Source organism: Dasypus novemcinctus, chromosome 3, assembly GCF_030445035.2.
Source record: "Dasypus novemcinctus isolate mDasNov1 chromosome 3, mDasNov1.1.hap2, whole genome shotgun sequence".
Taxonomy (NCBI): Eukaryota; Metazoa; Chordata; class Mammalia; order Cingulata; family Dasypodidae; genus Dasypus; species Dasypus novemcinctus.
Genome location: NC_080675.1, coordinates 173744810 through 173888988, shown reverse-complemented (window position 1 = coordinate 173888988; position 144179 = coordinate 173744810). Strand labels below are relative to the sequence as shown.

At 41.6% G+C, this 144179-nt stretch overlaps 2 protein-coding genes and 1 long non-coding RNA gene across 8 annotated transcripts; 1 reads left to right on the top strand and 2 right to left on the bottom strand.

Annotated features, from left to right (window-relative positions):
• Positions 1 to 34522: 34522 nt before the first annotated feature.
• Positions 34523 to 113786, top strand: HDGFL3 (HDGF like 3). The gene is made up of 6 exons (XM_058294747.1): positions 34523 to 35047; positions 90305 to 90381; positions 99688 to 99826; positions 100177 to 100335; positions 103682 to 103828; positions 108991 to 113786. Exons 1-6 carry the CDS (start codon positions 34964 to 34966, stop codon positions 108994 to 108996), a joined length of 612 nt encoding a protein of 203 aa, XP_058150730.1. The 5' UTR covers positions 34523 to 34963; the 3' UTR covers positions 108997 to 113786.
• Positions 54749 to 105568, bottom strand: LOC131278062 (uncharacterized). The gene is made up of 5 exons (XR_009185237.1): positions 105479 to 105568; positions 105246 to 105326; positions 84194 to 84441; positions 83030 to 83110; positions 54749 to 55407 (listed from the first exon to the last, which is right to left on the bottom strand). It is a non-coding gene; the product is annotated as an uncharacterized lncRNA (long non-coding RNA).
• Positions 110625 to 139347, bottom strand: TM6SF1 (transmembrane 6 superfamily member 1). 6 transcript variants are annotated; one of them, XM_058294744.2, is made up of 10 exons: positions 139213 to 139347; positions 134198 to 134301; positions 131724 to 131821; positions 127675 to 127778; positions 125597 to 125679; positions 124857 to 124978; positions 122907 to 123011; positions 120730 to 120822; positions 120412 to 120531; positions 110625 to 114372 (listed from the first exon to the last, which is right to left on the bottom strand). In XM_058294744.2, the coding sequence occupies exons 1-10, from the start codon at positions 139302 to 139304 to the stop codon at positions 114343 to 114345; spliced, it is 951 nt and encodes a 316-aa protein (XP_058150727.1). In that variant the 5' UTR covers positions 139305 to 139347; the 3' UTR covers positions 110625 to 114342. The 6 variants fall into 6 exon arrangements, with proteins under 6 accessions (XP_058150727.1, XP_058150724.1, XP_004472138.1 ...); XM_058294741.1 differs by having other exon boundaries at positions 110887 to 111753; XM_004472081.5 differs by lacking the exon at positions 139213 to 139347 and adding an exon at positions 138702 to 138801 and having other exon boundaries at positions 110887 to 111753.
• Positions 139348 to 144179: the final 4832 nt, after the last annotated feature.

Below are 144179 nucleotides of genomic sequence, written 5' to 3'. Positions count from 1 at the left end.
GTGGTAAAAACAGCATGGTACTGGCATAAAGACAGATACATAGACCAATGGAACGAAATTTATGGTTCAGAAACAGACCCTCATATGTATGGTCAAGTGAGTTTTGACTAGCCTGTCAAACCCACACAGCTCAGGCAGAACAGTCCATTCAACAAATGGTGCTGAAAGAACTGGATATCCATAGCTGAAAGAAGAAAAGAGGACCCCTGTAAGCAAGAACCATAAAGCTTCTAGAAGAAATTGTAGGAAAATATCTTCAAGACCTTGTGGTAGGTGGTGGATTCTTAAAGGAGATAAGAGGAAAACCGAGATGGACTACAATGTTTAATGTATGTAGGCATTTTAATTAACTTTAACGCAAAAGTGTGGAAATGTATAGAGTGGATGGTAACAAATAGTGAGTTACAGCTAGTTTATAAATGGGGATGTGGCTGAAAATGGTAGTCTAGGGGTGTGAATGCCAATTGACAGAATGCTAGAGAATAATCTAGGAACTGAATGGCACAGTAAAGCAAGGGGTGGATGGGATTGTGGTTGATGATACAAATGCAAGAGTGTCCTTTGTGAGCTAGAGCAAATGTACTTCACTGCTGCAGGGTGGTGGCAATGTGGAGAAGCATGTCGTTCTCCAGTAATAATGTAATATGCATGCATCTATGCCAAAAATGTACTGTGTCGATAATGGGACAGTATGGAGAACATGTGCCAAATGTACACTATGGACATGGTAACAATCAGATGATATTATCTTATCTGTAACAAATGTTCCATCACAGTGTGGTGCATTGATGGAGGGGTGTTGTTTGGGAATTCTGCACATGTGCATGATTGTTTTATAAGTTTACAACTTCAGTCATAAAAAATACATTTAAAAAATAATAATAGGGTGGGTTGGGGGGGAAATATACCAAATATAAGATAAGGACTATAATTCATAGTAAGATTTTGACACTATTCTTTCATAATCTGTAACAAATGTCTCATGACAATGCAGAGCATTTGTGGAGGGTTGATGTATGGGACTCCTGTATAATGTTATGCATGTTTGCTTGGTAAGTCCACAACTTTTACTATATACTTATTGTTTATGTATGTTTATATATAAATGATATAAAGATAATAATAATAGGATGGATTGGGAAAAATACTTTGGTTAGTAGTAACATTTTGAGAATGCTCTTTAATCATTAGTTTAAAATGTTTAAGAACAATGCAAGGTATTGTTGGTAGAGTGAGTTATACATCATATCTGTATGATGCTACTATGTATGTTTGTTTTGTAAGTTCACAAGTATTTTATACACTTATTGTCTATGTATGTTTATGTGTGAGTGATATACTTGAATAAAGTTTTTTAAAAATTAAAAAAATAGATACTGTCTGAGGTGTTTTTTTTTAAAGAAGTTTAGGTTTTATGCTGGACATTTATTGTATGCCTCTCATCCTCCATTCCCTTTTTCTCACAATAGTCATACTTCCCTTAAGGACCTGTCCCTCTCCAATCCTAAGTACCTAAGGCCTGGACAGGGCTCCACCCCAGCACTACAAGTAGCAACCAGGCCCAAGCCAGACGGTTTATTATATCGTTACAGCCATAGTTACTGTGTCAGGGGAAGGCATGTGAACAAACTGAGTTTGGGAATTTTGGAACAAAGACACTTGAATGTTCCCATTCTGTTGGGATCTGGATGCATGTAGCACTGGGAGCAGATGTCAGGTGTCATGCAAGCCCAGAGGGGGAGCTTGTCTAAGATTAAGCACAGAGGAATTAAACATCCAAATGTGGTAAGAGAAATGGTACCCAATGGCATAAACTAAATCCCTTTATCCAACCTTGAACTCTTCAGTTTCATACACCTCTAAATTTGTTTTCCACTTAAGCCAGTTTAAGTTGGGTTTTCTCTCACTTGCCATCTAAGTCCTTACTGATCAATTGATATTATTTAAAGTTGCTGGGAGAATTAAAATTAAGCTACACACTTTGCAAACACAAGAAAGAGAGAAAAACAACGAATACAGAAACCAAAGGATAAAAAACCAAAAAAGTGAAAACCATAACATAAAGGAATTGGGAATATGACATTGCTTCAAAATCCTAGATATTTATGCTGTTTTTCTCCTTCAGGGCTTTCCAGAGGCCCCATCTGGCATCTTTTTGCCGTAGACCTCTCAAGCACCTCTGGGTCAGAAGGCCCAGGAGATTCACAGTTTGCACTGCAGTGTGGACTTTCTGCAGAGCCTTTTCTTATTGCCACCCACCCTCATATTGGTAGGGAACCCTCTGTAAATGCTGGAACACAGTCAAATATAGCACATGTCACCTCCAAAATTCAAGGAGGCAAATCAAGAATTATTTCTCTTTTTTATGTGATAGGCAGTGCAAGATAGAATAATTTGTCAATCCCTTAAAAAGGGATATCCCTACATGCCTTAGACACATAAACCTCCAAAACCCTCTCTGTGGTAAGTCCCTGAAATTTTGTGAGTTTTATCACCCATCCTCTGGCACACATGATCTTATAAAAGCATTCAAGATACATGTTCCTTCCCTCTCATCAGTACCAATAATCATTATATCCTCAATGTTGTAGACTAGTTTGATTTTCTGTAGGATGTCAAGACAATCAAGATTTCTTCTTACTATATTATGGTAGAGAGAAGAAGAGTTGGCATGACCTGGGACAAGTGAAGGTGTACGATTATTCCTGCCAGGTGAAAGCAAACTACTTCAGGAGGACTTTGCAAATGGATATAGAGGAAATGTCATTTGCCCAATCAGTAGCTATATAGGAAGTACCAGGAGCTGGGTTGATTTGATCCAGGAAAGATACTACACCTGAAAGTGAAACTGCAACTGGAATCTTCACCTGATTAATATTTGATTGTCATTCTCCAAGATCCAACCACCCTCTCCCCAGGCCAAACAAGCAATTTAAATGGGAATGCAATAAAATCAATATTCCTATATCTTTAAGTCTGGTAGCACTAACCTCTGAAATTCATCTGGGGTTGCACTGGGCTTACATCTTGTTTGGGAAGGAAAGTTTCATGATGTCCAGCTTGACATCATGTCATCACTCAAAAATAGAGATGAGTGGATAAACAAAATAAGGTTTATTGTAATTGTGTGGAAATGAATAGAGTTGATGGTAATACATTATGGTGAGTATAACTTAATTTCACTGCCGATTTATAATTGTGATTGTGGCTGAAAGGGATAGTCTGTAGATATAATATCTCAATTGAAAGGAAGCTAGAGAATAATTTAGGGACTGTATAACATAGTGATTTTGGGGGTAGATGAAGATTGTGTTTAATAATATAAGAATGTTCTTCCTTTACAAAGTGTTAAGAGTATGGTGATACCTGGGAAATCACAACTAATGTAGTTTATGGATTGTAGTTAACAGTAATATTGTAATATTTTTGCAGCAATAACAAAGAAGATACTATAATATCAATTCTAGGGGGCAAAAATGGGGCAGTATAAGGGGGTATGGGATTTTTCCTTTTGGAGTAATGAAAACGTTCTAAAATTGACTGTGGTGATGACAGCACAGCTCTGTGATGAATATGAGAGCCACTGAGATATGCTTTGAATGGATTGTACAAAGCATGAGACTGTATAACACAGGGAATCCTGTGGTGGAAGATGGACTGTGGGTGGATTGGGGGCAAAATACATCAAATACAAGTTCTTGGGCTATAGTTAATAGTAATGTTTAGACCACGCTTTTCCATAGTTTGCAACAATTGTTTCACAACGATGCAAGGTGTTGCTTGTGGGGTGATGTATGGGAGCCCTGATGATGATATGTATGTTGACAACTTAGACTCCACACTTACTGTTTATGGATGTTCATGTATAAATGATAAACTTGAATTTTAAAAAGTTTAAAAAAATAGATCAGAGAGCCAGCATAGGGACTCATCCAGTTGCTGAATATCTCTCTTCCAATTATACATTCAAAAACTTTGTAAATAACCTGGTTTATTTTGTTAATCTCAGACTGTAGTAAGGAACAAAACCCAACTCGTATGTAAAATAAAATGACTCTGAAAAGTATGGGCACAGATTTAGCAGGCAAATTAAAACATGAAGAGTATAGTCATTAGCACCCAGGTTATGATCTGTGAACCTCATTACCCACTAAAATGCTGCAGAGCTTCTGAGAAAAATGGCTGATTCCATGTCTTGGACAAGAAAATTACAGATGAGCCTGGAACATCGTGTCATCCCAGAAAGCGAGGAGCCTGTCAAAGACAACGATGGCTGTAACTGGAGAAGCACCCAATGGCCAAAGATGGGACAATTGAACAATAATAAAAATGACAATTTGAACAAATTGAAACGCATCAAATATTTTTAAGTCCAGGATTTCATAATGACAAAAGTAAAAAAGAAAGGGAGAAATTATGTATTATCTTTGGTGAATACTAAAGTACAAGTTCACTGTTTTGAATTTTAAGTAAAAGGAAAGAATTGACCATTTATCTTGACTTACTTCTTTGAAATATACCTCAGAGTAACAGAATACTTAGGTAGGGCAAGTTTCTCCTTAGAAAAGTATTTTAGTTAATGAATGAAGAAGGTATGTAATATACCATTGTGCAGCCCATAATGAATTAATGGATCTAGATGATGATTACCTATGCTTAATATGATTTAAAATGAGATAAGTAAACATTGCCTATCTGTTAAAGACTTATTTTATTTATTTTTCCCCACCCCTTTGTTTTCCACTTGCTGTGTCTGTTCATCTTCCTTGTTTCTTTAGGAGACACTGGGAGCCAAACCTGGGACCTCTGATGTGGGAGGGAGATGCCTAATCGCTTGAGCCACCTCTGCTCCCTGCTTTGTTGTGTCTCTCATTTTATTTTTTCTTCCCCTCGTCTCTTGTTGTGTCATCTTCCTGCATCAGCTCACTGTGCCTGCTTGTCATGTCAGCTCGCTGTCTTCTTTAGAAGGCACCAGGAACCTTTGCTCCTTGCTTTGTTATATCTCTCATTATGTTTTTTCTTCTTGTGTCTCTTGTTGGATCAGCTCACCGCACCTCCCTGTCGTGCCAGCTCACTGTCTTCTTTGGGAGGCACCAGGATCCAAACCAGTTACCTCCCATGTGGTAGGCAGGAGCCCCGTTGCCTGAGCCACATCCACTTCCCTAAACATTGCCTATTAATGAAAGTACAGAATACCACCTATTCTTGTCAAAATGTTGAACCTGAATCTGATCAAGCCTCTAGATCCAAATACCAGTTTGCAGGAAATACAAGGGACTGAAGAACACATTAAACAGCACCATGGGGATGAACTCTTCAAAATTAGGTTTGTGGGAATGGATGTGGCTCAAGCAGTTGAGCACCCGCCTCCCACATGGGAGGTCCCAGGTTCAGTTCCCCATGCTACACATCGAAATAAACATTTCAGTGGATTGAAATGAAAGGATTTCAAAGGAAATTATATAGTATCAGGGATTTGCTTCCAAAAAATCCAGGTATAGGCCATCACTTGATAATTATTGAACTAGATAATAGATACAATGTGGGCTCACTATACTTTTCTTCCTACTTTATTGTTTGAAGATTTACATAACTGACAGCTTTAAAGATTTAGCAAAAAGAATACTAGGGTAGTGATATTAAAATCTGGTAAGGTTAAACTGAAAAATTATTTTACAAAACAAAGAGGAACACTCTATAATGTTAAATGAGACAATCCTCAATGAAGAGAGAGCAACTATGAATCTTCTTACAATAATTTAAATTCATAAGACAAAACTCCAGAAAATATTAAGGGGAAATTGAAGAAAACATAAGAATGGTAAGAGACTACCTCATTTCTCTCAGCACATGACAGATACAATAGGCCTCTAAAGACTCTGAATTATATAATCAATAAAATTGAATTCTCTATCCTGAGCATAGTGAACACTTTCTTTTCAAGTACCAATACATCTATAAAAATCAGTCTTTTGTAAGGCCATAAAGAAAACCTACTTAAATTCAAAAAAGTAGAATAAAATCAGACCCCGTTCTGTTTTAATAATGCAATAAAACTAGAAATTAATAACAAAAACAAGATCCAAAACACTCTCGCGCATGGTCAATGGGAATGTAAAATGATACGGTCACTTGGCAATACAGTTTGGTAGTTTCTTAAACAGTTAAATGTACACCTTTCATCATTTAGCCATTCCACCCCTAGACAGTTATCCAAGAGAAAAGAAAGCACATCCATATGAAGAGTTGTACACAAATATCCGTAGCAGCTTTATGTGTAAAAACTGAAAACTTGAAGCCACCCAAATGTCTTTCAGCAGCTGAATGGATAAACAAATTGAGGTATAGCCAAACTACAGTAGTACTTGGCAATAAAAAACTAAAAAATAAAAAGAGCTATGGATACTTAGAACAACATGGATAAATCTCAGAATAGTTATGCTGAATTAAAGAAGCCAGGGGACGGCGGACTTGGCCCAGTGGTTAGGGCGTCCGCCTGCCACATGGGAGGTCCGCGGTTCAAGCCCCGGGCCTCCTTGCCCCGTGTGGAGCTGGCCATGCGCAGTGCTGATGCGCGCAAGGAGTGCCGGGCCACGCAGGGGTGTCCCCTGTGTAGGGGAGCCCCACGCGCAAGGAGTGCGCCCCGTAAGGAGAGCCGCCCAGCATGAAAGAAAGTGCAGCCTGCCCAGGAATGGCGCTGCATACCCAGAGAGCTGACGCAACAAAAAGAAACAGATTCCCATGCTGCTCACAACAACAGAAGCGGACAAAGAAGTTGCAGCAAAATAGACACAGAGAACAGCAACCGGGGTGGGGGGGGGGAATGGGAGAGAAATAAAAATTTAAAAAAATAAAATAAATAAAAAATAATTTTAAAAGAAGCCAGGCCAAATGGATGGATCTCGGTGGTTGAGCACCTGCTTTCCATGTACAAGGTCCTGGGTTCAATTCCAGTACCTCCTAAAAAATAAAATAAAATAAGAAGAAGGAGAAAAAAGAAGCCAGACAAGAAAGAGTACTTTTATTATGTATCGTGACGGAAAACAGGTGCATGATTACTTGAGAGGGGGAGTGGATACAAAGGGCACAAGGAGACTTTGCAAGGCGATGCAGATGCTCACCTTGGCTGTGGTGCTGCTTTCAGGGGCAGGTCCTTCTGTCAAAACTTAAACTTTTACATCTTAAATACGGACAGTTTGTGGTATGTCAGTTATACCTCAGTTTAAAAATCCTAGGAAAACAACCATTCTAAGGTCCACAGGCTGGAGGAATATAGTATAGATTACAGTGGACTTCCTGATATTCTATTCATGAATATCAAATTGTGATTAGTAATCAAAGAAAACATGGCATTGGTGTGGAGAAAGTGGCCATGGTGGCTGCTGGGGGTAGGGAGTGGGAGGAAGAGATGTGATGTGGGGGCATTTTCGGGGGTTGGAGTTGTCCTGGGTGGTGCTGCAGGGACAGTTACTGGACATTGTATGTCCTCCCATGGCCCACTGGGTGGACTGTGGGAGAGTGTGGGCTATGGTGTGGACCATTGACCATGAGGTGCAGCGGTGCTCAGAGATGTATTCACCAAGTGCAATGAATGTCCCATGATGATGCAGGAGGGGAGGAGTGGGGTGAGGGGGATGAGGGCTATATGGGGACCTCATATTTTTTTAATGTAACATTAAAAAAATAAATAAAGCCAAAAAAAAATCCTAGGAAAAAACTTAATAAGAAATACATAGGACCTAAATGAAGAAAATCTTAAATCTCCATCAAGAAACCAAATAGATATGAACCAGTGGAAAGACAATTTATTTTTTAGTAGGGATGCTCAAGTTCATAAATTTGGTACAAGAAAAATACCAATTGTACCAAATCAATAAAAATTGATTTGCTTATTTACTTGAAGTTGAAAAATGATTCCAAAATTATTCTAGAAAATTGAAACACATGAAAATATCCAGGATATACAAAAATAGAAGAGTAACACTGGCACAAAAATAGACTAATCAATGGAAGAGAATCAGGAGTTCAAAAATAAACCCAAGAATAAACAGGAACCTGGGAAATGATGACGATAGTGTTTCAGGTGAGTGGGGAGAGGATGAGTTAATCATTGAAATTACATAATAATCTTAACTGTTGGAGAGTGGAGAAGTTATATTACTCTCTACACCAAAAAAAAAAATTCTAAAGGAATAAAAAAAATTTAATGTTACAATGAAAATGAAGCCATCAAATGCTGACACAATGCCTGAATAGACGTTTTTATAACTTTATTATGGAAGAAGCCTTTAGTTAGCATGAAGCAAAATCTAAAAGGCCTTACATGGGAAGGATTGGTCCATTTAATCAAAATAAAATTTCAAAACTTCTGTAATGAAAAAATAGTTAAAAATAAATAGTATATCATGAAAAAATATTTTCTTTTTTTTTTAATAGAGAAGTTATAGGCTTACAGAAAAATCATGCATTAAATAGAGTTCCAAATACCACCGTATTATCAGCACCTTGCATTATTGTGGTACATTTGTTACAATTCATGAAAGAACATTTTTATAATTGTGCTAACTATAGTCCATCATTTACAAAAGGGTTCAATGTTTGTGTTGTACAGTTCTACTTTTTTTTAAAGTTTTTTATTTTCATACAATATTTACAACCTAAAAATATCCCCTTTTAACCACATTCACACGTACAATTCAGTTCTGTTCATGACACTCACAGTGTTGCACTATCAGCACCGCTACCCATTACCAAAATTTCCACCATCCCAAATACAAACTGTACAATTTCAACATTAACTCACCATTCCCTACCCACAAACCAGCCCCTTGTAACCTATGTTCTAGGTTACAAGAATTTGTTTATTCTAATTATTTCATATCAGTGAAATCATACAATATTTGGCCTTCTGCGTTAGGCTTATTTTACTTACCATGAAGTCTTCATGGTTCGTCTTTGTTGTCACATGTATCAGAACTTCATTCCTTTTTATGACTTAATATTTCATTGTGTGCATATACCACAATTTGCTTATCTGCTGATGGCCACTTGGGTTGCTTCTATCTTTTGGCAATTGTGAATAATGCCACTGTGAACATTGGTGTGCAAATATCTGTTCAAGTCCCTGCTTTCAATTCTTTTGGGTATATAACTAGAAGTGAGATTGCTGGGTCATGTGGTTATTCTATACTTAACTTTCTGAGGAAGTATCATACTATCTTCTACAGCAGCTACCTCATTTTACATTCCCACCACACAATAAACAAGTGTTTCTACTTCTCCACCTCCTCTCCAACACTTGTAATTTTCTATTTTTATTAGTAGCCATTCTTATGAGTGTGAAATGCTATTCATGTTATTTCCATTTCCCTAAAAACTAATGATTTGAGCATCTTTTCGTGTTATTTTTGGTCATTTGTATATCTTCTTTGGAGAAATGTCTGTTCAAGTCTTTTGTCCATTTTTTAATTTGGTTTGTCTTTTGTTGTTGAGTTGTTACAGTTCTTTATATATTCTGGATATTAAACCCTTATTGGATATGTAGTTTCAAATACTTCCTCCTATTCCGTAGTTTGACTTTTTACTTTCATGATAATATCCTTTGATGCACAAGTTTTTAATTTTAATGAGGTCCCATTTACCTGTTTTTTTCTTTTTTTGCTTGTGCTTTGGATGTAAAGTCGAAGAAACCATTGCCTAACACAAGGTCCTGAAGATGCTTTCCTATGTTTTCTTCCAGGAATTTTATAGTTCTGGTTGTTGTATTCAGGTATTTTGAGTTGATTTTTGTGTATGGTGTGAGGTAGGGGTTCACCTCATTCATTTGCACATAGAGATCCAGTTTTCCCAGCACCATTTGTTGAAGAGGCTATTCTTTCCCAATTAAGTGGACTTGACAATCTTGTCAAAAATCACATGGCTGTAGATGTGAGGGTCTATTTCTGAACTCTCAATTCAATTTCATCAGTTTATATATCTACCCTTTTGCCAATGCCATGCTGTTTTGATTACTGTGGCTTTGTAATAAGTTTTAAGTTTGAGAAGTATAAGTCTAGCTCATTCCTTCTTTGCAAGATGACTTTAGCTACTTGAGGCCCCTTACTCTTCCATATAAATGTGATGATTGGCTTTTCCATTTCTACAAAGAAAGTGGATGGAATTTTTATTGGGACTGCATTGAATCTGTAAATCACTTTGGATAGAATTGACATCTTAATGACACTTATTCTTCCAATCTATGAACATAGAATGTCCTTCCGTATATTTATGTCTTCTTTGATTTCTTTTAGAAATGTTTCGTAGTTTTCCGTGTATCAGTCCTTTATATCCTTGGTTAGGTTTATTCCTAGATATTTGATTCTTTTAGTTGCTATTGCAAATGAAATACTTTTCTTGATTTCTTCTTCTGATTGTTCATTACTAGTGTCTAAAAACATTATTGATTTTTGGGTTTTGATCTTGTACCCCCACCACTCGCTGAATTCATTTATTAGCTCTAGTTGATCTGTTGTGTCTTCAAGATTTTCTGTATATAAGATCATGTCATCTGCAAAAGGGAAAGTTTCACTTTTTCCTTTCTAATTTGGATTCCTGTTATTTCTTTTCCTTGCCTACCTGCTCTGGCTAGAACTTCCAGTACAATGCCGAGTAACTGTGGTGACAGTGGGCATCCTATTCTTGTTGCAGATCTTAGAGGGAAAACTTTCAGTCTTTCACCATTCAGTATGGTATTAGATGTGGGTTTTTCATAGATGCCGTTTATCATATTGAACAACTTTCTTTCTATTCTTAGTTTTCTAAGGTTTTTTTTTTTTATCAAGAAGGGGTGTTGGATTTTGTCAAATGCCTTTTCTGCATCAATTGAGATGATCACATGTTTTTTTCCTTTGTTCTGTTAGAGTAGTATACTGCAATTATTGAATTCCTCATTTTAAACCACTGTTGCATACTTTAGATAAATCCTACTTGATTGTGGTGTATAGTTCTTTTGATGTGCTGTTGGATTTGGTTTGCTAGTATTTGTTGAGGATTCTTGCATCTCTTTTCATTAGGGACATTGGTCTGTAGTTTTGTTTTCTGGCGGTACCTTTATCTGGCTTTGGTATGAGGGTGATGTTGGCCTCACAGAATGGAAAAACATTTTCAATACATATGACCAACAAAGGGCTCATTTCCTTGATTTACAAAGAGCTCTTTGCATGTGCGGAAGAGAAAGATAAGCAACCCGATAAAGATGGACAAAATAAGTGAGCAGTTTAAAGAAAAATACCCACCAAATGTGCGATGCCAAATGTTATTAAAATTAATGCACTGTTTTAGTTATATGATTTCTGTATGACAAATCATGCCAAAGCTTAGTGACAAAACAACATTTCTTATCGCTGTCAGGTTTTGTGCACTGGAATTCAGGAGAGGCGTGGTTGGGCAGTTCTGTCTTGGGGTCTTTCATGAAACTGCAGTCAAGATGTTGATGAGGGCTGCGATTATCTGAAGGCTTGACTGTGGCTGGAGGACGATTTCCACGTGACTTATTCACATGACTGGCAAGTTGGTGCTGGCTATTGACAAAAGCCTTCAGTTCCTCTCTAAGTAGACCTTTCCTCAGGACTATTTGAGTGTCCTCAGAACATGATGACTGACTTCCTTAGAGCAAGCAACCCAAGAGAGCCTGGACAGTCGCTCGTATAACTTCCACCATACTCTATTTGTCACACAGATCCCTGCTCTCAAAAGAGCCCAGAACTTGGTTTGCTGTTTTACTATTGTTATATTAATATCCTTAATAAATTTATCTTTGGACTTGTATTTTATAAGTGAAGTCCAGTGGAACAATGTGACATGTGCAGGAGCAGAGGAGATGCACACAATTTGTGTGTCCATTGCTGTTTCTTGGCACCCCTGTTCACTTATAATTATGTTAGCAATGCGACCTTGAGCATAGAGTTCTGGTGGAATCACCATGCATGGGAGTTTAGTAAGACTAACAGCAAGCACAAGGCAAGCATGTTTGGAAAGTCACCACCTTTCTCAGAGTGTTGGTAGAATGTGCATGTATCAAGGAGTAAAATAAAAAGATTTGAAGGGAGTGGATATGGCTCAAGCAGTTGAGTGCCTGCTTCCCACATACAAGGTCCCAGGTTCAATTTGCAGTACCTCCTAAAAACAAAACAAACAACAAACAAAGAGTTAAGCTAATTTTGTGCAGCATTTCATTATTCTGGAGAGAATGAAATACATATGCATGTACCCACTATGAAATAATGGATTTTGTTATGTTGGGCATTCTACATATGAGTGAAATGCTCTTACATTTGCATTTAAAACTGGCATTGCATTGGATAGAGACCCAAGTAGCGAGAGTGGGGGTGGACCCACATCCTGGGGAGAACTAATGCCATCAAAAAAGAGGGAACTGTATCTCTCTAGAAAAAGGATGGCTCCCAGGGCATTAGAACAGTTGAGCAAGTCAGGTCCTGAACACTGTTGCAAGTATATCTGGACGTGGCTCCTCAGAAAATGGAGATTGGCTGTCGCTGTGAGCACCAAAGGGAGGGGAAAATGGATGTTAAATGGATGGAACCAAGGTAAATGTGGGGTAAGAGAGGAGTTTCGTGAGAGTACACAAGGATGGATATAAAACATGTAATATTACACCAAAAACATATAGGGGACGACAGTCAGAGTCTGTACATCAGTTTAAGTAAATATGATATAAATGAGTTGTAAGAATATCGCTGTGGAAGGGAAAAGGTTTTATGGTGGATGTGTGGGAGTACTTTATATTGTATATATGAATTACTGTGATCTAGGGCTCTTGTGAAGAGAAGCTCAATAACTAGGAAAAAAGAAAAGAAAAAGATAGGATGTAGAATTTTTCCAAATCAATACGTATTCTAGATCTAACCTTTAAACCCATCACTATATTCCATTTTACTAGTAAGGGATCCTGACATTATATTTGGCTTCACTTTTCAGGAAGTTTTGGATCACAGAGTGGTTCAACAATGGCAGCAGAGGAATACTGGTATAGGATGTTATTGACAGGTGATATATGGTTGACAGGGAGTTATACAGGGCATATGTCCAGGGTGCATGGTAATGTTTGGATATACTCATAGTGGCAACAATTAAAAACAACAGCTGGTGGGGTACTGGGATCCTGGCCGGGGGTGCTCTGTCGTGGTCCCTAGGAGAGTAGCGGCAGTCCCCCAGGTGCAACGGTAAGGACCAGGAAGGAATGAAGGTCCAACAGTGAGCCCCTGATACTAATGACTATGCTTGTGAGCCTATATGCCTGAAATAAGAACAAGGCCTAGAGCAGCACTGTGCCTAGGAGTTTCCTCCTGACAGCCTTCATGCTACTTAAATGTGGCCAGTCTCGAAGCCAAACTCAACATGTAAATGCAATGCATTCCCCCCAGCGTGGGACATGACACCTGGGGATGAGCCTCCCTGGCACCGAGGGATCACTACCAAGTACCAGCTGATGATGCAACTAGAAAATGATCTTGAATTAAAGGTTCAATGTGGACCAGCAGAATATCCCTGTCTATATATAATAACAGGAGTTTAAAATGCTGTTTGACCTAATGTAAGGGGGAAATGGAAAGAAGAAATGAGTTTATATGGCTATGAGTCTCTAAAAAAGAGTCTGGAGGATGTCAGAAGGATTGCCCTTATGCACACCTGAGCAGAGTCTCAGAGACAGATAAAGTAGATACAACCCCAGGTATTGGTTCTTTTGAGGGCTAAAGAGACCCACAGGTTCTATGATCATGGCAGATGGGGTTCACACCCCATGTGGAGCTGGACACAAATGGGATCTCTTTTCACAAGACTTTCATGCTACTTTACTGGAATTGTAATTGGTGCTGGGGTTTAAGATATATCTAGGGGATTTGAATCTCTGGACTGACAATATGATAGCCAGGCCCTGAGCCTCAACAGACTTCAACTCCTACACTCTGATATATTGGACTTACCCCACTCAGCTAACATGGAGTTGAAGAATGTCAACCACCACACCATGGAGCCTAGAGTGCCTACAACTGAAAGCAGGAGGATTGCATCCAGTATCCATGTGGAATCTAAGCCTCCTCTTGACATAGATGTGCAATGGACACAACCAATCCAAGGTCCACAGAGAAAATGTGGCATTGGTGTGGGAAAAGTGGCCATGGTGGCTGCTGGGTGCGGGGAATGGGAGGAAGAGATAAGATGTGGAGGCGTTTTCGGGACTTGAAGTTGTCCTGGGTGGTGCTTCAGGGACAATTACCGGACATTGTAGATCCCCCCAGGGCCCACTGCATGGAACGTGGGAGAGTATGGGCTATGATGTGGACCACTGACCATGAGGTGCAGCGATGCCCAGAGATGTACTTACCAAATGCAATGGATGTGTCATGATGATGGGAGAGAGTGTTACTGTGGGGGGAATGGTGGGGTGGGGGCGGTGGGGTTGAATGGGACCCCATATTTTTTTAATGTAATATTTTTTTTTAAATGAATTAAAAAAATTTTTTTAAATAAAATAAAATAAAACTGGCATTGCGTAAGGTAATGATAAACAGTGAAATCTGAACTAATAATTTAAAATTTTAATATTTCTTTACTTAGAATGACTTGAAATAGCATATAAAAAAGACCATGACAAGTCCAGAGAGACACATTTATTGGCACATTTTCCTTTTTGAATAAGGAGTCCCACATTTTCTTTTTGCACTAGACCCTGCAAATTATGGAGTTACCCTGCTCACACAGAAACAGCTCTGATTCAGTGAGAGAGGAGACACACAGGGCATGTCTACCAGGAGGCTGGGATCGGTGGGCGCCATCTTGGAGACTGCCTACCACAAACACCTGTCAGTTCATTTATCAGCTTCAAAGCTGGGAAAGATTTGGAGATGAATGTTAATTAGGGTGTTAGGAAATAGGTGTTCTGTACTTGAGAGGGTCCACTGGTAAATTTTTGGAGGGCCATTTTGCAATATTGATGGAAAAACTCAAACGCACATACCTGTAGCCCAGCAAATTTATTTATAAGACTTTTGTTCAAAAACACTCTCACGATTGTGCAAAAGTATATGTACAAATATGTTCACTGCAGCAGTATTAATAGTAGCAAAGAACTGGAAACAATATAAAGATACATCTTCAGTGACGAGGAAAGATAGTCCCAATAGTTTGTGAAATGAAACAAGCAAGTTGTAGAGCTGTATATTTAGTAGGAAATTATTCATGATTTTTGTAAATAGGAGATGTTAATAGTACCAGTCTCTGGAGAGTAAGATTGAATAAGGAAAAGTGGCGGTATGGAGGGAGAGGGAAGAATTTTACTTGATATATTTCTGTGTCTGTATTATGAATTATGAACAGATATCCCTTTAAATTTTTAACTGCTTTAAAATATATTTATCCGATGGGAACGAGTGTTGTTGGGGGGGGGAGAGGGGGGTGGGGGGTGGGGCTGAATAGGATCTCACATATATATTTTTAATGTAATATTATTACAAAGTCAATAAAAATATATATATATATTTATCCTATTCCAATATGTTACTGATCCCTTGCAATTATACAATGTAAAAAAAATTATCAGATCATAAAATCACAATTCAAATCATGTTTAATTGCTGACCCAAACAAGGCCAAAAACAGAGGCTGTGTACACATCTCCAGAGCCTCTCCACAGATTGCTAGAAAGCCATTCATCAGTACTGTTTTGATAAGATTATTCTTCAGCTTTGATGTCAAAGCACATCAGACATCTATGTAAGAGTCATTAGATTTAAAAACTGGGCATGCCATGCCATCAACATTCCCCTAAAAGCAGGTCTAGTAAAACCTCTCTAAAAAGAAATTTTAGTGAAACCCATTTTTCCTTTTAAGAGGTTACAAACCATCCCCAGTTGGCTTCATCCCCTCTGAACACCGAAACCTTGCTTCTGATTTCCTCTAAAGGCCGGCCCTTTCCTTCTACATCGACTTTTAAGGGCCCATCTGATTACATTGAGCCCAGACAGGTTAGCCAGGATAATCTCTCTCTTTTATTTCTTTTTTTTTTTTTAAAGATTTATTTATTTTATTTATTTAATTCCCCTCCCCTCCCCCGGTTGTCTGTTTTCTGTGTCTATTTGCTGCGTCTTGTTTCTTTGTCCGCTTCTGTTGTCGTCAGCTGCACGGGAAGTGTGGGCGGCGCCATTCCTCGGCAGGCTGCTCCCTCCTTCGTGCTGGGCGGCTCTCCTGATGGGTGCACTCCTTGCGCGTGGGGCTCGCTTACGCGGGGGACACCCCTGTGTAGCAGAGCACTCCTCGTGCGCATCAGCACTGCGCATGGGCCAGCTCCACACGGGTCAAGGAGGCCCGGGGCTTGAACTGCGGACCTCCCATGTGGTAGACGGATGCCCTAACCACTGGGCCAAAGTCTGTTTCCCCTCTCTCTTTTAAAGTCTATAACCTTGACTCCATCTGTGAAGTTCTGCTTGCCGGATACCATAATGTGTACAGCTATAATATTAGGGATTAGGGCTTGGACATCTTTGGTGGGCCATTTTCCTACCAGAGTAAGTTTTGTTTCTAGGAACAGAAAAAGAATTTTCAAGTGCCGAAGAATAAAGGTACGGGGGAGTGTGTGTAACTCAGTGGTTGAGCACCTGCTTCCCAGGTACGAGCTCCTGGGTTCAATCTCCAATGCCTTGGGAAGCGGACTTGGCCCAGTAACCAATTGGATCGGGCGTACGTCTACCACATGGGAGGTCCGCGGTTCAAATCCCAGGTTCAAATCCCGTGTGCAGCTGGCCCACGCGCAGTGCTGATGCACGCAAGGAGTTCCCTGCCACACAGGGGTGTCCCCCACGTAGGGGAGCCCCACGTGCAAGGAGTGCGCCCCGTAAGGAGAGCCGCCCAGCGCGAAAGAAAGTGCAGCCTGCCCAGGAACGGCGCCACACACATGGAGAGCTGACACAACAAGATGACGCAACAAAAAGAAACAGATTACCAGTGCCGCTGATAAGGATAGAAGCAGTCACGGAAAAACACACAGCGAATGAACACAGAGAGCAGACAACTGGGGGGGGTGGGAAAGAGGAGAGAAATAAATAAAAAATAAATCTTAAAAAAAAAAACCTCCAATGCAGGAATCCTCCTCAAAAGAATAAAAATAAAAGGTACAACTCTTGGTACTCCAGCTGTAATTCCACTCCTTTCCCAATTGGGAAAGATGATTGGAATTCAAGTGTTGAGTAAGAGTCATTTTATTACAGTGATAATCTTAGATGTGCTATAATTTATATTTTGTAAATAAGTTATTCATACGATTTGCTACTTTGTTATAGGTTGTGCTGTTATGAAAAATGCCAATATTCGATTGGTTTTTACTAAAATAAAACAGTAATTTTGTACAGTTTAACCTAATTAATAATTTTAAATACACCTTACATTAATTGTACCTCACAACTGATGGATGTCTAACTTTGTTTTAACATATTAAAGAACTAATATTTAGGATGAGGAATTTCTTTTAGCAATATTTAACTTTATTATTTACTTGGGAAAATAATTCAACCTTCTTAGTTTCCTCATTGCTGAAGTAAATACCACGCAGTGGATTGACTTAAACAATGGGGATTTATTGGCTCACGATTTTGAGACTAGGAGACATCCACATCAAGTCCTCATCAAGGTGATGCTTTCTTCCCATCCTTGATCCTTGGCTCCTCTGCCACACGGCAGTGCACATGGTGACCTTTCCTGGCCTCTTCCTTTTCCCACGGTTTCTGTTGACGTTCAGCTTCTGGGTGTTTCCTCTATGACTTTATCTCTCCAAATTCTACTTACAAAGGGCTCCAATAACAGGATTAAGCCCCAACCTGGGGAAGCGGATGTGGCTCAACGGATAGAGCTCCCGCCTACCGTATAGGAAGCCCAGTGTTCAATACCCAGGACCTCCTGGCCCGTGTGGTGAGCTGGCCCACGTGGAGGGCTGCCGCGTGCAAGGAGTGTTGCCCCTACGCAAGGAGTGACTCCCGTGCAAGGAGTGCAGCCCCACGCAGAAGAGCAGACCGCCCAGCAGCGATGCCGCCCACACGGGAAGCTGATGCAGCAGAAGACACAACCAAAAAGAGACCCAGAGAAGAGACAATACGAGATGCAGCGAACTAGAGAGCTGAGGTGGAGCAAGAGAATGAGCACCTCTCTCCCACTCTGGAAGGTCCCAGGATGGGTTCCCAGAGTTGCCTAATTAGAATATAATAGACACAGAAGAACACACAGCCAGTGGACACAGAGAGCAGACAAGAGAGCAGGGGGAGGAGGGAGAAATAAGGGAAAGGAAAAAAAAGATCCAACTTGATGGAGGTGAGCACACCTTAACGGAAGGAACTTCATCGAAAGGTCCTACTTAGAATAGGCTCACACTCACGGGAATGGGTTTTTTCTAGGGTTTATAGCTCTAAACCACTATACCTTGATGTTGTAGTCAGCCAAAGGGCTGCCTATGCAAAGTACCAGAAATCTCTTGGCTTTATAAAGGGTATTTATTTGGGGTAAAAGCTTACAGTTACAAGGCCATAAAAAGTCCAACTCAAGATTGCTTTCTCCCCAAAGGCACCTGCCACGTGTTGAAGCAAGATGGCCGCCGACCCCTGGCTGGTCTCTGCCTTCCCCTCTGGGCTTCCTCTTCCTCTTGAGGCTCCGTGCTTAGGTGAAGTCCTCTGTCTCCTGGCACAGGGCTTGTTTCTTTCCCAGCCTCCTCTATCAGTCTCCATGTCTATGCTCTCTTCCGGATCTCAGCTGTAAGCTATCAGGCAGACCGTCTCCTCTCTCCCCAGGACTTCAGCTGTTTGGGCTTTCCCCTTCCGGTCACGTGGCAGGATCAAACGGGATAGAACTTTCTCTTCCTGTGTGTCTGTGTAGCTGTGTGAGTGTCTCTTTATATCAGATCCACCTAGGGGGTGGGGACTCAACCTGCCCTGCGTGCATCATGCCTTACTGACATGGTCGAACCAAAAAGACCTCAAAGGGAAGTGGATATGGCTCAAGTGATAAGACCTCCACCTACCATATGGAGGACCCGGGTTCGATCTCTGGGGCCTCCTGGTGAAAAAGAAGAAGAGGAAGTGCACCTGCGTGGTGAGCCAGTGTCTGCGCGGTGAGCCGAGTGCCCACATGGGTGCCTGCGTGGTGATCCAAGTGCCCACGTGGTGAGCCGAGTACCTGTGTGAGTGCCTGAGCGGTGAGCCAGTGCCCATGTGGTGAGCCGTGTGCCTGCATGGTGAGCCATGTGCCTGCGTGGTGATCCAAGTGCCCACGTGGTGAGCCGAGTACCTGTGTGAGTGCCTGAGTGGTGAGCCAGTGCCCATGTGGTGAGCCGTGTGCCTGCATGGTGAGCCATGTGCCTGCGTGGTGATCCAAGTACCTGTGTGGTGAGCCAGTGAGTGCCCATGCAGCAAGCCAAGTGCTCACACAGTGAGCCAGTGCCCATGCAGCAAGCCAAGTGCTCACACAGTGAGCCAGTGCCTGCGCAAGTGAGTCACGCAGCAAGATGATGATTCAACAAAAGAGAGATGAAAGGGAGAGTCAAGGTGAAGTGCAGCAGAGACCAGGCACTGAGGTGGCACAGCTCACAGGGAGCCTCTCTCCACATTGAGGTTACCAGGATTGAATCCCAGGGAATCCTAGAGGAGAAAGATGAGAAAACAAGAAGAGAAATAGATACAGAAAATCACACAGCGAACGGACACAGACAGCAAAAACAGCAGGGCGGGGGAGGGGGAGAAAAAATTATTTAAAGCCCTCGAAGCAGTCTTAACAGGTAGTCTAACCAAAGGTGACTCAGCTGAATTTGATGCACTTGAAGGGTATCACCCCAGAGGAACAGATTACTTTACAAATGTAATCTTTCTCTTTTTGGGATTCATAAATAATCTCAAGCAAGAATTTCCAGATCATAAGCATACATGTCTTTCCCAGTTTCTATATGACTTTTCAGTCTCAGCTTTTGTTTGCTAAAAAGCTCATTTTCCCCACCCTCTATATATGTAGGAGAGACTGTTAATTTCCCAACTCAATGTCTTTCTCCCAGATTCTAACTGAACCCCACTTTCTTTCAGATACATGTGGCCGTATGATGAAGTTCTGGCCAGTGAATGGATTTAGAAGTATTGAGTGATGCTTCTGGGAAGTTTCCTTAAACTTTAAGGTGTAAAGAGAAGTAGATGGGCTCATGTCTTTCTTCCTGCTGCAAACATGGAATGCAGATGTGATGGCTAGAGCACTAGCAGACTTCTTGGACCGTAAAGTAACCCTGGAAGCAGAAGCCGCAAGGAGCAGAGCAAAAAGAAGATTAGGTCCTGATATTATGATACTGCCCTATCAGCCCCAGCTGCTGTGAGTAAAGGAGTAACAAACCTTTTTCTTTCTCCCTGGTAAAACTACCTTTTAACACTATTTCTCTGAAAGCCTACTAGACAAGATAAGAATGGAATGTTAGCTGCAATACCAGGCAATATTGTGTAAAATTAAAAATGACACCTTATTTGTAAACTGTGAAAAAAAACCTTTTGGCTTTATTTAGATAACATAAGTAATGTCAAAGATTGTCAGGAGCACATTAACATGGTTAATGAGGAAAAGGATGTACAAGCCAGAATGTTGGCCAAACATCCAGAGGCATTCTTTGTGTCATGTAGGGCATATAGTTTGAATCTGATATTAAAAGTCATGGCCTTGGGAAGTGGATGTGGCTCAAGTGGTAAGGCCTCTGCCTACCGTATAGAGGACACGGGTTCAATCCCTGGGGCCTCCTGGTGAAAAAGAAGAGAAAGCGTGGCTGTGCAGTGAGCCAGGGCCCCTGTGGTGAGCTGAGTGCACGCACGGTGAGCCAAGTGCCCGTGTGGATGCCTGTGTGGCGAGCCTAGTGCCCACATGGTGAGCCAGTGCCCATGTAAGGGCCCACATGGTGAGCCAGTGCCCGTGTAAGGGCCCACATGGCGAGCCAAGTGCCCGTGTGGTGAGCCAGTGCCCGCACGGCAAGCCAGTTTCCGTGCGGTAAGCCAAGTGCCTATGCGAGTGCCTGCGTGGTGAGCCAAGTGCCCACATGAGCGCCTGCGTAGTGAGCCGGTGCCCACTCAGTAAGCCAGTGCCCACCTAGTAAGCTGAGTGCCCATGCAGCAAGCCGAGTGCCCATGTGGTGAGCAAGTGAGTCACGCAGCAAGATGAGGACCCAACGAAAGAGAGACGAAGGGGAGAGTCAAGGTGAAGTGCAACAGAGACCAGGAACTGAGGTGGTGCAATTGACAGGGAACCTCTCTCCACATCAGAGGTCCCCAGGATCAAATCCTGGTGAATCCTAGAGGAGAGAAGATGAGAAGAGAAGACAAAAAGAGAAATAGGTACAGAAGCTCACATAACGAATGGACACAGACAGCAAAAACAGCAGGGTGGGGGAGGGGAGGGGGAGAAAATTTTTTAATAATAAATGTTTTTAAAAAAAGTCATGGCCTCATCAGTTCCAATAGAGAGAGTCTTTGAAACAGTTCATAGACTATATATAATATTTTCTAAGTCTGCCCAAAGATGGAAAAACCTTGATAAAAATATTAAATTGACCTTCTAAACATTCTAGCATACTAGTCCAACTGAATACCTTTAAGGCAATTAGGTATAATTTAGACAAGATATGAAATGCCCAAAGAGTTCAGTGAAACAACTGGAACTCTTCAATTCAAAAGTAAACCATGTGCTCAGAGATGTATTCACCAAATGCAATGACTGTCTCATGATGATGGAGATTGTTGCTATGGGGGGAGGAGTAGGGTGAAGGGGGTAGGGGATATATGGGGATCTAATATTTTTTTAATGTAATATTAAAAAATAAATAAAGACAAAAAACATATATAATAGCTAATAAATAAATAAATAAATAAATAAAACTTCTGTATGTTCCCCCCCCCACAAAAAAAAAAGTAAACCATGGTGTTTGTTGGGCAATGAAAATAATTTGAATTGCAGTATCCATAATTATTTGATAAACTGTTCCTTGCTTTTAAAATTGTTAACAAAAGTTAATTTTAAAAAAAACCTCACTCTCTAACGTTTTTTTTTTAATTTTAGAGGAAACATTTTCTAAATGAAAAGAAACTACATGTGAAATATGCAACAAAAGGTGATAATCCAAGAAAATGTGAGGATATCAGTATATAGGACCAAAAATTCGGTGAGACTTAAGAAGATTCACTTACAAAGTAGGAATCCTGAATCTAATTTCTATGGAGACCACTCTTCAGTGGTCTCTTTTAAAGAGAGATTTGAACCAACCAAGGAAGATATTGCTATTTTTTGGTTTTCTATAGAATATCCCAACATTAACAAATATTAAAGAAAAAGAACTTAAATGCTATGTGGATCTAGATATTTCTTTAGGAGATAGTGAAAATCATAACATAAATATTAACAATATATATGATGATATCAAAATATTTTGTAATATATACTTTGATAATTTTCATTTATCTATGCAACTCCACTGTAATGTTGCACATAATAGTATTTTTTGTTTGTTTCCAAATCTAAGTATTTCCTGGAGGAAATTACATGCAGTTACAGTTGTTACTGCCCAGCAGGAAAGAGTTTCTCCAAATTGAAATCATATTTGAAGCTATCCAAGAATTAGATCATGTACTCAGACATCAGTAATATCTCATTTGACAATTTTGTCAATAAAACAAATGCTATATAAATCTTGATTTTGCTGAAATGAAGGTAAGGAAGTAAATGTTAGGGAATAAATATAAAATAATTGATGAAGCATGCTTGCCTTTATTTTATTACTCACCCAAAATCACTGGACCATTAACTGGACACCAGACATGCGCTATAATTAAATTTGACACCTTGACACCTTTGATTTTTGCTGTCTTTCAATCGTATAAAGACCATAGCTGTTGACTACACTTTAAATTGTTATTATTTTGCGGATATGTTTGCTGGTACTCCCTTTAAGACTCATCTGCTGCATTTGCTAAGGGCAGTCAAGAACAATAGCCACCCTCAAAGCTGTCTCCCAGTGATCTGAAGTAGCTGATCAAGAGCAATGATCAGCCACTGGACCACACAACAGTGGATATTGGGCAACTAGGTCTTCATATCCTCCCCCTGACAACAGTAAGCTGTACCAGGAGCCAGGTTGAGGATTTCACTGCTACCTGCCATGAGACTGGGAGTGATCGTAGTTGCTGCTGGGAGAGCAAAATCCCCTGGCATTTACCATAATTTACCAGCCTTTCCCTCCCATTCTTCTCTGGATGCTATACAGTGTTCTACTAGACTCTAAAGTTTCAAAATAGTTCATTCAGACAGCTCCTGCCTGTTTAATAGTCGTTCTGGTAGAGGAACTGATTCTTGGAGCTTCCAACTCTGCCATCTTCCAACAGTCCTCCCCGTTAATATGTTTTTAATGTTAATGTTAGTTTTTTTAAAACAGAAACCTATTTTTAAAGGTTGTGTATTGATCAGTTGATGAAAATACTGTAACTAGAGGCTCACAAGAAGCTAACTCTATGTTTTCCCTAAGATCAATGGTTTAGTATTTGCTAATCCAGTGTTCACAGCAACTTTATAGAACCTAACTACCATAAATAAGGGGATTTGACTCTATTATCCCCATCTTCCTTCCTAAAGGTAACCATTATCTTGACTTCTAATCCTATAGATAAATTCTGGACTATTTGTGAATGGAATCACAAAGTATTTATTCTTTCGTGTGTCTGATTCCTTTTTCCTTTTTTTGCTCAACATTATAAGCTCAGTTCATGTCATTGCACGTAGCAGTACGTAGTTCATTTTCATTGCTATGAAGTATTCCATTGAATGACTAAATAAAAATTTATCCATCTAATATTGATGGATGGATATCTGGATTGTTTCCAGGTTTTTACTATTATGGATAATGCTCGTACAAAAACCCTTATATGTGACTTTTTGCACACATATAGTCACATTTATATATCTAAGGAGTGAATCACTTTATCACCTTCAGCGGATATTTTCAACTTTAGTAAATAGTGACAAATTAGTTTTGTAAATAATGACAAGTTTTCCAAACTGTCTGTACCAATTTATACTTCTACCAGGTTTGAAAGTTTCAAATCCTTCACATCCTTCACAGTTCATATCGTTAATACTTTTAATTTTAGCCATTCTGGTAGGAGTGTTGTGGCTACTTCATTGTGGTTTTAATTTACCTTTTCCAGATAACTAATCATTTGAGAAACTTTTCACTTGTCTCTTTCCCATATGTCTAACATCTTTGGTGAAGAACCTATTCAAGTTTTTTGCCCATAGTTTTTGTTGTTTGTTTTTGTTTTTGTTCTTTTAGTTGGCTCCTCCTCTAGTTTTTAGGAATCATTGTATTCTGGATTCAAGACCCTTATTGATTATATATCTTACAAACATTTTCTTCAACTTTTAACTCTCTTAATGTCTAAATTTCTACTTCTAGTGTACTTCAATTCATCACCCTTTCTTTTATTTTTATGGTTTGTGGGGACTGTGGGGAAGAGGGGAGGATGTGTCCATCATATTTTAAAAAGTTTGCCTTCTCCAAGGTCAGGAATTTATTCTTCTACTTTTCATATTTAAAACCATAGTCTAATCTGAATTGATTTTTGTCTACATTGTCAGATAAAAGTCAAGATGCATTTTTTTCTTTTTTTGGTCTGGATATCTTATTGAACTAGCATCATTTATTTAAAAGATACGACTTTCCCCAAAGTGACATCTTTGTCATAAATCAAATATCTAGAGATGTGTGGGTTGGTTTCTGCACTTAAAATCCTGTCTCACTGGCTATTTGTCTTTGTTAACTAGTGTTTCTTGATAAATATTGATTTATGGTAGAGTAAGTCCTTCAACTTTATTCTTCAGTATTGCCTTTACTCCTTTTGGCTCATTACATTTCATATTAATTTTAAGAATCAGCTTGTCAATTTCCATGTCCAAAAAAAGGTGTTGGAATTTCGATTTGGTTTGATTGGAACCCATAGTTTGGGGAGATCAGTTTGGGGAGGAATAACACTTTTATAATATTGAGTCCCAATCCATGAAAGTAGTATTTCTCTCAATTTATTTTGTTCTTCTTTAGTTTCTCTAAATAATATTTGATAGCTTTCTATGTAAAGTTCTTGCCAATCTTTTGTTAGATTTTTTATTAGTCAGCCAAAGAGGTGCTGATGCAAAATACCAGAAATTGGTTGGTTTTTATAAAGGGTATTTATTTGGGGCAGGAGCTTACAGATACCAGGCCATAAGGCATAAGTTACTTCCCTCACCAAAGTCTATTTCACATGTTGGAGCAAGATGGCTGCCGACGTCTACGAGGGTTCAGGCTTCCTGGGTTCCTCTGGGCTCAGCTCCTCTGTTTTCTCCACAAGGTCAGCTATAGCTCTGTCTCTTTCCCCAGGGCTCCAGCTTAATACTTCAACATCAAACTCCAACATCAAAACTCCAACATTAAGAACCCCTAACTCTGTCCTTTGCCATGCCTTTTATATGTGAGTCCCCACCCACCAAAGAGTGGGACTCAACATCCTACTGGTACAAGAGGTTTACATAATTACTTAATCAAGTAAACCTATGAATCCAATATAATCTAATATGCCCAGAAGAAAAGATCAGTTTACAAACATAATCCATATTTCTTTTTGGAATTCATCAATAATACCGAACTGCTACAGATTTATTTCTGGGTAGTTGATGTTTTTCAATGCTCTTGTTGATGGTAACATTTTTAAAATTTTATTTTCTAATTGTTTGTTGCTAATATGTAGAAATACAATTGAATTTTTCTTTATTGACCTTGATGAATACACTTATTCATTTTAATGGTTTGTCTATAAATTATTTTATTTTTATTACATGTATCATCACGTACATACAAATACATGAATATAATGCATGCAAATAACAATGGTGCATTCTTTTCCAAACCTTATACTTTCTATTTTCCCCCCTTATTTCACAGGCTAGGATCTCTAGCACAATCCTAAATAGAAGAGGTTATAGCAGATATCCCTGTCTCTTTGACAATCCTGGGAGAAATTTCAATATTTCACTATAAAGTATGATGTTTGCTATAGGTATTTTATAGCTTCCCTTTATTCTATTAAGGAAGTTCCCTTACCATTTGTTCCTAATTTTCTGGGTTTTATTATATTTCTTTCTGAGGATCACATGATTGTTCTCCTTTAATCTGTTAAAGTGGTCAGTTACCCTGTTTTTCAAATTAATCAACCTGTATTCTGGATTATATTAAAACTGATCATGATATATTATCCCTTTTATATATATTAGGATTGGTTTGCTGATATTTTGACTGGAATTTCTTCATCTATGTTATGAGAGAGATTGGTGTGTAGTTTTCCTTTCTTGTATTGACTTGCTGGGTTTTGGTATTAAGATTGTGCTAGACTCATAAAACTAGTTAGATAGAGTTCTCTCTTTTACTATTTCCTGAAAGAGTTTGTGTGAGATTGGTGCTATTTCTTCCTAAACTATTTGGTAGGATTTACCAGTGAAGCCATCTGGACCTGGAATTTTCTTTGAGGAAAAATTTTTAATTACAGATGAAATTTCTTTAATAAATTTAGGACTATTCACATTTTTCTTTCTTCTTGTGTCAATTTTGGTAAGATGTATTTTCCTAGGACATTGTTCATAGCATCTAAATTTTCAGATGTATTGGCATAAAGTTGTCCATAATTTCTTTTTCTTTAATTTTTAATATCTGTAACATTTAAACTGATATCCGCTATTTCATTTCTCTTATTTTTTTATTTGTATCTTCTCTAATTCTTTTGATAGTCTTGACAGGAACTTATCCATTTTAGTAGTCTTTTTATAAAACCCACTTTTGACTTTGTTGATATGCTTTAGAAAATATTTTTATAGTTCATTAATTTCTGCTCTTTTATTTTCTTCCTTTTTTCTAGATTTAACTTGCTATTATTTTTCTAACTTCTTGAGATGGATGCATAGTTAATTGCTTTCCATCCTTTTTCCCCTGGTACATGCAGACTCTTTTTTTTTTTTTTTTTTTTTAAAGACTTACTTATTTATTTAATTCCCCCCCCTCCCCTGGTTGTCTGTTCTTGGTGTCTATTTGCTGCATCTTGTTTCTTTGTCCGCTTCTGTTGTCGTCAGCGGCACGGGAAGTGTGGGCGGCGCCATTCCTGGGCAGGCTGCACTTTCTTTTCACGCTGGGCGGCTTCCTCACGGGCGCACTCCTTGCGCGTGGGGCTCCCCCACGCGGGGGACACCCCGCGTGGCAGGGCACTCCTTGCGCGCATCAGCACTGCGCATGGCCAGCTCCACACGGGTCAAGGAGGCCCGGGGTTTGAACCGCGGACCTCCCATATGGTAGACGGACGCCCTAACCACTGGGCCAAAGTCCGTTTCCCCAAGCAGACTCTTTAAACATCTTTAGCTTCACCCCAGAAGTTTAGATATGCTGTGTTTTCAATATCATTCAGTTCAAAATATATTTCCATTATCATTTCTTCTTTGACTCAGGGGTATATTTAGAATTAAGCAATAGAAATATTATTTAGTTTCCAAATATCTTTTTGCTATTGACTTCCAGCTTATTTTCACGGTGATTAGAAAAATATATGCTGCCTAATTTTAATTCTTTTGAAGTTCTTAGGACTTGCTCTATGGCCCCACATATAGTCAATTTTGGTAAATGTTCCATATGTGTTTGAAAAGAATGTGTATACTATAGATATTTAGTGCAGTTTTAAAAATACATCAATAAAATTATGTTTATTACTAATATTATTTAAATTATTTTCATTCTTGCTTTTTTGGGTGCATTTGTTGTATTAGTTCCTAAGAGAACTGTAATGAAACCTCCCACCATAATTGTGGATTTTAATTCTGTCAATTTTTGCTTTATATACTTGAGGCTATGTTACTAGTATATACAAATTAGCATTTTATGTCTTTCTGGTAGATTGACCCTTTAATTTTTATGTAATGTCTCTCTATATAATAACATTTCTCAACCATGGCATTATTGACATTTTGGGAAGAATAATTCTTTGTTGGGTAGGGAGTACTGATCTAAACCCTGTAGGATGTTTAGCAGTATTTACATCCTCTAATCACTGGATACCTGTAGCATCCTCACTTTCAGTGATGACAATCAAAAATATCTCCAGACATTACCAAATGTCCACTAGGGGGCTAAATTGCTACTAGTTGAGAGCCACTAATCTAAAGTAACGCTTTGTGCCTTAGAATCTATTTTATCCAATATTAGGAGAGTCACTTTCTATTAGTATTTACAAGGTATTTCTTTTTCTATCATTTTATTTTCAACCTTTCAGTATCCTTACACAAGCTATTTTTCTTATAAGCAGCCTACGACTGTCTTTTTAATCCAATCTGACAATCTTTTCATTGTAAGCTGAGTATTTGTTCCTTTTACTATTAATGTCATGAATGATACATTTTTATTTAAATCTACCATATTTGTTTCATATTTAATCCATTATTCTATGTTCTCTTGTTATCTCCTTTTAGCCCCTGGCTTGCTATCTTTCATCAGTTTGGAAAACTTTTGGCCATCATTACTTCAGATATTGCTTCTACCCCATTCTCTCTCTCTTCTTTCCCCCTGTTACTCTATTTGCATATATATTAGACCTGTTCACCATATGCCATACAAAGAAAAAGAAATACTTTGCAAATACTAGCCAATAGACAGTATGTTTTTACTTTTTTTTTTTTTTTTTAATGTTTTTTACCCCTCTCCTTTTATCTCACTCAGCTTAAGTCTGGATATTTTTTTTTAACCTATCTTCCAGTTCACTAGCTCTCTTCAGCTCTATCTAATCTGTTGTTAAACCCTGTTTCAATTATCTATTGCAATATAACAACTCACCCCAAAATTTTGTGACTTAAAAAACTGCCAGCATTTATTTGACCAGGATTCTGCAATTTGGGCAAGACTCACTGGGGATAACTTGTCTCTATTCTATGTAACGTTGGTTAGGGCTGATAAAATACAATTGGAGAGAGCCAAGCTGGCTTTGCTCTATGCCTGGCACCCCAGCGAGAAGGGCTGAAAGAGGTGGGGTCTGGCTGGGCCTTTCTCTATCTTTTCTCTAGCCTCGTGCCCGCCCCTCCCCCCACAACATACATACACATCCACACATCCAAACACACACTGGCAAGGTATTCAGAATTCTTTATACGATGGGCCCAAACTCCACAAGGGTGAAAACGGAAGCTGCCAGGCTTCTTAGTGCCTAGGCCCAGAACTAGTACACATTTCCCCCACATCCTTGGCTCACATGGCAGCCCTTCAGATAGCTGAAGATAGATAACTTAGCCTCCAAGTAGTGCTACTTCATCTGACAGGGCTTTGAGTCCTTCACCATCTTCCTTGTTCTCCATGGATCCTAGGCCCAGGACAATGACTGGTGTGTAGCAGTACAAAAATTATTTTAATGAGTAAATGAAGTATGAATGCTAACTGTTGACCCAGTCCCTTCGGCAGCATATACACTAATATTGGAACAATACTAGCACAGGTAATAGGCAAATCTGCAAATTCTTCAAGGCTTTACATCTTCAACATCTTGAACCCCTTCCCTACAAATACCTAGTAACTCATTAAAAGTTTCCAGTTTGTTCTTTAGCCTGATGCAGGCCAATGAAGGGGTGAGCAGTTAGAACAATCCCAATGAAAACAGTGTTTGGCTCTGAGTTCCAGGTAGCAGAATTCCTAGGATCTGGAACAATTCTCTCTTCCTTTCCCAAGTAAAACCACAGGTGGCTCATGTAGTGTCTTCAAAGACCATTGACATGCTTCTGGGGTCATTATTGGGGTGCTCTCTGCTTCTCTAGCTGGTGGCCTGAGTACAGTTGCTGTTATCCATTCCCACTCTAGCAGTGCTGGATGGCCCCAACCTTTGACCTATGCCCTCTCCCATCATGGCCCATGTTGACCTTATGATGCCTTCTGCCAAGATAAAACTGCCCCAGTTCAGCCGACACCATTCACACTGAGGTAGGCGTTCTCTCTCACTACAAGAAGTGTATTACCATTCCTATATTTGACTCCCAAGACATTGTTAATATCTTATAGCCCCTTCCCTGTTAAGGAATGTGGGACTAGATCAGGAGACATTTGAGAGACACCTCTAGTGACATAAGTAGTAGAAATAAAGTCTTATGCAAGAGAAGGGAGCTCCCTTCTCTTGTGATATAACTTTGTGTACGTGTATGATTAAAGCCAAGTTTTCCTGACTCCCTTCCCACAATTCTTTCCATCATGCTGTTATTAATAACAATAAAGATAATGTCAACTAATATATAATGAGCAGTTACTGTGTGATATGCCAAGTGCTGCTCTAAGTGCTTGTATGTATCACCACATACATGATTAGTTAATTTGGGGAGAGGGTGGATGAAGGAATAGATTTTAGGAAACTAAAGCATCATGGAATCAGTGAATTTGGGGGACAAGATTTTAAGGATGGCTGTTCAGAGTTTTATTAGGAAGCTGAGATAGGAAAAGGAAAGGTGAAAACAGGAGCGGGTCAACAAAATATGTGGATATGTGTGAGGGAGAGGAAGAATGGGGAAAAATTAGCAAGGGAAAGAAGAAGTAGCCCCCAGGGATTTGAAGATGCTGAAATCAAAAGTGATCAAAGGAACTGTCTTGCTTGCAGTTGTGGATACTCTCTGCTTCCTGGAATGGGTGTTGTCCATCATCATCCTTTTGTTGTCCTGGGTGTCCAATGAACTGGAAAGTAGGTGTTGCAACTCTCAATCGGAAACAGGGTAGGTGTTGCCATCCCAAAATCCTCAAGATTGAGGAGTGATCAAACATAAGGCGAGAATGCAACTACGGACTAAAGTAGACTTGTTATTGTTCTAGCAATGGAAGAACTTGTATCACTGATATAAAGGCAGTAGCTACCTGAGGTTCTGAGGGGAGGGAGAGGGAAGAGTAAGTGGAGCATGCAGGCATTTCTGGGACATTGGAATTGACCTGCATGACATTGCAATGACAGATACAGGCTACTATACATTTTGTCAAAACCTATAAAATTGTGCAGGGCAAAGTGTAAACCATAATGTAAACTATAGTCCATGCTTAGCAGTGCTTCAATTTGTGTTCATCAATTGTAACAAATGTACTACACTGATGAAAGATGTTAATGTGGGAAAGTGTGGGAGGGGGAGGGGATCGAGTATATGGGAATCCCTTATATTTTTTGATGTAACATTTATGTAATCTAAAGCTTCTTTAAAAATAAATATATATATATTTTAAAAGAAAAAAAGAGAAAAAAAAGTGATCAAAGGAAGTTGGTATTACCACCCTTTGTGAATGGATTTCTTTCCAAGTTTCAGAAATAAAATTAATGTGTTCTATTTTGACATAGCAAATAGACCAGGTCTTGGAGCCACAATGGCTAAAATAAAATACATCAGACTCTTTTAATGATCCTAGTGATATCTCTAAAGGAGTCCTTATTATCTGTTAAATATTTGAAGAGAGCATTGTTGTGGAATAGCCACAGCATCAGTCCTCTGCATAAAACAGAGGAACCTGTCTGAAAGCTCTGTCTGCGTGAAAAGCCACAGGGCAATGCGTCATCCCAGGCAGCGATGTGTTGACAAGGTGGTCTGCAGCCATCCTGACTGCAGACAAATGGGCTCTTAGCCAGGCACATTAGGAGATCCCCGCTGACCGGCCAGAGGGAGCCCGTAAGGGGATTCCATATGGCCGTGCTAGTAAGTCTGACCAGGTTAGGGCAGGGGGGGCAGGCCAATGACATGTAGTCAGCAGCCAGCCCAGGCTCTGCTGAAAACTTGAAACCAACGCCTCGACTGTGGGCGATCTCCACATCCTCAAAATAACCAAACACCACCCATTTTTCCCTCTTTGGCCTTTATCTTCAACTACTCTACTGGCTCCTTTTCCTTACTACAAACTGAAATTTCTCCTACCTTAAAAAACAGCCAAACAACAACAGAACAGCTTTCCTTTCACGTTTTCTTGCTATTCCTTCTCCACTGTTGGAAGTGGGTTGTCTACACTTCCTGCCTCCACATTTTCACCTCCCACTCACATCTCAAACCATTCTCTCTGAATTCTTCCCACCAGCATTTTACTAAAACAGTTCCCAATGACTTTTCAGTAGCCAAACTGACTGGACCCACATACTTCCTTATCTTACTTGACCTCCTTGTGGCATCTTCCTGGACATTTCCCTCCTTGAAATTCTTCAACTCCTTGACTCCTATGGTACTGCCCTCTTCTCTTCCTGCCTGACTTAAATGCTGGCATTACTTGGCTCCATCCTCTGCCACTGCTCTTCTCCTTCTGTACAATACCTGTGTATACCTGGTTATCCTCCCTTGTGGTTTCAGCCTCCCCTTGTATATGGATGTTGCCCAAATCTCTACTTTCTGCCTTGACTACTTTTTCTAAGCTGTATTTTCAGCTGTCCACTAAAGATCTCTCTCTGGATGCCCCATGGAAATCTCAACATATCCAAACCCACTCATGATCTCATCCCCAGATTTGCCCACTTTTAGGGATTTCCTCACCTAAATGAGTATCAAAACTAACCATCCTGTTGCTTAAGCCAGAAACCAGGGAATCCTTTCTCACTCCTCCCTCTTCCTGCACACAGGCTACCCACTGAATCAGCAAGCCCTGTCTCAGCCTGTCTCTCCAGGTGACAGCCTCCCCACTGGGTTCCCCGCCTCCAGCCTCTCATCCTCAAATTCAGCTCCACGCTGGTCACCGAAGTGATCTGTCCAAACCCACACTATGACCACGTCTCTTCCCTGCTCAAAGCCCCTCGCTCCCAACTGCCACCCTTTTCCATCTTATTCTCTCCTTTCCCATTTCCACCCTGGGCCACAAGGAGGCTGGGCCGCATGGAGCAAGCAGCGAGGGCTTTAGCAAGCAGCCAGAGGGATTTGGGTTCGATGGAAAAGGCTATAGGAACCATCCACACGTTCATGATGACAGCTGCACATGGCAGGTTCTAGAAGTGGGAGACACATTAGCAGGCTGCTACAGTTGAGGCAAAAGGACCCAGAGTAGTCTTCCACAATGAGAAGAGGGAAAGGTGAATCTCTAGGACAGGTGAGGACAGGCAGTACCTATACAACAGGGAAAATCATAAAATACTAATCGTAAGGAACCGCATCAGTAAGGAAATGTCAAAGCACTAATAAAGTAAATGACCCACCAGTCTAGAGACTTCAGAGGTCCATTATTGGAAGTTTAGCACCCAGGGACAAGACGATGAGTTAAAACACATGCACTGGGTAAGAGAGAGAGGTGGATGCTGGGAGAAACTGTAGCTTCTGTTAAAGGGAGAGAAGGCAGGTAAGCCTAGGGAGGGGACAGACACAAAATGAGAACTGTGGGCCTCTCGTGTTATTCCAGGTCCTTGTGACAAGATGAAGGCCACAGAAGGTCAGCTACACTCAGGAGCTGCACAGTTGACCTCTCATTAAAGGCGGGCTTCTGGAGGATGGAATAAAGAGGCAGCATTCATTCATCGGGCAGATTCAGAAAAGGACTCCTTGGATTATCCGCTTCAGAGGGACATGTTAGGAAGATTTCCATTCCCCAAATGTCTTTAAAAGCAGCCAGCTAAGGAGCTCAGAGTAAAAGAGTGGTAAATGGGCACGTCGTTCCAGACCTAATGAACTGCTTTTCATAAATCGTCATAGCCAAATGCCAATTTCAAAAGCGTTGCCCAAAATGTTGCCAGGACGGGATCGGAAACAAGGGACCTGCCAGAGTAATTCCTTTTCCTAAAACTGCAGGCCTATGAGAGTTAACACCGAGAAGCCTATAAGGCTTATGGACTTGGGAGTCCTGTAGACAGACCCATGTTCGAACCCTGACCGTGTCCGGCGGCCGAGGAGAAAGCCTGCCCTGACAGCTGGTCCCGGGTGGGCCGCTCAGCACCGTCAAGGACAGGCCTGGGGCGAGAACCCAGCAAGGTCGTTGACTCGACAGCGGGGCTCTTTCCAGCAGTCTGAGGCGCAGGGCAGCGGTTCCCTCGGGCAGCGTCCCCAGGGCCACCGCGCCTTTGTCCCCCACTTCCCGGGCAGCGGAGGCGGCGGGCGTGGGACCGGGGGGCGCGGGTGCAGGCGCCCCCGGGGTGGGGCTGCCGTGCGGGGAAGGGGTCGGCCGGGGGGTGACTGGCGGGGCTGCGGCAGGCGGCTCGGGGCCCAGAACAAAAGAGAGCGGCGGCGGCGGGCGTCCCCGGAGTAGGCGCTCCCGCCCGCCCGGCGCGGGCTCGGGTGCCGGGGGAGGACGCCCCCAGCGCCCGCACGCCCGCCCGCCGAGCCGCCGGGGCGGCGCGCTCCGTTTCTCCGCGAAAGCCGGCCGTGTACCTAGGAATTAACCGGCCGGCGCGGGCGGGAGGGAAGCGGGGCGGAGTGGGGGGGTGATGCCGAGCGCGCGCGAGAACAATAATAAGATCGTGTGTGCGGTCGCTGCCCGAGGAGGAATTCGGAGGAGGCGCGAGGCCTCGGCGCTCGCGCCGCGCCCGGGAGCCCGGGAGCCCGGGAGGGAGGCCGGCGGCGGCGGCATGAGGCAGGCGACGCGGCGCCTGTGAGCAGCGCGCAGCGGCGGCGGGGCCCGCGGCCGGACGCGGGCGAGCGCCGAGCGGCCGGGGGCTCCCCTCCCCCGCTGCCGGGCCGTGATTTGCCGGGGCCCGCTGCGCCCCCCGCCCACCCCGCGCCTCCGCCGCCTCCTCGCCGCTTCCCCTCGTCGGAGCGGCCGCTCGCCCGCCCGGCTTGAGGCCCGCCGGGAGCGCGGCGCAGTCCGTCGGCCCGCGGGCGGGGGGGTGGGGGGCGGCCTCCCCGGCATCTTTTGGCGGCGACCAAGGACGACCGGGAAGGGGAAGCGGCCGGGATGGCGCGTCCGCGGCCCCGCGAGTACAAGGCGGGCGACCTGGTCTTCGCCAAGATGAAGGGCTACCCGCACTGGCCGGCCCGGGTGAGTACGGCGGCCGCGCGCGCGGGCCCGCCCGCCCACCATTTTCCCCTTCATGATGGCGCGCCCGCCCCCTTCGCCCGTCGCCTCAGCGCCGGAGCCCGCCGTGCCGAGGCGCCGAGCCGAGGGGCCGGGGACGGGGCCGGGGCCGGAGAAAGCTTCCCGGCCGCGCCCTCCCCCTCCGCGAGGGCGGCCATCCTGCCGCCCCCCCCCTTCGAAGGCGGCTCCGGCCCCCCCGGAGGCCCGCCGCTGCCTTCTTCCTGGAAAGCCGGTGGTGTGACCCGGGAGCTGGCGCCGCCGGGAAGCGGGCCTGGGCTGGGGGGCGTCGACTCCGGGCAGGGTCGCTGGTCGCTGGGCAGCCCGGCTTCCCGGCGAAACGTCGGGGCCGGCAGGCGAGCGCGCTGCAAATGGCCGTCCGCGAGCCGGGGCCGCGGCGCCCGCCGGCGAGTCCTGGAAAGGGGTAGTGGTCATTCCGAGGCCAGCGGGGGCGCCTTGGCAGTCAGTCACCCGGCTCGCGGTGTATCCCCACCATCCAGACTTGTTGAGTTTTCCCTGAGCGCGGTTCCGGGTGCCCCGCCTGCCCGCTTATTGTCCCGGGGTACGTGCCACCCCTGGTGCCCGGCGTTCATTTAAGCAGCCACCGAATAGCCGCGAGCTGGGAGCCTGGCCCTGGCCTGCGGGTCCAGCGAGCGTCTCGTGCCTTTTACCTCCATGTTTGTTTTAGGGCTGATCCCCAGCCTTACCTTGGCCTTCCACCACACTCCACAATAGCGCTTCCTTTCAGGCGAGGTGGTGGCGGGGCTCTTTCTCTCGAAAGCATCTGCGTGTGATCCAGGGCATTAATTTTCTTTTTTTTATTGGACCCTTCGAGTGAGGAAGAGAGCCAACACTGCTGTGTGTGCTTTGGGGTTTTAGATAAATTCTTTTTATCTTTTAATTTTTGTAAATAGCGGTGCACTGCTTGAAATAAGCATTGTAGTGAAAAGGCGGCTCAAGGCATCTTGGAGACTATGGGTATCCTTGAGGTATGGAAAAAGGCATACATATAGACTGTGAGCTCTTAAAATGTTGTAGTATAGTCAAATGAAGACAGCTAGGGGGGAAAAATGCACCCATTTACAAAAGGAAGTGACATCATGGGTGGCCAGGCTGAAATTTAGTGAAGTTGAAGTAATGGATAGACATAATCGCTTTTTTATATATTTGGTTCAAAAGAAATCATTATTGTAAAAATGGAAAGAGCACTGGGCCAGGAATTTGGGCACCTAATATCTGCTTAAGGTTCAGTATAGGTTAAACATTTCATAATTGTCTGAATATCCAGTTCTGCAACTACAAAATGATCATCTCTAGAATTCCTTGCAACACTAACAGCCTTAGATTTCAAGTGAGGAAAAAACCCTATTTTGGTTCCGTTTGGCTGTGAAAATAACTTTTCTCCACATCTGAACTGTGCCTTGTCCTTGAATCGGGCAAAGTTTTCATGGTAGAATAACTTTATTTTCATACTAAAGTACCATATTGCTTAAAGGGGCAGATTTGTGACTTTAGGGGTCCTTTAGGGAATCCTTGAATGTATTTGTAAAGTAAGAATCACAGCTTTGGGGCATATAATATACTTGATCAAGTAAATTAAAGGTTATCATCACCAATTGGCCATTTCCTTTGATCTGATCTTTGAAAAACATCTTCTAAGAGTCAAAAAAAAAATAGAGTTAAAATGAAAATTTCATTAACACATTGCTTGCACAGGTTGGCCACCTGTGGTAACTCGTGAAGCTGAAAAGCGCTTCAGAAGTGGTCCTGATTATATAACTAGTTTACATAAAATGCTAGAAGTTATCATGCCAGAACAAGGCAAAATTGAAAATAAAATTAGGAAACAAAATCAAGAAGGTTATTAGATAAAAATAAGTGCAGGAAAGAAAAAAAAATCTATGTCTATCCACATTTAACATGTGCTCCTAAGTCTCTTTAAAAAAAATAAAAAAAATAAAAAACGTTTTTCAATAATGATTGGCATGGTACAGTTTCCGGGGAAAGGTTAGAAAAAGAAGAACGGGATATTTGAATGCCTACTCTTTGTTGGTTACAGTGCTTGTGTGCTTCACATATGATCTCATTTTATTTTCATCCCAGTTCTGTGAGGCATTATGCCCATTTCACATCTAACTATAGCTTTAGATGATGTTATGAAATACTAACTGGAAAAAAAAACTTTTTATTCCAATTTTGAATATTATCACTTGATATGAAGGACAGCCCTATGGGAATTAGATTATACGACCCCAAGGAATTAAACCTAAGAGGAAAAACAGTAGGGAGACAGATTTCAGTTTGGCTGTGGGGAGGAGCTTTCTAACAGAGTTGGTCCCTGCTGGAATGGAAAAGTGACTTCCCTGCTACAGCGAAGATGTTTGGTCCTAGGCCAGGCAGCCACTTGTGAGGAATGTGAGGATTCAGACATCTAGTAAATTTGGACAGGTGGCATTCAGCTCTTGGCTCTGCCTCACACTGTGTGACCTTGGACATGTTCTGTGATTTTACTTAGTTTCAGTTTACTCGAGTGTTATTACATAGGGATAATTCTCACCTCACAGATTTATTACATGTAAAAGCACCAATCAGTGGTGCTTGAATGTTCCTGTTTCATTTTTTAACTTTTAACTTTCCCCTGTATCACTACACTATTTTTAATTACTAATATTTGTCCATTTTTAACTTAGTATTCGTTCTCTAAGGTAGATAAGTTATATTTCTAGCATTTTATCATGAAAAATTTCAAATATATAGAAAATTTAAAAGTATCATACAGTGAACATCCATATATCTACCACCTAGATTAGTATTTTAATCTAGTTACTCTATCACATATCTGTTCATATATCCATTCTTTTATCATACTCCTTAATTTAATGTATTTCAGTGTGAATTACAGATCAATATAATTCATTCCTAAGCATATCTTTAACTAAAGGTCAATATTTTTTATATATTCTTTTCTTTCTCTTTAGAAATAAAATTTACGTAGAATGAAATGCACTTGTCTTAAATGTACATTTAAGTAGTGAGTTTAATGGAGGGTATTTTATTATGTATGGCTTTAAAAATTAGAAGCTCATCTATGCCTAAGTACTTAGTAGCTTAATACTCAAAAATACTTCTAAAACAAGGGTCTCTGAACTCTTTTGATTGTGTATCCTGTTGGTAAAATTATTGGTTCTTGCAACCCTAATATGTGTAAATTTACTTTAAAATTTTATGTACTTTGTACTTTGTACTACTGTTATATACATTATAAAAGAAAAAACTAAAAGAGATGAAACATGATGTAAAAATAGTTTGTTTAAAACTTTTATTGGCAAAATACCATAATTCCTTATTTAAAATAGTCTTGATTTTTTGGAATATTTTTTTGCCTACTTCTTGTGAAATCTGATTAGATAGTCACAATTATTTTCTTCTAAGGAGCCTTACTAGAATACAAGTTCAGCCTGGCCATTTCATTTTTGATCGGTTATGCACATTATTAGTATTATCTTTGTAGTACTCTTTTTAACCAGTTGTTCCTTTGGTGAGAGTTCATTCAGTTAGAGCTAGATAATAGACTCCATAATTCTGCCCACCCAGGCACACACAAATGGCTGTAAATCACAATATGCCCATCTAACATAGGTCTGAATAAAGGCACTAGTGTCTACAATTCATATATTAAATATTATGAAAATCTACTTTTTAGGTAAAAGAATATAAACTAAATTAGAATTTCTACTTTTTCCTTCCCACACATCCAAAATCATCTTGTGTATCTCCCAAGGTGTGAGCACTCTGCTTACGTTAACCCTCACATTACCCCTAAAGGATGGGGGAGGGAAAGACAAAACAAAAAACACCCCAAACACCTCAGAACTTTTGTTGCTCTTTACCCAAAGAGCTTTTTTATTTTTATTTTTTAAAAGATTTATTTATTTATCCCAGCCCCTCTTTTTTTTTGCTCTTGCTGTCTGTTCTCTGTCCATTCACTGTGCGTTCTGTGTCTGCTTGTCTCTAGAACTGATCCTGGGACCTTCCAGAGTGGGAGAGAGGCACTCAATCTCTTGCGCCACCTCAGCTCCCTGGTCTGCTGCGTCTCTTGTTGTCTCTCTTCTGTGTCTCTTTTTGTTGCATCATCTTGCTGCACCAGCTTTCTGTGTGGGCCAGCTTGCCACTTGGGCCAGCCTACCTTCACCAGGAGGCCCCAGGAATCAAACCCTGAATCTCCTGTATGGTAGATGAGAGCCCAGTCACTTGAGTCACTTCTGCTTCCCCAAAGAACTTTTTTAAATTTAAAAGCTTTATATGAGAACTCTCAAACACTGCTAGTAGGAGGGTAAATTGATACAATCATTTTAGAAGACTGGTGAGATCTACTAAAGTGAATTACATACCTGTCCTGTGACAACTCAGCAGTCTGTTCTAGGCATATGTCTGTGCACTAGATTGCTCACACTGTGCTGCTTTAGTCATTATAGCAGAAAACTAGAAACAATTCAAATGCCCATCAACAGAAGAGATATATAAACTTGTAGTACAATCATACAACGAAGTACTATTTAGCCATAAGAAGGCGCAAAATACAGATGACCACAAAAACATGGATAAATCTCAAAACTATAAGGTTGAGTGAAAAAAAGCCAGGCACAAAACAATACATTCTGTGTTATTCCAATTTTATGAAGTTCAAGACAGGCAAAAATGATCAATAGTGATAGAAGTCAGAATAAGGTTACCTTGGTGGTAGGTGGGTACGGGCTAGGAGGAGCCACTGGAAATGTTCTGTATCTTGATCTGGGTAGTGGTTACATGGGTGTGTAAATATGTAAAAGTGTATCAGGCTGCACATTTAAGATTTGTACACTGCTCTGTATACAAATTATATCTCAGTTTTTAAAAACACACATTTTATGTGAGGTGGGGAGAAAGGAAAATTCTAATATTCTAAGCTTCTTCATGGATTGAATTTCACCATTCTTGGTTTTCAATGAGATTTTTTTTCCCCTCTGTTTACAGTCCTATCAAGTTTCATCTTCCTCTTCCCACTTGACTATTTCAGGGACTTCATTTACTACTTTTGAGTTAGGTGTGGTTTCTTTTTGTTGTTTTTTAAGGCTTCTTTTTAGTTTCAGTTTCTGCCTCTGTCTTGTTTAGTCTGTCTACTCATTTCATATTAAGTCACTGCTCATCATGTTTTTAATCTAGCTCCCAACTTCTCTCGTAATAGAATTTAAGAATAAAGCATCTGACCCTGTTGTTCTATGACAGTTTGAAGAGATAATTTATTGAATTTTTATGGAGCACCTATTGAATGTGACACATTGTGCTAAGTGTACTTTTTCATTTTGGTACCAATAGATTGAATTTACAGCAATTTTTAAGCATGATAATAATTAAATAAAGATTTCCCTTGCCTTTTATTAATATAAATATTGGATAGGATCCTCAGTTGTTCCATAACACTTTCACTTTTGTCTACCTTTGACAATAAGCTGCTAGAATATGGGACTTAATTTCTGGAGACTAGGTCACCTGTTTTCAGGGAATCTACTTGGAACTTCAGTTCTTTTATCTTAACATGAAGTAAGATGTTTACAGTCTTTAGGACTTAGGCCAGAGTCCAAAGAAGTCCATCATTGATTCATTCTTAAGGTACAATGCTATTGGCTCACTCAGCCTATACTCCAGGGATTATATTCGCTTTGCCAAGGAAATGGCAGATTGTCTCATTTTCTTCTGCTTGGTCCTGGGAGCAAAGAGGCAATTTAAACCCTCAATACATATCTGTACACTTCCCACTGCTCCCATTTCAACCAGATAAATCTGTATTCCTAGCAGTCAGTCCCCTTTGGAATGCTATGACAACTGACTACTGTATCTCATGATTTGGAAATTTTTATTCTCAGAAGTCAGTTTTCCATGATATGAGATTGTTTTTGTTCTTTTTGGAAATATGTGATGATTTAACATTGTGTACTACTTCATAGAAAATGTCTATTACTAGCATTAGAAAAATATTGTAGGCTAAAAAGTATAGTAAGCAATAGAGGAAGAGACCAAATATTTTTATTTGTTGGAAAAAGTTATCTCCTATTTCAGAAGAATTTCCAGATGTTAGATCAGAATCCAGACCATTTGATGCAGTTCACTGCACACAGGCTTCCAAAGTGCTCTGAGCAGTGCTACTGAAAGCATAGTCTGCTGTTTGTTATTTGTCAGTGATAAGATAGGTACAGAAATTTAGAGTAAGAGTTTAGAAACTTTCTTTGGGCAATTTGACAGAGTAGCTTTGTGAATCGAATATTTTTTAAAATTGAGGCTTGTGTTCTGTACGCCTTTTAATTTCATTTTTCTAATTCATTTTTATTGTATTTTACAAAAATTTTAGTGTTTAACAAATTAGAAATTTTTAAAAAGTGGTGCTTTACCACAGATAGGGCAGAAATGCTGACTTAAAGAACCCTTACAGGTCAATAGTGATCCTTACACCTAAAGCAATAGCTCATACTTACTGTTTAAAAGGAGGAGTAGATTGACTTTACTGTTATAAATATTGATTTCACTTGTTTAAAAAAAAGTTGTTTATTATACAAATATAACATTCATTGCAGAAAAATTAAAATCCTTATACCCAAGGGGAATGCGTGTGGCTCAGTGGTTGAGTGCCTGCTTCCCATGTATGAGGTCCTGGGTTCAATCTCTCGTACCTCCTTAAAAAAAAATCCTTATACCCAGTTACAAGCATCATGACAATGAACTCTTATTTTTTGGAATACATACAGTTTTACAACCTTTTTCCCTCTTAAATACTATATCTTAAATGGCTTTCAATGGCATTGAATATATTTCTATAACATCATTTGTAATAGCTGCCTGGTAATTTATGGTATGAACCTATTGGAAATTATAACCACTTCCTCTTGTAGAACATTTAGATTATTTCCGGTTTTTCATTATTGCAAAACAATGCTTTGAGAAACATTCTTCTAGCTAAATCATTAATTATTTCCTTAGGAAAAATTTTGGAAATTATATTTCTGAGTCAAGGGTTATGTACACATTTTAGACTTTGGATTTATATTGCCAAATTGTTCTCCAGAAAGATTTTTACTGTCTTACACACCCACTAGCAGAATAAAAGAATGCCTTTTTTCTCACACCTGCATTCAAAAGTAGATGACAATTTTTTAAAAATCTTGGTCAATTAACAAGCACATATTTTATTGAGTTAATTTCTTTGATTACAAGTTAGGTTGACTATGTGTCATATATATGATGATATATCAAATCATATGTTTATCCTGATTATAAGTTAGGTTGAATACATAGAGAGAGGTCAGATACAAATATTATACGTGTATTCTTTTGTGAATTGCCTAATTATGTCCTTTTACCCGTGGGTTAGTTTTTTTCTTAACGATTTGTAATTTTTTAAGCTGTTAAGATAGTGACATTTAATCATTTATGTTACCATTGTTTTCCTAGTTTGCTGTTTGCCTTTTAGTTTAGGTTAAAGTCTTATGCAGACAGATCTAACCATCTTTTCTTTTCTTTTTTTAGAAAGAATACTTAGCAGGTCCTTCCCTGTAACAGGGTTATACAAATATGCCTATGTTTTTTCTTTGAGTTTTTTTTTTTATGGTTTACATTTAGGCCTTAAAACTTTTAATTCAAGTGGAATTTATTTTGGTGTGAGGTAGGAAACACTGTGAAATAGTTCATCCTTTCCCACTGATTTGAAATACTACTTTTAAAATATAATTTAATAAGTTGATATTTAAATTTGTGTCCCTTTCTGAACTTTTTATTCTCATTCATCCATCCCCTTATATATATTCCTCTACCAGTATCATACTGTATTAAATATTTTAATTTTAGAATAGATTTCCATTTTTGGATGGACAGATTCCACAACACTCCGTTCCCCAAAGTTTTTCCAAAAATTTCTTGGCTATTGACATATTATTAATTATCATTATTAATAACTGCTAGCATTTTATTGACCTTTTGCTCTGTGCAGGCATTTTTGAGCATTATTTCACTTGCTCTTCATAACAGTACTATGAGGTAGATATTATCACCATAAAAACCAATATTTAGCATAAGAAACCTACCCAAGGTCACATAGTTAATAAGTGTCTTAGTCACAGGCTATTAAGAATGCTATAAGACCTTAAGAAATGTTATATTAAATTAGGTAAAAAGACTGAAGAAGCATTTGGCACTATGTAAGAAGACCATATATATGTGGTACTTAAGTGGCTGTGAAGCTGGCAATCTTAAATTAGAGAGCATATTTAATATAGTAAGCTTTCTTTCTCTGTCTCTCTTTGAAAGCACCTGACACAAGGCAGTATATAAATAAATAATCCATTAGTTATACATATAGAGAAATCAGAGAACTATCCAAATCAATTCTGAATGGATGGCATGGTATAGACTTAAGTGTAGGTAACAAAACCTTTATGTGTGAGAGAACACATGTACTAGTGAACATCAGGTGGAATAGCTATGAGAGTTACTGGTTCAGAAGAACTATACTGGCCTATGTATACTTTTGTCAGTTTACTTCATTCCAAATTCAGATAACAGCATGTTCCTTTATTGCACCATTCACATATGTAATCTCTTTTCAGCCTAATTAAAATAGAAGTTATAAACCAGTTTTTTCTGTTATAGTTTCCTCTTACCTACATAAGAATTTACTGCAGTTAGTGAACTAAATAACCATCTTTATGGTGATAGCCAAATAGAGGTGAAAAGAATGAAGTACCCTAATGACTGGTGAGCTTAAGTCTTCAAAATGACATCCCCCAGTATTTCCAAGGAAGCCCCATGATGTAGGGAAAGAGTGCTAGGCCAGGAGTTGAAAGACAAGCACCTCATTGCATCTCTGTTTTGCATTGTTAGGTCTTTTTTTTTTCTTACAACCCCTTTGTAAAATAATATCTTAATTTCCTAGCTGCAATCACAAATAACACAATGGCTTAAATGATGGGAATTTATTGGCTCACAGTTTTGGACTAGGAGAAGTCTAAAATCTGGGCATCAAGTAATGCTTTCTTCCTGAAGACGGTGCGTTCTAGGGCTGGCTGCTGGATATCCTTGGTCTTTGACTTTTCTGTCATATGGCAACGCATGTGGCTTCTTCTGTGTCCGGTTTGCTTTGTTTATAAGAACTTCAGCCATGTTATATTAAGGCCTACCTTTGTTTATTTGAGCACACCTTAACTAATAACATCTTCTAAGTTCCTGTTTTCAATTAGGTTTGCACCCTAAGGGCCAGGAATTGGCATCTAACCATGCCTTTTGTGGTGGTCATAATTCAGTTACCAACAAAGAGAGAAGATTATAATTCTTACTTTCTTTTCCTTCTTTTAACCCATGAACCAAACGTTAAAATGTATGTGAACGAACTGTTTGCTAATTAAGTACCCCAAAATTATCTCCTAGGAGTAGTGAAGTCTATATTATATACTGCAAGGAACCCAATAAAGTCTCAGTAAATACTTCCATGGGTTTGGCAGGTGTATCTTTCAGCAATTTCCTTGTAGCGCATAGCAGTGAGTTGGCTCTAGACAGTGGGAGTTGTGGGAACTTCCAGTTGTTTCCTCTCCTTCAGATTCCTGAGTGTGATGGGCCATTTCTAGAGGTTCCACATAGCTTCAGGATTTGAGGCAAGCTAAAATGGGCTGCTTTGGCATATAGAAAGGATCTGTAAATAGTTCTTCCCACCCGATCACCTAGATTCTCTCAGTCTTGTTATAGAGTAGCTAACCCTGCCCAATTTTTAAAGTGTGAAGAGTCAGCAGTAACAGCAAGGGTTGCCCCCGTGGGAAAATGGAAAATTCTCGATGCCATAATAATGTCTTAATTTTTATGCTTTGAGAGGATAGGTTCAGTCAGGTTTGTTAGTGGTTAGCAAATATAAGAATGAGTTTCACAGAATATTCAAAATTCTGTAGGAAGGGGAAAATGTCATAAAATAACCTTACAACTTTAAATCTCTTTCATTTTTCTTTGTCACTGAAGTAGAACTTTTGCACTAATCTAATCTTTAATTTTAGAGGAAATGCATAGTCAGGGGGAACACTATTATAAAGTCTTAAGTTCATGTTTTAGAGTTAGCATATGTAGAATGAATTAAAAATGAGTTCCCTGGATGACCAGCTGAACCCATCATGATTAAGATGGCAGAATGAGATGCTTCAGGGTTCGATCCCCCCATAGAAGCTTTGATCAACCTGCAAGACCTAGCAGAAACATCTTTCTGAAAGCTCCAGAAAATAGTTAAAGGATTGTAGTAACAGGGTAACTGCCAATCAAGGAGCAGTAGGATGTGGTATGTGACTGGCCCCACCTCCAAGCCCCTTGCCAGCTGGGGCTCCCAGTGCTAGCGTAGTGCAACATTGTGAATGTGATTAGGCCCACTGATATGCTTGGGAGGGATTGGGATGGGAAGATTTGTGTTTTGTATATACAGCATAGTTTTTTAAAAGGAAAGAGAAACTAAAGAGATAATAACAAATGCAATATGTGATATCGGATGGGATCTAATAATGGAGGAGGAAAGACTCAAAAGGACACAGTAGCTGCTGAGGGTAGATAAATGTTTAAAACATAATTGGCCAAAGGCTATTTATGGACAGATTTAAAAGAAGAGAGAAGTGGCTGATGGTTTTCATCTTCACTATAAATAAATAAAAAGAAAAAAATTTTATCTGTAAATTAGTATTTATATATTTTTAAATATATTTAAAAATAGAAAATTTAATTTTTAATAAGTTAGTGCATTTCAAAAGTTGGGCAAGAATAAGGTGAAACTGAAAAAAAAGACAAACCTGTAGTTTTATGTAAAAATATTTATCCAACTGGAGATAGCCTTAAAATATTCAGCGATGGGGAATAGAGAGGTAAAGTCAATTATGGCATAACAATATGGAATATGTTAGGCATCTTAACCATATTTAGCAAAATTTATAAATGACATACAAAAATGTTTGATAATGACAAATAAGGTATGGAATCCTGTAGACTGTGACACAATCTATGTTTTAATGGCATGAAACTAAAGACTGGGAGGAATATAATAAAGAAATGTGATTGTTTTTTGGGGGAAAGGTCCTATTATCGGGACATAAGGGAAAATTGGAATATAGAATGTAAATTTATATCAATGTTAAATTTCTAGAACTTGATAACTGCACTGAAGGTGATTGTATAAGTGGACATTGAAGGAAATCTATATGGAAGTATTTTGTATTCAAGGAATATGGTGTATGCATCCTGCTCTCAAAAGTTCAAAAGGATAGATAGATTAGATAGATAGATAGATAGATAGATAGACAGACAGACAGACAGATAGATAGATAGATAGATAGATAGAAAGGTAGGTAGGTAGGTAGGTACATAGGTAGATAAGGAGGGCAAATGTAGCAAAATGTTAAAATTGGTGAATCTGGGTAGCTGGTGGGGATATTTTGGATTTCTCTGTATGGGGTTTGTGTCATTTCTGCAACTGTCCTGAAATCATTTCAAAGTAAAAAGTTTTTTTAAAAAACAAAACCAATTTTTTTTTTTCCTAATTTCACAAACCCTTGTGTAGAGGTCTGGCTTTCAGTAGGTCACAGTTAGGGAGCTGTTCTGCTATATACAAAACCCTGACCCAGAAGCAGGTCCTCTATGAATGAGACCAACTATTTTAAAACAAGGAATTGTAATTGTTCTTATTTCCCTCACTGAACTAATTTATGAAGATTAAATAAACAATTTTGAAAAAGCATTGAGACCTTGGGAATGAGTCATTGTTGCTAATTGATTCTGATGGGGTCTAGTCTAGTGCTTCCAAACCTTTTTGACTGTTACTCACAATAAGAAATAAATAATAATTTCCCATCCAGTACAAACACACATATAATAGAAAAAAAATTCACCAAAGCATACTTTCTATATGCATACTTAAATGTATGTGATGTATTCTAATGTTTTCGTATTTCATTTTGTAAAAAGTCAGTTGCAACCCACTAAATCAATTTAGCTGCATCTAGATCAATAAGCACTGGTCTGGTATGTTAGGCCAAAGGAAAATTAATTATGCAAGCAGTGTTTATCTATATAGAACAGTAGCTGGACTTTCAAGTTGACTTGTTAACAGTCTTGGCTTTTTATTCTGCTATGGCCATGGGCTTAAAAAGATCACAAGCATGTAAGAAATGAAAGTGATACTGTGTTAGGTCATTTAACCATCTAGGTTAGTATTTTCCTTCATCTCAAAAGGGTTAAATACACAAATCAAGTGTTTCTCCCCTCAACTTCCTTCTAATTTTTGAACTACAAATTTATCCAAAACTTTCTTGAAACTGTTTATATTTCCTTTTTAAGATTACTTTTTTTTGCTTTTTTTAATCTAATTTTTTATTCTTTTTTTTAAAAAAAAGATACATAGATCACACAAAATGTTACATTAATATATATAATAGGTTCCCATATACCCCTCTCCCTTCCTCACCCCCACTCCTCCCACATCAACAACCCCTTTCATCATTGTGGCACATTCATTGCATTTGGTGAATACATTTTGGAGCACTGTTGCACTACATGGATTATAGTTTACATTGTAGTTGACACTCTCCCCCAGTCTATTCAGTGGGTTATGGCAGGATATATAATGTCCTGCATCTGTCCCTGCAGTATCATTCAGGACAACTCCAAATCCTGAAAATGTCCAGAGGTGGAGTGGACATCACCATCCCAAGATGACGTCTTAAGAGTAATAAACTCCATACATCTGCTAACTACCCAGTTATAGGTATTGTTCCACTACATAGCGTTCCCTAGCTGATAAGATTGAGACTCTGGAGTTTGCTTCATTTTGTAGTACCAGCCTGTGGAAGTATCAGACTGCCTATGACTGTGGATGAGGGCTTTTGCTAAGTTCCAAAGACGTACATGTAGAGAGTTTTGTGGTGTCTTCTTTTTTTTTTTTTTTCACCCCCCCCCCCCAGTTGTCTGCTCTCTGTCCATTCGTTGGGTGTGTTCTTCTGTGAACACTTCTATCCTTATCAGTGGCACGGGAATCCGTGTTTCTTTTTGTTGCGTCATCTTGCTGTGTCAGCTCTCCGTATGTGCGGCACCATTCCTGGGCAGGCTACATACACTTCCTTTCGCACTGGGCAGCTCTCCTTACGGGGTGCACTCCTTGTGCGTGGGGCTCCCCTACACAGGGACACCCCTGCGTGGCAGAACACTCCTTGTGCGCATCAGCACTGCGCATAGGCCAGCTCCACACGGGTCAAGGAGGCCCATGGTAGGCGGACACCCTAACCACTGGGCCAAGTCCGCTTCCCTGTGGTATCTTCTAAGGTGGTGTAAATTCATTAGGGCTAACACATTTTTAATGGTTATGTATTTACTTTTTAATCACTGGGTCTCCATTCAAAAAGAGATTTCCTTGCTACTGTTAGAGAAATCAGTAGCGAAAGCCTAGCATTAATGAGATAGCAAGGCTTTTCTTAATTTCTAAAATAGATTTATGAAAAGTTATAGTAAGTAGATTTATATATCTCATCTGACTGATGACTTACACAAAATAAGTACAGTCCTATTAGAAATAATCTCACTATACTAAAAAGAAGTATCTTGGGACAAATGGTAAAAGGCTAGATTAATCGTCATATTATGCCAAGTGTGCAAGAGCTCTGCTTGTTCTCCAGCTCAGTCTTTAGGGGTTTTTTTGTTTTTGTTTTTTCTTTTTTTTAAGTGTCTTTTTTTCCAAAGATACATAAATCACACAAAATATTGCATTAAAAATATAAAAGGTTCCCATATACCCCACTCCCCACACCCCACACTCCTCCCACATCAGCACCTTCTTTCATTAGTGTGATACATTCATTGCATTTGGTGAGTACATTTTGGAGAATTGCTACACAGCATGAATTTTAGTTTATGTTATAGTTTACACTCTCTCCCAGTCCATTCAGTAGGTTATGGCAGGATATATAATGTCCTGTATCTGTCCCTGCAGTATCATTGAGGACAACTCCAAGTCCCAAAAATACCCCATTATCACACCTCTTTTTCCCTCTCTCTGCCTTCAGCAACTCTGGTGGACACTGACTCCACATCAATGATATAATTTCTTCCGTTGCTAGAATCACGGTAATTCTATAATAGAATACCAGTAAGTCCACTCTAATCCATATTTTATTCCTCCATCCTGAGGACCCTGGGGTGGCGATGCCCACTCCACCTCTAAATTGAGAGGGGGTTTAGATCCCACATGGTTTATGGATGGAATTCTCCTGTTTACAGCTATAGGCTCTCTCAGTTCCCTGGTGTGGTGGTTGATCATCCTCACCTCCCTGTTAGCTGACCTGGGTAAGTCCAACAAACTGGAGAGTAGGTGTTGCAACTCTGCTGAGGCTCAGGGCCCAGCTGGCACATAGACATTCCAGAGATTCAAGTCTCCAGAGCGTACACCAACCCCAGCGCCAACCACAGGTTCAGTAAACGTGACAGAAGAGACATGTATAGAGAGTAGGTGTTGCAACTCTGCTGAGGCTCAGGGCCCAGCTGGCACATAGACATTCCAGAGATTCAAGTCTCCAGAGCGTACACCAACCCCAGCGCCAACCACAGGTTCAGTAAACGTGACAGAAGAGGCATGCATACAGAGGTCACATCTGAGTCCAACTACATCAGACTCAGGAGCACAAATTCCAAAGTAGAGCCCACTGGCAAGGCATTGAACTCCAGAGCCATCTGTCCTGACTGTAGGACCTGGGTGTCTCCATAGCCCTCAGGAGTACCACTACCTGGGGTTGTATCTACTTTGGCTGTCTCTGAGATCCTGCTGAGATGTGCATAAGTGCGACTCCTCTGATGACTTCCCGGCTCATTTTCAAGTCTCTTAGCCATATAAACTCATTTGTCTTTACCATTTCCCCCTTTTATTCAGGGTCTTTTTCTAGTTGCATCACCAGCTGGTGCTTGGTAGTAATCCCTTCAGCCTTTAATTTTTTTGTTGCTTCTGCTGTTTACTGGCCCAATCTTGTCCTCCACAGGGTGACAGGGGAAAGTGAAAGCCTCTGATAGAGTTGGTCTCCATTGTACATTTTTATAAGCTCCTTGTCTGAAGCAAAGATTTAACTACAAGGTAACCCAGAACAAATGTGTCCCTTGTTTTTATACTGTTGTAGAAACAAATAACAGAAGTAGAACAGTCAACAAGAGCCAGAAGTTAAAGGGGTTTGCTGAAGTAGACTGGAGATGAAGTTGATTGAAGGGCCCCTCCACCCACTTTGTGCCACTGAAATTGCTTCTCATTCAGTATAAATTTAAAATCTAAATAACCCCTTGACTTCTTCATTTTCTTTTATCATACCATTCTCCACCTGGCTTCACTTCCTTATCCACACACTGAGAGCTGACACAGCAAGATGACACACAGCGAATGCATACAGAGAGCAGACACGGGGCGGGGGGGGAATAAAATAAAAAATGAAATGTACTTTCCCTTCCCTTTGCCTTTCCCTCCTCCTCTTGTGTTCTCTGGCTTGGTCACCCTTTTTTGAGGACTTGCTGAGTTCCAGGCCCTGGATACTAGGGATAGGGAAATGACCTAATAGTCTTAGGTCTTATAGAATTTAAGTAATACCTCCCCTAACCCTTCAGCCTCTTCCCTTCTACTAGTTCTCTTAAGATTGGAAATAACCTTTCAGGCACTGCTCTGTCTTTCATTCCTTGGTAGCCAAGCTTCTTAGAAAATTGGTATTTTTGTCTCCTCCTCACCCTTGGACTGAAACTTGGCAATCCAAAGAATAAATTTCAATCCTGTTTTCTCTATGTGGAATTTAACACTGCCTCTTAAAAATTCTCTTCTTTGGCCTCCCTCATGTTTATTTCCTTTGTTCTTCTGCTTTTCTAACCATGGCTTCATGGGCTCTTTGGTATCAACCACCATTCTTCATGATGGTATCTTCTGAATCTCTCAGGTTCAAACCTGCTCTAGGAACTTCAAATCCATATATTTATCTACATTTACAGTTCCATCTATCCTGTAGGTACCATAAATTCATCTTCAAAACTAACCTTGCCAAGATAAGAGGAGGGGTGTAAAGGAATGTTGATGCTTAATGTATGTAGAAGTTTTAATTAACTTGACTAAATTTGTAGAAATGGATAGAGTTGATGGTTATACATTATAGTGTAGCAGCTGGTTTATAAATGAGATTGTGGCTGAAAAGAGTAGTCTAGGGATGTAAATTTCAGTTGAAAGAATGCTAGAGAATAATCTAAAGACTGAATAATGCAGTGAACCCAGAGGTGTATGAGAATTGTGATTAATAGTACAAATGCAAGAATATCCTTCTGTGAACTAGAACAGATATACGTCACTATTGCTGGGTGGTGGGAATGTGGAGAAGCGTGGGGAAAATACAATTACTATAATCTGTGGACTATAGTTAACAATATTGTAATATTCTTACATCAATGCTAAAGATGTACTATGTCGATACTGGGAGTATATGGAAAAAATATGCCAAATGTACATTATAGACCATAGTTAGAGGTAATAGTCTGATGATAGTATCTTATAATCTGTAGCAAATGTTCTATAACAGTGTGGTGTGTTGGTGAAGGATGGTTGTATGGGAATTCTACACATGTGCATGATTGTTTTGTAAGTTTACAACTTCTGTAATAAAAAAATATATATATATTTTTTAAAAACCTAGCTGTCCCTCCCCACCCGTGTTCCTGTCTTAGTGCAAGATTACTATCCATCAAGTCATCACCCCAAAAAGGACCTCAAATTCTTTGACATTCCTTTTTTTTCACCTCCCACATCTTACTGTTCAGCTAATGATGTTGTGATGGGCTTTGCAAAATGCAGGAACTCATGCTCCTGTGGAGAAAAGTGGTATGAGACTTGGTCATCATGCAGCCCTGGGCAATATGAGGATGCTAAACTTAGAATCTGAGGCATATTCATGTTGTGAACAGAATATAGTTTTAGCAAAACAACATGACACTAGATTAATAGTATTAATTTGAAATTTTTGGTGTTGTGATTTTATTTCTATTTGATGCATAAATTTGTTTTGGTTTTATAGTTGTGTAGTTGAAATAGTACTATAACATAAGGAGTTTATACCTGTTTTTATATTTGTACATATTTTAGAGCATTATGAAATTTTATGACAGCCTGAGATGTGCAACATTTTTTCCCTTTAAAAATGGTTAATTCCGTTTAGGGAACTAAAACAAATTAGAATGAACCTTGGCAGTGAGAGATCTAGAAACAAAGACGTAAGGGGATGTTCAATCAGAAGAAGAAAAGATGTAAGGACCATGATAGCAATCTTCAAATATTTGAAGGTCTCTCCTGTGAAAGAAGGAAAGTGAAGAATGAAGCAACAAAAAGAACACAGCTTTGGAGCCAGGGAGATGGGGTTCACACTAGCTTTGTGACCTTGGGCAAGGTGCTAATCTCCATTAGCCTCCGTTTCCTCTTCTCTAAAATGGAGATTACAATTAAGAGAACTTTGTTAAACCCAGAGGAGATAAGTTAATTAAATTTGCCAAACAGGGAAGTGGGTATGGCTCAAGCGATGGAACTCCCACCTACTACATGGGAGGTCTGGGGTTCGGTTCGGTGCCTCCTGGAGAAGACAGCAAGACAGTGAGCTGGTGTGATGGGCAGGCGCAGCAAGCCGACACAACAATATGACACAAAAAGGAAAGACAGTAAGAGACTCAACAAAGCAGCGAGCTGAGGTGACTCAAGCAACTGAGTGCCTCTCTCCCATTTGGGTGGTCCCAGGTTCAGTTCCCATTGCCTCCCAAATAGAGGAAAAGCTGACACAGAAAGTTCACAGCAAATGGGCACAGAAAGTACATAGCAAGTACAAATGAGGGGAGGAATAAATAAATAAAATAAATCTTTTAAAAAAAGTTACATAGTTGAAACCAAACATTCCTTTCTTTCTTCGATAAGATTTTTAAAGAATAGAATTAGAATCAAAGGATAGAAATTCAGAGGGAACTAATCTAGGTAGGCTTATCTTAAGAAAGAGTACTTATATCAGTCAGCCAAAGGGATGCTGATGATAAACACAAGAAATTGGTCAGTTCTTTATAAAGGGTATTTATTTGGGGTAGGAGCTTACAGGTATCAGGCCATAAAGCATAAGTTAACTTCCCTCATCAAACTCTATTTTCACATGTTGGAGCAAGATGCTGCCAACATCTGTGAGGGTTCAGGCTTCCTGGGTTCCTCTGGGCTCAGCTCCTCTTTTCTCCACAAGGTCAGCTGTAGACTATGAGGCTCTCTAGGCTTTGCCTCTCTCTTCAAGGTCAGCTATAGGCTATCAGGCGAATGGCTCTGTCTCTCTCCCTGGGGCTCCAGCTTAAGACTTCAGCATCAAACTCCTTCATCAAAACTCCCAAATTAAAAGCCCCAACTCTGTCCTTTGCCATGTCATTTATCTGCGAGTCCCCACCCACCAAGGGGCAGGTACTCAACGCCCTACTGACACAAGAGGGCTGATTACTTAATCAAGTAAACCTCTTAATCCAATATAATTTCATATGCCCAGAGGAAAAGACCAGTTCACAAACATAATCCAGTATTTCTTTTTGGAATTCATCAATAATATCAAACTGCTGCAATACTTTAGAAAGAGAAAGTTTTAACATTTATTGAAAATTGGGTGCCATTAATTCATTTAATCTTCACAGTAACTCTGTGCGATAGGTAATTATTAACCCCTTTCCACAAGTGAAAAACAAAACTGAAGTTTAGGGATATTTTTAAGTATTATCCAGTTATAGTAAATGATAAACCTGGGACCTGGCTCCAGAACCTGTGCTCTAAATCATTATAGTACATTGTGTGGTTTATCTCTGGTAATACAAGGTTATTCATCCATTCATTCAACAACTGCTTTCTGAGTGCCTACTACTATTCTATTGTAAAGGCAGGATTTTCTAATGCAGAATACAAGACCTTACTTTCAAGTGATGATAAGTTCTAAGGAGAAAAATTAATCCTGCAGGGGTAGGGAGTATCGCCAAGATGTTTCTGACTTATATTTATGGTGGCCTTTGAGCCCGAGACCTGAAGGAGGTAAGGGAGGGAACCATGAGGGTATTGTGGGAGGGAAGAGCACAGGCACAGGGAAGAGCAAATTCCTTCTAATTAATCTTATTAAGAATACTTTTTCTTAACCATTTGTATTCATTTTTTAGGAAATTTAAAAAGAATTTTTATATAAAAATAAATATGGGTACAATGTGAAATAGAATACAAAAGTCACAGCATATTTTAAGGTAAAAATAAAGGCTCTGAGGAAATTCTATGCTTTCTTTTCAGGCTACACCTAAGATGTATGTGCTTAATATTTGAATAAGCTAAATTATGAACAAGCAGAAACCATTAGAGTAGAAGCTAAACAAAGTAGAGGCTGAGGAATCTAGTTGGTAAAGGTAGGGAAAGCAAGAAGACAGAAAATCATACACGATGGATTTATTTTTCTAGACTGACTTTATTTTTAAATTATTGTCTTTTTTTTTTTTAAGATAAGTAGATCACACAAAATATTACGTTAAAAAACATAAGAGGTTCCCATATATCCCACTGTCCACCCCCCCACCCTGCTTCTCCCACATCAACATCTCCTTTCATCAGTGAGGCACATTCATTGCATTTGGTGAATACACTCTGGAGCACTGCCACACTGCAAGGACCATAGTTTACATTATAGTTTACAGTGTCCTGCATCTGTCCTTGCAGTATCATTCAGGACAGCTCCAAGTCCTGAAAATGCCCCATATCACACCTTTTCCTCCCTCTCCCTGCCCTCAGCAACTCCCGTGGCAACTGTCTAGACTGACTTTAGATGTGCTTGAATTTCAAAAGAAATCTCAGTGGAATTTTAGTTTGGAGTGAATTAAATAATAAATTAATATGAGGAGAAATGTCATTTTTTTTCCTAATATAGAGGCTTTTCAGCCAGAAAAAAATGGAATACTTCTCTCCATTTAAGTCTTTTCCTATCCCTCTCAGTAAAATTTTGTAGTTTTCTTCATAAAGGAGCCACATAATTTTTGTTAATTACTGGGTTGTTGTTGTTGATGTTTTTATGAATTGAACATCAACGTGGTTGCTCAGGACAAAAACCTTGGAGTTATCCTTGACTTTTCCGTTTCTTTTACTTTGCACATCCAGTCTATTGGCAAATCTTGTTGACTCCAACTTTAAAATGTATTCAGAGGGAGCATCTGCTTCGCACATGGGAGGTCTGGGATTCAATTCTCAGTGCCTCCTAAAAACAAAAAAACAACAATAGGCAAAACAAATGAAAAAACCAACTCAGGGGGACCAGTGTGGCTCAATGGCTGAGCACCAGCTTCCCACATACGCAGTCCCAGTCCTCTACCCCAGTACCTAAAAAAAAAAAAGAATGTATTCAGAAGCCAACCACTTTCTCTGCCACCATCCTTGCCCAAGCCACTGTTATCTCTTAACTAGATTATTTTAATAGAGTCTTAATTCATCTCCCCTTTTCCATTTTTGTCCTCTGAAAGTCTGCTCTCAATGTAACAAGCGTGGTAATTCTGTTAAAATGGTATACAGATTTAACTTCCCCCCCTTGCTCACTCTCCCCCCCTCCCACATTATGGGCCTTCTTACTGTTCCTTGACTATGCCAGCCATACTGCCTCCTCAGAGCTTTGCTCAAGCTCTTCTCCCAGATAACTTCCATACCTCTCCCAAGTCTTTATTCAAATATTACTTTCTTAGGGAGAAATTTTAAACCACCTATTTTTGACATTTTTTTATTAGAGAAGTTGTGAGCTTACAAAACAATTATGCATAATGTGCAGATTATCACCCATAGTTCACCCCTCTACCAACACCTTGCATTGTGCAACATTTGTTACAAAGTATGAAAGAACATCATCAAAATATTCTATCATCTATGGTTCATAGCTTACATTTGGTATGTTTTTCCATATACTACCCCTCCTACTATTAACATCATGTGTTAGTATAGTACACTTGTTATAGTTCATGTAAGAACACTCATATTTGGACTGTTAACCACAGTCCATCATTCACCACATGGTTTACTGTGATACACAATCTCATGCCTTGTACCATCCATCCCAAGTGTACACTCAGTGGCTGTCACTTTAGTCACAGAGTTGTGCAGTCATTGCCTCAGTAAATTTTTAAACGTTAAGCCACCTATTTTAAATTACAATTCCATCTTCACCTTCAGCTCTTTTTTTCATACGTCTTTTCACATTCTCACATACTAAATAATTTACTTATTATAGTTATTATTCTTTTATTTTCCTCCTTGAGGGCAAGGATGTTTGCCTCTTTTGTTCATTGGTATAGTCTCAGCATCTAGAACAGTGCTGGGAATGCAGAAGACATTTAGTCATTCATTAAATGGTTGAATTTAATCTTTTTCTTTTGTATTTTCAAACATTTTTATGACATATGCCAAAGCCTTTATTTTTATTTATTTTATAATACTGTTATATTCTCATTCTTAGTTTTTCTATTGATTTACTTTTTCATAAATCATATGCAAACAATGATGCTTTTGTCTTGTCTGGTTTAATATTTATGTTTGTTGGGAAAATGGAACAGGGATTTTTATTACATTGATTAGAATTTTCAGGACAGTACTAAGCATTGCAGATAGCTGTTATCCTTATGTAGTTCCTGATAAATATCAGAATACATCTCATTTTATTATTATGTCTGATTTTGGCTGATTTCAGAGAGCTGTTCTTTTATCGTGTTGAAGGTTTCTTCTAATCTTGGTTTTCTAAGAATTCTTACCAAGAATGCACATAAAATTTTGTCAAATGCCTTTTTTCCATTCATATAATATTTTCATTGAAATTAATTTAGATACCATAAAATGCATCCTTTTAAAGTGTACAGTTAAGTGAGTTTTAACATAGTCACAAGGTTATGCAGCATCACCACCGTCTTAATTCCAGAACATTTTCCTCACCCTCCCCAAAAATACCTATTGCCTTTTAGCAATTACTCCTCAATTCTCACCTCTCCCCACCCCCAGCCCTTGGCAAATATTTATCTACTATCTGACTCTATGAATTTACCTATTATGGACCTTTCCTATATATGGAATCATACAATATGAGGTCTTTTGTGTCTGGCTTCCTTTATTTATCATAATGTTTTCAAGGTTCATCTATGTTATAGCATGTTTCAGTACTTCATTCCCTTTTCTAATTGAGTAGCATTCCATTGTATGGATAGATATACATTTTGTTTAACCATTTGTCAGTTGATGGGAATTTGGGTTGTTTCTTTTTTTGGTTATTATGAATAATGCTGCTATGCACATTCATGTAAAAGTTGTTGCATGAGCATATTGTTTTCATTTACCTTGATTAGTTATTTTGGAATGCAATTTGCTAGGTTATGTGGTAACTCTGAGCTTAATCTTTTGAAGAAATGCTAGACTGTTTTCCAAAGCAGCTACACAATTTTATATTCCCAACAGCCTAATAGCCTTGGCTATAACCTCCAGTACAATGTTGAATGGAAGTGGCCAGAGCAGACATTCTTGTCTTATTTCTGATCTTAAGGGGAATTAGATCTTCAACAGTTAAGTCTGATGTTAGCTGTTGGGTTTTCATAGATGCCCTTTATCTCTTAAGAAGGCATTACCTTCTATTCCTAATTGGTTGAGCGTTTTTATTTTGAATGAGTGTTGCATTTTATCAAATACTTTTTTTTGTCTATTGAGATGATCATGTAGGGTTTTTTTTCCTTTCTTTTATTAACATGGTATTTTGCATTCATTGCATTCAAGGATTTTCATATGTTGAACCAACCTTGCATTCTTGTGATAAATCCCACTTGGTTTTGTAGCTGGATATACCCTTTTTATATATAGCTGGGTTCAATTTACTGGTATTTTATTGAGGATTGTTTGCATCTGTATTCATCAGGGATATCTGTAGTTCTTTTCTTGTGATGTCTTTGTCTGGTTTTGCTATCAGGGTAATATTTGCTTCATAGAATCAGTTAGGGAGTGTACCCTTTTCTATTTTTTGGAAACTTTTATGAAGAGTTGATGTTAATTCTTCTTTAAATATTTTGTAGAATTCACCAGTGAAGCCCTCTGGTTCTGGACTTTTCTTGGTAGGAAGTTTTTTGATTACCAATTCAATCTCCTTACTTGTTATAGATTTATTCAGATTTTCTCTGTCATCTTGAATTAGTTTTGGTAGTTTGTGCCTTTCTAGGATTTTGTTCATCTGTGTTGTCTTACAGTTGTTCTTATACTATTTTATCTTTTTTTTTTTGTAAGACTGCTAATAATGTTCCCCTCCATCATATTTTTTTTTAAGATTTACTTTCTATTTATTTCTCTCCCTCCCCCCCCCTCCCCCAGTTGTCTGCTCTCTGTGCCCATTTGCTGTGTGTTCTTCTGGGACTGCTTCTGTCCTTATCATCGGCACCGGGAATCTGTTTCTTTTTGTTGCATCATCTTGCTGTGTCAGCTCTCCGTGTCTGCAGCGCCATTCTTTGGCAGGCTGCACTTTCTTTCGCACTGGGCTGCTCTCCTTACGGGGCACACTCCTTGCACAACGTGGGGCTCCACTATGCTGGGGACACCCCTGCGTGGCACGGCACTCCTTGTACACATCAGCACTGCACATGGGCCAGCTCCACACGGGTCAAGGAGGCCCAGGGCTTGAACCGCAGACCTCCCTTGTGGTAGGCAGATGCCCTATCCATTGGGCCAAGTCTGCTCCCCCCCCCCTCCATCATTTTTGAATTGATAGAATGAGTCCTCTCCGTTTTTCCCAGTCAGCCTAGCACATAGCTTGTCGATTTTGTTGATCTTTACAAAGAAACAACTTTTGGTATTGTTGTTTTTCTCTATTTCTCTATTCTCTAATTCCTTTTATTTCCACTCAAATCTTTATATTTCCTTCCTTCTGCTTGCTTTGGGTTAGTTTATTATTCTCATTAATTAAGGTGGAAGGTTGGGTTTTTGAATGACTTTTCTTCTTTAATATAGTGGTTTACAACTGTAAATTTCTCTCTAGGAACTGCTTTTATGGCATCCTATAAATTTTGGTATGTTGTGTTTTCATTTTCATTCATTTCAAAGTATTTTCTAATTTTCCTGGCAATGTCTTCTTTTATCCATTGGTTAATTGAAAGAGTGATGTTTAATTCCTACCTGTTGGTGAATTTCCCTGTTTTCTTTCTGTTATTAATTTCAAGCACCATTCCATTGTGGTCAGAGGAGATTCTTTGTATTATTTCTATACTTTTATTGAGGCATGTTTTATAGCCTCACATACAGTCTATAATGGAGAGCGTTTTGTGGGCACTTGAGAAGAATGTGTATTCAATTGCTATTGTTGGGTAGAGGGTTCTATAGATAATCTGTAAGGTCTAGTTAGTTTATAATTTTGTTCTTCTTCTGTTTCCTTGTTGATATTCTATCTATTTTATCCATTATTGAAAGTGGGGTATCAAGATCTCCAAATATTATTGTTGCATTGTCTGTTTCTCCCTTTGCTTGTCAATTATCATATATTTTAAAATCTAAATTCCTTAGAGATTTGTCTGTTCGTGGTTTTTTTGTTTTTGTGTTTTGTCCATTTTCTTGTTGGGGCTTTGCTGACTGTAAAATGTGTGATGAGCTTTCCCATTTTTATTTACTCTAAAACAATTATATATACCAAAGAGGTTTTAATGACTTGAAACCTTAAAACCACTTCAGGCATGGAAACTTTTTGAGGTTGCTTTTTGACACCTTTTAAAATTAATTTCATAGTTATTGGTTTAGTCATATGTTCCACTTCTTGGATTAATTATAGCAATTTATATTCTCCCTTTTTTTTTTTTAAGATTTATTTATTTATTTCTCTCCCCCCCCCCCCCCCCCCAGTTTTCTGTTCTCTGTGTCCTTTCGCTGTGTTCTTCTGTGACCACTTCTATCCTTACCAGCGGCACCAGGAATCTGTGTTTCTTTTTGCATCATCTTGCTGTGTCAGCTCTCCATGCGTGCGGTGCCATTCTTGGGCAGGCTGCACTTTCTTTCATGTTGGGTGGCTCTCCTTACAGGGCGCACTCCTTGTGCGTGGGGCTCCCCTACGCAGGGGACGCCCCTGCGTGGCAGGGCACTCCTTGCGCGCATCAGCACTGCTCATGGGCCAGCTCCACACGGGTTAAGGAGGCCCGGGGTTTGAACCGCGGACCTCCCATGTTGTAGGTGGACACCCAATCTATTGGGCCAAGTCCGCTTCCCTATATTTTCTTGAAAACTTTCTTTCATAGACATCATAAAAATTCTAGTCATCATAAAAATAGTGTTACATTTACACTATTCTAAGTTTTCAAAGCTCAGTTACTGTAGTTATGGCTTTTCATTATTAATTTTGTATATAATTTCTTTTTAATTAGATTTACCAAAGGTGTGTCAGCATTAATGGGTCTTTTCCCCAAGGTTCTAGCTCTTGGTTTTTTGTTTTCTCCCTTTTTTGTTGATCAATTCTGCTATTTTTTTCCTCTCTTCCTAATCATTTTCTGATGTCATCTTTACTATTAATACCTTTCCCCAAGTATATTTTCTTCTATTTCAAATTTCATGAAATAATTTATTAGTTAATTTCTCTAAAATATTTTTGAAAGTGAAAAATTTTAAAGCTAGGAATTTTCCTCAAGTCTGAATTTGGAGCTAGACTGGTAGGCAGGCGGGCAGGCAGGTAGGTAGATAGATAGATAAATAGACATGGATAATTAATGTTTTATAGCCATTTTCAGAATAGATTTTAATTGTGGTTTTCCTTTCCTTGTTTAGCCCAGGAAATGTTTAGGAGAGGGTTACAGAAAGTTGTGATTGGTTTAATAATATTTTGTATAATGTTTTTATTATTGGTTTCTAATATGGTTACTTTGTAGTAAGACTATATAATCCTTTTTATTTTTTTAACTTACTGAATTTTCTTTTAATATATGGTCAACTTTTTTTTAAAAGTTCTTTGTATTCTTGAAAAGAAAGCCTCCATAGGATTCAATATTTTATACTTCTATAATTAGACTATATTTTTCAAATCATTAATATTTATTTTTTGCCCACTCTGTTCAAGTTGAATCTACCACATTTATTATATTTCTGAGTATCTTCCTCTATATTTTTAGCTATTTAATAAATATCAGGGCTTTATTTGGCATATAAATGTTTATCAACTATACTCATTCTCAAAATATACAGATCCACTTTGTACTATTTTATACTTTGTGCTCTTAAGTTATACTCTTTTTGTCTTTTATCAGTCGTGTTTTCTAGACATTTTTGTTTATATTTGGCTGGTGTATCTTTATCCAGCCTTTTACTCATAACCTTTCTGCTCATTTTAAGATAAAAATTGTATTTGTACATACTGTATATGAGCTTAGTGTTGTTTTTCTGTCATCTCTGAGAGATTTTCCCTTTCTCCCACTCATCACTTACAGTCTTCCTCAAGGTTTTACCTACTTTTTTGGTTAGTAGAAATATTTCCTGGCTTTTGGCAGAGTGTTGTGCAACATTCTTCATTTCTATTACTGAAACTTTTCTTTTTCTATTTTACAGTTTTTCCATGTGAAGGTGGGGTTTGTAGGGCTAGGGTGATCTCTGTGATAGCCTAGGTTTATAAAAGTGAATAAGACTTGTTTTTGCCTTTAAAGAACGTAAGACTGGCTAAGGGGCATAGGTGCCTAGAAGTAAAAAGTAAAAGTGAGATACATATAAGAAAAGATAACCGGATTTCCCTAACAAGGCAGTTAGACTAAATGAACTACAAATAACTGATGACCAACCCAGAATAATCATGAAGAAGAGAATAGTTGATATATTCTGGCATTTCATTACAAAAATGCTCCTTTTCAGCCCTTTTTTTAATCACAGGGCATTAAAAAGATTTGTTTATTTAAGAACTGCCTATATTGTCTGTAATAGACAATGTAGTCTTTGCCATGAGAGAGAGAACTCCACACCCTGAATGAACCTTCCTTTACGTTTTGTTCTATTGCTTCTTCCCTCCTTACAAACACGTATTTAAGTCTTTAGTAAAAAGTTAAACCACAATACTGTCTGGAACATAGAAGACTTGCAATGTTTTTCTTGTTGTTTTGGTGGCGTGCATGAGAAAACTGAAATACATTGACCAAGTGACTTGCCCAGAGTTACAGAGTGAGATAGTAGAAAGAGTTGCACTAAAATCTGTTGTCTTTTTTACGTCCATGAGATGAAAGGAGATATGCAACTCACATTACTGTCATTTTGACAATATAAAAGAATTTTATATTTATGTTATGATTCAATTTTAAAAATTAAAAGTCCATGTATGGAAAGGATTAAAACCGGGCTTTGGGTGAACTACTTATGTGCTCTTTGTAATTTATTTGAATAAGCAAGGAAGTGGACTCTGAAAAAATTGTTCCCAGAACAGTGAGTTTTTAACGTGAGGTCCTTTTATTTTATTTTATTTTTTTATTTCCTGAAGATATTGTGATGTTACCAGATAAAAGAATAGCACAAGAGAGGAAGTTACTGATGGATGGAAAGTTAAGGTTGAAGACAAACCACAATTTTGCCCAGGCCTGGCCTTATATGAGGCAGTTGAATAAGACTAAGAAAAGGAAAATGAAATAGTGTTCAGAAAATGCCTGTGAGTGATTTGTTGAAAAATTGAATTAATTTTTGTACACATAAGGTAGTCAAGATGGATTTGCTTATTTGTCAAAAATAGACACAGTTTAAGACTCAATGTGGGGGAATTGGATGTGACTTAACTGATAGAGCATCTGTCTACCATATGGAGGGTCCAAGGTTCGATTCCCAGGGCCTCCTGACCCTTGTGTTAAGCTGACCCACATGCAGTGCTGCTGCACACAAGGAGTGCCGTGCTGTGCAGGGGTACCCCGTGCACAAGGAGTACACCCCGCAAGGAGAGCCACCTTGTGTGAAAAAAAGCACAGCTCGCCCAAGGAGTGGTGCCACACGTGTGGAGAGCTGACGCAGCAAGATGATGCAACAAAAAAGAGACAGTTTCCCATTGCCGCCAGATAATGCAAGTGGATGCAGAAGAACACACAGCAAATGGACACAGAGAGCAGACAATGAGGGGAAGGGGAGAGAAATAAATAAAAAATAAATTAAAAAATTTTTAAAGGACTAAATGTGATATAATTTTGCTTTATGCCTAGAATTGCTCAAATTTTCCTCTAATGAATTGGCATCCATCCCTGAGACATAAACTAAAGGAAGTAGTCTCTGAAAAAATGATCAGAAAAGTGCTATCTTCTGGACACTATTGTGCTAAGAACCAAATCTTATCCTCCACTTGTAGAGCTACTACAATTAGCTCATTAAATAGCTTTAATTTTTTTTATATTGACAGTTACATTCAACCATCAAAAGTCAACATTAGCATCCCAGTCAAAGTACTCACCATTGTCCACTTCTTTAGCTTGTGTCATATATTGGTATTTTCTTCCTACTGTTTACTTTACATTATTAAATATTTGCTTAGCAACTCTGTTAGGAGCACTTGTCCTTCAAAGGTTTTGTTTGTTTGTTTGTTTTTAGGAGGTACTGGGGATTGAACTGAGATCTTATACATGGGAAGCAGGCACTTAACCACTTGAGTGATATCCACTCCCCCTTTCAAAGGTTTTTGTTTTTGTTTTTTATTTTTGGATGGGTGCTTTTGGCAGAATGACAAAAACATCTTCATCCTTTAAAAAGTAGAGATAAATTACAATAGGAGATTGAAGTGATGAATGCACAACTATATGATTATACCAAATACCATTGATTATACACTTTGGATGGATTTATGCTTTATTAATATATATAAATAAAATTGATCTGATAAAAATTATAATATGATACATTTAATAAATGGTTCTGTATCCTTAAAATGTTATTAACAGCTATTATATATTTAATTTTTGAGGCATTTGGTAGATTATCATACTTGTCCTTAGTTAGACTCGGTGATTTTTGCCTTTTGTCTGCTATCAGCAGTCTAGGTCATGTGTGCCTATTTTCAGAAGCATTTAGGGTAATTGCTGTGGTACTAAATTTGAAAGTATGTAGAGTATCTTCTCCCTTCAACCTTTCTATTTCTTCTGTCTCCCACAGACCTCTTAGTCCTTTGTGCCATGTCTTATGATTGTCCAAAGCCTCTCCCTGTGATATTTTACCCACATCTGTGCTCCTCAAAATGTTTTTCTCAATGAAGGAAAATAGCATGGAACAATGACTCTTTTTGTAAGAAAGGCCAGAGTAGAGAGTATATAAGAACTCCAGATAACAAGTTGAATCAATGTTACAGAAAATGAGTTAGCCAAATAGAAGACAGACTTTGAGAAATATATCCAGAAAGCAAAAGGAATGATTAGAAGTGAATATAAAGGAAGAGATGATAGTTTGAACACCAAATATATTTCAGAGAGAGCCTGCTTGCTAATAACATGAATACCAGAAGACAAGAAGATAATTCAGAATTGATTATCAGAAATATAATAGAAGGGAACTTTCTAAACCTAAATTTAAAAAGATCCAAGGTTGGAATAGATACACCTTATCACATTCTAGATGCCAATACATAGTTTGGTTGAAGTCTTATACCTTAAACTTATAATTCTGTATTCTCCCAAGTAAGAAGCAGTGGCGAACAATATTAGTTTGCCAAGATTCCCAATTAACTATGTGGAGATTTTGACTGGAATTAGAGTATATCTACAGATTAGTCTGGGAAAAATTGACATTTTATAATACTGAGGTTCCAACCAATGAATCAGAGTATTTCTCCATTAATTTAGGCATTCTTCAATATTTTAAATAGTTTATAAGTTTATTTCTCTCCCCTTCTCCCCCACCCCGGTTGTCTGTTCTCTGTGTCTATTTGCTGCATCGTCTTTGTCCGCTTCTGTTGTTGTCAGCGGCATGGGAATCTGTGTCTCTTTTTGTTGCATCATATTGTTGTGTCAGCTCTCCATGTGGACAGTGCCACTTCTGGGTAGGCTGCACTTTCTTTCGTGCTGGGCGGCTCTCCTTATGGGGCGCACTCCTTGCGTGTGGGGCTCCCTTACATGGGGGACACCCCCGCGCGGCACGGCACTCCTTGCGCACATCAGCACTGCATGTGGGCCAGCTCCACACAGGTCAAGGAGGCCTGGGTTTTGAACCACGGACCTCCCATGTGGTCGACGGACGCCCTAACCACTGGGCCAAGTCGGCTGCCTTTATCTATTTTTAGATGTAGTCTTAGGTTTCTTTATGTCCCTGGAGCAGGGAAGAATTTCCTGTCAAGACACAGAAAGGACTAGCCATAAAAGCACAGATTGGGAAGTGGATTTGGCTCAACTGATAGAGTGTCCACCTGCTACATAGGAGGTCCAGGGTTCAAACCCAGGGCGGCCTCCTGACCCATGTAGTAAGCTGGCCATGCACAGTGCTGATGTGCGCAAGGAGTGCCGTGCCATGCAGGGGTATCCCCCACGTAGGGGAACCCCTCAAGGAGAGCTGCCCCATGCAAAAAAAGCGCAACCTGCCCAGAAGTGGTTCCGCACACACAGAGAGCTGACTCAGCAAGATGACGCAACAAAAAGAGACAAGGATTCCCAGTGCTGCTGACAAGAATGCAAGTGGACAAAGAAGAACACACAGCTAATGGACACAGAGAGCAGGCGCGGGGATGGGGGGATGGGAGGGGCAGGAAGTGGGAAGGGGAGAGAAATAAATAAAAAATAAGTCTTGGGAAACGGACTTTGGCCCAGTGGTTAGGGCGTCCGTCTACCATATGGGAGGTCCGCGGTTCAAACCCCGGGCCTTCTTGACCCGTGTGGAGCTGGCCATGCGCAGCGCTGATGCGCGCAAGGAGTGCCGTACCACGCAAGGGTGTCCCCCGCGTGGGGGAGCCCCACGCGCAAGGAGTGCGCCTGTGAGGAAAGCCACCCAGCGTGAAAAGAAAGAGCAGCCTGCCCAGGAATGGCGCCGCCCACACTTCCCGTGCCGCTGACGACAACAGAAGCGGACAAAGAAACAAGACGCAGCAAATAGACACCAAGAACAGACAACCAGGGAAGGGGGGGAAATTAAATAAATACATAAATCTTTAAAAATAAATAAATAAATAAGTCTTAAAAAAAAAGCACAGATTGATAAATTTGAGTACATTAAAATCAAGGACTTTTGTTCAATAATAATGAGATTAAAAAGATAATCCACAAGCTGGGAGGAGATGTTTGCCACACATAGAACTAACAAAATGTTGGTATATATCAGTAAGAGAAACATACCAATTAAAAAATGGGCAAAAGAATGAATAGCCACTGCACAGAACAGATAGTCAAGGCTGGTAAATATATGAAAAGATTCTCAACATAATTAGTAATTAAGAAAATGCAAATTAAGATCACATGAATTTTCCAAAAACCAAGAGGTTTGCTATTATATGTTGGAGAGAATGCAGATCAACAGGAACTCTTAGACACCATTGGAAGAGTATAAATTTGTAATCATTTTGGAAACAATTTTACTTTATGTTGTGAAATTGTTTCCAAAATGTGTTGCATACTTTCTAACAGCATCTTTAGTCCCAGTTGTGCACCCTAGAGAAACTTACACATGTGTACCAGAAGTTGTTCACACTGATGCTATTCATCATGGCAAAGAAAAAATAAAACTGGAAGTAACTCAGATGTCATTTGACCAGAGAATGGAAAATTAAAATGTGCTGTATTGGCATAACAGATTATTATACAGCATTAAAAATGAATTTACTACAGCTATACAGTTGTTGCTGACAGTGTAATTAGGCCAGCCTTACAATGATTATTGTCAAAAACAAAGCAACATTTACTCACTTATAAACAAAAAATAGCCATATACAAAGTTCCTACTGTATGACAGGTACTATTTTGAGCAATGGACAAGATTGACAAGGGGTTCTCTCCTTATAAAGGTAACATTGTAGTTTAGTTAGGGACACATTAATAAATAAGCAAAATAATACGTAATTTCATGTAGTCTTAAGAGCTGTGGCAAAAAGAGGAAGCAGGCTAAGAGGGTAGCATGTGATATGATGTAATGTTTGTGTGCATGTGTGTTTCTGTACCATCAAGGAAGGACTTTTTGAGTATGTAACATCTGAGCCCACTTGAATGTTGTATAGGAATGAGTTGGACAGCTCTCTACTGGAAATATGGGTATGAGCATGGCATATTCAAGAAAGAGCAAGAAGGAAAATAAGGCTAATACAGAATGAGCTAGGACTAAGGAGAGAGGAGCAAGAGGTGAGTTTGAGGAGGTAGATAAGTCCATATCATGTAGGACTTAACAGTTTTAATTTTAAAAAAGAAAATTAAGCCAAGTTATTGGAGAATATTGAGCAGGGGAATGACATGATCTGATTTATGTTTATGATCTGAAGACTAGATTGTTAGGAGAGAAGGAAGGAAGCAAAGGTGGATGCCCAGTTAGGAGATTTTTACAGAAGTTTAGGCTATTGTGGAATAGCCCAGGGAAGGCAGCAGTTAGATGTAGAAAGAAGTGGTTTGGTAATATTTTGGGAGATAATTTAAAGAACTTAGTGTTAGATGATATATGTCTGTAAAGAGAGAGGAATAAATCAATAATGCCATCCAGACTTCCAGTTAAGAGGGATTGGGTAGATGGTGATACCATTTACTCCATTGAGGAATCCTGCAGGATAAGCAGGCTGAGCCACAAGAATAAGAATTTGTTTTAAGAACTCTGAATTTGAAATGCGTACTAAACTCTTATGAGTCTAAAGTTCAGAAGATAGGTTTGGAGTTTGGGGATAGAAATATGTCTGGCATTCAAAACCATGGAATTGGATGAAATCACAAAAGGGAGTAAATGTAGGTAGAAAAGAGAACTATGAAAAGAGAATACTGAGAAGTAGATGGTAAGACAAGAAAGAAGATATTGGAGTGTGTTGTGTCCTGGAAGTCAAGAAAAGAAAATGTTTCAATGGACAGACAATATAATGGAGAAATAAATTTGTAATGGAAATGATAGCTTTCAGGTTAATATATTCCAAATGAGTAGTAAAAGGAGAGCCCTGTAGAGAAATGGAAAAAATGATATAAACAGGCAGTTCACTGAAGGGCAAATCCTAATAGCCAATAAGCCTCAGAAAAGATGCTTAACCTGACCATACATCAGGGAAATGCAAATTTAAAAGAGCAGTAACACCTAATGCTGTCAAAGATTGGAAGGGAGGTCATTTTCATACCTTGGTGGAAATGTGAATTATTACAGCCTTTTTTGAAAGCAGTCTGGCAATACCTGTTAAAATGAAAAATACCTCTAATCTATGATCCAACAGTCTCACTCCTAGAAATCTCTCTCATGGAAATAGAAGCACCAGTGCATAAAAATATAAGTATGTTTCCTACAGCCTTTTTATGAGGGCATAAGCAATGAAAACAAGGTAAATGCACATTCCTCAGGTAAAGGTTGAATAAATTATGGTTTACCCAATCCCTAGATTATTATGCAGCCATTAAAAAAGAATGAGTTAGATCTACACCAGTTGACTTTAAGGATTTTCTTGATCTATTATTAAATGAGAAAAGCAAGATGCAGAGAATTGTGTATTATATGATCCCATTAAAAAAAACACCTCTGCCTGTGTATAAAACATTTGTATACAAGCACATGAACATTGAAAAAAGCATACTTCGTTATAAATAGTGTTAACTGGGGATATGTAATTCTGAAGGAGGAAGGAGAGGTAAGCCTCCACTCATATAAAATAAATACATATATAACCCATATACCTACCTACATACATACATACACACCTCTTTTTAAAAAGAAAAAGGATTTCCATGATAAAACAGCTTCTGTGACATACCCCATTTATGTAAAATATATTTGTGTGTGTATGTAAAAGACATGAAAAGTTGGTCACCATAATGATAATCTCAAAGTATAATTGCTTTTTTAGAATAAAATGCTAAAGTGGATATAATTGTCATGATTTTTTTCTCTTCGATACTGATTCAAGGTGGAGATTCGTGATATTGAGCAGATAAATTCAATTAACAGATAAAATAAAGATAATACTTTAATAAGTTTATAGGATTATTACTATTTTATACTCTACATTAACTTCTTTTTTTTTTTTTTTTTTTTAAGTTAGGCCAGTAAAAAGAATTTACTGGGGAATGGGGGAAAGAATAGAGCTTGCTGAGAAATGGGAGAGAAAGATGGAAATACACACCAAGATTTGGTGTGGGCTCTTCTAGGCAGAGAAAGCCTCCATTAACTTCTATTTCAAAATCTGTGTTCCTTTTGCAGCCTTAGCTTTCAGTCTTTAACCAAAGGTTTGTTTGGCATATAAATTAAATAATATAAGACTAGGAATAAAAAAATAGAGCAGGTTAATGGTTAAATCCATTAGGAGCTAGCAGTGTTCAGATGCGTTAATAAGCCTACTGAATATCTGGATCTTGAACCCATTTATCTGATACCTACATTGTTAAATATAGTTGCCCAATAGGCACTAAGAAGCTCTCAGACTATTCAGTTTTAAAGAAAAAAGTATTTAAATTATTGTATTTATTGATTTTTACACTGAAATTGAAACAGACATTATGGTGTTATTAATAATGTAAACTTCTTCAAACAGCTTGGGGACCTATAGGTTTGGGAACTACTGTTGCCAAAATTTTGCATCTAATAAAACTGCTTTACTTTAAAAAAAAGAAAAAAAAAACTGATTTAAGTCTTGTCTGCATATGATACTTGTTGCTCTTCTTGACCTGTACCCCAACTTTGTTCTTTCTCTCTATTATTTAGCTGCTGTGACTTATTTCTTTCCTCATTTTACTACTTGGAAACTGTATTCTGCCACTATTCCCTGTTGAAACCACTCTGATGCTAACTTTGCTTCTTTCACCTAAGATAAGGTCCAATAACTGTTCTGGTTATCTCTGCTAATGAAAAACCATCCAATCTGTTGTAGCCACAAAAGCCAACTAATTTCAATAATCAGTACAGTCAGTTCTGTGTAATAATTAAAAACTTCAAACTTTATTTAAAGCCAAAATTTCTCCCTTCCAAAGGAGCTTGTACCTCTTAAAGGATGGCCTACTACAGTGGGAAAAAGAGGTCAAATAATATTTCTATTCCTACTTAACCCAGTGATACCCCCCCCAACACCTACCACTGCTTGCTAACTACAATCTCTGAGCCCTCTAGGGTTGAAGTCTGATGGAAAGTCCCAGAAAAGTTCTTACTTGAGTAATATTGTTGTGAACTTGTGTTTTTGCTCTCTTCACCGGGCAACTGTTTAAAACTGATTATTTTGCTCATGGTTTTTATAGTTTCTTCACAGACAGCTGTATTAATGATCTATTGCTACATAGCAAATTACCCCAAAACTTAGTGGCTTAGAACAACACACATGTATCATCTCCCAGTTTCTATAGGTCAGGAATACAGGCATGGTTTATTTAGGTCCTCTGGCTCTAGATCTCTTACAAGGCTACCATCCTCTTAAGGCTTGACTGGGCATGGAGCTGCTTCCAAGCTCATTCCAGTAGTTTTTGGCAGGATTTGGTTCCTTATGTGTTGTTCATCTGAGGGCCTCATTTTCTCGTGAGCTGTTGGCTAGAGGCTTCCCTCCGTTTCTTACCATGCAGATTTCTCCATGGGAACAAGCAAGCTAGAATGCAGGAGAGAGCATCATCAAGATGGAAGTCACAGGACTTCTGGGAAGATGGCAGACTAGAACGACACGGGACTCTTGTCTCTCCAGAAAAATAGAGGACAGGCTGTAACAGCCTAGAAAAAGATCTTCTAGGGTTTAGGACACCAGGCAAAGGCTGGACCGTGCCCAGAGGTGAGAGGGACAAAGGAGGGAAATCCCAACGACAGAACTGTGAGTCGAAACCACTGGCTGCTGTTGCTGGCACCTTCCCCCACACTAAAGACAGTTTAGAATTCTCAGGCCTCTGGGCCTGTGACTACAGACAAAGGGAGCTCCAGGGATCTACCACCCCAGGAAAGGGGAAAGAGAAGGACACAGCCTAAGGCTGACTCAGTTTCTGACCCACAAATTTGGTCTGCTGTGCCCCTGAGCCCTTCCACGCCAGGTGGAACCACATACTGGTTTGCCCTGGGAGCTGGGGAAGGACTGGAGGAATCTGACCCTGGCAACCTCACTCTCTTCTAGCTGGGACTAATTGCTGGGGACCCCCCAGGAAAGGGGAGAGAGGAACAGAGCCAAAGACGGACTCAGCTTTTGACTCACATATTTGATCCACTGTGTCCTAGGAGCCCTTCTAGGCTGGGTAGGGCTGTGCCATTGTTTGCCTTGGGAGCCTGCAGGGAGCTAAAGATAGACAGTCCTCCCAATCTCCTCCTCTACTAACAGGGACTGGTGGTTGAAGACTCAAAGGTGAGTGGAAATATTTCTGACCTGGGAAAAGGGAGGGGTCTGCCAGAATAGGCTGGAGAACTGTCTCAGAGTAAGGTTGAATTACAAGGCTTATAGCTTCCAGACAGGAAACTCTATCACGTTGATTCAGCCTGTGTTGCAACAAATACACCCCAACCAGGCATTGAACTGAGAGCTGTCAAGGATTGCCATCTGCTGGCAGACCAAGGAAGTGCACTGAAGAAAATGAAAAATGAGAGGCTTTTTCTGGCCTCTATAGCCTCTCTCCCCAAGGCCCTAGGAAGTGACTCTACAACCAATTACTGGGTCCATTGACCAGTTTCGAGCTACCAGCAGGACATTCCTAACAATCCAGGGTGATCCAAGAATCAAAGAGCAGTGGTAACACAAGCTACCACTAAATCCCTACAAAAAGAGAAAGAAATTGAGCATCTGAGTAAGCTACATCCTAATCAGATGCCTAGATATCAGCAAAAAATTACAAACCATACTAAGAAAATAGAAGATACAGCTCAAGGAGAGGAATATATCAAAGCCCCAGAAGAGATGCAGAATATGAGAGAACTACTCAGCGAGATGCACACAGATTTCCAAAATCAAATTAATGAGTTGAAAGGCAGTATGGTCAAAGAGATAAATGACATCAAGAAGACATTGAGCAAGTGCAAAGAAGAATTTGAAATCCCGATCAGAATAAATCCAAATAGACATACTCCAAGACACATACTACTCAGAATGTCTAATGTAAAAAATAAAGAGAAAATTTTCAGAGCAGCAAGAGAGACGCAAACCATCATGTACAAGGGATGTCCAGGAAGACTTAGTGCTTATCTCTCTTCAGAAACCATGGAAGTGAGAAGACAGTGGTGTGATACAATTAGGATACCGAAAGAGAAAAACTGACAGCCAAGAATGTTTTATCCAGCAAAACTACCCTTCCAATATGAAGGTGAGTATAAAATATTCACAAACAAACAGAAACTAAGAGAGTTTGCAAAAAAGAATCCACCTCTGCAGAAAATATTAAAGGAAACTTTAGAACCTGAAAGAAAAAGACAGGAGAGACTGGCTTGGAGGAGAGTATAGAAGAAAGAATAGCAGAAAGGATAGCCAAAAGAATAAAAAGACAGGCAAAAATATGATATGACATATGAGAACCAAAGAATAAAATGGAGGAAGTAAATAGTACATTTACAGTAATAGAATTTAATGTGAGTGGATTAAATTCCCCAGTATAAAGATACAGGCTGACAGAATGGATTAAAAACATGAGCCATCCATATGCTGCTTACAAGAAAGTCACCTTAGACCCAGGGATATAAACCGGCTGAGAGTAAAAGGTTGGAAAAAGATATTTCCACATGAGTAGAAACCAGAAAAGAGCAGGGATAGCTATACTAATGTGAGACAAAACAGACTTTTAAGGCAAAAAAGTTATGAGGCGCACAAGACCATTATATATTAACAAAAGGGACAACCCACCAAGATGATAAAACAGTCAAAAATATCTATGCACCTAACCATGGTTCCCCAAAATACATGAGACAGCCCCTGGCAAAATCAAAGAGAGAAATAGACATCTCTGCAATAATTGTTGGAGACTTCAAAACTCCACTCACATCATTAGATAGAACAACTGAACAGAAGATCAACAAGGAAACAGAGAACTTGAACAATATGATAAACAAGTTAGACCTAACACATATACAGAACATTGCATCCAAACTCAGTGGGTTATACATTCTTCTCAAGTGCCCATGGATCTTTCTCTAGGATAGACCACATGTTAGAGCATAATGCAGCTCTCAATAAATATAAAAAGATTTTAATTATACGAAGCACCTTCTCAGATCATAACAATGAAATTGGAAACCAATAATAGGAAAAAAGTAAATTTGCAAATGTGTGGAGCTTGAACAACACACTCCTAAATAATCAGTGGGTCAAAGAATAAATTGCAAGTGAAATCAGTAAATATATTGAGACAAGTGAAAATGAGAGCATGGTGTGTCAAAACTTATGGGATAAAGTGAAGGCAGTCTTGAAAGGGAAATTTATAGCCCTAAATGCCTATATTAAAAAAGAAGAAACAGATAAACTCAAAAATTTAACTGAACAGCTAGAGAAACTAGAAAAAGAACAGCAAACAAATCCCAAAGTGAACAGAAAGAAAGAAATAATAAAGATTACAACAGAAATAAATGAAATTGAGAACAAAACAAAATGAAAAAACAATAGAGAAAATCAATGAAACCAAAAGCTGGTTCTTTGAGGTCAATAAAATTGACAAACCCCATCTAGACTAACAAAGAAAAAAAGAGAGAAGATGCAAATAAATACAGTCAGAAACGAAAGGGATGAAGTTAAAACTGACCCCACAGAAATAAAAAGAAACTGTATGCCAACAAACTAGATAACCTAGATGAAATGGACAAATTCCTAGAAATGCACAACCAACCTACACTGACACGTAAGAAATACAAGAACTTAACAACCCAATCACATTTAAGGAGATTTAATCCATCATCAAAAATCTCTCAGCAAAGAAAAGTCCAGGGCCAGATAGATGGCTTCACAGGTGAATTCTACCAAGCATTTCAAAAAGAACTAACCCCAATCCTGTTTAAACTCTTCCAGAAAATTGAAGAGGACTGAAAATTACTCAACACATTTTATGAAGCCAACATCACCCTAATACCAAAGCTAGATAAAGGTACTACAAGAAAAGAAAATTACAGACCAATCTCTCTAATGAACATAGATGTAAAAATTCTCAACAAAATACTTGCAAATCAAATCCAACAACATAGACTTATACACCACGACCAAGTGGGATTTATTCCTGATATGCAACATAAGAAAATCAATCAACATAATACACCACATTGACAAATTGGAGGGAAAAAAAAAACACATGATAATCTCAGTCATTGCAGAAAAGGCATTCAACGAAATCCAGCATTGTTTTTTGTTAAAAACACTTCAGAAGATAGGAATAGAAGGAAGATTCCTCAATATGATAAAAGGCATTTATGAAAAACCCACAGCCAGCATCATACTCAATGGGGAAAAGTTGAAAGCTTTCCCTCTAAGATTGGGAACAAGACAAGGATTCCTACTGTCACCATTTTTATTCAATATTGTACTAGAAGTTCTAGCTAGGGCAATTAGACAAGAAAAAAAAAACATTTAAAGGATCCAAATATGAAAAGAGGAAGTAAAACTCTGTTTGCAGATAATGTGATCCTGTACTTAGAAAATCCTAAAGTATCCATGACAAAGCTACTTGAGTTCAGCAAAGTAGCAGGATACAAGATCAACATACAAAAATCAGTAATGTTTTTGTAAACTAGAACTGAACAATCTGAGGGGGAAATAGGGGGAATTTCCATTTTCAGTAGCAACAAAAAGACTCAAATACCTAGGAATTAATTTAACAAAAGAAGTACAAGACCTGTATGCAGAAAACTACAAAACAACGCTAAAAGAAATTTAAAAAGACCTAAACAAATGAAAAGTCATTCTGTGTTCATGGATTGGAAGAATAAGTATCATGAAGATGTCAATCTTACCAAAACTGATTTTTCAATTCAATGCAATACCAATCAAAATACCAACAGCTTACTTTACAGAATTAGAAAAGGCAATTACCAAATTCATTTGGAAAGGAAAGTGCATTCGAAAAGCCAAACGTGTTCTAAAAAAGAAGAGTGATGTGGGAAGAATTTCACTGCCTGACCTTGAAACATATTACAAAGCTACAGTGGTCAAAACAGCATGGCATAACGATATGCACATAGATCAGTGGAATAGAATTGAGAACCCAGAAATAAGCCCTCACCTATATAGTCAACTGGTTTTTGATAAACCTACCAAGTTAATGTTTTGTTGTTGTTTATTTTTTCCTCTGTGATTCACTAGGATTCTATCCTAGGGACCTCTGATGTGGAGAAAGGTTCCCTGTCAATTGCACCACCTCAGTCCCTGGTCTCTGCTGTGCTTCACCTTGACTCTTCCCTTCGTCTCTCTTTTGTGTGTCATCTTGCTGTGTGACTCACTTGTGCAGGCACTTGGCTTGCTGCATGGGCACTGGCTCACCATGTGGGCACTAGCATGGGCACTGGCTCACTGCACAGGCACACTTCCTCTTCTTTTTCACCGGGAGGCCCTGGGGATCGAACCTGGGTCCTCCCATACGGTAGGTGGAAGCCTTATCATTTGAGCCACTTCCCCCAAGTTAATGTTAAGGGGACAAAATAATCTCTTCAACAAATGGTGCTGGGACAACTAGATATCTGTAACCAAAAGAATGAAAGAGGACCCCTATCTCACTCCCTATACACAACTCAACTCAAAATGGATCTAAGACCTAAATATAAAAGCCAGGACCATAAAACTACTAGAAGAAAATGTAGGGAAACCTCTTCAAGACCTTGTAGTAGGTGGTGGTTTCTTGGACCTTATACCCAAAGCATGTACAACAAAAGAAAATAGATAAATGGGACCTCCTCAGAATTAAACACTTTTGCTCCTCCCAGGACTTTGTCAAAAATATAAAAAAAGGCACCTGACTCAATGGGAGAAAATATTTGGAAATCACATATCCAATATGAGTTTAATATCCAAGATATATCAAGAGATGTTACAACTCAACAATAAAAAGACAGACAACTCAATTTAAAAATGGGCGAAAGACTTGAATAGGTATTTGTCCAAGAAGAACTACAAATGACAACCCATGAAGAAGTGCTCAACATCACTAATGATTAGGGAAATGCAAATCAAAACTACGATGAGATATCATTTCACACCTATCAGAATGGCCACTATTAAGAAGACAGAGAACTACAAGTGTTGGAGAGGATGTGGAGAGATAGGAACACTTATTCACTGTTGATGGGAATGCAGAATGGTACAGCCACTGTGGAAGACTGTTTGGCAGTTCCTAAAGAAGTTTGATATAGAGTTGCCACGTGACCCTGCAATACCACTCCTGGGTATATAACCAGAAGAAATGAGAGCAGTGACACAAATAGACATCTGCACACCGATGTTCATAGCAACATTATTTACAGTTGCCAAAAGTTGGAAACAACCCAGGTGTCCATCAACAAATGAATGGATAAACAAACTGTATGATTCCAAAAAAATGTATAAGTATCCAGTACATTTAATTGAGAACTGTACGTTTTTATTCAACTTTTCTTTTTAGTTTTTAATTGTTTATTTTCAATTATTAAATGTACAAAATAAAGTTAAAAAAAAAAAAAAGATGGAAGTCACAGTCTTTAATAACCTAATCTCAGGAATGACATCCCATTACTTTTGCCCTGTTCTCTCCATTAGAAATAAATCACTAGATGCAGCCGCCACTCAAGGATAGGGATTACACAAGGTGGGAATACCAAGAGATGGGTATTCTTGGGATCTGTTTTAGAAGCAGCCTACTACTCCTCACTCCAATATTCCTGGGATTATCTCATCTTCATGTTTCTTGATACAGATACAGGCGATTGCATCCCTCTACTGAGTGGTCTCTTACAATTCCTCCTGAAACATTGCATGGTACATTTCTAGCTTCTTTTTGCTGAGGTCTCCCTCTTGGACAAATCCCATATATAATCTCTAGTTGCAGTGCAGTGTGCATCAGCCTCAGAAATTCTGGGAGTGCAGCAACCACTTATTTACTCTGCCATTGGAGCAACTAACCATCCAGTCCTTATCCTTTAGATTTTTCAGGCTTGAGTCAGACACCATTCTCTTGTGACTCCCAGGCTCCAAAAGATGTATCTTCAGCTCTCAAGGTGGGCTTGTTGAAGCTTCCTTCTCTAGATTGAGGTCTTTGCAGAGAAGGGACTGAGACCCATATCTTTTTCCAAAAATCCCCTCCTAATCATTAATTCTTCTCTTGCCTTCTCTATCCTTTTTTGTTAAGCTAGAGCTAAAGGTTTACTAGGATTTTTGACCATCTTTCCAAGTCTGGCATGGTGGCAGTTCCCCTCACTTTGGAATACAGTGTCTGTTGTTTTGGATCTTCAACTGAAATTGAGACTCAGGTAGTTCCAAATTAGCATCCTGTTTAATCTGTTTTTTGCTTTCCTTCTATCCACTCAATGAAGGCATAAGTCCCTCATAGTTGCCTTCAATTACTGTGGGAAGAAAGGTGATTATTAGCTAATTTGTTAAGCCAAACAGTATAGAACATAATAGATGAAAAATGGAGTGAAATTAATAAAGAATGGAAAAGAGAAGGGAAGAAGAGGGCGTAAAAGGACAAGTTCCTTATCTTATTTCAGGTTAGGATAAACATAAATATTATATTAATATTCTTTTGTAAATACTATTTTGATAGTGTTTTGAAGTAGTTTAAGTGCTTGAAGAATTAAAAATGAGATATTTCAGTTATAATTCATAGAAATAAAGGTAAACATGAGAGAAAACAGGCATAAAAAGCATAAAATAAGATTACAAAAGCCATATATTATGTAACAGGTATAAAAGATATCCATTTGAATCAATTAAATCCCATAATATAATGCTCATATGAGTACTACCTAACACAAAATAGTGAAAAGCAAAATCACCTTCAAATTGGAAAGATCTTTTTATCAAACAGATAAACAGAATAAAATATGGCAGCATTTATTTCAGATAAAATAGAACTTAAAGGAAAAAGCAGATATTGCGTATCATTTTATGTTGACAAATCTCAGTTGACACAAAAATTAAAAATGTGACCAAATTGATACAAGGCTTGTAAACCAGATTCACTGATATCTGAATTTGGCTGTACATGATGATCTTTTTTTAAAAAAAATTGAAGGTTGGAAAGGTAGGACTTGAAAGATCAGATTAAACATGAAATCTTTCCCCATTAAAATATACTATATAAAATTTTGCATATAGTTAGAGAAATTTTTCTGAGGAGGAGAATCCCTAGGATATGGAAATGGGAAGGCTAAAATTCTGCTAATAAAGATTCCTAGAAGCTCAAGCCATATTTAACACAACTGTAGACTCATTCCAAACTCTTCTTGCTTGGGAATAGGTGCTTTTACATATCAAATCAGACAAGGCTCTCATTGGTTCAGGCAGGGGCTGGCTATTTAAAAGAAAGCTGGGTCTGATCAATGTGATTGTCCATTTATTCTTTACCTAACAAGAATCCCATTCTGCAGTTACTTCTTTGAATCACTATCTGGGGCAGGGCCCAAGCATCTGTATTTTTATTGAATTACTTTTAAAAATAATTTATGTTTTTGTTGTTTCTAATTTCAGAAGAAAATGTGATTTTGTAACACTGAAATTAATACAGGTGTATATAAAATAAAAATCAATAGTCTGCCTCTCTCTTATTCCTACTTCTCTGAGATAACCCGTGTTAACAGTTTGGTATGTGCCCTTCCTAATGTTTTTCTGTGCTTATCTACATGCACACACACATTTTATGGAATACTGTTTTTTATTTTGCAGCTTGCTCTGTTCACTTATTCTTGATATATTATTAGTTTTCCAAGTCATTATACGTATAGATTTTGGCTATGTGATGTGCCATACACAGTACGGCTCTGCCATAATTTAGTTAATCATTCCTCCACTTAAGGCCCTTCGGTCATTTTCTGTTTGGGCAGGAGAGCTTTAGTGAACATCTTGGTACATTTATATTTATATACATACACATGCTCTTATATTTGTAGGACCCTAGAAGTGGGATTGATAAGCCATGTGGTGTATATGTTTTTGATTTTATAATATATATAGTCATCAGCTTCTTAAATGTTTATAGCAATTTGCATTCCCCCTAATCATTTATGTGGGTGTATCCATTTCCCTACACTCAGGCATATTTCTAACTTAAGAAAACAATTCCTTAAAACCACAAAAGTAGTATTAAGGGGAAATGGGAAAATTTTTTGGTACTCTTGTAAGAGAAAAGGCCCTTTAAGGCAAGATGCAAACCAATAAGCCACAAAGAAAAAGAATAATAAACAACAACCCTCTAGAAAAATGGACATTAGGTATGAAAAGGCATTTTAAACTAGAAATCATAGTTTAAAATTACTTTTTAACATATGAAAAGATGTTTAACATAACCCATAAAGTAAGAAAGTGTACGTTAAAACAATACGATTTTTCATATAGCAAATCTGGAAAAGATAAATTTTAAAAATAAGACACGTTATTAGTGACAGTACAGGAAGATCGGAACTCTCACACATTATTGGTGGGAGTGTAGATTGGTGAAATCTCAACTGGCAATTTGTCAGGTTTTAAAATTTCTTTTGAATTTTTTTTAGTTCCTGTGTATAGTGGTTTTTAAAAAATCAACCATGGCTTATAATAAAGAACTACGGTCTCCTGTTTTTAGTTACTGTATGTATAATGGCTTTTAAAAAGTCAGTCAAGGCTTATAATAAAGAACAAGGGTTTCCTGTCTCATCTTGATTTATTGATTAGGCACTATCTGTGGTCTTCCAGTCGTGGGAGACAAGAATATACTATGCTCATCTTTTTTTCCCTCCCTATCTATTTTTACCAACATTTTATGAAAATTTTCACACATACAGTAAAGTTGGAATATTCAGCAAACACCTTTACACCCATCACTTAGATTCTGCAATTAACACCTTGCTGAATTTATCACATTTCTATCCTTCTATCCATCTTTATCCATCCATGAATCCATCTTATTTTATGCATTTTGAAGTTACAGACATTAGAGTATTTCATCCCTGAACACTTCAGTATGCATATATTTACCCAGAGTTAAATATATATGTACATTTTTAGGTAAAATTTACATACAGTAAATGTACAAATCTTAGGTTTTCCATCTGATAAGTTCTGATAAATTTATACATCTTCATAACCCAAATCCCTATCAAGATATGGAATCTTACTATCACCCCAGAAAATACTCTCATGCTCCTTCCCAATCAATCCCTACCCCCATCTTCCCCTAGAGATAATCACTGTTCAAATTCTTTTCAGCATAGATTAACTTTTCCTTTTCTGGAACTTCATAAAATGCATAATATTTGGAGATCTATCCATGTTATTGCATATATTAGTACTTTATTCTTTTTTGTTATTGAGTAGTATTCTTTTGTATAAATATACTACAGCTTGTTTACCCATTCTCATGTTGATGGACATGTGGGCTCTTTCCAGATTTGGGTTATTACTAGAGCTGCTGTGAACATTCTTGTGTGGACATATGATTTCATTTCTCTTGGGTAAAAACTTAAGAGTGGAATTGCTGAATCACAGGAGAGATAAGTGTATTTACTTTTATAAGACACTTCCAGAACTTTTTATAAAGCAATCGTACCATTTTACAGTCACATCGATAGTGTTTGGGAGTCCTGGCTGCTTCACATCCTACCAGCATTTGGAGTTAGCAGCAGTTGAAATCACAGTTCAGTTCTATCAGCCCTAGCTGGGCTGTTTGAAGTCTGCCCTGCATTCATAGTTTAAGGTTCATCTAGAATTCATATACTTGAAGACTTTAGGGCTCCATTTTTGTAGTTCCCTCCTTTTTGAGATATCTCTTCTCTCTTTCCATCTTCTGTGGTAGCCCCAAACTCTGTAAGTAGTTTCTCCTGAGTTGAAGCCTACCAGGGCTGCCCTCAGGCAAAAAGCCATGAAATATTTAGCAGCTCTCCTAGTGCTGTTCATCTGCTAACCTATTGCCCTTTGCCTCAAATGTGTGACCTCTCTGGTGTCTGTTTACATGCACCCCTGATATTTCCCTGGGTAAGAGTAGATTGGCCAATACGTGTTTTATTACTTCCCATGGACTAGCCCTTTTCCTTTGCTACCTTTCCTCCCAAATTTTCCCAAAGGTGTGGACTACCCCAAAGGCATACTAAGTTGGTATAGACCGTACCATCCTTTTCTTGTAATAATTTCAGAGCTTGATTTAATGCATACAGTTTGCAAGTTTGAGCTGAGCAGTCATTGGGAAATCAGCCAACTTCTTTCACTCACAAGTTAGCCCATCTCCAGTTGCATAGCCATTGTGCCTCCTTCCTTCTAGGACCCTGGGGGACCTATCTATCTATGAACAATTTTTTCTCCACGTGCAAGGGAAGGTCCCCTAGGTTGGACCAGATTCGGGTATGATAATCAGGTCTAAACAATCATGCTCAGGAGCCTCCATTTGGTCAAGTCCCTTCCAAAGGAAGGAAGATGGGTTTAGGGTATGGTCTGTTGTCAATACCAAGTCATTTTTTCCATTAAGATAGCCTCGTACTTCAGAATTTGGGAATCAGTCAACCACCTTCCCGCTTTCCAAGATAGAGTAGTTCTGATGTGATGAGAAGTGCTAACAACTAAGCCTCCCCCGAAAGTCAGCTTCCTGTTCTCTTCTACCAGGAGAGCAGTTCCTGCTACAGGTTGAATGAATCCAGGCCATCCCCTGGAGACAGGTTCAAAAATCTTGAAAAGGAAGGCTCTGGGTCTCCTTTGACTTCCCCAGATTTGGGTTAGAACCCCTAAGGCTATCCCTTTATCTTCTGTAACAAACAGGTAGAAATGTTTCTCAAGGAAAGGGAGGACTAGAACTGGAGCTCACACTAATGCACATTTGAGCCCTGCTAAAGCCTCGATCTCTCCCTGAGAGCTTACACCTTCATTCTTAAAGGGGTGCTGAAGGACGATGGTCACTCTTTTGTAACTGCCTCCTGCTGGTTAGGGGCAGTAGGCCTTACCTGACGATGGGTAAAACCCTTCTGCTATTCTATCATGGTTGGAGGAAGACAACTATGGCACCCTGAGTGAAATTGACTGAAATCCTTGTATGGCTAACAAGATGGAAGAATTAGAATTTTGAGGATGTAGGATTTCACTGAAAGGATACTTGGCCACAAAAATAGAAAAGGCCAGGTGCCTAGGCCTGCATCTTCTCAAAGTTGATGGGCTTTATTTTGCAGGCTTTCATCAGAAACTGGTTTCCAGGTCCTAGGGGAGTAAAGGTTACCCATTGACTATCTTGAAGGGGTTAAGCTGAAGTGGATCCCAGTCACCTCATTTGCTGTTTCCTTCCTGGTGGGAAAATGCTTAGCCCTGGCGGGATGACATGTAGGTTTGCCAATCCTCCGCAGGATATGAGTGGGACTGCTTTTAGAATAAGGGCTAGAAGGGAGACTTGGATTAAGCACGTTCATTAACTACTTAGAAAATGAAGTTTACCAGGACCTTCTAACATGTTCAGTATCCCTCTGCATACGATCTAGAAAAGATATCATCATAATCATCAAGCATATATCTAGAATAGGAGAGATGTAAGTACAGTACTTAATACCAATTAATGCACTAATGAATACATAAGTTTCTTTTTGAGTTGCAATTAATAGATCTAAGTTCCACGCTGACACCACCATACAAGTTGTCTCTACATAGGAGCAGGCCATAAGGCCAATTTTGTTAAAGTTCTACTCACAGAACTCTGGTTATCACTGCTCCACTTAGCATGTCCTTCACACAGCCAGCATGCTGCTGCACCGTTGACCCTAGAGAGAGGCTACAAAGGTTGGCTCCATTATTCTACTGACATGGTGTATAGTGCCCTTCAGCACCACAGAGCTTTTTGTGTCTACACCTTCACCATGACAACATTAATTAATAGGTATTTTACTTCAGCAGTACAGCCCAATGGAATCAAGATTACCTTCCTTTACTACCACTTTAATATGCAAATTGAGGTGGCCTCTTACATATTTTCCTGTTATGAAGCTACTTTTTGTTATTGAGATCAGTTCAGTTTCTGTTTAATAATGACTTACCAGAATTATCTGTTCATATATTTCAGTTTAAACATTGCTTCTACAAACTTCTTATAACTATCCATTACCACACAATCATTGCTTCATCTCAAGACAAACTCCACTTTCACAAAACACATTCCCTTACTTAATTCTACCTTCCTCAACACCTTCCACAACTTGCCATATGCATTCAAGTTTTGTCGTACATTTATCCATTCTGATTTTATGAAAACCAACTATCTTATCTTAGGAAAAAATACATTCCTTTAAACAAACTTATCAAATTTTAGTTAGCACTGCCACAAACCTTTTACGTTTTTCTGCTTAAGTCTCATATCCCTTATTCTGTTCTGTGAAAAAAGAATAAACTATTCATCTCAATTTAGGCATTTCAAAGATTCCATACTTTATTTACCAATATAAGTGCTTATTTAATATTTACCCATTTGAATAGAGCTCTTTTAAGAATTTTCATTTGTCAATTTAATATTCCCACCCAGAGGTATTAAAACATACACAGAACAAACAGACAAACACAAAAAGAATTTTGAACATAAGGTCGACACAGAGCCCAGTCCTCATCTGCCCTGTATTTTGACCAGAATACTTCGGGCGGTCATTTCCTTTCCCTTGGTCTGATTATTATCGGTCCAATGTTCCAACATCCTCCCTAAAGGACTCTCTGGAGGGACGTCCCCTAGGGATCTTAAAGATTGCCCCTTCCCAGTTGACCGACTGCCTCTATTCCCCATTCTGAGTCTTGTCTGGATTTCTTTCAACCCGAGACTCATCAGAATTTCCCTACCACCAAGGCAATATTTATTAGTTCTGTTTCTTACCTTGGCCCGTGCACAGAGTTGCTTGGTCAGTGAGAGGCAGATTTTCCCTTCCTCTTTTCTTATCCACAATCAGCAGATCTAAACGTCTGATATCAGGTCCTTCCAACTGTCAAAGGCGGGCCCTCAATGGTGGAGTCCAAGACCGCTCAATCAGCAGGGCACACCTTCCCCTTGTCTGCCCCGGGAGTCCCCCTGCGAAGCTTCAGATTCTGGACGAGCCCCCAAAGTTGTTAGAAAGAAAGATGTATCTGTAAGAGAACAAAAGCTCACCTGATTGTGGAAGAGAAAAGAATTTTATTAGCAATCTTGCAAGAACAGGTGCGCGACTTGGATAAAATGACCAGTGTGCTTAACAACAAGAAACAATGATGTTTATACCCTAAGCCTAACACACAGGTCCCTCCCCTGTTCCCCATATGATTGGGTACTTCAGGTTTTACAGCCTATCCAAGAAGTCTAATTAATTTATGTGAGTTCCCCCTCTAAGTCGCCTCCCCTGTTCCTTACATTCTGGGAACTTGGCGCTGCTTTGAAATTTGACACTACTTTCCACAATTGGCCCCATCCTCACTTTGGCACCATCCTTGGCTTGGTGCCACTTTAAAATTTTGGCACCAAAGCCGCTAGAACCACTTTCTCTCCCTCTCCAGCTGCAGAACCAGCTTTGGCTTCTCCTTTATGTGAAAACTAAACTTAACCCTTTCCTTTTTAACTTAGCCAAAGTTACTAACTTTTATATCACAGAGTTAGATAATTGAGAATTTTTTTTCATATAGAAGTGTTTTAGGGAAGCAGATTTGGCCCAATGGATAGGGCATCCATCTACCACATGGGAGGTCTGCGGTTCAAACCCCGGGCCTCCTTGACCCGTGTGGAGCTGGCCCATGCACAGTGCTGATGCACGCAAGGAGTGCCCTGCCATGCAGGGGTGTCCCTGCGTAGGGAGCCCCACGTGCAAGGAGTGTGCCCCATGAGGAGAGCCACCCAGCACGAAAGGAAGTACAGCCTGCCCAAGAATGGCACCACACACACGGAGAGCTGACGCAGCAAGATGACGCAACAACAACAAAAAAATGAAACACAGATTCCCATGCCACTGACAACAATAAGCAGACAAAAAAAAGAACATACAGCAAATGGACACAGAGAACAGACAGCTGGGGTGGGGGTGGGAGGAGGAGAGAGAAATAAATAAAATAAATCTTAAAAAAAAAAATAGAAGTGTTTTAGGAGACCAGCAAAACTCATGGACATTCACAATACACATATCCTTTTTATAACTTCTTAAAGTGGCAAAAATAAATGCTTATTAATGTGACTTAAATGTATAGCCACTACATAACAAGTAAGAATTAAAATCAAGGAGATGTAAGTGTGTGTGTGTGTGTGTGTGTGTGTGTGTGTGTGTGTGTGTGAACTATATTTGGTCATCAGTGTTTTAGTATTTCTTAGAAATTTTGTTCAAGTATGCAAAGATTATCCATTAATTCTGCTATTAGTCCAAGGTGTTAAAGTTAACTAAGAATATTGGAAATTATGTTTAACACACCATACATTAAACATAATTACTGTTGGTATAAAAGCTATGGAAGTAACATTAACTTATCTGATCCAGTATAAGAAGTTCAGATATAACTTGTATCTTCATGAGAAAAGAAATCCAAGTCTTTTAAAAATAAAATATTGATTAATATTGCATTTATATTTATTAAATCCAGGAAAAGACAAATAGCTATTTTGAACCCAGATTATCAAAACAGTCTGATTTGTTCAAGGATTCACTTTGATTATACAAATTTGGATTCTAATATTAAAATGCTTCCCTAAAAGGCCATCACATGTAAAGTATTAGAAATTCAGATTATTTATTTCTTGAGGATCCTTATGACCCCTTATATTAGATTTTTGTAACTCTTATTAGTGTTTATAAACCAATTGAAATAGAGTTACTTTCGTTTAGGAAATTTATATCTCATTTCTTAATGCCCTTTTCCAGATAAGTGAAAATGTTTTAAACTCACCCTATTAAGGTAAAGGAGGCATACAGGCTTTTCTCAGATACAGACCACAGAGAACTTGGAGCTTCAGGTCTACAAATTCAGCCACAGGTCAAAGGAAACAGTATACAAACCCACCATTCTAGATCTGAAAGCACTTTTCTCGTTTCCAAGTAGAAGCAAGTTATTTTCTTCTACATGCAAAAAGAATAATGTACCAGATTCTTCTCCATGTCATACCCAAGAGAGAGTTGATCCCCATCAGATTATTATGGGGAATAACTTACTGACTGCATGCGCAAACCAGAACCAAACATAGCCAAGAACCAGAAGCAAAAGTAAAACTACAAAGTCAGGAAAACAAGAACAGTAGAGGAATGGAAATTCAATGAAGATAAAACTCTGTTGCCACTTAGTATTCACTCAAGAGCCAAGGTAAATATTCTAGGGAGGTACACACTTTAATTGGCTCAGGAAGGTGTATCCACTTTATGGTACAGTAATGCTCAAGCTGTTGCTATATGTTAGTTCAGAAGGCCTATAGAATTTTCTTAAGAAACTAAATACCAGGCCCTTTTTCTTGTTCTCTACATTAGAAGTGTATCTCTTCTCCTGTTTATAGTCTTTTCTTGAGTTTAAGCTGTTTATAGGCCCTATAAAAGAAGATTGTTTGTAGGCATTTGTAATTTCTTGCTTGGAGTCCAAAGGAGAAGTTGGCTAGAGATAGACATTTAGGAGTCCATCACAATAATGCCAAAAATTGAAATCATTTAGATGAAACATATATATATATATTTCTATACTTCTTCTTATGGTTAGCAAAATAACAGTAAAAGGGCTAATAATATGTAGAGCAGGAGTTCTTAACCAGGGGTCCACAAAACCCCAAGGGGTCTGTGGAAAGATTTCAAGGGTTCCGTGAGCTTAAATTGGAAAAAAAAAAAAATTTATTATCTTTATTTTCTCTGACCTCTAACTGAAATCTAGCATTTCTTTCACTTATGAATGTATGCAATAAGTTACAATAGTATTCATTTCATATCACATTACACTTGTTACATATCTCGAAAAATCACTTATGTTTACCCATACTTCAAAATTACAATAGTTGTTAGACCAGATGCTAGTTGACTGTCATAAACCTTTCTGCTGCTACTTTCTGAGAAGGGATCTGTGATTTTCACCTGACTGACAAAGGGGTCCATGGGGAAAAAAAGTTAAGAACCCGATTTAGAGACAGTATTTTACCATTTCACATATCACACCTAATCCTTCATACTTCCCACTCACTTCATACCTGACACACCCTACTTCACCTTTGCACCTTCATAATTAACCTTAGAGTGGTATAATTTCATTTACCCACACTTCCATCCTTTAAGGTATCATATCTTTTACTTCTATCTACTTCTACCTTATAATGTTAATATTTTTTTCTTTAACAGTCCATTGTCTTTAAAGGAAATTATGAGAAGAAAAAAAGCAATCTTCTATGTTTACCCACTTAATTATCACTTCTGTTGCTCCTCTTTCCTTCTTATAGATTGAAGTTTCTATGTGGCATATTTTCCTTAAGCCTGAAGAACGCTTTGCAGGTCTGCTTGTAAAAGGGTTCACGCAACTTTTATCTGTTTATATCATGCTCCTTATTTTATATATATAGTGACAGAGTATGAATTGAGGATTATTTATCTTTCAAACTTTAAAGATGCCATTCCATTTCCTTCTGGTCTCCATTATTTCTGATGAGAAGTCAGGGCTATTTTTATTGCTTCTTGTTTATAATGTCTCCTTTTTAGCTAACTTACTTTAAAGATTTTCTCTTTATTTTTGGTTTTCAGTAGTTTGACTATGATTTTTCTAGGTATGGTTTTCTTTGCATTTATTTTGATTGGAATTTGCTTATTTTATTTGCTATATATCAACTTTTTTCATCAAATTTGGGGAATTTTTGACCATTATTCATCTAAATATAATTGTGTCATTCTCTTTTCTTTCTGAGATTCCTATTATATTTATGTGAGATTATTTGATATTGCCCTACAAATCTTTGAGGTAGTTTATATTTTATTGATCTTTTTTACTCTCTGCTGTTCAAATTTGATCATTTCTATTGTCTTCACATTAACTGATTCATTCTTCTACCTCCAGTCTGCTAAGACCATTCAGTGAGTTTTTCCTTTCAGTTATTGTACTTTTCTGTTCTAAACTTTCCATTTGGTTCTTTATTGTTTTTCCATTCTCTGCCAAGATTCTCTGTCAGTTCATTAAGTCCATATGGAGCTGCTTCTCTGTCAGTTCATTAAGTCCATATGGAGCTGCTTTAAGTCTTTGTTAAAGCCAACATCTAAGGCATCTTAGGATCAGTTTCTATTGACTGCTTATTCTCTTGATTATTTGTCTCAACTTTTTTTTTTTTTTTTTTTTGAGGTCCTGGGGGCCAGGGATTGAACCTGGGACCTTGTTGTGAAAAGCTGGCATTCAAGAACTGAGCCACATCAGCGTGCCTGGGTTTTCTTTTTCATTTTATTTTATTTTTATTTTTATTTTATTTTACTTTATTTTATTTTATTTATTTATTTATTTCCTTCTTGTTTGTTTTTTCTAGGAGGCACCAGAAACCAAACCTGGGACCTCCCATGTGGGAAGCAGGCACCCAACTGCTTGAGCCACATCTGCTCCCCTGTTTCTTTTTATATCCAGGAATTTTTATTATGTATTGGACGGTGCTGATGATACATTATTGAGATTCTGGATTCTTTTATTTTTTTCAGAAGAGTAAGTTTATTCTAGTAGACAGTTCTGTTATTGACTGAATCACCTTGAATTTTTATAACTTGGTCTTACACTTTTTTAGGGTGACTCTATAGAAAACCCAAGGTATTTCCCGAACTCACCTAACCTGTTAGGACTCAACCTCTATAATCTATATCCCCTGCAGATCTTGTCAGAGCTTGATTTTAGGCTTTTTTAGGGTGACTGTAGAGTGGGTCTCAATGTCTTGGTCCTTACTCTTCAAGAAAGACGTTCTCCTGTCTTAGCTGAATGCCTGAAGTATTAAAGACGTATTTAAAAGTTTTTGCACTCTGGTAGGGCTGGACCTCCAAAGTCCCCTGAACTGCTTGACTTCAATACCTTGGTTACATTCTCATTCTCATAGTAGCTGCTCTCTAGTTTATCTCTGATAAGTCTTTGTCAAGGACTCACAGGGACTCCCTACACAGACTTCTGGGGCTCCCAGGTACACAGCTTTATCCTCTCCAGAATCTTGTCCTTAAGATTCTAGTCAATTCAGCTGCTCCAGTTTTTTATTCTGCTTCCTCAGCTCACCAGATCCTTGGATCTAGCTCACTGTGCCACACTGTGGAAATTGCCCCAAAGCAGTGAGCTAGAGTAATTGTGAGTCTCTCCTTGTGTATTTCCCTTTTGTCAAGGAATTATAGTCTTTTGCTGCCTGTTGTCCAATGTCTAAGGAATTTGAAATTTTATCCTATCAGAGGTTCTTGACCTTAGCTGTACATAAGAATTGGTAAATCTCAGAAAGGGCTGAAGCATCTTTATTTTTCAAAAGCTCCAGAAGTGATCCAGATACACAGCAAAGAATGATATAAGCAATGAGAAGCTATAGAGGTATTTGAAGAAAGAAAGTGACATAATCAAATCTGCAATTTAAAAGGTAATTCTAGCTTAAATGATAGGGAGAGATCTTATTGCTCAATGTTTACATTTCTAGGGTCTTGAAAAGTGTGTGTGTGTGTGTAATTAGCTATTACCCCCCCAAAAAAAGCACATTTTTTCCATTTATCTTTCATTGTCATTCTTTTGCATTATTTCACTACAACAAATTCCCAAGAGTAATTCTTTTGGGTCAAAGGAAATGAGTAGTTTTGGCTGCTGGCTATGTATTACAATCAACTTATAGTATTACTCCTCATGTGGTGGGCCAAATATGAACTTTATAGTTATTTTGTAGGTTTGGAAAAAATAACGATTAATATCAGCGTAATTTATTTTGAAATTAGCAATAAATTATCAGCAATGTTTATGTCATGTTTATACAAACTATTTTACATTATTTAACTGAATGATTTTTAACTAAATCTATCTTTAATAGATTGATGAACTCCCAGAAGGAGCCGTGAAACCTCCAGCAAATAAGTATCCTATCTTCTTTTTTGGCACCCATGAAACGTAAGTAAATAAAACAACTTAAAGTTTCAACAACTCTAGTTTGATTCTACTAGATTGCATTGTTTGTGGAAGATCTTTATATATTGTTAAAATAGTATAATCAATTATATAAGATTACCAAGCTTAATAATGTATTTTTCTTTATGTAAAGATTTTCCATCATGGAGGACTTTATGATTAAAAGCATTTCTTTGATTTTTTTTTCAAAGCAATTTAATCGAGATATATTTACTTACCATACAGTCCATCCAAAATATACAATCATTGGCTTTTGGTATAATCACAGAGTTGTGTCTTCATCACCACAATCAATTTTAAGCATTTTCATTACTCCAAAAAGGAAAAAACCCCATCTCTTAGCAGTCACACCTCAGTCCTTCTGTCATTCCCTGCTGTACATGACCACTAACCTAATACCATCTCTATAACTTTATTTATATTTACATTTTCTATAAATGGAGTCCAACAATATGTAGTACTTTGGGTCTAGTTTCCTTTATTTAGCATAATGGTTTTCCTGGGTTTTGTTTAAATAATTGGAGGAAGAACATTAAATAAAGGTTATTAATATATTACTATTCACTGTAGTCCATAGTTTGCTTTAGTATATTTTTGCCCATATACCACCCTGTTATTAACAGCTGGTAATAGTAATATACATTTGTTCTAATTCATAGAAGAGCATTTTACATTTGTACTATTGACCACACATCGTCCACAGCAGGGTTCACTATGTTATACATTTCCAAGTTTGATCCTCTAACATTCCTTCTAGTGACATACACGACCCTAAACTTTCCCTATCAACCACAATCACACCTACATATCACTGTTATTAATTAAATTCATTATAATGTACTACAATCACTTACATCCATTTCCAAACATTTTACAATCAGACTTATTACAAATTCTGCATAAATTAACCTCAGTTTCCCATTCTCTATCCTCGTCTATCTTCTGGTGACCTATATTCATGAAATAAACTGCATGAGTTTGCTTATTATATTTTGTTCATACTAGTGAGATCATAACAATATTTGTCCTTTTGTGTCCAACTTATTTCATTCAACACAATGTTTTCAAGGTTGATTCATGTTGTTGCATGCATCAAGACTTCATTTCTTCTTCCAGCTGAATAATGTTCCATTGTATGTATATACCACATTTTGTTTACCCATTCATCAGTTGATGGACACTTGGGGGTTGTTTCCATCTTTTGGCAATTGTGAATAATGCTGCTATGAACATAGGTGTATAAATGTCTGCTTTGCCTGATAACAGTTCTTCTGAGTATTTATCTCATACTGGGATTGCTGGATCATATTGGCAGTTCTATATTTAGCTTCCTGAGGAACTGCCAAACTATTTTCCACAGTGTCTGTACCATTGTACGGACCCACCAATAGTGAATAAATGTTATTACTCCATATCCTCTCCAACATTTGTCGTTTTCTGGGTTTGTTTTTTTTAATAGTAGCCATTCTAGCTGTCAGCTCAGACCGCTAAATTCCAGTTCTGAGGACAGCTGCAGTTTCAACCCACCCAGGTCAGAAAGTAGCCGGCAGCCTCTGTTTCAGCCCCACCTGTGGCAGGGGAAGAACTGGGGCTGATTGAGAGACGCAGTAACTTCTCTGGGTGGCAGGGAACAAGTTGTTGAATGATGGCTCTTCTCCAAGAAAGAGAGTGGGGACAGGTCCTGCACAGGCTGCAGTGGTTGATTAAAGAATTCAGATTGCAGTGTCTGGGATCTGAGCAACAGTTTCAACCCACCCCACCGAGGAGCAGCTGGCAGCTTCTGTCTCAACTATGCCCCTGTCAGGGGTAGAGATGGTTGAGAATTAAAGGCACATTAGAACTTCAGGAACAGTTGGCTGAAAAACACTGTCTCCTGGGCACATCAGGAAGGCACAAATTTGGGGCGCTATCAAAGAGCAAAGGCAGCCTCTCGAGTCCCCTCTGTAGGTCACTTTGAACCCAATCTGACACCCCCTTTGTGGGATCCTGGGCCTGTTTTGACTGGGGAAAACTAACTCAAAGGTCATCTCCAGGGAGACTTTCCTACCAAAATTAGCCCTCCAGGTAAAAGCAGCTAGAGATAATGAAAGGAATGTTAAAAATATAGAGAGAGGCAAATCAAAAACAAACAGAACAGATCAACATTCCCAGAATAGGACAGGGGAAAGGCAGCTTTCTTCTGAGAATGAAGCAATTATACAAATAGTGCAATCTCAAAAAGTGTACCATATATCCAGGGCAAGAATCAGATGAATAAGAGCTGAAAATAATCTGATAAAACAGGAGCTATTCTAAAAGTCTAAAATAAATTGAACTAAGTGTCAAAAAAGAGCTTTAGTACAAAGCCGATCAACAAGAAAACCCTAGGCAAGAGAGAGAAACTGACATCCAGTATAAATGTATCAAGAAAATAAGATGCCTAGAAACTAGCAAAAAATAACAAGCCACACTAAGGAACAGGAAGATATGGCTGCTCAAAGGAACAATTTAAACTTTCAGAGAGAGAACAGGATTTGAAACAACTAATCTGATGTTCAGACAAATCTGCTAAATCAATTCAAGGAGATGGCTAAAGAGATAGAGGATATTAAGACACTGGGTGAACATAAAGAAAAACTAAGAAAGCATGCAAAAACAAACAATAGATCTTATGGGAATGAAAGGCACAATAGATAAAATTAAAAATACATTAGAGGCAGGGAGCAGGTGTGTCTCAGTGGTTGAGTGCCTGTTTTCACATGTATAAGGTCCCAAATTCAATCCCTGGTACCGCCAAAAAAATACATTAGAGGCATACAGCAGCAGCACTGAAGAAGCAGAAGAAAGGATTTAACAAGCTAGAAGACAGGGCATCTGAAATCAAGCAGACAGAAGAAGTGATTGAGAAAAGAAAGGAAAAAATTGAGCAGAGGGAATAAAATACCAGCACACAGTACATAGATATCTTGCTTTTGATTGTCATTTCTGTTGCTGCTTAAATGTTGGGCATCACCTAGAAGTATCCTTTAGGATACTTTGAAATCCTGGGATAGGTCCCTTACCATTCTCAGTAATTTCCTTTTTTTTTTTTTAAAGATTAGATTACAGCTTTATTGTATTTTTTTCTCCCCCTTCCCCACCCCAACCTGCTGCTTTTGCTGTCTGTGTCCATTTGTTGTGTGATCTTCTGTATCTATTTCTCTTCTTGTCTTTTCTTCTCATCTTTCACCTTTAGGATTCACCAGGCTTCGATCCCAGGGATCTCTGATGTGGAGAGAGGTTCCCTGTCATTTGCGCCACCTCAGGTCCTGGTCTCTGCTGCACTTCACCTTGACTCTCCCCTTAGTCTCTCTTTCGTTGTGTCATCATCTTGCTGCGTGACTAATTTGCATGGGCACTGGCTCACCACGCAGGCACTTGGCTTTGGTGTGCAGGCACTGGCTCACCACATGGGCACTGGCTCACCGCATGGGCACTTGCGAAGGCACTTGACTCACCGCGTGGGCACTGGCTCACCGCATGGGCACTTGCGAAGGCACTTGACTCACCGCGTGGGCACTGGCTCACCGCATGGGCACTGGCTCACCGCATGGGCACTTGCAAAGGCACTCGCTCACCGCATGGGCACTGGCTCACCGCATGGGCACTGGCTCACCACATGGGCACTCAGCTCGCAATGCGGGCACTCATGTGGACACTGGGCTCACCACGTGTGCACTTGGCTCACCACACAGGCACTTGGCTCACCACACAGGCACTGACTTTCCGCGCAAGCACACTTTCTCTTCTTTTTCACCAGGAGGTCCCAGGGATTAAACCCGGGTCCTCCCATATGGTAGGCGGAGGCCTTACCACTTGAGCCACATCCATTTTCTCTCAGTAATTTCTTTTATTGTGCTTATATATTTCCCTTCTAGAGAAACTTCTGTTCATATTCATAATATGTTTTCTCAGGCTTTTTAAACTTTCTGAGCCCTAAAGCAAAGATTCTGTCTTTTTAAGGGTTTCTGTATATTGGGGTACAGGCTAAACTGCTATAATAAAATAATCTGAAAATATAATATATCAAACAGAGAAGTTTATTTCCTTTGAAACAGTCCAGGGGTAGGCTGGTAGTCGATCAGGGTGGGTAGATTCCTCTGCTCTAGGGGACCTGGGTTTCTCTGTCTTACTGTCCTGTCATTTCCTGCACTGTTGCCCTTGTCTGCTTATTAAAAACCTTGCAAGATGGGAAACGGACTTTGGCCCAGTGGTTAGGGCGTCCGTCTACCACATGGGAGGTCCGCAGTTCAAGCCCCGGGCCTCCTTGACCCGTGTGGAGCTGGCCCATGCGCAGTGCTGATGCACGCAAGGAGTGCCGTGCTACACAGGGGTGTCCCCCGCGTAGGGGAGCCCCACGCGCAAGGAGTGCACCCATAAGGAGAGCCGCCCAGCGCGAAGGAGGGAGCAGCCTGCCGAGGAATGGCGCCGCCCACACTTCCCGTGCCGCTGACGACAGCAGAAGCGGACAAAGAAACAAGACGCAGCAAAAAGACACAGAAAACAGACAACCGGGGGAGGGGAGGGGAATTAAATAAATAAAAAATAAATCTTTAAAAAAAAAAAAAAAAAAAAACCTTGCAAGAATGAGAGATGGCTGCGTAGGAAATTGAAAAACATAGTTTCTAGCTGAGCAACTATGTGGCTGCTTAAAAAACATTGGGAGGGATAATTAATAAAAGGAAGAAGAGGAGAATGATAAATGGGAATAGTTGGCAATCTCTGACATATTAGGTATGTATGTGGTTACTTACAACAAGGAAAATATGGAGTAGAAATTGCAAATGTGGGGAAAAGGTAAAAACTATCACAAAATCCTGAGTCTGCAAATTCAGGGTTATCCTTCAGGTTCATTTGAATGTTAGTAGAGCTAGGCTTGAACTTTTTCTTAGCTTAATGTCTCTCCCTCTTCTGGCATCTTCCTCATGTGAGAAATAGTTGTGTTTTCTTTCAGACAATTAGTTTTTGTGTTTTTTCATTTGTTTTTTGTTTTAATCTAATGGATACTGTGAGTTATGCAACTGATCATGTTTTCCTCAGAGAGGTTGCTAGAAAGCTAAAAATGGATTTACCTAAAATAAGTGCATAAGACTTTGTGATATGTATTTTTGTATTTGCTTTATTCTTTTATATATATATTTGTTTTTTTTTAATTAGAGAAATTTTAAACTTAGAAAACAATCATGCATAATATGCAGAATTCCCATACATCACCCCTCCACCAACACCTTGCATTGTTGTGGAACATTGTTACAGATTTTGAAAGAACATTATCAAAATATTACTACAAGCTGTGGTTCATACTTACATTTGGTATATTTTTTCTGTACACCTGCCTATTAACACCATGTATTAGTATTGTACATTTGTTACAGTTCATGAGGGAACACTCTCGCGTTTGTGCTGTGAAGCACAGTCCATCCCAAAGGTACACTCAGTGACTCTCACTTTCATCACAGAGTTGTGCAGTCGTTGCCTCAGTAAATTTTAAGTTTTCCTTAGTACAGAAGAAAAAAATCCCATACCCCCCTCTTATTGACCCTTAGCATTGATATAGTGCCTTCTTTGACATTGATGGAGGAATATTAAAATATTGCTGTTAACTATCATCGTAAGTTACATTAATTTTATATTTCCCCTGCATCACCATATTACCACCTTGTTATTTGCCCCATTCTTGCCTTATTTTATGTCTGTACCATTGTTTTGCTTTTTCTGTAGGACCTTTTTCTAAGTGATTTGGTTGCTAAATACATAGGGGATAAGGCAGGATTTAGTAAGCAAAATCATCACATTTCCACTGTATACACTCAAATCAACCATTTATAACATTATATGGTTGCTTATTCTGTAAGGCACTGGAAATTAAAAAGGCGCCCTTAAAGAGCTTGCCATCTGATATATGTAAAGAAATTCCAGTGAATGGGGTGAAGAGTTTCACAGAGCTGTTTCTTATAGCATCCTTAATATAAGTCAATGGCATCATTCCAAGTCTCGATTTAGTAAAAGCAGTTCTACCAAAGACCAATATAATGTAGTTCATATGTGAGATTTTTCAAGTTTGACCATCTAGGTATAGATTTGAATTATCTGGAGAATGAATGAGCTTCAAACAATATGCCATAAACTTTGATTCAGCTGAACTTTTCCTAGGTATTGGGTTCCCTGAACCAGAAATTATATGCTATAGCAAATACTTAATATTCAATCTTTCTGAAGACAGAAATTGTATCAGTGTTGCTTACCACTATTTACACAGTGCCTAACACAGTGTCTGGTCTGTGGTAGGTGTTTAAAAAATATCTGTTAAATGAATTAAAATTAATGAAGCAAATGAAGAAAATAAACCCAAAGCTATGAGTAAGGTGGGGAACTTTTAACAAGAAAGCTGTATTAGCTCTGCATGCAGGTCAGCTAGCCAAAGGAGTACCCCCAGGCTGGGCCAGGATTCTCCTCAGAGCAGGGCTTTGAATCTGTTCTAATGCTCAGACATACAGGTGCCTGGAGCCCCAAGTTCTTCTGCTCCTTATAACTTGACTCCAGTAATTTTAGTCTGGACAGTTTTGAAGGCAGCTTTGGCCAGGGGAAAAAATATATTATCCCTTGAGCATATAATTTTGAACAATTTTATTTTCTGGCCTACTCTTTATATTTGTAAAGCCTCTAGCAAAGTAACCAACTGAGAGAGGATTTGATTTATGGAATTATCTATAATCCAGAAAAGAGCAGGTTGTCCATCAGAAACAAGGACCTCTTTTTTTTTTTTAGGAAATACCTTTTTTGTGTTTTTTGTTTGTTTGTTTGTTTGTTTTAAGATTTATTTTTTATTTATTTCTCTCCCCTTCCCCACCCCTCCCCGCCTCGCCCCCCAGTTGTCTGTTTTCTGTGTCCATTCACTGTGTGTTCTTCTGGGACCACTTCTATCCTTATCAGCAGCACCAGGAGTCTTGTGTTTCTTTTTGGTGCATCATCTTGTGTCAGCTCTCTCTGTGCGGTACCATTCTTGGGCAGGCTGCACTTAACTTCACGCTGGGCAATTCTCCTCACGGGTGCACTCCTTGTGCGTGGGGCTCCCCTACGTGGGGGACACCCCTGCATGGCCGTGGCACGGCACTCCTTGTGCGTATCAGCACTGCGCATGGGCCAGCTCCACACGGGTCAAGGAGGCCCGGGGTTTGAACTGTGGACCTCCCGTGTAGTAGGAGGACACCCTATCCACTGGGCCAAGTCTGCTTCCCTTTACATGCTTTTTGATTAATATGTTCCATAACCTAATAAATTATTTCTGGGTTCAATGAGATGGAGTCATGCTGACTGAGCAACTAAAGATGAATAAGTAGAGAAAGTTTGATGAGTCTTAAATAGCTATGGGGTCAGAAAGCTTACCCAGGTATTTTTATCTACTCAAAGTTTTTGATAAGCTGGTCGATGTTAAAGGGCACTACTGAAACCCAGTCAGAAAATGGAATTTACAAAGATCAACAGTAATAAACAACTTAGAGTCTCAAAGCTTTAAATATCAGCTCTTTGCTGATAATTTCCAAGTTTATATCTCCATCTCAGACCTTTCCTCTGAACTCCAGAATCATCTCTCCAATTGCCTAGTTAACATTTCTTCTTGGACATATAACTGGGATTTCAAGCTCAATGCATCCAAAACTGAGTTCTGGCCTATTCTACACAAAATTTTTCATCTCAATTAATGTCAATTCCATTCTTTCAGTTGGTGAGTCCAAAACCTTGATGATACCCTTAAACCACTCTTTCTCTCACATGCCATATCCAGCCCCATCACCAAATTATTTTTTGAGAGTGATTTCAGAATTCACCCATTTCTCACCAACTGCAGTGCGTACATCCAGGTCCAAGTCCTCATCATTACTTCAGTAACCTTCTAATTAGTCTCCCTTCTTCCATCCTAGTACCCAGCACTTCAGTACAGCAGCCAGAGTGGCCCCCTTAACACATAAAGTGTCACTTCTCAAAGACTCTGATGGCACCCTAGCTCACTCAGAGCCCTTGTAGTGGCCTCCTAAACCTTCCATAATCTCTTCCCCCACCCTTTTACTTTTTTGACCTCATCTCATACTGCTCTTTCTTTCACGCATTTTACTCTAGCCACACCGCCCCTTCTGTTTCTCACCTCAGAGCCCTTGCACTTGCTCTTCCTTCAGCCTGCTATGTTCTTCCTCAGATAAGTGCTTGGGTTGCCCCTTCACTCCTTTAATTCCTTACATAGATGTTCTCTTTTCAGTGAGGTCTTCCCTAATATGTATAGCTAAAGTTGTAAAATTTACCCTCAGTCCTTCCCATCCCCCTTCCTTTCTTTACTTTTTTCCTTAGCACACTTACTATGTATTTATCTTTTTGTTGTCCAGACCTCCCACCCCCACCACTAGACACAGAGGTATGCTCCATAATGACAGAGGTGTTTGTCTCTTTGTTCTCTGCAGAATCCTCAGCACTTCTGGAATAGTGCCTGACACATAATAGATATTTAAGCAATATTTGTTGAATGAATTAATAAATGAATCTTAGACTATGTTGTAAGCATGTCATGGTGTCTCCAGGCTGTGGACCTCCACAGTCTCATTCGCCAGATTAATATCTTAGCTAATTATGCTGAAGACTCAGGCTTGAATGCTGGGATCTATTAGTCAGCCCCAGGATTTATTCATTTTGTTCTATAACTGATTAATTTAGGATTAGGTTTAAATTGAATAAGATTTTATCTGCCTTGCCACTTATGTTTTTTTTGTTGTTGTTGTTGTTTTGTTCTGCTTTGTTTTGCTTAGTGCCTTATTAAGCACTAATATGATTTTTTAATTTATAGAACTCTTAGTGAACAAGTATGCTAATGTGTTTACGTCATTACTGTGACTCTCACAAGGCTCTTTTCTAATCCTATGGTACATTAGCAAAGCTAAGTCTTAGTTTAAGATGATGATTTAAGTGATCAGAGTAGATTCTTTAATGCTATTTGTTTAACTAAAAATCAATTTTAAAACAAAGAAGAAATGGTTAATTTAAAGGTAAAAATCAAAGTAGTACCACCCAGGGTTGCTGGCTTGTATGCCTGGCTATCCATTTTCCCTGCCTTGAAGTCTACATCTAAAACATCTCATGATATGTGCCTAACTCAAGAGTGTTTATATATGCTTTATATTTGTTTACTGAAATATGCTATGATACCTTAGTAGGTACTGATATTAAAAATATATTACATTCAAAGACCATAGTGTCAATTCTATTTTTAATGTATCTCTGCAGTGCATTTCTAGGTCCCAAAGACCTTTTCCCATATAAGGAATATAAAGACAAGTTTGGAAAGTCAAACAAACGGAAAGGATTTAATGAAGGGTTATGGGAAATAGAAAATAACCCAGGAGTGAAGTTTACTGGATACCAGGTAATAGTTTACCTCATTGTCACTTACTATGTCTCATTTCTTTGCATTTAACTGTTTTGTTTTATTTTTTTACCCTTTTTTATATGTCCTTTGCACTAATGGTTACTTTCCAGCCATTTGAAATCAGAATTCTTTTTGGCTTCAGTAGCATTTTATATTTAAATGTAACTGTGTTAACCAGGCTTCCAATCAAGTGGTCACTGGAAAATTGAGGTTGTCAGTCCTTTATTTTGAAAATCTTTTGAAACAAAGCTGAACTCTTTGAAATTAAAATAGAATGATTCTTTTCACAGTCTGTGTTCTTTGTGGCATTTCTAAAGAATCTAATTAGCTAATATTTTATTTCTAAGGCAATTCAGCAACAGAGCTCTTCAGAAACTGAGGGAGAAGGCGGAAATACTGCAGATGCAAGCAGTGAGGAAGAAGGTGATAGAGTAGAAGAAGACGGAAAAGGCAAAAGAAAGAATGAAAAAGCAGGCTCAAAACGGAAAAAATCATACACTTCCAAGGTTACTGAGAAACATTTTCCATTGTCATTACTGTCACATGCATGTACATTAAAAGTTTTCAGATTACTTTTAATTCATTTTTGGGTACCTATAAATATACTAGATTCTCTGGAGCCTTTGCCTTGAAAGGAAATAATATAGCAGAGGAGAACAAGACAACTAGCCTTGGATGCAAGAGCAGCCTGGCTTTTGACTGTTCAGGTCTAATTTGACTGCACATTTGGTCAGAACATACCACCTTCTCAGTTGGAGGAGAACTGATCTTAAGGATGTATGACTTTTCCTCCTACAATAACCTCCAGATGAGCTCTGAAGAATTTAGGAACACAGGAGACTCAGTATGATTCAGGACTGTCTATGTACCTATGTAAATGCACATACAATCTCTTGTCTTTCTGCTTCAAAGAATGTGCTTTGGCTCTGTTTATTCAGCTTTTATATTTCCTGGTCACCTATTCTATGCCAGATGCTATACTGGGTATACAATGATATAAAAGCCATGTATTCAAACTATTAAATGCCTAGGCTACCTTAGGTAGCCTAGTTAATTTAGGATGGCATATTACAATACATAGAAGCTCATCAGGCAATAATAAATTAAATAAAATCAATTCAAGTGGGTGTTTAAGCGAAGTCCATAATGCTAAAAGAAAGTCAACCTAAAAAATAACTGCCATAGAAGCAACAGTCTGACAGGGAAAATTCTAATTATGTTTGTTGACATTTATAAACTTTATCCCCATCCAAGGCAAATACCATGTTTTTCATTAGGTGCACAGGAAGTAATACTACATTCATACAATATTATGGTATGCAATTGGGTAGACTTTATTGGCTGCCAAAATAAAATGTTCATAATCTGATAAACTCTTGGTTTTTAAGGAGTGTCCTAAGTATATCCAGCCTTACACTAAATACCAGAATCTAAATGGAAGTATTTATACAAAGTATTCAGTCATGTGACAGACTGAATCATAGTGAAACCTGTACCAATCTTTAATCTTCAAGGACCCATTTATCTTGCTTTCATTTTCTTAAAGGTGAACAATTTCCATAATCTCATAGCTTTTTCAGTTGCATTTCTGAATTATTACTTGAAAAACATAGACTTTGAATTTGTAAATCTAGGATCAGGTCAATCCTCTGTTTAAAACCATCATTAATTTACTGTTACATTTGGAATAAAATCCAAACTCCTTAATATGGCCTACAAGTCTGCATGACCTGACTGTCGCCTGCCTCTCCCCCCTTGTCTCATGGCACTCTCCTGCTTGCTCATGATTCTCCAGCCACACCTGCCTCCTTTCAGCTCAGGAACATGCTGAACTCTTCCCTGTCTCAGAGCTCTTCTGCTGCATTCCTTTCCCTCTGCTGCACCTCTGGCTGGCTCTTCCTCCCACACTCCCCTTTCAGGTCTTAGCATAAACTTCAGCTTATCAGAAAGGCCTGACCATCCTATCTAAAGTAGCTCCTCTTACTCTGTCATTCCCTCTGTCATTCATTTCTTCACAGACCTTTTCATAATTTATTATTTACCTAGCTATTTTTTTACTGTGTGTCCCACCCCTCGATTGAACTGTAAGTTGCATGAGGGCAGAAATGGAACTGGATTTGCCTACCATTACCTCTTTAGCAATAAAAGTATGGATTATTCATATTTGAACCATAACAGATACTAGAAAATTAGATGTCAAAAAGAATTTACATTCAAATTATTTACTGTATACAGTACTGCTAGTCAGAGAACCTTACAACAAACTAAGCTGATAATCATGATACCAAATCACTTTAGTTTAAAAAGAAAGATTGGAACAATTGGCAACACAACCATATGAAGACCACATTGACCAAACAATGAGAGTTCTTCCCAAAACTTATAGGCATTCCAATCATCTGAATATATGCACAGTAGAAGCTTTGTATTTGTTACCAAATACAGGTTGGCAGACAGATTTCTTTGTAGAATACTGAATTTGACCCTGGAGTAAAAAAACTAGTAATGCCCTAATTCTAGTCTATATATACCAAATTCTGGTAATACATATAAAATCACTTAGAAAGTTACTCATAAATATCCTTGACAAGCATTATAAATTTTAAGGAGTTGTACATTATTGTCTATGAGCACTACATATCAAGGACTTTTATTTGAGAATCACCATATAAAGCAATGAACCACATTTCAAAAATTATATTGTATTTACTAGAACAAAAAATATTCCTCTTTATATTACTTACTTAACTTATGCAACTGTAGACATTCCACATTAGATTATTAAATTCCTGTTTTCCCTTTGTGAACAAAAGTAAAAATAAAAAAAAACTCATTTTAAGCTGATATTTTGGGCTTGGTTGATAGTTTCAGTTAAGTGAAATAAAAGCAACATTACTATATATTCCATTACATGGCTAGAAGATATTTCCTCTTAGGAAGTTGCATTTTTAAAAAATTGATTGAGGAAGCGCCACTTTGCTCATTCAGTTCTGGAAGACCAAAAGTGACTTGTCTGAATCAGTTTTGCCTTAGCTCTTGTTTGCCACATACCTAAAGAGTCTTAAAATACCTCAAAAAGGAACTGTTAGCAAATGCTATATTTTATTTTCTTAAAGATGCATAATTCGGGCCAGCTTTTTGTTATTTTAATACTACTTTGCTAAGCAGCTCTTGCTATAAGCTGTAATTGTATTTTTCTCTTGTTCTAGAGTTCATCTTGATTTCAAATACAAGATGACAAGAACCACAGTGTGTTTACCAGCAGAGCTTTGGTTTCTTAAATAACTATACATAATTAGGAAGATTGAAGTTATTTTGTATCACACAGTGATGTAAAAGTTTTGTCCAGATGATTCCATGTACCTCATTAACCAAACAGTTTGTACAGGTGTCTCAATGTAAATAACTATATGTGATTTTGGATCGTTTGCCTAACTTCCCTGGACCTTGATAAAATGGTAGGGAAGGACATATATGACCTTGAGGTGATTTCCAGTTCTGTTAAATTCTATATGGTTTCCCTATGGACAGATTGCCTTCCTAAGGCCATCCAGCTATATTTATTCATTGATATTGTTCTGCTTTTAGTGATACAGTGTCACACTGCTGAAAAGAACTAAGAGGTCATTTAGTCCACTTCCTTTCTAGATGATAAAACTGAAGCCCAGTGAGATGAAATCACTTGTTCAAGGTCACCTCGCTCAGCTTTGGTACCTTGCGTGTTTTATCTATAGAAACTGTATCAAGTCACAAAGACTGGATGTAGATCACCTACTTCTGGATCTCTTACTTACACTTGTGCATTTGGATTTCTACTTTTAACTATAATTTTTAACTGGTCCAAACATTTAGAAATCCTCTAAACAGTTCCGGAAATCTCCAGGAGATGAAGATGACAAGGATTGCAAAGAAGAAGAAAACAAAAGCAGCTCTGAGGGTGGAGATGCTGGCAATGACACAAGAAACACAACTTCAGACTTGCAGAAAACGAGTGAAGGGGTAAGAATATGCATTGATACTCTCTTACTTTCCATTAACTTAGAAAATATTTTGCTTCAGAATCCGGATCCATATCTCAATATTAGTAAATGTTATATTAGTTAACAGAGAAATATACTCAGCCTATTATATACATCCACTTACATCTCCTAAGTAAGTGATTGAAGCTAAATTATGAAAACAAAAGAAAGCAAAGTGGAAAATACACTTACCCGTCAATTTGGAACTATCTGAACAGGTTTGTTCTCTCTTCAACTTCAGAGTCTTTTTTGAGATGTGATGTATTGAAATAAGGCCACCTCAAAATTTGATGCAGTATTACTTTTGTTCAAAATAAGATATTACTTCTTTTCTAGTAGTAGAATGTAATTTAAACTACCCATGGAGACTTTAAATATTTAAATATTTAAGTTTTGTTATTTATTGTACCCATGGGGACAGATATGTCCCTTTCACTCTTAAATTTTATTAACCTCTGTTAACTTCAAAGTCACAGGCAACTGCACCTTTGTAAAACAGTTATTGAAGGGAAGTTTGCCCCTGGGAATGTCCATCAGTCTTTTGGCGCTCAGAACACTAGTTGGACAGCAGCAAATCATTTTAAAAGAATAACCCATGATGCTATTCTTCTGGTAAATTATGCTTTCAGCTGAGTTCTTACCTTTTTATGTCAGTCCTGCTTACCTCTCACCTCTCTCCTTCCACCCTTTATCCATAATCACTCCTAAGGTATTACGATTCTAATTGTTCTCTTATTCTTTTTACCCAGTTCCACCTTACTCTGTCCTATCCCCATCTTCCTTATTCTGACCCCTCTTCCAATAAATAGTTCTATTTTTGCCTGCAGTCCTCCCAGGGACATATCTGCCAACATTTGCTGAGGACTTAATCACCTGCCTCACTTGATTTTCCTTTTAATCTACTTGCTACCTTCACAGGTAGCTTTAATATGCATATAGCAAAGCAGCTTTTCTCCCCTTCACAGGGGAGGAAGCACTGTCCTCAGGAAAACCAGGTTTCACTTAGTACAAGTCGGTGAGTAGAGAATCTTATCTTGGAAATTCAAATGAGGGATGTCGTTTGCTAATGACTGACTCTGATTCCTGTGGGCAGGGGGTGGGGGCAGTGAAAGAGATTGAGGAGGTAGAGGGTTTGGACATCAGGAGATGAGGTCATAAAAGGAGATGTTCAGAGCTGACTGGGATGAGAGTCCAGGAAGTGATCAATGCTCTGGAGCCTGTCTGTGGTGACTGAAGTAAGCAAGGATAAAGGGCATTAGGATAAAGGCCTGATGGTCTCAAGGCAGGTGGTGGTAGTGAGGGTATGAGTATTGATAGGGGAAGGAGAAAAAAGGTTATTACAAGGAACCTACAGGGTTCTGGGCCCGCCCCTCCCCTTACTCCCAGAGGCTCTCTACCTCCTCACTCCTGCCGATGGAAGCTGAGTCGAGAAGGACAGGCTCTCTTATCCAGAAACTTGAAACTCCCCTGCTTGATTCCTGTGGATAGAAATGTGGGGGTTACTAATATCTGTAGCTAGAAAGACATCATGGATCAACTGGCTTAGACCTGCTGTGTTAGTTGTCTATGCCAAGTAACAAATTGTCCCAAAAACTTGTGGCATAAAACATCATGGATTCTTGGCAGGTACCTGGATTGAGTACTCTGAGCCTGGGTCTCTTGCAAAGCTGAGTAGGAGCTCAGATCCCATCTTAAGGTACAACTCAAGTGGATCCTCTTCCAGGTTCACTCAAGTAGTTGTTGGCAGGATTCCTTTCCTCACAGTTGTTGGGCTGAGGTCCTCAGTTCATGAGTTGTTGGCCACAGGCCTCCCTTAGTTCCTTGCCACATCAACCTCGCCCTAAAGCAGCTTACAACATAACAACTGGCTTCATCCAAGCAAGAGAGAGAATGCCAGCAAGTCAGAAGTCAGTCTTTTGTAACCTAATCTCAGAAGTGACAGCCATCTTACCTAATTTTCTTTAGAAGCAGTCACTAAATCCAGCCCATCTCAAGAAGAGGCGATTACACAGGGTGTGAATACCAGCAGGCAGGGAGCCATGTCAGAAGGCTGCCCATCCCTGAACAACCCACTGATATAAAGGGATCAGAACTGGCTTAGACCAGTTAGGTTCCACCCACCCGGGGAGCTGGAGTCAAGTCCCCAAATGGTAAGGCTACCACACAGTTGAGGCAGGAGGGGCACAATTGGGGCAACAAAGGATAGAGGAATTGTTGGGGAGACAACCAGAGTGTTCATTCTAACCACTAACCAGTATCCAGGCCTGGATTCTTCTGACCCCAAGCCTTTTGGTCTTTCTAGAATACAGTGCTGCCTCCTATGTCTCCCCTTTGGCCCCAAGATCAAGTCCAAACTGCTTTTTCCAAGATATAATGCCCTTCACAGTGTAACTCCAATTTATCTTTCCAGCCTCATCTGTCACCATTTCGTCTCGTTCATTCTAAGCCAGTAGATCATCAAACTTTTGTTCTCAAGACCTTTATACTCTTGAAAATTGGGGGCTCCAAAGAATTTTTTGTTCATATGTTATAGCTACCAGTTTAATTAGAAATTAACAGAAATTTTAAAATATTTGTTAATTCATTTAAAATAGTATAAATAGCATATTTTATGAAAAATAACTAGTTTTCCCAAGAAACATTTTTAAGAATGATATTGTTTTACGTTTTTGCAAATCTGATGTCTGTTTTAATAGAAGACAGTTGGATTTGAATATCTGTTTCTGCATTCAGTCTGTTGTGATATGTTATTTTGGTTGAAATATATGAAGAAAATATGGCCTCATACAGATCGGTTGTTGAAAAATGGAGATAGAAGTATTTTACTAGTTTTTTTCAAATAAGTATGAATATTCTTCTTTGATATTACACTGATTAAGTGGTAGTTTCTTAAAGATTAGTTGCAATGTGGAATCTGAACTTTTCATACTGTTAACATTAAAAGCCATTGGTCTCTCTAGCACTTTAAATAGCTCTCTTACCCATGCATGATTTAATATCATTCATTGGTCATTTAGGAAACATTGGTTTGCTGAGTTATGTAGGCCATCCAAATGTTGATCCATTTCATTATAAAATATTTTTAAATTACGTTTGTTAATATCAGCACTTGTCTCATCAGAAAAGTTTTTAAGCATTGGGAAACTTGAAAGATTCAGATTTTCCAAAAGTATAATTTGCAATTAAAAGCTCAAATTTTATCATTAGCAGCCAACACTGTCAGTTGTTTTCCTTTAAGTAATAGGCTCACTTTGTTAATTTTTGAGAAAGTGCCAAATATCCATCTGAAAAATCATAGTTTGTCATTCTTTCATATAGAAATGGTGTCCCATGAAAAAAGAAATCCTCATTCCTTCTACTGCCCTATAGCTTCTGCTTACTGCCTCCTGAGTATTCTTCAGTTTTGTGCCACCCTACAGCCTCTCAGTGTGCCTCACATTCAGATACCTCTAGAGGGAATCTGATTGGATTACCAGCCAGTATTTAATATAGCGGTGCACAGAGCATGGCAACCAGTGCCAAAGGAGCTGCTGCAGGCTGCTTACTCAGAGGAAACTTCAGGTCTGGAACACTCAGTGCCAGGTCCAGAGCATAGACCATATGAATTAGCAATATATTATGTTTCTGTACATAGGTGCAAATAGGGTGCTTATGCTATGTTTAAAAAAAACTCATATTTTATAGTTTTCTTTTACAAACACCTCTTTGATATCACTTTGTTTAGAAACAAAAGCTTGTCCTTAAAATTATGATCACCTGGTGCTGTCTTTTATTGGGCATTAATAATAATCTCAAGCTGCTGTGGGACCATCTGTCCCAAAATGATCTTTATTATGGAGTGAATAGCTGTTACTATGAATTTTTACCAATGTAATAATAGAATATATTGCCTTTTCATTAAGACTAATAAAAAGACATTATTAAAGGAGGTTTCTTTGGTTAATGAACAATTTTTTGTTTTAATGGATATTTCCCCTTCAGAAAGGAGGAAAGCTCCAAAGTACCTATGAGAATAATCTTATATCTATATGTTCATTTGTTAATAAATAAATAGGAGTCTCCAGGCATCACATTTTTGCAAGATCACAGATTTTATGTAAATTTTTTTTAAGATTGATTTCCTCAGTTTGGTAGAGACAGAAGGCTAAGAAATACATCTTTGCCATCTGGAGGGGATAACTTTTCCTCCTTTGAAGATCCTGGAATGATTTGTAAACAGGATTATGTACAGTGCCATCCAACAGTTTTGGGCTGTAGATGTGAGAACATAGCTATTTGTGTACACATGTGCTCACAGAGAAGTTTGTTTATTTCATGAAGTAAAAAGCTGAAATAGGCTGGTTTTAGAAGAAACATTTGGTGGCCAAGTTCCCTTTCATTCATCCCATGAAAGCTTTGCTAGGGGGAGTTAATATATTTGGGTTAATGATGAAGAAAACAAAAATAGCATCCCTCTGGGGAAATTTAACCTGACATAATTCAAATTGGGGCCCCAATTAAAACATAATTCTTTTATGAAATGAAATTACTTTGTTTCATCTTTTTCATAGAAGGGTTGCCATCTTAAGTTTTAAAAGAAACTTGACCTTCCTTTCTTTCATTCTTTTTACATTTTTCAAAAGCAAGAAGTCAGAGATTTTGTACATTTTGATTTTGTACGTCTTGGGTTTCTTTGAGCTATGTATCATACAAGTAACTAAGTTGTAAATATTATGCAGAATAATCTGTGTACACTTCAAGTGATTTTTAAATTTCAAGTGGCTTACCTTTCTTTCTAATACAACATTCTCCACAAGATGGATTATCTCAATTTCCCCACTAACTTTATGTCTCCCAGAATAAACAGAAACCTAGAGTTTGTACCAAGAACTATTATATACTGTGCCCTGCCAAACAGTAATAGTTTTCTCTTTTTGTCTTTTTTTTTTTTTGAACACTAAAAATGCCCTAGTAGTTCCATTACTGCTTTTGCACTGATGAGTATAAAGCACAGCTTCAGAAGTTTTTCTGGCTAAGTATTGTTAATGCTGCAGTATAAGAATAAAATCTGGGAAAATTCAGTTATATACTAGATAGGTGTCGATAGCTCTCATTGATAGTATCCTAAGTCATCTAAAGGCTTGTTTTCTTTCTTTTTTACAGACCTAACTACTCTCATGAATCTGCATATTAAGAGAAACCACAAGAAGGTTATACGTTTGGTTGTCTAATATTCTTGGATTTAATATGAACCAACACATCGTTATTGTTGTCATTGACAGAGCCCCAGTTTGTATGTACATTATTCACATTCCTCTGTTGTGTTTGGGAAAAAAAAAAAAGACATTTTAGCCTTTTTTAAGGTTATTGATTTAATTTCATGTTATTTGGTTGCATGAAGTTGCCCTTAACCACTAAGGATTATGAAGATTTTTGCACAGATTTATATATGTCTAGGAGCCTTTTATGAAGGCAGATATGCTCATCATTCTCCTGCCTTCATCCCACCATCTCCAAACACTCTGATAAATATAAATTAACATTTCTTTCAGTGATCACTCACCATTATATTTAAAGATGGGATTTCATCTCTGTGACAGAACCCAGAAATTAATTCCTAGATACATAATGTTGGTATATTGAAGATGAAATTAAAATTGTCCTTCAGTTTTGAGGCCATGTGTAAAGTTTAACCATATTGTAAAATATCAATTATGTATTAGAAATAGCTAGTTGAGAGCTTATACTTCTCAAAACTCATGTCGTTATGTACACAAACTCAGTTTCTATATGTGAAGTTAGTGAGTCTTTTTGTGTTACTCCAAAATAAAGGCAATGATTTATTTTTTCCCAATACCAATACAATTTGAGCTAATCACTCAAGGTGGATATTTTACATTTTAAAGCTGGAATCAGCAACAGCCCTATGGGAAACCAGACAAGGCATCGACTTTTAAATATAGACTTTTAAACTATTGTTTTCTTTTGGACCTAGAGTTAGAATAGTTAATATCCATCCCACAAACCATTATGTGTACATTATTGTTGCTATTGTGATAATAGAGATTTTATTTATTTTTATGCCAGCTTCTATTGTGAGAACACCTTTAGTCAGTTTGGGTTTTATCAGTCCTGTTATGCTTGTCCTTGGAACATCTTTTGCGTATTCGAGGTTTGTAGTTGAAAAGTTTACTGTAAAAAAAAAAAAATCAAAAACAAAAAAATGTATTGTTTTTACAGAATAAATTTATTGGAATGTGTTCTGGGAGTAAGAGTTGAAGTTGTAAGCAACAAAAGTTAGTGTAATTTGGCTTCATATTTGTAATAATGTGAGGTATTAATGTAATTCATATATTAAAGCAAAAATTGTTAGCAAGTTGACAGAATCAAGTGCAGGTGAGGGTTTTCTTTTTTTTTCTAGACTCTTGGTTTTAGGTTATTTGAAAAAACATTGGGGGCAAATATCTATGTGCTTTGCTTGCACATCTGAGATAATCACATTTACCAGCTGAATGGACATTAAATTTACACACTTGACATTATCCATGCATTGACTGTACCCCATTTTCTTTTGGATTTCTTTTCTTTGTGAAGAGCTAATAAATAACATGAAGAGAAATGTGAGAAGTCCTCAAAGTCTAGGGCCATTAATGGTGATGATGGTGATGAAGGCAGCCAAGACTATGAAAGCACCAATCCACGTACCACTGGAGGGCACACTGAAGGGGTGGCTGTACTTTTTAGTTTGTTTCCCTTGTTTAGCAAATGCTGGCTTTTCTCTATTATATACCCATACAGTTCCGAATATAAAAAGTTCATGAAAGGATAGTAGGGATGCCAATCCAGTTCTTTTTTTTTTTTCCTCAAAAAAAAACTTCTCAATTTTATATATTAAGACTCATCAAAAGGCCTCTTCATTGCTCACACTAAAACATAAAGAGAATGTAGATGATACTTGAATTAGAAATAAAACTGACAAATTTTAGAATAAAATATCTAGAGACTAAAAAACTTGTCATGGTAAAATACATGTTTTGAATTTAAAAGATTGTCTTCATGAAAGGTCAAAGCAATTTTATTAAAAATATACAGAGAAATACAATAGAAATATTTCCAGTCACAAATAAAACAAGTATTCATTAAGGGTGTTAATAAAGTTCTTTAGCTGTTTAGAGTCACAAAAAAATTTTTAGTAAAAACAACTTTTAAAACAGCCATAAATAATATACTTTCCTTGGGAAAAATTTTTTAATCAACACATAAAAATATTCTCAGGATCTGCCTTTTATGTTGAGGTTGATAATAACACATATGCATCTTATATGTGCAAAAATTATTTCTCCAGTCGTCATTTGCTATTTTGAATTTTTTAATATGCATAGGCCATATTCACTTTAGAATAATTTCATTCCATGCTCACTATTGTAGGGACTAAATTGTAAATGTTTGCACTTAAACAATTATTTAATATGTACAATATTGAGATAGATGTTTGTTTATTCACAAATAATTTAGAATATATTTCTTTAAGCAGACTGTTTTCAACAACTTCAATTTTCCTTCAAAAAGAAATCTACCTACACAATACCATATTATAACTCACACAGAGAATGCAGAACAATTCATGTATTCTTAAATATATAGATACAGAAGAGGGAGTGCAATGGGACATATTATCAGTACCAGGATAACAAAAGTCAGTCAATTAGAGAGAAAGAACATGAAGTAAGCATTTTATTCAGCTTTTTCATCTGCCTTTGTTTTTATGAAGAACTCTGGTTTGTAGATGCAACGATAGGCCAAGAGCTGGGGAAGAATTCCATATGCTATGTTTAATGCTAAAAAAAGAATTTTCGCTTCTTCAGGGACTCTGTAGACATAAGCAGTTCTAGCATGAAGAGAAGCACCAATGTGGGAAAACTGAGCCTGTTGCATAAAACAGAAATGGGTAAGCATGAAATTTATGCTCAGACAGGTACACAAGGAGTTCTCAAAGGCTCATTCAGACCATGTTCATGTGACCACAGAACGAGTCTCACCTGCAGTCAGAATGCCTTCAAACAATCTATAATCTTTAATCTGTCATTGAATTTAGGATTCTTGGCATAACTGTTCAAATAAAGCATACCTTCTTTAGTGTGGCTTTATCCTGCCAGCTGTGTATTTTAACCCACCCAGTGCTCCATACCAAACATTAGCAGCTCAGTTTAACAGAAGAGGCTAAATAAAATCTTAAATTTTTTTTCTCTTTGCATTTTGGAGATCCTATATAGGTGACTCAGTTGAGGCTCCCAAATTGTGTTTCAATAAAAATTAAAATACAGAGTTTGGAGAGCTAACATATGTTTAGCATAAACTATTTAAAGGGAAGCACTGAGGACTGCTGCTTCATTTCTCAGTCTTTCACCACCTACTTCTTGGAGCAATAGCTCAAAGCCCTCTCATTGTGTATTTTTTGTTTGTTTATTCATGTATTTAGTTTTTTGCAACTTAAATACTTAAAAACTTATAAGATAAGGTTCTTGCCACCTGGGAGAAGGGTTATGGTTGTGATTGCTCTTTATAATATGGCCAGTGTACACTCAGGCAGCTTTTTCAAATCAAATTATATTTTATTTAGAAGTACAGCTTGTCAGCATAAATCTGAGTTTGCCAAGTCGGAAGGCAAGGTCCTCCCTCTGAACTTCCATACTGTTCAGCACACACGTCCAGAATGAACAGCTGGTCTTTGCTGATACGTTTTATAAGCACAGGGGGAAACCGCATTAGCAAGGGTAATGCAGCCACTAGCAGGACTAAAAGGTTCCTGCGGGAGGCTTTCCTCAGGACGCGCCTGTCGTTACGAATGCAGCCCAGAGTCTGCATGTTCCTATTTGCTAAAATTGAGATAAACATGAATAAAGGATTGGGAATTTAAATGTAATAAGTGGTAAATTAGTTCATCAGGATCAGAGTGAAGAGGCAAAAGGTACTGCAATCTGGAGGAAGCACAGAAGTAACAAGAATGAAGAACTAAATAGTTTGCTTTAAATAAATACAATGTATTTTACGTTTCCTTCCACATGAAATCAGTTTATTATGCTCAATGGTTAACATCAAGATAAAAATGTTACTTCCACATGACTTTACCATCAAAAGGACAAGCTTTTATAAGCAGCATCTTTATGAATTTGTGTAAGTGGCAGATATTTTAACAGGCTGCGTTTTTACAAATTACTGACCCATTCTGGCCACCTCTGGCACTTTGTTGCTACTCTCTGGAGACAGAAATTAAATTAATGTGATATGTTGCCAAGGGCCAACATGTGGATTGTCTGGGTACCCGCCCTGAGTTGTGATCCACGAGGCAATGAGAGGGCTTTGCGCACAGACACAACTCCCCTGGGACAGAAGCCTGAACAGACCTGGCAAGTGTTATGAAGCATTTGCATCTCTAGGCTGGGAGAACCAGAGCCTTGAGGGGGAAAGGGCACTTACGGGGCTGCCCTGCGGAGCCGCTGTGGTAGAAAAGTCCCCAACACTGTTTTTCCCTAGTCCTGTTTTGAATCATAGTGTTTTCTGAATATTTAACTAGACTTTTTATTCTGGACTTGAGGCCATATTTGAACCCTGGTTTTCAGAAATGTGAGTTTGGTGGCTCCATCTTTGTAGACACTTGTATACATTACAGAATCACCAAATTTGGGGAAATGCCAACCATGTTTTGAGAGAGTAAGTAATATAAGCAATCGTGCCTATTTGCATAGAAAAACCTGCATAAAAAGTCAGTGATTCCGTAGACTCTTCCTGCACCAGCCAGTGCAGTTAATACCTCATTTTCATGAACAGCAAACTCACAGCGACATTAAAAATGATTCATGTCCTTAGATTAGATTGTAAGCCCACCGGGCAGGTACTGTGTCTAATGTTCTGTGTGGCACCTATCACGTTGTTAGAGCTCAATAAACGTTCAGCAAGAATGGTCTTGTGCCTGTCAAAATACAAAGAGATTCTACCAAGCATTTCTATGTTTTTATCAATATTTTACTGTGCCTTTTTCAGAATTATTTAACAAGGGACAAAAATTATTAAATTTCTAATCAAAAGAAGTGTTGTATGTGAGAGAAGAACCCTGAGGCCTTGGTCTGCAGTTCCCAGTACTGCCCTTAGTGCTAATGGGTGTTTTTATGGCAGCCACACCTCCAGCTGAGTGAGTACCCAACCAGAACTTCCTCCCAAGGCATATTTTTTCAAGTTTCCATGGTTCTGAAGTTTCAGATAAACCTGCCTCACCTGAGGACAGGTTCCTTCTCCAAAGCATGTAACTAATAAGGGGCTGCACAGTGTCTCCGTGGTGATGTCTCCACCAGCACATGAGGCCTCTATGGCGGGGAGAGGGTACAGCCCGAACACTGTGCTGGGGTGGGGGTGACGCAGTGAACAGAGCTGCTGATCACTGGTACAAGTTGTAGATTCCAGGATTCCAGAAGCTTCTCCAAAAGTCAGTGATGTGAGGTTGAGTTCTTTTTTTTCACTTCATTCTAATTTATTTATTTTATTTTTGCCCTAAAGAAATAAAGATACATACTTTGATTTTTTTTTTAAAGAGTGGATGATTGGGGTGGAAAATGGGGCAGCAAAGGGGGAAAGGTTATAAACCTGGAATGAAAACTAAAATTGCAATACTAGCTCCAGAAGGCAGCACTGAAAGAGTCCTGTGTGTCCACATGATTATTACAGGTAAAAACGAATGTGAGCAATAGGTCAATCCCCCAGGCTACTTGGCTGTTAGAGCAGAAGTAGCTGATCCAGCTGGTGTTAATGTCTTCTCGGGGTTTTCTGGGCAGCATAGTGTAGAGGGTTAAGCACACTGACTGGATTATCAGAGTCAGATCCCAGCTCCACCACAAGCCAGCTGTACGGCCATTGGCTAGTAATAGAACCTCTCTGGCTTCCTAATCTATAAACAAGGATAACAATGGAACCTACCTCAGAAGGCTGTCATTAGGGTTAAATGAGTTGATGATACTTGTTAAGTATTAGGGCAGTGTCAAGAACATGGTGGGGTGCTGCCTAGACAAAAATACAAAAACCAATGGAATTAAAACTAATGATCTGGCTCTACTTTGTTGGAAACCTGAGCTCTTAGTTTTTAAATTCCCTTGCTGGCCTCTTGACACATTCAAGACTCAATGTCTCTCCACCAAAGATAAAAAACCAGTAAAGATGTTTAGTGATAAATCACTAAGCTAAATTAGATTAAAATGAGGTTTGCATTAATATCCCAATTACTTATGTTCTCCCTAAACCTTTACTTTGATATTTCATCATAAAAGTCTCCATAAAAGGGAAAAAATTCAAAATTTCCCCTTTAGTAGAATCACCTCTACAATCAAGTTATCCACAGATAAGGTTCCAGACACCTTTGTGAGGAAGCGCATGGCACCTGCATGGCCAGGCAACAATGAGAGAGGCTGAGGGCACTGAGTGGGAAGGAGTGATCTGACTGAAGTGGTAACTGATTCTCCTCTGTAGCTCGGGTGTTCTTGGAGGGGGTGACATTTTTATTCTGTCCCAAAGCTTCCTCCCAATTTCTTTAATTTTTAAGAAATTAGACATACAGCTTAATTGTCTACAGAAGAATAGTTCTGAGCAATATTCTCTTTCAGATTGTTATTGGGAACCTTACACCAATAATTAATAATAATTGCAACGTAAGAGTTACACAGCTTACTATGTGTCAGGCAACTATTCTAAGCCCCACTCCCCCTTTTTTTAGTAAGTACCAGGGATTGAACCCAGGACCTCGTATTTGGGAAGCAGGCGCTCAGCCACTTGAGATATATCCAGTCCCCTCTAGGCCTTTTATTATATTAACTCATTTACTCCTCACAGCAACCCTGTGAGAGGGGTACTTTTATTATCCCTACTTTTCAGAAGAGAAAACTGAGGTTCAGAAAGTAAAGTAACAAAAGTGATTCTGCTACTAGGTGGCAGCTGGAATCTGCTGATAGGTTCTGTCAGCCTCCAGACCCCATGCTTTTAACCGCATTGACCGTATTGGCATGCTTTTTTTTTTTCCCAGAGAAAAATTCTTTGATTGATAAAAATCTTAATTAGTGGATTTAAGCATTCTGTAATACTTTTCTAATTAGACTTGGAACTTGAATCCTGTGGTAAGGATCTGTATAAAGACACCTGTGTTGTGAATATTGAGCATCCCAGTCAAATTCTTTAGCATAAAATACATGTCGGTTTTATTTTATTTTATTATATCTTTTATATTTTATCGATCTTTAGATTTCTGTAAGCACAGGCTTGGCAAATTCCTACATAGTCTGAAGTCAGGGACTCAACAACCTAATATGTTTTCCATTGCTTGCACTGATCCAAAATTTATCAAATTTTTTTTCTTTCTTATTAGATTGCATAGACGCTTGGGAGTTCACTAGATCTTTCCTTAAAAGCAGGTTTTGATGAAAGGAGGTTAGTGGGATTGTAAATGCATAAGGCTTGTAAACTAGGAATGGTAGTTTTAACAAGCAAGGGGCGCTGGTCAGGGGAACGGAGAACGCTTTCTATGATGAGTATGTAAGAATCCATAAGACTGTGAGGATCCATTTCATAAGCAGGTTGTCCACTAAGTAGAAAACAAGTCACATAACTGGAATTCAGTATTTCTGATTGTGTGCACTGTTCTGTTGCAGCATAATTTCTAACTTCCTTAGGCAAACTACAAATAAGTAGATATCATAAAGCCCAGCCAAGAGTTAATGGAAATATCAGACACATAATTTTCTGAATATGTCACTCTTCACTTGCTGGACTGGGAGAAATCTCATTCTATTTCCAGGCTCTGGTCCTTAACCTCAGGCTCTTGGTCTTGGCACTCACTTACCAGTAAGAGGAGCTTCAGCTACCTTGTCAAATTGGGCAGTGATAGATAAGCCCAAAGATTACTTCAAGGCTGGGGCCTGGCTTCAGCTGCCACTGCTTCTGCCAGTTGGTCTGCAGTGCCCATCACCCTTTCCAGAACCTCCCAACTGGAGTCATAGGGCTCATCTGCAAGTTTAGCCCCACCAACAGGTAGACTCTGGTATTAGTCTTATTACTACAGGCTCTATCTCCTTTTTGCCCTACTCTGGCCCTTCTAAACCACCTAACTTGACAATGTCCATATGACTTGGCCTCTGCCTAAGTTTTACTGTTTAGTTCTCCAGTTGTCTTCTGAGACTTAACCAGGTCCAACATCTGTCCTCACTCTTGCCATCCCCCTGGCTGACCACTACTCAGTGTTGTTGCATTAGGGGCTGGTGCAGGGCAGGCTAAGGGGCACAGCAGTCAGAGGAGGCCTGACAATGCAGGCAAAGCACACACATCATAAAGAGCTGTGAAACTGAGCAGTCTAACCCTCTAAAGAGATTTGGGAGTGGGCGTGGCTCAAGTGGTTGAGCTCCCACTTCCTACATGGGAGGTCCCAGGTTCAGTTCCTGGTGCCTCCTGAAAAAAACAAAAACAACAAGCAAAACAAATGGAAAACCCAACTCAGGGAAGCCAATGTGGCTCAGTGGTTGAGTGCCAGCTTCCCACATAAAAGGTCCTGGGTTCAATCCCCAGTCCCCAGTACTTAAAAAAGAAAATAAAATTGTAAGTGGGATGAGTGTGAAGTCCTTTGTCCTGGACAACACAGAAGAACCAGGCTGAGAAAACAAAAGCCAAGGCTTAACTCTGTGCCCACTGATTTACTGCCCATTCTCAGCCTAATTAAACTTTATTCATAGGAAGTAGACTTGGCTCAACGGACAGAGTGTCTGCCTGCCACATGGGAGGTCCACGGTTCAAACCCCGGGCCTCCTTGACCCGTGTGGAGCTGGCCCACGTGCAGTGCTGATGCACGCAAGGAGTGCCCTGCCACACAGGGGTGTCCTCCACATAGGGGAGCCCCACGCGCAAGGAGTGCGCCCTGTAAGGAAAGCCACCCAGCGTGAAACAAAGTTCAGCCTGCCCAGAAGTGGTGCTGCATACACGGAGAGCTTTGACACAGCAAGATGCTGCAATGAAAAGACAGATTCCAGGTGCCGCTGACAAGCATAGTAGAAGCAGACACAGAAGAACACACAGTGAATGGACTCAAGAGAACAGACAACCGGGGAGAGGGGGAGGAGAAATAAATAAAAATAAATCTTAAAAAAAAAACCTCTACTCAGCCCTCACAGCTGAGCTCAGATGTCTGTCTCCCGCACACACACACACCAGAGGTTGTCCAACTCTCCTCCATACCATGTGCAAAGTCTTGCTTTGTACTGTAGGACCCTGTGCTATACTAATAGTTTGCCTGTGAAGGGAGGTGGGGAGGAGTATAGGCTTTGGAGTAAGGCAGGACTTCGTATCCCTATTCTGCAGCTTAGTAACTGTGCAACCTTGGGCAAGTAACTTATGCTCTCCTGAGCCTCAGCTTCCTCCTCTGTAAAATGGAGATTAAAAACACAAAGATAAGGGCAAGGATAATGCTATGCGTTCACCACCCTTTCCTTTTCTGAGACACAGGAAGACCAATTTTCCAGCCTCCCTCATGGTTGGTTTGGTGCCAGGCTTAGCTCTTGGAAATGTCCAATGTGATCTTGCCTGAACAAGAAATGAAGCTTTACTGTATTAAGCCACTGAGGATGTGTTACTGCAGTAGAGCGCACAGCCTATCCTTACACAAATAGGTAAAATACCTAGCATGGTTTGCCTGGCAGGAAGTAGATGAGAGCTCAGACTAGTGTAGGGGCAGTAGAATGGGAAAAAGTGGATGGATTTGAGAATTATTCTGAAGGTAAAACTAACTGGGCCTCGTGATGAGCTGAATGTAGCGGGTGAAGCATTGACTCCCAAGTTTTTGGCTTGAGCTGCTGGATGCAAGGAAGGACTATTTATAGAGACAGTGAAAAATGGAAGAGAAGTTCGGTGGGGAGGGGGTAACAGTCCTATTTTAGACATTAAATCTGAAATGCCAGTGAGACAGCCAACTGAAACAACTGAGTCTGGGAGTTAAATATAGGCATCTGGGAGCACATGAGGCTAAAGATAAAAAATTGGAAGCCATCAGCTTATAGTTGGTATTAGGGTATAGAACTAAATAAGGACCCAATACCAAGGCCTGAAGAACTGAGACATTCAGAGGTCTTTAAAAGAAGAGCAACCATCAAAGGGGGGTAGCTTACTCCTCTTCCCACTGAAGTCTCCCTAAAGGAAAGGAGGAGCCATGGCTTCTGGATTCTGCACTGACTTCTGACTTTTAATTCCACAATTAAGAACTCCCGGGAAGGAGACGTGGCTCAACTGATAGAGCATTCGCCTACCATATGGAGGGTCCAGAGTTCAAACCCTGGGCCTCCTGACCCGTGGGGTGAGCTGGCCCACGCACAGTGCTGTTGTGTGCAAGGAGTGCTGTGCCACACGGGGCTGACCCCGCATAGGGGTGCCCATGTGCAAGGTGTGCCCCCTCAAGGAGAGCCACCCCATGTGAAAAAAATGCAGCCCACCCCAGGAGTGGCACTGCACACCTGGAGAGCTGACGCAGCAAGATGACACAACGAAAAAGAGACACAGTTTCTTTGTGCCACCTGACAATGCAAGCAGACATAGAACACATAGTAAATGGACACAGAGGGCAGACAACCGGGCAGGGGTTGGGGGGAGAAATAAATATAAATCTTAAAAAAAAAAACTCGCTCAGACTGGAAGGTCTTGATCCAGTGACTTCTAACTACTTTAGCTGTTCTTGAATCCTGTAAATTCTCATGTGACCTTTTGCCATTGTGGTTACTATATCGTTAGTATAGTTAACTGTCTAGGCCTAAGGTTTCTGGATGAGTCTCATTCTGATGCCTGCTTGAAGAGAGCAAAACGAAGAGAATGATTTAAAAAGATGAGTTCCTTTGTTTCACCTTTTTATTTCTAGTAAGGGAAAAATCACATAAACTTAATAATTCCCTGACCAAAAAGATGTTTGGTTTGCTAGTTCTTTCGTAAACTGTATTTCTGCAATATGATTATAACTCCACAGACAGTTTTATTTTCCATTCAATGTAATAAGCAGGCCCTGAGCACCCACTCTTGGCAAGCTGCTTTGCTAGGTTCTCAGGGAAGGAGGCGAATGTCAGGCCCTGCTTTCCAGGAGCAGAACTTGCTTTTTAAACCAGTTTCCCTGGTTCAGTTTAACAAAATACAGTGGAAATCTGAAATCTTAAGTGTAGATCCTCAAAGATAGCAGCTCTGGACCCTTTTTGAGTAGCGGTGAGGCTAAGACACTGGGAGACAGTCCTGTACAACAGCAGTGCCACTCCCTGGGTGTATGGCCTTGGACAAATCACTTCACCTCTTCCCACCTTGGGTCCCTCATCTGTAAAACTGTCCTGCATTCCTACCAGGTAGTTATTGTGGACATTTACGAGATGTGAATAAATGTTTATGCAGAAATGTCTTACAAAGAACTGTAAAAACAAACCTTTTTAATAACTATTTGCCACAGTAAAACACGGAGCAGTGATATTTTTCATAAATTCCACTATGGCAGCTAGATTTCCAGTAAAATTTCTCAATAGAAAATATTCTTCATACCTGAGCTAGACCTCCAGCATGGATCAGTGTAACATCAGGCATCCAGGAACATCCAGGAACCACCAAGCCATAAAGTGCAATCACAAAGTAGGGGATAGAATAAAACATATACACCAGCATCTGTATTGAACAGAGAAATAGTGTCAGTAACAATTTAACAGCTCATTTAGCCTGCCTGAAAATTACCCAACAATTAACACTGTCATTTTTAAAGATGTGAATTCCTATTTCCTACATGGGACCACATTTTCCCATTTTAAAAAGGGAGAGAGGGAAAATTACATTTTAGGAAACTCTTAGGTTCCATAACTATTTGACCTGAATTTTAGGATAAGCAGCAGGATCCTTTAGGTAAGGCTCTTGAAATTGTGTATATAATCGGCAGAGCTCAGCTGGGCAATCCAAAGCAATCTAAGAACAAAAAAATGAATCCATTACAAAGATACAATCGCCATCTGGTTCTTGTATGTGCTGATAAGGCTAAATGTGCTAGGTTCAGTCACAAGCCCCTTTGCTACTTTAACAAAACAATGCATTGTAGAAGCTCATCAGTGAAAGGGGAAACAAAGAAATACTCTGCAGATTTATGCTGGGGAGATTACGCAGAGGTTAATAGCCGAGAAGGAAATGGAAACTAATGCTCTATTCTTGGGTACCTTTTGAATATTCAGAGTTTAAGTATCTTGGTTTGACTAGCCAAAGTACAGCTTCCTTTCGACTACCAGTTTCACTCTTCCTGGGAATAATCTCTAGCACATTATTCCCTACAGAAAAGTACATTTTTACATCAAATTCATCTTACTACATTTTAAAAGATTCAGATAACACCTTCCTGTCTCCACAGTTTACAGCCCGAGTTTACAGCCTTTGGGGCACTAAAGGACAATGATTTGAAAGCAGGGCCTTCTTGTCTGAAGCCACCTCCAGTGTCTACTCTGAAATAGAGCAGAGGAGATTTAGTCATGGCAGAGTAGGCACAAAATAGACAAAGTGTCTCTAGAACATTACTGGTCCCCTCTGTGTCACCATCCCCCTCCTCGGGAGCCATTCCTTACATCCTTGGCCATAGATACTGTCCCACCTAGATGACATGTACGAGCACAGGCCAGTGGCAGAGTTGGTAAAAAATGAGCCCCAAACCAAAAGCCCATCTGCACCCACCAAGTGTGCACGCATTTGCACACAAACCCCAAAAGAACTGTTTTTCTCTTGTGCACCAGAAAGTGGAGATGGCTGAGCAAGAACACAGCTGGGCCTCTGTTGTTTTTGTCTAACTCTGGGGATTATAGCAAATTAACCAAAGCTTGGTTTCTGGGGCCCTGTGGTCTGAGCAAAGCCGGGGGCCCCGCCTTCTCCCTCACTTCCCTCACTTCCCTCACTTCCCTCACTTCCCTCACTTCCCTCGCCTGGGCCCCTCCTCCTTTAGGCCAACTCTCCTCCAGAAGTTTCTAAGTAATCCAACCTAGAGTCAGTCTCTCACCCAGAACCCAGCCAGCCACACGAGCACCTTATAGCTGAAGGATCCCAGAAATGAATCCACTACAGCAGCTTACACTTGCCACTCTGCTCCCCAACAGCTGTTGCTTGTCAGCAAGTTTAGAGCTCTTAGAAATTGTCACTGGAGTTGAGTATAATTAACCATTAATCATATAATTCTGAGCTACTCAAATTTATTTCTACTAAGAAATTATGAAACTGGAGCATCATGAAGGATTCACTGCTCAATTAAAATAGCAGCAACCATTTATTGGGCGATTACTATGTATAAGGCCCTCTAAAAGGGTCTTATGTGCATTCTCTCATTTAATCTTCAAAACAATCCTACAAGGTGGGTACCCTTATTGTACAGAGCTGGAAACTGAGGCTCAAGGAGGCTGTTTACCAAGGCCACACAGCTAGTAAACTGCCAGGATTCTAACTCCAAAGCCTGTAGGTCATTTTCTTAACCTTTATACAATTAACACTAATAACAGGAAAACAGAAAAAACATGAAATGCCAGGTGCCCCTCACAGACATCAGTCACATCACCGCAGGCTCCCAGCCTGGGCTTCGTGGGCTCAGCGCTCACTACCGGCGAAATTCACATGGACCTACATTCCTGCTGGAACCCCTTCCTCAATCCCATCCCATCTGCTGAAACATACACGAACCCTCTGTGCCTTTTTTTTTCTTTTTCATTTTAGGACATAACCCTTACCAAAGATATTTAAGTTTAAATAGGAAACATCAAAGGAACAGAAGCAATGCACCGCTAATTGTTGATTTTTCAGGGCAAACAGGGAAAAGAAGATAATACTGGACCCAGCTTGAGCTAAGGGCCCAAAGGCAGGTGACGTGGTGGGGGCAGGAAGCAGGTCCAAGGGCTAGGGTGCCAGGTTCTGATGAGAAAAATATTTTGTTAGTGTGCTAGTAAGTCTGAGAATTCTTTTTCCATTTGGAAGCATCAATAGGATGATAATTTGAGGTTACTGTTATTTAGCTCTTTTATGCTTACCAAGCCTCTAAACAGGCAAAATCCAGTTGCCAGGAGGAGAAACACAGCCAGCATAAAATCAAAGGGTCTTCTCAGCAGGTCCTTTGCTTGGACTTCCTGGACAACCTAAAATAGAGTTTGCTGCTAAAAAGCAGGCCCCAAATGCCAAAGAAGAATCTGAAATCTACTGAAACACAAATGCCCCAATGATGGACGATGAGAGAAATTTGAAAATTCACAATTCGTATTATAAATCTCCAGCCGTGTAACTTCAGAAAAATCATTTCCCCTCTCAAGTCTCGGTTTTCCTGTCTGTGATATGAGGCGATTGGGCCAGGTGATCTCACAGATCCCTTCTAACTTTACGATGCTGTGTTTTCAATTGAAATAATATTTTCCATAATTATAAATGTAAGATTTGAGAAAATGAAAATAAAAAATGAAAAAAATAAACCAAAACTTTCGCACCACTTTTTTTTTTTTTTTTTTGAGGTACCAGTGACCGGAAATTGAGCCTGGTTGAACCTGGGACCTCAGACGTGAGAAGCCGGTGGTAACCACTGAGCCACGTCAGCTCCCCTGCGTTGGTTTTTTCGTTTGGTTTATTTACTGTTTGTTTTTGGTTTCTGGAGGCCCCGGGACCTACCGTGTGTGAGGCAGGCACTCAACTGCTTGCGACACATCTGCTCCCCATCCCACCACTATTAAGCGTTGGTATATTTTTGTTTCTCTGTCTAGCTAGCTAGGGATAGATAAATCTACATTTATTTTTCTCCAATTAGAACTTAATATATATACAATTTTGTATTCCAGCTTGTTGCAATATCTACCTGTATTTTAAGCACTTTCCTATATTATTAAAAATTCTTCTAAAACTCAGTATCATAGGGAAGCATATCCTCCCGTTGTTGAACATTTAGGTGTTTTTCACTGTTAAACTTAATGTGATGATCAACTCTGTAATAAATCTTGGACAGCATCTCTCTGATAATTTTCTTAGTTTAGGGCCCTAGAAGTGGAATTATTAGGTTAAAGAGTTAAAGTTGTTGAAGTTGCTTATATTATCAAATTATTTTGCAGAGCAATTCTGAATGTACATTCTTATCAGCAGTGTATGAAAATCCCCATTTAGCCATGGCCATCACTGTGTTTTAAAATTAATCAATGGTTCTGTGTGTCTTACGATATAGGCCCAGTTGCCATACTGACACAGAACCTTCAAAAGCAGTGGAGCCAGGGCCAAAGCTGTGGTTACCGTTCACCTTTTCTTCTTAATAATCACCTCGTTCCTCAAAAGGATGTAACGGTGTACCAGCTGTCAATGTGCCAACCTGGCTTTGCACAGCAAGTATCTAAACGTTTATAAGTGAGGAGTTTGTAGATTAGACTTGATTTCAGTGAATCCTATTATAAATATTTTTGTAAAAAGGATAGTCATGTCCTGTTTATCACTAGTAATTCATATTTTCCATATATCAATTTTGCTTAAGGATCAAGTACCAGTAAAAGGGAAAGGAGCTTGGAAAGATGTCACTAGCTGAGACATGGACCTGCCAGGCCAGGCCCTGTGGCCCTCGGGCTCCCTGCAACAGCTGTCTGTCTCCAGCCCTCAGGGCGGTAAATGCACAGGATCACTGAAAGAGGTGCCAGGTGCTCCAAGGCCAGGCCCCTGAACGCTCCAGACAAACACACGCTCTGGGCTTCACTCAGCGCACACACACAGGATCTGATCAGAGCCAGGGAGAGCTCTGACCCAGGATGTTCCAAAAAGGACGGCCTGGCCAGTCCAGCAGAGGCATTCGGGCAGGAGCGGGCCATCCTGGCCACCTTAACCGAGATGTGGACCAATGCTGCATAATCACCACCGTGACCCTGAGTGAATGCCCAGGTGCTCAATCCAGGGGCCGGGGGAAGTGAGCGAGGCCTGTGAATTTAAAATCAGCAGGTTACATTTAAACTTTATCAAATCACCTTTGAGGGATAGTTATAATTCTCTGATGGCTGATTATAGATTCTGAAACCAGCCCAGACAGGAAGACAAATATATGGTATGCTTAAGAAAAACGCAGGGCAAAGTCGTGTTCCGTATTTCCCTATTTAAAAGAGAGAAAGAAAGAAAGAGAAGGTCAAAGCTAACCAAAAGCATATCTAAGCACAAGCACCACTAAGGATACTGCCCCCCATCTCCAGTCGTCCAAAATTTTACAATGGACCAGACAATATTTTTAATAAGGAAAAAAAAAGTCAAAACTATTAGACGTTTATCATCAGCCATGTCGTACTTGCAGTACAAAAAAGGTTTTTTAATATCCCAATTTCCTCCAGGCATAAATAATCTCTTTTATTTTAGACTGCAAGTCTACATTTTCAAATCCATCAAATTCCCATAGTGTCAGGAGTTATAGATAATACAGTGTTCTAAGAAATATTATTTACATATTAAATGTGGTCACAAACTTCATACTTACCCCCTCTAGTGTTATGATCCTTCTAAAAAAAGTCAGGAATCATTGACATTAGATTGTCTCATTGCTCAATGTCCACTTCTGAAAGTTGCTCAAAGCACTTTTTAAGAGGTGAGATTAAGAAGGAGGGGAAAAGGAAAAATTCTGCAGTTTTTTGTAAGCTCTAAAACAACTCTATAGCTTCTCTATTTAAAAACAGTCCCCACTGTTTCAGAAAAGGAAAGTGAATTTTAAGATAACGCTTACCCACAATATTTCCAGGTAGAAAAACAATAGTGCTCATAACAATAGAGCCGACCCAATATAAACCAATGGTTCTATAGCTTTCCCTGTAACAAAAACAAAATCTTGATTTAGTGCGCTTGCCTTAAAGTTCTATTAGCAATAAGTGTTTCTCAGTATTATTTTTCATTCAAACTAGCTGAGTACATGAATCGAGACTTATTGAATCCAAGTAATAAATCAAATACATGGAACCCTAGTGAACAAACTTCCCCATTTTCATAGGGGTTATACCATCGAGCCTTCTCTATGTCCTTTTAAATAGGAAATCATGCTTACTACACTGACCATCTGTTAAACCGCCACCAGGGGAACCTGCATTCCCTATCGTATCTGAAACTCATCACCAAGAAAGGAAAAGAAGGTTCAAAGAAGAAAGGAAATCCGTTCCACAGGTAAAATAAGTGTAAGCATGAGTAATAGGATGTTCCAGGGCCTTTTCCTGCTCTTGCAGAATTCTGGCCAAAGCCCCAAAACTGAAGATAATATGTGACAAATACCCCATTTTCTAAAAGAGCTGCTCGATATACATCCCTAATCATCTTAACAGGAGATGTGGCCTAGAAGTTCCTTCAACCTCGAGCCCCAATTAGCCACCTCCATCCTACGTAAGAGGCGATGGCAAGTTCAGAAGGGGAGAAAACAGACGTGGAGAGCGCTGGGTGCTGCCTGCCCCACCTCCCGCCCCGGGTCAGGTGCAGCCGACCCCAGAGGCCCACGGACGGGACAGGGCTCGACGACCCGCCTCCCCCGCCTGCACCCTAGCCGCCGGCCCTGCGGCCCCGCTGGCGGCCCCTGAGCTGGGCCCAGGCACCCTCGGGAATGCGGGATGTGTCCCTCGGGAACGTTCGTGAGGAGAAAGGCAGGGCCAAACACCGGCTGGACCTGCCCCTGAGTTCAGGGTGGACGGAGAGGAGAGGACCCTTCAAGCTCGAGCGGGGCACGACGGAGTGCGCGACCTGCGCTACCCGGCAGCGCGGAGGAGGCCGGGAAGCGCGGAGGAGGCTGGGAAGCCCGGAGGAGGCCGGGAAGCGCGGAGGAGGCTGGGAAGGCGGCTGGGCTGGAGCCCGCTCCCCAAAGGCGGCGCCTTCGGGCAGGCAGGGCCCCCAGGGAAAGAAGCCCCCAGGCCGCCCCAATGCAGCCACTTCCGGTCGGGGGGACCGCCCCTATGCAGCCACTTCCGGTCCCTGGGGGGCTGGGGGTCTCCGCTCACGTGGCCCCCTGGAGGTAGCATGGCATGATGGCGGGCACCAGTAGCCAGAAAACTGCTGCCACCTGTCACCTAGGACCTGTCCCTTGTCCTCTCGTCCGCCTACCTTCCCACGCACTCCGGGAGGAGCAGCTGAGGCGGAGTGACCTAGACCCGGGAGAAGGGCCTAAGCCGGGGGCAGCCCCCGGGCCTCAGGGTGAGGTGGGGGGGGCGGGGTTGAAGGCCGCGAGCTTCCAAAGGCCTGCGGCCAATCCCCGGGCCTGTGGCCTATGGAAATGAGCAAGCCAAACCGAATTAAAGCAGCCAGTTTTATAGCCAGGAACACTCTTTTCTGCGGGGTTACCTTTGATCAAAAGGAGGGTAGCGGCAGAGAGAAATTTTGTGTTTCAGTAGAAAATGATAGCACACCCCCCCCCCGGGCTATCAGATTCTTCTTCCTTTCATTATCTTCGAGCTGTTTTGCTGCTCTTTGTAAACTACAGTTAATGAAGAGTTTGGGGCCTACCATAAATTGGCAATAAGATTGAGACTGAAGTTCTGAATTCAATTAAGCTGGACTTGCACATTCCTGAAATGAGATTGTTCTTAGAAGGGAAGCTCAGGAGAAAGCTAAGGGGTCTGCCGCAGCTGTCGTGGTGGGAGTGACCCTGAGGACCTGCTCAAAAGGCAGTGGCGCAGGGGACACAAAGCCACGCCTGGCTTGCACCCCTTGAATGTACAGCCATGTCCGCCGATAACCGGCACGGCGTTTGCATCTGTACCTACATCTTCCTCCCAGAGCCCCTCATGGTTGCTCAGCTGGCAGGGGAGCAGACCCCAGGGGTGCACTTACTCCCAGGCTATGGCCGCCACCATCACCAGGTACATGAGGTAGTGCGCGGAGCCGTCCCAGTAGCAGGTCATGTGCCCATGTGCGGTGTTCAGATACGGTTCGCCCTGAGGAGAGCACGCAAGAGAAGCCCGCTTAGAACACGACCCGCACGGCCCGGCGGAACTACCCGGTGTCAGTGCCGGGAGACCCTCTAAATCGCATAAAACCGCAAAATCAGGAGGGACGTGGGACGATGACGGCCCTGCAGCCACCACAGGGGATCTCAGCGGAGCACGTCCGGCTGCCTCTGCTGGCTCACCACGGGCTCTTACAGGGATACAAAGGTGGGTGGCGCGGTGGGCGACCCTGGCTGCACAGAAAACTCACCGGGGCCAAGCCACCACTGCCACTAAGCGCACGTGGCGGGGCAGGGAGGGCGCGCGGGCACCGTGGTAATCCTTGGGCTCCCGGCTCGCTGGGCCGGGCGTGCGGGGGGCGCTCGGGCCACATTCACACACACAGGCAGGCCCTGCGCTCCACTTGACCGGTGAGGAAACCGAGGCCCCGAGCGTGGCAAGACTTGCCGCAGGTCACATGCCTGGCACCTAGTCTGCCCTACCAAGAAGAGCCACACTGGCGGAGAAAGTTTTAATTTTACAAACGTGCGCTAACACCGTGAACTGCGTTTCTCATTTCCAGAGGCTACTTGAAAATCCCCGTGGGATGTGTGACCCCAGCAGGTGTGCCGCTCAGGGGAGCACGTGCTCCGTGCGTCATCCTGGCTCCACCTTGTCGGCCTTCCTCTTTTCTCCACGTCCAGGTTCCTGTGGCTCGGCTCATAAGCTGCCCGCAGGCCTTTTCTACAAAGAAGAGCGCGGAGCGACTGGACCATCAGTCCACCAACGCGGGCACTCGGCTGGGGCAAGGACCGCTCTGCCATCTCTGCCCCACATCAGAGCAAATTAAAATGACAGAGGGAAGCGGATGTGGCTCAACGGATAGAGCATCCGCCTACCACGTGGGACGTCCAGGGTTCAAACCCAGGGCCTCCTGATCCATGTGCTGATGCGCGCAAGGAGTGCACTGCCACGCAGGGGTGTCCCCCGCATAGGGGAGCCCCACGCGCAGGAAGTGCACCCCATAAGGAGAGCTGCCCTGCATGAAAGAAAGCGCAGCCTGCCCAAGAATGGTGCCGCACACACGGAGAGCTGAGGCAGCAAGATGACACAACAAAAAGAGACACAGATTCCTGGTGCCATGGAGAATACAAGCAGACACAGAAGAACACACAGCGAATGGACACAGAAAGCAGACAATGGGAGGGGAAGGGGAGAGAAATTAAAAAAAAAAATGACAGAGGAAGAGGCACCGAGAGGGGCGCAGGACACTGTACCCAGCCTGGCCCACACCGCTTCCTCCCCATATGCTCTGGCCGGGTAGTGCCAGCCAGCGTCCCTGCCTCGAGGGCTCAGGCCTACACAGCGGTTTCCCAGCTCTGGCCTCTCCCGGCAGCTTGCTGGACTTCAGCCGGATGCGCAGGGACCCCATCAACTTCCCTGCCTCTCCTCACTTCTCAGCTTCTCCTTCCAACCAACCCCCCCACCTGGCGACACCACCCAACCCACCCAGGCTCAAAACTGGGTGATGTTATCTATTCCATATTCTCCTAAGCAGTCCATTGGCAAATCCTATCCATTTTTTTTTTTTTTGACGTACCGGGGGCTGGGGATTGAACCTGGGACCTTGTATATGGGAAGCCAGCACTCGACCACTGAGCCCCATCGGCTCCCCTGAGTTGGTTTTTCATTTGTTTTGCCGCCTGTCTTTGTTTTTTCAGGAGGCACTAGGAACCGAACCTGGGGCCTCCTGTGTGGGAGGCAGGTGCTCAACCGCTCGAGCCACAGCCAGTCCTCAATTTTAGCTCTGGAACTTCAGCCAGGCCATCGTGCCCCTTCCTGCTCCCCTCATGCCCTTTGACGCTCCCGCCTCCCTCCCTCCTCCTCCTCTTGCAGTTCACATGGGGGCCCGGGAGGCCGAGCCCCATCCCCTCCTCCACCTGGCAGCCACCCGAGCTGTCCCTGCAGACCTCTCCAGTTACACCCCAGCCCCCTCACAGCCTCCACCCCGGCCCCGACTGCTCCCCCTGCTGAAACCGCCCTCCTCTGGCGCATGCCCGCGCTGCCCACGTTCTCCTCCTGCCTCGGCCTGCTCCTTCCAGGTCCACCCAGGAGGCCCCGGTGCCCAGAGTTCCCACCTCTTCCCTCTCCACAGCCCTCCTGGCACCTCCTCTCCTCAGGCCGTCGGGAGCCGACGACTCAATGGCTCCCAGCTCTCCCAGCTGCCAGGAATGTTCCTCAGGGCCCAAGACCTGCAAGGCCCTGCCGGGTGGGACCCTGGGGGTCCCGTGAGCACCTGAAACGCAGCAGGTCCCCAGATGAACCTGGCATCGTCCCTGCAGACCTGCCCCTCGGAGTGGGGGGACACAGGCTAGCTCTCGTCTCCAAACCTTCGCCCAGGCCGCCCCTTCTCCTGGGAATGCCCCCCACCTCCCCGGCCTGTGTGGAAAACGTGCATCATCCGCTGCCACAGCCACTCTTGTCAAATGCTAGAGCCTTGAAATCCCGGGGGCCCTCCCCAGCTGCTCCCTCCTCTCAGCACTTCTGTGCCTCGAGTGAGCCTCTGCCCCTGCCCCGGGACGACGCCGTCTTCCTGCGCGCCCACAGCCTTTCCACGGAGGTCTGCGGAGCTGGAATCCTCCTCACCAGCTTCTTCCAGTGCCAGAAGCAGGAAGCAGGAAGTCATCTTGGGCCGTACTCTCCCCACCCCCAGCTCGTCCGCAGGTCCTGCGCCTGTTGGCCCCTGAATTCTCTAGAACCCACCCCTCCTCTCCACTTGTCCCGCACAGCCTCAGTGCCTTCACAAGCCCCCGGCAGCTCTTGGCCCTGACCCCTCCCTGAAGCCCTCCCTTCCCCGAGCTGCCTGCTATTCCCCTGTTTAAACTCTTCTCTCGCGTATGGACTAGAACCCAACGCCCCCCGCCTGTGTTCAAAGCTCCCTGTTACCCACACACAGGCGGAGGCTGTGCTTTCAGCTCTGCTGCTTATTGCCGGTGTGACCTCAAGTAAATCACTTCTCTGGGACCAGAGTTATCCCCCCATGAAATAAGAAAATAGGAGGTGCGCTCTCAGGTGCTGCGTAGCTCTAGGGAGCTGTGATTTAGAGGGTGGGAAGGCCAGTCGTGACAATCAAAGGCCTTCATTAGGGAAGCGGATGTGGCTCAACTGACAGAGTGTCCACCTACCACATGGGAGGTCCAGGGTTCAGACCCAGGCCCTCCTGACCTGTGTGATGAGCTGGCCCACGCGCAGTGCTGATGCGTGCAAGGAGTGCCATGCCACACGGGTGTCCCCAGTGTAGGGGAGCCCCACACAAAGAGTGTGCCCCGTAAGGAGAGCCGCCCAGTGCAAAAAAAAGCGCAGCCTGCCCAGGATGGCTCCATACACACGGAGAGCTGATGAAGCAAGATGACGCAACAAAAAGAGCCACAGATTCCCGGTGCCGCTGACAAGAATATACGTGGTCACAGAAGAACACACAACAAATGGACAGAGAGAGCAGACAACTGGGGGGGGGGGTAGGGCAGGAAGGGGAGAGAAATAAATAAAAAATAAATCTTTAAAAAAAAAAGGCCTTCATTAAGTGGCTCGGCAAGTGGTACTTGACAGATTTAAGTGCGACTTAAACTTCCTGAGATAGTAACATATAGACAGACACACAAATACAAACTTCATTTAAAGCACCTCCTTTACAGTAACTGCAAGTGAAGGGCAAAGGTCGTCGGGCGGTGCGGGTGAGCGAGGGGCTGAAGAGCAGAGTGCCGTGGACAGCCGCCGCAGGCGCCTGCCTTTCTGCTTCCCTTTCCACCAACAGCCTAAGCCATGTTTAAATCAGAGGCGGCGGCCGTGCCTGCTCACAGCAAATCAAAAGGTTTCAGGATTCCTGCCGCTGAATGGAGGGCGTCGAGTCGCAGAGCCCCCGGTGGGAGGTCCCGCCGCGAGGGGCACCCGTACCTCTCTCAGGTAGTGCGTCATGAACCCGTCGATGATCCCGTCCTGCTCCAGGCCCACGATGAGGCTCACCACGCTGGTGAATCCGAACACGGCGTAGACTAGAGCAGAGAGAGCGGCTGGTCACAGCGCGGCCGGGCGACACGGCGACCTAGAGCTCCGCCTTGGCCAACTGTAACAGGGGGTTTAATGCTTTCCAGAAGACACTGTGGAACCCTGCCAGCATGGACGGACAGAACACACCGCCCGCACTTCCGACGGGAAACCCCGCCGGTGTCCGCCAAGCTCCCCGTCACCGCCCGGGGAGCTTGCCCAGGGGATACCCACCAGTGGAGCAGAGAAGGACCAAGGCGTCCGCGCGCTCTGTGTCCTGGGATCCCACCCGGCCACCCCCCCTCCTCCACTCCCCTCGTAAGGGGCTGCCGGGCCCAGGCCCACCCGGGCCAGCGTGAAAGCAGCAGCCACGTGGCCAAGGGAGCAGAGCGGAGCCCTAGAGAGTGACGTGGAAGAGGAAGTCATCGCAATGACTACGAGCGGCCCCCTCGGTTTGGCCAACCGAGTCTGCGCAAAGACCCTCATGCAGACAGCCAGATGATGTGCAGGTGACGGTGGCTTTGAGAAAAGGGCCAGTGATTGAAAAAACAAAACGTCACTCCACGGGGCACGAGTGGATGTTAGAGAAGCAAGGCCACAGCGACTCAGAGCGGCTCGCTAGGCCCCTGAGGTCTCCTGAAGGGGCTGAAGGCCATCACCAAAGGGCTGGAGGACTGAGACTTGATCAACGGAGCGTGACCAGAGCCAGGGCGGGTCAGTTCGTCAGTAAAGCCGCATCTTCAAATTGCAATAAATCAGCGTCTTGGGCTATGTGATGGGTATGATCAGTTAAAGAAAAAAATGGATGGAGACTATAAGGAAAGCTGTGAAAAGAGAAAGGGAGAGACGAGGGGGAGGGCGGCTCCCGGGGGGGGGGAAGCTGGCCTGCCCCGAGTCTGCAGCCCCGGCGCCAGCCTCCACATTTCCCCAGAAGGGGCCGAGTATTTGATGGAAATTTGACAACAGAGACGCCTCCATTTACCAACCAAGAAGCTGGCTCAGGGAGGCGCAGGGCCTTTGGCCGAGTTCTCGCGGACAGTGCCACTTTCTGACGCTGATTTTTCGGGTTCCTCCCAGACATCGGATGGCTCCCCGGAAGGGAGCACATTCTGCCGGTGACGGCCGGCCACCACCTAGCCTCTGTCCTCTGGTGGACAAGCAGCCCGGCCTGGGGCCTCCTCCCGAGGTCGCAGCCCGGTCCAACTGAGGCAGAGACGCAGGCACAGGGCTGCAGAGGGTGCCCGGCCCGGGAGGAGTCGGGTGACATCAGCGTATCAGTAAGTACAGGGTCAGTGGCGTGTGGAGGGGGAGGAGGGACAGACAGACCTGGAAGGACGGCAGGGGCTAGCTCAGAGGAGGGGCAGGCGCCTGGGCGGTGAAGCGGGCAGGCCTGGCTGGGCTGCCAGCTGGCTGGGCCACCTTGGCAAGTCACAGGATTTCTCTAAGCTGCAGAATTGGAGTAAATTGTTGCCAATTCTTCCTTCCCTCCCCCCTTTTGCCAAGGCTCACTGGGGGTGAGGATCCTGGCTGGGCTTGGCCATGTGACCAGCTCCGGCCAACGGAATGGGGCGGAAGTGCCAGGGGGCGGCCCCAAGCCGAGCTTAGGAGCCAAAGCCCTCTCCCTGCCGGGCTCTCCTGTGCCTCTATCTGCCGGGAGGAGCCCACGCCCTCCAAGAACGAGGAGGCGCGTGGAACGGACCCAACCTGGGCCCACAGACACGAGCAAGAAAAATAAACGCGGGTTGCCAGAGGACACCGAGATTCGGGAAGGAGTTTGAGATGCAGCAGCATCAAAGCAGAACCTCAATGACTAAAATGCCCCGCACAGAGCCTGGCATGGGAGGCGCTCAAAGGCTGGGAACAGCTTTGCTCCAGGCAGAAGGCACAACGGGCAGGGCATGGGCCCTTCTCACTCGCTGTGTGGCCTTCACCTTGCTGCAGAGCCTCTCTGAGCCAGCTTTTTCATGTGTAAAAGGAGGCCTATCTGTTATGAGGATCCAATAAAATACTACTTCTAAAGTGCTCGAGCCGTACCAGGTACGCTCTAGAGTTTGACAGATGCTGCTTATATGTATTTAACACATTTTCTTTGCTGAGCCCTGCTCCAGGTACTTAATAACAAACGTTATCCTCCTTAATCTCCCTGCCCCTCCGTGGGTGGCACTGTTATTTTGCTCATTTGACAAATGGGAAACTGAGGCATGGTTAAGTTACTCAGCAGGTGGAGGGACGGGGCTGAAGGCGGGAAGCCCAGGAAGGAGCTGGTCCAAGAGTCGAGGTCACAGGTCAGAGGTCAGAACCTGCCCCCCGGAAGCACAGGGTCATGGAGGGAGGGCGGCGCTGTCCCCAGCGGCCGCACGCGGCTTCCTGCCCGCCGCGCCTACCGTAGAACAGCGGGTCCCGGGGTGGCTTCCTTTTGACGAGGACACGCGCCAGCAGGGCCACCAGAAGCAGGATGAGGGCAGCGGCCCCGACGATTGTCCAGGAGCTGCAGGGACCAGAAGAGGGAGGCGGCCGCTGACCAAACAGACGGGCGGTGCCGCCGCTCCCTGCCCGGCCCCGCGGGCGCCGCGCTGCAGGGGAAGCCGCAGCCCCCGGACCTTCAGGACCCTCGTCGGCCCCCCTTGCCCCGTCCGCTTGTCGCAGGAGGGCAGACAGCCTGTCTGGGGTGTCTTCTGCCCCCAGCCCCACCGTGGCCACCGCCCGCCTGCCTCTCCCTGCCCTCTCCTCCAGCCCTGCTCCCACGGCCCCAGAGGCTCCTGGCAGCTGACAGGCCGAGCCGCCGAATCTGCCGCCCCCTTAGGCCAGCCAGAGACCCCCGAACTGAGCTCCAGGGAGCACGCTGGAGTGACAGCTAAACATGTTTTCCAGGGAAGTGGACGTGGCTCAATGGATAGGGCGTCCACCTACCACATGGGAGGTCCAAGGTTCAAACCCAGGGCGTCCTGACCCGTGTGGAGCTGGCCCATGCGCAGTGCTGATGCGCACAAGGAGTGCCCTGCCACACAGGGGTGTCCCCCGCGTAGGGGAGCCCCACGCGCAAGGAGTGCACCCCATAAGGAGAGCCGCCCAGTGTGAAAAAAAAAGCACAGCCTGCCCAGGAATGGCGCCACACACACGGAGAGCTGACACAGCAAGATGACACAACACAAAGTGACACAGATTCCCAGTGCTGCTGACAAGAATGCAAGTGGACACAGAGGAGCACACAGCGAATGGACGCAGAGAGCAGACAACTGGGAGGGGAAGAAGGGGAGAGAAATAAATAACAATAAATCTTAAAAATAAAAAAAGCAAGTCCACTCTAATCCATATTTAAAAACAGATAAATACAAAATAAACACACTTTCCAGAGGGACAAGGAAGAAGGGGCCATACGTCTTGTGGACGATCACACAGCCAGGGGCTGAGGCCAGGAAATCTCAGGCCGGGCGGAGTCTGGGCTAACACTGAGGTCAGGGCAGAGCCAGCCTGGCAGCCCAGCGCCAGGGCCAGTGCCAAGGCCAGGCGCGGCCAGCCCGGCCCCCGGGCCTTCTCCGGGGCAAGGGGGTGGCTCCGGGAGGCCAGCGGCCAAGGCCGGCTCCTCGGCGGGGCAGCACCGGGCCACTAGGCTTATTGGCGTTAGCAGCCAAGAGACCTTGGTTCTAGCACATTCTCTGCCACTGACCTCAGGAAAGCCAAGTAACGTCAAGCTAACGTTGGTGAATTAATAGGAAAACAAAGGGAGGAAGAAACCCATCGAGCACCTCTGTGTGCCAGGCAGGGTCCCGGGCCCCGGGGGCAGGATGACCAAGGCGGGTCCACCTCGGCCCCAGCCCCGCGAGGCGCCCTCCCGCTCCTCCAGCACCAGCAGGGCCTCCACGAGCCATGTGCGGCCACGCGTGGGGTGGAGGAGCGGGCTCCGGGCGTCAGCGGCACCCACAGCCCGCCCCAGCCCCGCAGAGCAGCCTCCGGGAACACGCACCTGCCTCCAGCGCCTGGAGGAGTGCGGCGCAGGCAGGGGACCTCAGAGAAGGAGCAGAGGAATCGAGGGGTGCAGGCAGAGGGGTGGCCGCGTGGATGACGGAGGGATGGACAGACGGAAGGGCTACCCAGTTCCATGAAAGGAATGGGGGCGACCGGGCGCATCCCTGAGAGGCTGGCATGGGAGGTTTCCGGGGGATGCCCCACGGGGCAGAGGGCATGCTGGGGTGGACGTGAAGACATTTTAACGAGGACAGCCCGAGGCCGGTGGTGGCCCGGGACAGCCACCCAGACCCTCTGCAGGGAGAGCAGCGTCATCTGCCTCAGGGTGTCGTCTCCCGCACCCACCTCCCGGGCAGCAGGGAAGGACACAGAGTGACACGCCTCCCTGCTGCCCAGCACGGACCCCAGAGCCTCCCGGGACAGCCAAGGGCAGGGCCGGCCCAAAACAGGGAGAAGCGGGTCCCGCAGGGACTCGGCGGGGACAGGGGACCCAGAGGTTAGCCTCGGGGTGCGGGCTCACGCATGCCTCCTGAGAGGGGGTGTGGAGGCGGGGGGCATGAGCAGTGGATGTGTATGAGAGACCCCAACCCTGTCCTGGACCCTCAGTCTGATTTGCTCCCCGTCCCCCAGTTTTCATGAAAGGTCTGGTGGGAAGGAAGCTCAGGTCACCCCATCCAGACACAACTCCGGGTCCGCGCTGCCGAGCACAGAGCTGGGCAGGCCAATGGGAGGGTGAGCGTAGCCTGGAGAGGGACGCTCTGGAAGCCTGACCTCAGGAAAGCGACTCCCGGGGGAAGGGGCAACGCAGGGGCTGGGGGCGTGGGGAGGGAGAGACACATGTCTCAGAGGGAGGGCTGGAGAGGAAGAGGCAGCAGGCGCCTCTGGTCCACGAGGTCCACGTGCGGTTGCCACAGTCAGCCAGAGGAAACCGGAGGTGGCTCAAGAGAGTGGGCTCCTGCCTACCACAAGGGAAGCCCAGGGTTCGGTTCTCGGCGCCTCCTGGAGAAGGCGAGCTGGCATGGCGGGCAGGCGCAATGAGCTGACACAACGAAAGAGACACAAAGAGGACAGACAACGAGAGACACAGCAAAGCAGGGAGCTGAGGCGGCTCGGGTGATTGAGCGCCTCTCTTCCACATGGGAGATCCTGGGTTCGGTTCCCAGTGACTCTAAAGAGATGAGCAGACACAGAGAGCAGACAGTAAATGGACACAGAGAGCAGAGAGCACAAACAACGAGGAGGAGTGAGGGTAAATAAATAGACTAAATCTTTAAAAAAGCAAGCAGCCAGAGGGAGAAAGGCGCCCCAGTTGGCCAGAACAGGGTGAGCAAGGGCCAGGAAGTGGGGAGTAGGAGGAGTGTGGAGTGGGTTACGCCGTCCCCAGCCACCCACGGTTAACCCTAGCCTGCACCCTGCGCGCGTGAGCCCGTGGTACACAGGACCTCTTGAAGGGGTTATTTTCCGCCAAGGTGTGGCCAGCACACCTTCCCTAAACTGCAGGTGAGTTAGTGAGGGTGGATCTTAGTCCAGGTGGTCTTCCAAAGAGAAGCGAGAAGTCACAGACGCCGGAAGGGAGAGGACACGGCTGCGCCGGGAAGGGCAGCCACGGAGCCCCGAGCCCCGAGCCCCGCCGCAAAGCAGCGCCCGAGCCCCGCTGGCTTCGGGGGAAGGCTGGGGTTTGCCAAGATCTGGGATTGGGACCTCTAGCCTCAAAACCGTAAACCCATAACGTCCCCGTCTTCCCCCTCTTCAGCCGCCCCACTGGGTGGGATTTGTCCTAGCAGCCTGGCAAACTAAGGGTGTTCCAGGAGCAAAGGCGGGTGTGGGAAGCACTGGCTGGGGGTGGGCCGGGAGGGCCCGGGGCTGCGCAGGGGCCTCCACCAGGCCCGGGCCAGAGCGCACCGCCTTGGCTGAACTGGGAGGAGGGGACCGAGGCCAGACCAGCCCCGGGGAAGGGACAGAGGACGACAGAGGGGAGAAAGAGGAGGGAGGGGTCAGAGGCCACTTTAACGTGCGAGAGGGCGGGAAGGTGGGTGGGGACCAGTCACTCGAAACCCTCAGCAGCTAGCCTGGGAACGCGCAGCAATTTCCAATCCACTCCGTGGTCAGGGGGTGCCACCCTGGCTGCTCGGGGGCTGACGCCAGGGCCTGGGGGTCACCCTCAAATCCTGTCTTTACCACAGCGCAATCCCTCAGCCAGCCCCAGCTGCTCTCCCTCCAAGACCGCCCCACCCACCCACCCACCTGCTCCTGTCCCCAGATCTGCCCGTGGCGGCCCCCTGCAGCCCACGTCACCTCTTCTGAGAAGACTTCCCTGACCACCAGCCCCTTCCCAGCCACCCGGTTTCACTGTCTTCACAGCAGGTCACACTCTTTAAGTGCGCGTTGACGCGTCTCTCTGTCGCCTCGCCAGCGTGTTCTGGCGTGTTTATAGCTGTAGCCCCCCGACCTGCGACATGCCAAGCACACAGCAGGGGCTCGGCGTTTGCTGGCCTTCCCATAAATGCCACTTGAGCCGTGCAGGGGCTCGGCTGCCCAGGGCTCCTTCTTCCAAGCACTGGGTGCGGGTGCCCTCCGGAGAGGGCAGGCCTGCGCGCCGCAGGGGCGTGGAGCAGACGCTGGTGCAATTTCCTCCGCACCCGCTGCTGTGGGTCGCTTCCTCCTCCCCAGACGGCCGAGGACACCCGCGGGCCGGGAGGCCACCCGACAGGGTCCTCAGCCAGCCGGGGGGGGGGGGGGGGAACCCACACGGGGGCGGGGGCAGGGCTTGGCACACCCCGCAGCGCCCCCTTCAGCCCCGCGCACTTCCTTGCCCTTGAAACCGGCCCCCCTCGCGGCTCCGCCCCCCACCATCCTACCCAAGGTAGACCCTAGGAAGCACTTCCCCATTCTCAGGGGCCCTTCCCAAACACGACTCCTTACAATAGGCTGCAAACTGAGACCATTTGACGGGACCGAAAATCGAGGACAGGCCGCCCCGCGGGGGGCAGCGCCAGGCCTGGGGCCCCGCTCCTCCGTCGCTGGGTCAGGGCCCTCGCTGCTGGTCGTCCGCAACCAATTCTACAATTTTTAAGACACGGGAAGGACGCGGGCGTGTCCATACAAGGAGCGGATCCTGCGCACTGGGCACGGCACGGCGCAGCTCCCGCGGCCGCGCTCGGGGCTTGTCCGTGTTTGTGCCCCCCCACCCCGCGCCCCCCCCCCCCCCCCGCCGGGGAGCCCGTCAAGGGCAGGGGCATGGCCGGATTGGCCTCTGTCCCCCCGGCCCCTGCACCGCGCCGGCACCCGGCAGCCGCCCCGCACTTGGCCGCGGACTTGGCGCGCATCAGGGCGGCCCGCCCGGGGGAGGCCCCCGGCCTGCGGCGCGCGGGGTGTCCCGCGCCCGAGCGGCAAAGTTGCCGGGGCCGCCGCCCCCCGCCGCGCGCTCACTCACTCGTGCTGGGCCGCCAGGTGGTTGAAGACGTAGGTGGCCGGGATGGCCGAGAGCGACAGCACGAAGACCCCGGTGGCCGCCGAGGCGCTCATCGCCGCCGCCGGCCCGTCACCGCATCCCGCGCGGGCGCCCCGCCCCGGCTTCCGGCCGCGCCCGCGGCCCCTCGCCCGCGCCCGGCCCCGCGCCCCCAGGCCTCGCGGCCCGCCCCGCGCGCCCCCCGCGCCGCGCCCTCCGCCGCGCCCCCGCCGCGCGCCCGCCCGCCGCGCGGGGCCGCCCTCCCCGCCCGCAGCGCCCCGCTCGGCCGCGAGCGCGGGGCGGCGCCCGGGGGCGCGCCGGCACCTGCCCGGGCGCGCGGGGTGTGCGGGCCGGCGGCGGGGCCCCGACGACCTCGCGCGGCGCTGGGCCGGGCGGCGGCCCGCGAGGGGGGGAGCCAGACCCCGGGGAGCCCGAGCGTCCACGTGGGGGGCCCGCGGCCGGAGGCGGCGGGGACAGATGCCCCTGGAACCGTGAGCGCCGGCCCGCGCGGGCTCCGCGCTTCAGACCCCGGCCCCTGCGCCCCTGCTGTTGGCCTGGTTGGTGCTGCTTGACCTCTCTGTGTCTTCTCTCTGTGAAATGGGGGTAACCCCGTCATTGCAATTGGGGGGTCGAGTTCACAGACATGAGGGGCTTCTACATCGCTCAATACACTGGCTCCTGCAATGCCCTTTTTTTTGGGGGGGGGGGGCGTGCTTGAAACTGACCCTTGGAGACCTTGGACTCCACGCAGCGTTCCTGGAGGCCAGGAGCCCCCTTGGCTGCACGGGCTGCCAGGGGAGGCCCGCGGGTGCCGCAGAGCGACGCGGGCCCGGGCCACCGCGCCAGCCTGCCCCGCGTTCCAGGGAGGGAAGTCTCCAGAAAGCTCCGGGGCTTTCGGATGGGTGCCCTGAAGGAGGGCAGGGAAGGGAGTGTCAGCCCAGAACTGCTCCAGCCACCCGGGGAGGTGGGACAGGTCCCTAAGTGTCCTGTTGGGGAAAGGGAAAGCCCTTTCAGCTGAGAGTGAGCTGTGGAGACCCTTGGGCTCGTGTCACGGTGCAAAGGGGCTGCGCCCTGGCCCCGGCCACTCAGCGTCTCCAAGCCACCTCTCCTGGTGCCTCCTGGAGGCTTTCTCCAACTCTGAAGACACAATGATGTCACCTTGGCCCAAACTGTGACACAGCCGAAGCTGCCCCACCCCCCAAGAGGCCTCCTTACCTGTCACTGGACGTCCCCTCCTCCCCACCCACTCCTCATCTCCTTCTCCCTGCCGGGAGGCCCCTCCCTCCTCGCCCCCAGCCCCGGCTGCACCCCTCCTGCCTTGAGCCCTCTGCTCTCTCCTCGCCCTCTCCACCCCCGCTGCTCCCTGGCCTGAGTTTCCCCTCTGCCTGCCGACTCCTCTCCCCACTTTCTCATCCACACTCAGTTTCCATCCCCATTTCCACGGTGAAAAATCCCAAATGGTGGGGCTGGTCTCCTGACTTCACAGAGGGGCGAGGCGTTACACCAGCCTTGAAGAAGAGGCACAAGTTGGCCGAGGGGACAAGGAAGAGGTGGGGGCGTTCTGGGCAGCAGAGGCAGAGCAGGTGGAAGGCAAGAACGTGTGAGCGCAGGCACTTTCATGCACTGCAGATAATTCAACTGGCTGGAAATCCTGGACTGTGGGCGTCAGGGGGGCTGGCAGGAGAGGCGGGTGCTGGAGATAACACCAGGGCTAAATCCCAGGGATTCTTCAATGCAGGAGCCATTCAAGCCTTCCCCGTCTGCATCTGGAAAGGCCTGCCTTGCAGCTGGGTGGACCATGATGTGGAGGGAAGGAAGCAGACGGACCCACCAGGAGGCCACTGCCTCCTCTGCAGCCAGAGATGATGAGGACCTGGGCCAGACAATGGCAACGAGAGGGAAGAGGCACAAGCAGATGCGGGAGATCATTGATTAGATAACAGTTTCTCTGAATGCATAAAATAAAGAGGGGTCAGGTGCTTGCGTTTGATGACAAGCACTTCCCCCCAGCTTCTGGTAAGGCACAAGCCGGGTGAAGAGAATCCCGTTCTACCCAGGGAAGAAACGCCACAGTGTGTATCAGTCAGGGATCTTCAGAGAAAGGAAGTGCTAGGACACACACACGTACACACGTATGATTTATTTTAAGGGACTGGCTCACACAGTTGTGGGAACTGACAAGTCTGAAATGTGTAGGGCACGCCAGCAGGCTGGCAACTGAGACAGGAATTCATGCTGCAGTCTTGAAGCAGCATTTTTTTTTACTGTAGATTCTAAAGCAATTTTACCAGCATTACCTCCTTTAATCCTCACAGCAGTTTTCTAAGGAATCTAGGACCATTTATGAATGAAGAGCCAGGGGCTCAAAGAGTTGAGATGACTTGCCCAAATCCAAAGGGCTAAGAAGAGAGAGGCGGAATTTTTTTTTTACAATAACAGAGATACATATTGATAAAGCATGCAGTTCATCCAAAGTGTACAATCAATGGCATTTGGTATAATTATATAGCTGTGCATTACATTTCTTCAATCATTATTAGGACATTTTTATTATTTCAGTAATAAACATAATAAGAAACAAAAAAATATTCAAACAAACATGAAAATTCTTTACCTCTCAATCTCTCTGTGTTTTCCCTGCTGTACATAGTGCTATTTCTGGCTATTCTTGCATGTTTGTTTATTTATTAAGCAATTTTATTGAGGTATAGTCACATACCATATGATCTATCCAAAGAGTATAATCACCGGCTTTTAGTATAATCACAATGTTGTGCATTCATCACCACAAAAAATTTTAGAAGAGGAAGCAGATGTGGCTCAAGTGATTGGGCTCCCACCTGCCACATGGGCGGTCCCTGGCTTGGGTGCCTCCTAAAGAAGCTGGTGTGATGGGCAGGTATGGCAAGATGATGCAACAAGATGACGCAACAAGAGACATGAGGAAAACAATGAGAGATACAACAAAGCAGGGAACAGACACGACAAAGTTCAAGTGGCTAAGTGCCTCCCTCCCACATTGGAGGTCCTGGGTTCAGTTTCTGGTGCCTCCAAAGGAAACAGGAAGACGAACAGACACAGTGAGTGCAAACAACAGTGGGTGGGGAAAAAGAAAAAAGAAAAAAATTTTAGAAGAATTTCATTAGTCCAAAAAAAGAAAAAACACCACCACACCCCTTAGCGGTCCTTCCCAAGCCCTACATTACCACTAATCATCTAATTTCATCTTTATAAATTGATTCACTTTTTACATTTTATATAAATGGAATCATAGAATATGTAGTACTTTGTGTCTGGTTTCTTTTATCCAGCATAATGTTTTGTTTTGTTTTGTTTTGTTTTGTCTGATATTAACTTCTTGTAGTATTAACATACATTTGTTCCATTTCAAAGAAAAATGGTACTATATATTCACATTTCACATGTGGTTTACTATTCTATACAGTTCCAAGTTATAATTTTTAGCTTTCTTTTTATTAATATATATGACCTTAGACTTTCCCTTTAAGCCACTTTCATACCCACATATTAGTACAGCTAGTCACAGAAATTCTGTTGGGCTTTCACCTTTTCTATTCATTTCCAAAGATTAACACATCCTTTTTACCAATTCTGGACAAGTTAACCCTCAGCTTTCCATTCTCCAGCCTCATTTTATTTTCTGGTGACCCAGAGTCAAGTTATTAACTCCATGACATTACACAATATATTTAGTTCATATTAACTCAGTCATACAATATTTGTCCTTTTGGGTCTGGCTTGCTTCCCTCAGCATAGTGTCCTCCAGGTTCATCATGGTGTCACGTGCTTCACGACTTCATTTCTTCCTACAGCTGCATCATATTCCAGCATGTGCATGCACCGCAATTAGTTCATTCATCAGTCGATGGACACCTGAGTTGATTCCAACTTTTGGCAATCGTGAATAACACTGCTAGGAACATCGGTGTGCAGATTAGATATCTGTCCATGTCACCGCTCTCAGTTCTTCTGTCTATATTCAGCTTCTTTAGGAACTGAGATAAGCAGAATTTGAATTCAGGCCTTCTGAATTGAAGTCATCATGTCCATGACAGCAGAGCTGACTCAGCAGCACGGTACCTGCAGGGCGCCTTGGAACACAGCAGGTGGGCACCCCATAGATTCGTCCACTTGATTCATTGCTCAGAGGGCTAAAGTGTGGGGTTCTGCTCAATGCACAACAGAAATTGTTAAGTTCCCATTCATTCTAAGAAGGATTGGTATGGCTTAAAATAAAAGGCATGCAGAAAAAAAAGGTTCCTTTTTTTCTTTTTTAGGTGCACCAATCTTGCAAGCCGCGAAGGCTGATATTGTAACTGTGACTAACCATCAAATCTGATTTCAAGCTTTCTGAAAGCAAAACTGTAAATACAGAGGGCTGCCCACTGCCCATTGCCCAATGGGAAAGATGTAAAGTTCGTAGTTCTGATTCAAAGTAATTGATTAATCTGGAATTCAATTGAAGCCTCCCCCACCCCAGCCCCACCCCTTTCCAAGCCGGTTGCTGACCTGGAGAGGAAGTGAAAGCAGAAGGGCAGGGAGAAACAGGAACCAAGACAGAATGCTGCTGGGTAGAGACTGAGGGTGGCATAGAAAAATGATCTGGGAAGAGTGAAGTGGACGTCAGCCCGCGGTTCACGCTCCCAGCCCCCACCTCTCTTCCCCGCTCCTCCCGCCTCAGTTTCCCACTTTTTAGCCTTCTGATAGAAGCTGTGTTCACGTGTTCTTGAATGACTGCACTCTCTAGATGAAGCTGTGAGGGGTAATCAAATAGATTCAGCTATGGTGTACGGAGGGACAGAACAAATGGCCAGGGAGCAGCCGGGCGAGGGTGGCGTGTCTTAGTGGGTAGGCCACTGGGCTCCTGTCTTTGAAGAAGGGACCGAGAGTGGCCAGCCCCCCCAGGAAACAGGCGGGGAGGAACCTCTCAG

Coding starts and splice junctions, on each gene's coding strand:
- HDGFL3 (XM_058294747.1), top strand. CDS start 34,964: ATGGCGCGTCCGCGGCCCCGCGAGTACAAGGCGGGCGACCTGGTCTTC. Junction 99,827..100,176: donor TGAAGTTTACTGGATACCAG/GTAATAGTTTAC, acceptor TTTATTTCTAAG/GCAATTCAGCAACAGAGCTC. Junction 100,336..103,681: donor AAAAATCATACACTTCCAAG/GTTACTGAGAAA, acceptor CCAAACATTTAG/AAATCCTCTAAACAGTTCCG.
- TM6SF1 (XM_058294741.1), bottom strand. CDS start 139,304: ATGAGCGCCTCGGCGGCCACCGGGGTCTTCGTGCTGTCGCTCTCGGCC. Junction 131,822..134,197: donor CCGGGACCCGCTGTTCTACG/GTAGGCGCGGCG, acceptor TCTCTGCTCTAG/TCTACGCCGTGTTCGGATTC. Junction 125,680..127,674: donor GTGGCGGCCATAGCCTGGGA/GTAAGTGCACCC, acceptor TTTTTGTTACAG/GGAAAGCTATAGAACCATTG.